At 47.0% G+C, this 129,301-nt stretch overlaps 11 protein-coding genes and 1 long non-coding RNA gene across 20 annotated transcripts in view; 5 read left to right on the forward strand and 7 right to left on the reverse strand.

The window, feature by feature from the left end:
• LOC147228174 (uncharacterized) overlaps positions 1–24,213 on the reverse strand; it is a 30,017-nt gene extending 5,804 nt beyond the window's left edge. Inside the window, exons 1-17 of the mRNA XM_086156116.1 lie at positions 24,089–24,213; positions 21,506–21,607; positions 18,336–18,558; positions 16,506–16,680; positions 15,932–16,392; positions 14,999–15,098; positions 14,867–14,919; positions 14,612–14,708; positions 14,449–14,541; positions 14,182–14,250; positions 14,002–14,097; positions 13,838–13,900; positions 13,481–13,723; positions 12,424–13,205; positions 4,198–4,330; positions 3,995–4,090; positions 560–748 (exon numbers count right to left, since the gene is read on the reverse strand). Coding sequence (XP_086012242.1) covers positions 560–748; positions 3,995–4,090; positions 4,198–4,330; positions 12,424–13,205; positions 13,481–13,723; positions 13,838–13,900; positions 14,002–14,097; positions 14,182–14,250; positions 14,449–14,541; positions 14,612–14,708; positions 14,867–14,919; positions 14,999–15,098; positions 15,932–16,392; positions 16,506–16,680; positions 18,336–18,344 — 2,659 coding nt within the window. The 5' untranslated portion in view covers positions 18,345–18,558; positions 21,506–21,607; positions 24,089–24,213. The remainder of the gene's footprint in view (positions 1–559; positions 749–3,994; positions 4,091–4,197; positions 4,331–12,423; positions 13,206–13,480; positions 13,724–13,837; positions 13,901–14,001; positions 14,098–14,181; positions 14,251–14,448; positions 14,542–14,611; positions 14,709–14,866; positions 14,920–14,998; positions 15,099–15,931; positions 16,393–16,505; positions 16,681–18,335; positions 18,559–21,505; positions 21,608–24,088) is intronic.
• Positions 5,927–10,580, reverse strand: LOC147228175 (uncharacterized). 2 transcript variants are annotated; one of them, XM_086156430.1, is made up of 6 exons: positions 10,160–10,580; positions 9,010–9,099; positions 8,857–8,928; positions 8,621–8,743; positions 6,827–7,098; positions 5,927–6,694 (listed from the first exon to the last, which is right to left on the reverse strand). In XM_086156430.1, the coding sequence occupies exons 1-6, from the start codon at positions 10,300–10,302 to the stop codon at positions 6,084–6,086; spliced, it is 1,311 nt and encodes a 436-aa protein (XP_086012556.1). In that variant the 5' UTR covers positions 10,303–10,580; the 3' UTR covers positions 5,927–6,083. The 2 variants fall into 2 exon arrangements, with proteins under 2 accessions (XP_086012556.1, XP_086012558.1); XM_086156432.1 differs by having other exon boundaries at positions 10,144–10,289.
• On the forward strand, positions 20,105–26,917 carry LOC147228176 (bifunctional apoptosis regulator-like). Of its 3 annotated transcripts, XM_086156427.1 has the most exons (10): positions 20,105–20,414; positions 20,869–20,911; positions 22,037–22,292; positions 22,710–22,808; positions 22,888–22,981; positions 24,132–24,304; positions 24,400–24,544; positions 24,644–24,817; positions 24,905–25,101; positions 25,614–26,917. In XM_086156427.1, exons 3-10 carry the CDS (start codon positions 22,045–22,047, stop codon positions 25,804–25,806), a joined length of 1,323 nt encoding a protein of 440 aa, XP_086012553.1. In that variant the 5' UTR covers positions 20,105–20,414; positions 20,869–20,911; positions 22,037–22,044; the 3' UTR covers positions 25,807–26,917. The 3 variants fall into 3 exon arrangements, with proteins under 3 accessions (XP_086012553.1, XP_086012555.1, XP_086012554.1); XM_086156429.1 differs by lacking the exon at positions 20,869–20,911; XM_086156428.1 differs by lacking the exon at positions 20,105–20,414 and having other exon boundaries at positions 20,503–20,911.
• Positions 26,918–27,661: 744 nt separating this feature from the next.
• Positions 27,662–36,088, forward strand: txndc11 (thioredoxin domain containing 11). 4 transcript variants are annotated; one of them, XM_086156424.1, is made up of 13 exons: positions 27,662–28,070; positions 28,760–28,856; positions 28,997–29,116; positions 29,222–29,319; positions 29,412–29,541; positions 29,629–29,722; positions 30,326–30,438; positions 30,540–30,743; positions 30,838–31,492; positions 31,601–31,788; positions 31,899–32,011; positions 33,522–33,602; positions 33,687–36,088. In XM_086156424.1, exons 1-13 carry the CDS (start codon positions 27,946–27,948, stop codon positions 34,225–34,227), a joined length of 2,559 nt encoding a protein of 852 aa, XP_086012550.1. In that variant the 5' UTR covers positions 27,662–27,945; the 3' UTR covers positions 34,228–36,088. The 4 variants fall into 4 exon arrangements, with proteins under 4 accessions (XP_086012550.1, XP_086012549.1, XP_086012552.1 ...); XM_086156426.1 differs by lacking the exon at positions 27,662–28,070 and adding an exon at positions 28,117–28,660; XM_086156423.1 differs by having other exon boundaries at positions 27,951–28,070; positions 29,412–29,722.
• Positions 28,794–29,640, reverse strand: LOC147228178 (uncharacterized). The gene is made up of 3 exons (XR_015106899.1): positions 29,497–29,640; positions 28,986–29,140; positions 28,794–28,905 (listed from the first exon to the last, which is right to left on the reverse strand). It is a non-coding gene; the product is annotated as an uncharacterized LOC147228178 (long non-coding RNA).
• Positions 36,089–37,799: 1,711 nt separating the features above from the next.
• On the forward strand, positions 37,800–40,772 carry LOC147228179 (lipopolysaccharide-induced tumor necrosis factor-alpha factor homolog). Its single transcript, XM_086156440.1, has 4 exons — positions 37,800–37,919; positions 38,820–38,849; positions 39,488–39,620; positions 40,536–40,772. The coding sequence occupies exons 2-4, from the start codon at positions 38,825–38,827 to the stop codon at positions 40,642–40,644; spliced, it is 267 nt and encodes an 88-aa protein (XP_086012566.1). The 5' UTR covers positions 37,800–37,919; positions 38,820–38,824; the 3' UTR covers positions 40,645–40,772.
• Positions 40,773–40,915: 143 nt separating this feature from the next.
• Positions 40,916–64,424, reverse strand: LOC147228180 (uncharacterized). Its single transcript, XM_086156437.1, has 63 exons — positions 64,287–64,424; positions 62,362–62,466; positions 62,251–62,269; positions 62,086–62,122; positions 59,714–59,836; positions 59,219–59,418; positions 59,028–59,131; positions 58,766–58,878; positions 58,434–58,670; positions 58,275–58,349; positions 57,957–58,195; positions 57,778–57,859; positions 57,547–57,690; positions 57,265–57,467; positions 56,128–56,237; positions 55,936–56,054; positions 55,676–55,852; positions 55,564–55,595; positions 54,659–54,756; positions 54,553–54,575; positions 54,437–54,458; positions 54,316–54,343; positions 54,131–54,209; positions 53,893–54,039; positions 53,609–53,820; positions 53,326–53,545; positions 53,036–53,244; positions 52,851–52,948; positions 52,758–52,780; positions 52,660–52,681; positions 52,551–52,578; positions 52,378–52,462; positions 52,149–52,295; positions 51,842–52,053; positions 51,644–51,747; positions 51,441–51,559; positions 51,209–51,364; positions 50,917–51,131; positions 50,752–50,837; positions 49,838–49,974; positions 49,611–49,736; positions 49,345–49,535; positions 49,186–49,274; positions 48,775–48,902; positions 47,916–48,043; positions 47,708–47,825; positions 47,422–47,640; positions 47,174–47,344; positions 46,954–47,103; positions 46,814–46,878; positions 46,592–46,721; positions 45,775–45,860; positions 45,574–45,703; positions 45,315–45,505; positions 45,143–45,233; positions 44,934–45,063; positions 44,651–44,841; positions 44,428–44,583; positions 44,212–44,348; positions 43,995–44,134; positions 43,395–43,489; positions 43,008–43,308; positions 40,916–41,635 (listed from the first exon to the last, which is right to left on the reverse strand). Exons 2-63 carry the CDS (start codon positions 62,411–62,413, stop codon positions 41,544–41,546), a joined length of 7,791 nt encoding a protein of 2,596 aa, XP_086012563.1. The 5' UTR covers positions 62,414–62,466; positions 64,287–64,424; the 3' UTR covers positions 40,916–41,543.
• A 1,277-nt stretch (positions 64,425–65,701) lies between these two features.
• On the forward strand, positions 65,702–87,454 carry ears2 (glutamyl-tRNA synthetase 2, mitochondrial). The gene is made up of 26 exons (XM_086156117.1): positions 65,702–66,107; positions 68,026–68,181; positions 68,401–68,590; positions 70,815–70,965; positions 71,043–71,364; positions 71,447–71,555; positions 72,473–72,626; positions 72,950–73,080; positions 73,154–73,289; positions 75,325–75,473; positions 76,424–76,556; positions 77,849–77,946; positions 78,582–78,657; positions 79,230–79,328; positions 80,170–80,293; positions 80,500–80,600; positions 80,691–80,771; positions 80,857–80,973; positions 81,323–81,527; positions 81,639–81,818; positions 81,893–81,963; positions 82,045–82,145; positions 83,145–83,299; positions 84,720–84,889; positions 85,805–85,915; positions 86,418–87,454. Exons 1-26 carry the CDS (start codon positions 65,972–65,974, stop codon positions 86,526–86,528), a joined length of 3,567 nt encoding a protein of 1,188 aa, XP_086012243.1. The 5' UTR covers positions 65,702–65,971; the 3' UTR covers positions 86,529–87,454.
• A 345-nt stretch (positions 87,455–87,799) lies between these two features.
• Positions 87,800–98,899, reverse strand: LOC147228182 (3',5'-cyclic-AMP phosphodiesterase 4C-like). The gene is made up of 17 exons (XM_086156439.1): positions 98,725–98,899; positions 97,161–97,849; positions 96,343–96,477; positions 95,489–95,616; positions 95,227–95,409; positions 94,262–94,301; positions 92,502–92,572; positions 92,009–92,171; positions 91,828–91,921; positions 91,603–91,760; positions 90,790–90,888; positions 90,509–90,673; positions 90,211–90,310; positions 89,964–90,118; positions 89,750–89,872; positions 89,484–89,666; positions 87,800–89,400 (listed from the first exon to the last, which is right to left on the reverse strand). The coding sequence occupies exons 2-17, from the start codon at positions 97,200–97,202 to the stop codon at positions 88,711–88,713; spliced, it is 2,529 nt and encodes an 842-aa protein (XP_086012565.1). The 5' UTR covers positions 97,203–97,849; positions 98,725–98,899; the 3' UTR covers positions 87,800–88,710.
• Positions 98,900–101,621: 2,722 nt separating this feature from the next.
• Positions 101,622–105,291, reverse strand: LOC147228183 (hsp90 co-chaperone Cdc37-like). The gene is made up of 8 exons (XM_086156954.1): positions 105,017–105,291; positions 104,234–104,512; positions 103,720–103,825; positions 103,277–103,392; positions 102,686–102,808; positions 102,392–102,595; positions 102,033–102,104; positions 101,622–101,948 (listed from the first exon to the last, which is right to left on the reverse strand). Exons 1-8 carry the CDS (start codon positions 105,131–105,133, stop codon positions 101,856–101,858), a joined length of 1,110 nt encoding a protein of 369 aa, XP_086013080.1. The 5' UTR covers positions 105,134–105,291; the 3' UTR covers positions 101,622–101,855.
• c1qtnf6b (C1q and TNF related 6b) lies at positions 102,771–120,868 on the forward strand. 3 transcript variants are annotated; one of them, XM_086156957.1, is made up of 4 exons: positions 104,907–104,933; positions 113,741–113,811; positions 117,659–117,839; positions 119,455–120,868. In XM_086156957.1, the coding sequence occupies exons 3-4, from the start codon at positions 117,662–117,664 to the stop codon at positions 120,000–120,002; spliced, it is 726 nt and encodes a 241-aa protein (XP_086013083.1). In that variant the 5' UTR covers positions 104,907–104,933; positions 113,741–113,811; positions 117,659–117,661; the 3' UTR covers positions 120,003–120,868. The 3 variants fall into 3 exon arrangements, with proteins under 3 accessions (XP_086013081.1, XP_086013083.1, XP_086013082.1); XM_086156955.1 differs by lacking the exons at positions 104,907–104,933; positions 113,741–113,811 and adding an exon at positions 102,771–102,830; XM_086156956.1 differs by lacking the exons at positions 104,907–104,933; positions 113,741–113,811 and adding an exon at positions 113,945–114,004.
• Positions 120,869–128,129: 7,261 nt separating this feature from the next.
• The window catches only part of mgat3b (beta-1,4-mannosyl-glycoprotein 4-beta-N-acetylglucosaminyltransferase b), a 29,989-nt gene continuing 28,817 nt past the window's right edge, over positions 128,130–129,301 (reverse strand). The window contains exon 5 of the mRNA XM_086156441.1: positions 128,130–129,301. This exon is cut by the window's right edge and continues 6,519 nt beyond it. The gene's annotated coding sequence lies outside the window, so the exon portion shown is untranslated.

Here is a 129,301-nt window from a genome sequence, read left to right on the forward strand (position 1 = left end):
AAAATGACGAAGTCTCCTGTTTGAGCTCCCGCATTCATTGATCCAATCATTCAATCATTTAAATCAAGTATGAATTCTGTACCAATCTTTGGCGGGCCAGATGAAAAAGACCAACGGGCCAGATGTGGCCCGCGGGCCGTAGTTTGCCCGCCCCTGTTTTAGACAGATGTCGGTTTACTCTGGTTTTATTTCCCCCCCAAATCATTCGCCACAAACAGAATTCTAATCAATCACCCTCTCGTTCACAGCGGACAGTTCTTCCACGGGCTGTTTTTGGACCGCAGGGGGGAACCGTGAGAACCCTGGGAGGAGATGGCGTATTTCCCTTGCAAACAGGGTTTACTTTTGTTTATAAAAGTGCAAGAAACATTTCTATGGATCTCAGAAGGGCTGCAGGTTTGAGGCGGCGTGATGGTTGCCGTGCCAACAGCGGGGGGGGGGGGGAGCTCCGCTGCTCTGGGGAACTTCAATTAATTGAAATCCAGGCCAAGATGAGACAAAACAACTGGTTTGACGGGACCGCCGGCTGAGATGGTGGGATTTTACGGTTTTTACTCACGGATGTCAGAGAAGTCCATCTCTTCCCCGTCCGAGTTGATCAGGCCTCCGATCTCCTGCTCCTCGTCCTCCGTCATCATCAGAGCGCCTCCGAAGTCCTCCGGGTTCTCGGCGCTCATCGCTCGGGTGACCTTAGGGGAGGTGAACGCAGACGTCAGGCGGAGAATATAGGCGGCGCGGAAGGGAAAAGCTAATGACAGCATCTCAATCAGTCACAGTCTGAAGTAGAAACCGGTTCGATTCCGACAAGGAGGCCTTTCTGTGTGGACTTTTTTTGCATGTTCGCCGCGTGTCTGCATGGGTTTCCTCCGGGTTCTCTGGTTTCCTCCCACAGTCCAAAAACACGCAGCGTGTTATTTGGACAAAATTGGGAAAATTGCCCCGGATGAGTGAGTGAATGGTTGTCTGTCTGTATATGTAGCCTTGCGATTCACCGGCGACCAGTCCAGGTTGTGCCCTGGCTAGCATCCGATGACAGCGCCCCTGAGAGCAGGATAAGCGGCAGATGATGGATAGAAATATCATCAATAACAGCATTATTGTTGTTTAAAAATTGCAAGCCTTCCATTAATACGCGGGTGCACTTCGTCTTTCACAGCCATTAAAATAACATCTGACACTCAGCCCCACATCTGACCCGTTAAATAATTTCAAATATTTCTTTCTTAAAGCGAGTCTGATTTCTTTGGAAGAGATACCGGCTGTTTCACAGCTTCTTTTGTTTTTCCCTTCGAGTCACTTTGTTGTAAATACTCACATCATATTCACACTTCTAGGTCAGGGGTGCTCACACTTTTTCAGCACGCAAGCTATGTCAAAATGATCTACCAACAACAAAAATGACACGGATTCTTTATATGTTGTATGTTGATGTACCTTGCATAACCGCATGAGCCAACATTGCACTACACAAAATAATTATGTACATTTTTTGTCATGACCCAAGTTCACTGATGACTTGCACTGATTTGAATCAGCCAGGGATGCATCATCCGGGCAGGAGCTGCTTCCAGACGGTTTTATTAACCTGAAACGATGCTTCGGTCGCGGCTTTCGCTTTTGAAGTATTTTAGTTCCTTCACCTTTCTCTTTCTCAGCTCGCTTTTCAGTGGGATGTCCGTCTCGTATTTTCCACGAATGGTGCGAAAATGCCGCTCAACATGACCCTTCTTTGGTATTGCGATGTTAGACTGGCAGATGAGGCGGACGCACTTAGAAAACGTCACCGTGAAAAAAAAAAAAAAAACATTCCCTATGAAAGTGATAAGTTTTTGTCTTCTTACTTGGTCCGGCTCCCCCACTCATTCTATACCCTTTCTTAAGTTTAAGAGAAACAACTGAGGACTAGCTTGTTAGTTTTGCTGCACTTCACGCCGTTACATTACATTACCTTACAATCATTTAGTAGACGCTTTTATCCAAAGGCGACTTCCAAAAATTGCAATTCAATAACCGAAGATCCAAAGTGCCAGCAATCGTTATTCAGAAGTCACCACTCTACCAAATAGCCATCTCAAAACCATATACATACATACATTCATTTCTTGTTTTTTGTTTTTTTATGGGGGTGGGTTGGCTAAGTGCTACTAGTGGGGTCGTGCTAATCCGTTGCTTGTGCATGAGCGGTGACCTCAGTGTCAGAAAAATCAGATGTCATCTGACTGGCTGCCATGTCTATCAATCAAGTGACGGGATGGATGATAGGCTGACGTCTATTTTTTTTTTTTAATGTCGTGCGACATTACCAGTGTTACCTTTGCGATCGTTTTGTAGATCGCGATGGACGTATTGAGCGCCCCTGTTCTAGGTACTGCCCTCCCCCCAATGTCATGTTACAAGACATTCGTAAGAACTGCCAGATATTGATTGTCATCTATCCTATCCCAGCTGCCAGTGGGGTTCACACTGGATCAATCACAGATCCACATATGGAGACAGCCAACATTCACCGTCTGACCCACCCGTCAGGGTTTCCAATGAACCCGCTGCATGTTTATGGACTGTGGGAGGAACTCGGAGGAAGCCTGTACAAACGCGGGGAACATGGAGGCTCCACACACAATGGTCCCCTGTCGAATTCCAACCAGGGACCTGCTTGCTGCCGTCCAACTCATGATAAATATGTTATGATTATATAATTATGATTGATGTGAATTACGGAGGGACACAGCCATTCATCCAACTGGACAATTTAGGGTGTCCAATGAGCCTCCTGCATGTTTTTGGAGTGAAGCAGGAAACCGGAGACCCCGGAGGAAACCCACGTAAACATGGGGAGAACATGGAGGCTCCACACAAAGGCCCCCTGTTGGAATCCAACCAGGGGACCTTCTTGCTGCGAGGCGGAAGCACTAACCGCGCTTATTAAAAGTCGATCACAAGGCCACATATAGAAACGTCTAGCCATTTACTCGTGCATACACACGTCTGGGCAATTTTGGGTCTCCGGTGAACCCCCTGCATATTTTTGGACTGTGGGAGGAAACCAGAGAACCCGGAGGAAATCCACGGGGGGAACATTTAAACTGTGAGTACAGGCATGACTGTTCCAAATTATTTTTTAATTACAAACTACAATTAAAAGAATAAGCACACACACACACACACACATGCTGGATAAGCCACGGATTTGTCATTTTAACGTACGTAAACACGCAGCGTACATTCATGTGCAACGAGGTGTTGTGTGTTCTGACGTGTTATAACCACACACCTAAGATTTTATACCCAACTCACTGTTCTTGATTTTCAGACGTACGTCAAGAAGAAAGAAAATAAAAAGTTTAAACTTTACAAATATTGCAATAATAATAAAAGCCTCCAGGTTATTGTTTGGAGCTGTGCTACAACGGCGTGGTCGCGTCCCCACCCTACAGCTCTCTGCTGCCGGGCTCAAGGACACTTCGACGGGGGCAGGATGCTAAGATGTGACGCCCCCTCCCCCCAGTCGAACCGGACGGACCGGGCCTCGGGAGCCGCAAACCGGGTCTCCCCCGGTGAAAACTCCGTTGTTTTTATTTCTCCAGCCACCCCCGCCTCCTCCTCCCGGTGCTCCGGGGGAACCAGTCGGGGAAAACCGGCTAGCCTGTTAGCATTAGCTCAGCGGCGGTGGAGATGATAATAAAAACATTTCCGGTCACGCGCGGCCGGGCGTCGTCGACCTGGCCGCCTACCGCAAATAAGGGGCGCCGTCGCGGTGGACGTACGTGGCGTCCGGAGTGGACGCCGCCGTTTGACCTCTGAACAGTGTGTGAGAGAGTGTGTGTCTGTATATAAATGTGTGCGTGTGTGCCGTGACGCGGCTGGCGACCGGCGCTCCGACCACCGACCCCCTCTCGGGGAGGGGAGCTGTTATTAGCCAGCTAGCCGCCGTGCGGCGCGAGCCCTGCGCTTCGATCCTAGCAATTAGCCCAAGATTAGCTTCGCCGGCTGTCACCTCGACACGGCGCCCGACTGAGAGCGCTCCCGGGCGGCTGCTGGAGTTCCGGCCGCCTGCGGGGGAGCCGGGGGACGCTAGCACCGGCGTGTATGGCTAGCAAAACATTTAGCAACAGACAATAGATATTTAGACCCACCTCAGCAAAGACCTCCAGGTGAAATAAGAAAAGGGAAAAGAACGGTCGCTGCGTGGAAGTTTACCGTAACGACCGGGGAATAATCCTACTTTTCTTCCATTTTTCGCCCGGCACGTTTCGCGACGGACGCCCGCGGCCGGTCGCCGAAAATGTGGCGAGTTCGATCCGGTCGCCGTTCGGGTCTCAAGACAGGCTCCCTAGCCGCAGCCTAGTGCTAGCCATGTTCACCAGAGTCGGCACTTCCGGTTGACTTCTGGAGTCACAATAAAAGCCCCGCTTTGACAATAACAAAAAATATATACGTATTTTTACAAGCACTACAAATGTCTTGCTCCCAAAACTTCGTAGAATGAGGAAAAAAAGTGCTGTTTTTGATGCAGTTAATGCACTTCTTGGTTTTGTGGAAACACTTCACCATAACAAAAAATAATAGATATACACTACCCTCTCATATTTGTATGTATGTACATCAATAGAAAATCAAAATATCTATTTTTATTCTTCATTTTTACACTTGTTATAAGCCGTTATAAAGCAAGAATAGTGTAACCCCAGCTCGCTACAGTAGTGTCTGCACAGGTTTTATTAAGGCTGCAGCCGTCGATCATTGACTGATAAACTAATCAGATGAAGCCCTATTATACATTTTATTAAAGAGTGATGATAAATGGACAACTCAGAACAAAAAGCCCGATCTAGTAAGGATTTTTTCCCCCAGTGTTTTCCAAGATGTTTAAAACATCTGTGGTTCAAATTAGGAGCAGGAAACATGGGAGGGACTGTCAATTTTTCAGGCCATCCACCAATGATATATTTCAATACATACATAGATATATTTATGTGTGTGTGTGTGCAGCATACGCAACTATAGCATACCTGTGACTCACCTGTCAGAGAAAGTCAGCGTTGCCTCCTCTTGACTTCACGGCCTGGGCGTCTCCTCCCCATTCCAGCAAAGCATGATTACATTTTTCCCGCTTTTTCGCTCTGAAGCGGCGGTAAAGCGTCAGTGTCAGATCCTCCTCTGGCTGATGGCTCTGTCTTTCGGACACCTGTTAGTCGTCACCCGTTGGCGGTGTGTTTTCACTGAAGCTTATTTGGCTGCCCTGGCATAAACATGCACCGAGTGATAAATCAGCTATCACACTGAATTCACTGAAAACAATAAACATTAGATTTCTTTCTATATTAAAAACCTTTGTTTGCAGCTTGGTAAGAAAGCTTGCAGCTTTGTCAGCTCTGGGATGCTTTACCACCACCCTGTGGACAAATGTTGCATAAATATATATTGTTTTCCACAGCAAACTGATGTTCAGATAATGCTGGACTAAACATTAAAAAAAAATTACTTTCCCGGCCTTTTCTCTCATCATCGTCGCGCTTGCAGGACAAAGAAGCCCGAATAAGACTGAAATTGATGAACTCAAGGTGATAAGCCCACAGAGACCTGAGCCATGGTGAATTATACTCAATACACGTTTATTTAATTAAAAAAACATAACAGATTATAGGAGTTCTTGGTCTGGTGTTGGAAGTGGTAGGAGGTCAGGGCTGACATGAACACCCTGTCCTCGACCCCCGCTGTGTTCAGGATGAAATGAGAAACAACAGTCCGTGACAGCAAAATATCACGCACTGTTGTTTGCTGCATTTGCACTCGAAATAACAAAACAAAAAACAAATGATAATTTGCGAAGGAGGAATTGCAAAATAGCCAAAACTGAAAAGAAGGCCTTGCAGGTTCTAGCCGTGACTCTGGACGCTGACCAATAACTCAATGTGTATTGATGTGATTTGGCCGATTGTTTCCAATAACACAGTTTTAGCAGTTTTCACATCGGTATCTTTGTGAACCTTCGCGCGCACACACTCTCACACACACACACACACACACACACACACAGCCAGTTGTTCCCGCTGCAGGTTCGGGTCACACTCACGGGACGCCGGTCACTCAGGGCTCTGCTGCTTCGGCCGGCCCAGAGGCTTTGCCGGCGGTTTCGGCTTCTTGTCGTGGATCATCAAATGAGCTCGGTAACCCTGGAAGTAGTAGAAGGACTTCCCGCACTTCCCACAGCTATAGGGCCTCTCCCCGGTGTGCACGCGCAGGTGGACTTTGAGCGTGCCCGACCTGGAGTAGCTCTTGCCGCAGATGGCGCAGAGGTGTGGCCGCTCGCCGCTGTGGGATTTAAGGTGCACGTTGAGATGGGAGGCCTGCAGGAAGGCCCTGCCGCATTGCTGGCAGTGGAAGTTCCGCTCGCCCGTGTGGGTCAGCTCGTGCTTCTTCAGCGTCAGTGCGGTGAGGAAGCGCTTCCCGCACTCGGCGCAGATGAAAGGCGAGTCCCCCGTGTGGCTGCGCCGGTGTATCTTTAAATAGTCCTTGATTTTGAACGTCTTGCCGCACTCGGGACACGCGTGGGGCTTCCGGTGCGTCTTCCGGTGCTCCTCCAGCTGCTCTTTCTGCGGGAAGTCCATCCCGCACTCGCCGCACACGTGGACGGTTACCGGGGACTCTTTGGGCGCCCTCTTCTCCTGGACCAACGCCCACTTCGCTGACTCTCCTGCCAAGAAGAGAAAAACAGCATCTCAGTGACACATTCACTGAGACCATACGGCGGTTGACAGCAAAGGAAGTACAGCGTTAGCCAATAAACCACAAAGCAATTAAGCTAACATCCAGTGTGACCTCTGACCTTTGTGGACCTTCATGTGTGTTTTCAGATTCCCGCTCTGCGTGAAGCCTCTCCCGCATATGAAGCACTTGAAGGGCCGCTTCCCCGAGTGGATCACCAGGTGTCGCTTCAGCGCGCAGTTCCGCGGCAGCACCCGTCCGCACACCGGACACTCGAACGTCTTCTTGGGTTTCCGCGTCCACTGCGGCTGTTTAGGCTCGGCGGCGAACTCGTCCCGAGTCTGCAGGCAAGGCGCAGCTTGCTGAGGCTTCTTGCTATTCACCTTCCCGCTCCTGAAGGGGGGGGGGAAATCCAAGACTGTACTCTTTCGCTACGGTCTATATTTTTCATTCACTGTAATTTCCAGACTATAAGCCGCTACATTTTTCACACCCTTTGAACACTGCGGCTTAAACAATAATATGGATTTTTCCGGGCTAACATGCTTTAGCCTCGTCACATCAGACTCATGAAATTACCGTGAAATTCTGAGGCGATTTCAATTCCGACACCAAATTAATATACTGCTCAAAAAAATAAAGGGAACACTTGAACAACACAATGTAACTCCAAGTCAATCACACTTGTGTGAAATCATAGTGTCCACTCAGGAAGCAACACAGATTCATTTTGACTTGTTTTAAGGACATTACATCAATGTTGGATCAGCCTGGAGTTTGTTTTTACACTTTAATTTAGAGTGTGATTCCTAATCCAGACCTCCATGGGTTGATACAATTGATTTCCATGGATCATTTTTGTGTGATTTTGTTGTCAGCACATTCAACTGTGTAAAGAGCAAAGTATTTCATAAGAATATTTCATTCATTTAGATCTAGGATGTGTTTTTTAAGTGTTCCCTTTATTTTTTGAGCAGTATATATATATATATTTTTTTTTTTTTTAATTTATATATATTTATTTATCTTTTTTTTTTTTAATTAATTGATTTATTTCATCAGCCGTGATACAACCACTGATCGGAAAAAAAGCATTTCCAGTATGTATTTGTGGATGTTACCGGTATTTCTTTAAAAGAAAAAAATGTTTCTGTGTAAATATCTCATGTTACAATGTGAATACCTGCAGCTTACGGACCAAGTGCGACCTGTATATGTAGAAATATATTTACTTGTTTATTTTTAACCTTGTGCGGCTTATATTCAGGTGCGCTCAATAGTCCAGAAATTATGGTACGCATGATTTAATGTCCATTTCAACAGTAAGGTATGTGTGTGCCATAACTTATGATCTGTACATGTTTGTGGAGGTTTTCGGTCATCCAGGTCATGGTGAATTCTTGTCAAAATCTTTTTGCCGTCGTGGCTACAGACAGCAAAAGGCCAGGCTCGTGTTAGAGCTGAGAGACTCAACTGACCCGTTTTAAAAAACGGTAGAAGCCTCTCGGATGAGGGTTGAAACGTCTTCAGGTGAAGAAATTCAAGTTCAGTTGCCACGAAAAGAAGATTTCGACAAGAATTTATCATCTGTACATTTCCTCTTGTCAATTATGTCCATTGTTTCTGCCGCATTTAACGCACACACCCGTCTGTAGGACATGTACATCCGATCCGTAAATCAATTGTGTGTTACTGACACAATTTATTCCAGCAGCACCTGCTGATTTTTTACACTTTGGTTAGACACTAAACTGCATTTCAATGCCCTGTACTTGTATATGTGTGATGACAATGAAGCTGAATCTAATCTAAAAAACATGCAAGAGGTTCTTTGGAGATGTGAATGGGTGACACTGCATGACACACACATTTAAAAATAAAACCCAACATTAATGCTGCCACTTCTCAAACAAACCTGTTTGGCATGTAGTCTGGATCGTCGCTCTCCGGGGTCTCGGTCACGTCCTCCTCTGTAGAAGACGGGGCCTCGATGCCGTCCTCCTCCTCCGTGAATGAAGCTCTGCCCTCCCAGTCGATGCTGCGCAGACAGGAAGCAGAGCTCCGTTGTTATTCGGGGGGAAATGTTTCACATTTTTCCAGTTAAACCTCATTACAGCGCGACAGCCAGTGGCTATTACTCATCTGCTGCACCTGACTTCCAGCTCCTCAGCGGTGGAGGGATTCTTCTCGGGTTCCTCCATGCCTTCTTTGGAAACGTCATCTCTGCCGAATGAACACAAACACATTTTTACACGGTGACGAACAACATTTGGCTTATTAACAAACACGTCAGTGCTTCCTGACCGTTCAGATGAAGGCTGTGGCGCCGCGCTCGCCGCGGGCCCGGGTGCCGATCCGCCGCAGGCTCCGTCCCCGGACGCCTCCTTCTCATAGCTGAGGTGAAACACACACACTTTAACCGTTGCGGAAACACACGGCTCATTCCACGAATTACGGGAGTGAGATTCCCTTCCTCGACTGGGAAAAAAACAATAATTTAAAATCAGACTAATGTGTAGCCAAACAGCAGCAGAGGGTCTGGCAGCAGGAAGATGACATCTGTTTGAAATCAAGGAAGAGAGGAAGGCCAGGGAGCAGAGTGGGGTGAAGGCCTAAAACACAGACTGATGAGTTCAAAAATCAATATTTTTAATTGTCATTGCGCGTACATGATATATGCAGACTCAGTGACGTCTCTGCTTCATATTTGAAGAGTAAATGTGATTTTTTTTTTTTAGCAATTTTGAAAAAAAATAACTACAAACGGGGAAGCTATGTGGAAAATAACTTTATAGTGCAAATCACTGAATAAATATAACCATTTAATTTATTTTTTCATTTTGCATTTTTTTCCTTCCGTGATGACAGGTGATGCCCGGCCTCCCCTGCCTCTACTGACTGCACGTCACTAATACAGAGTTTAAGAATAAGAACAACTTTATTTATCCCGAAGGAAATTGTTGTGCCAGAGTTTCAGGTTAATCATAAAAATAATAAATAATAGTAGGAAATTGTATAAAGAATAAAAAAAGGGGGTATATACAAGATAATAAATTGACAGACAAGTTATATATCGCGTGTTAACAGTGCAATAATGGATAAATAAAAGCAGGGTTTGATATTAAGAAAAGTACCAATTGAAGCGATATCACAATAGTCTTCCGTGCAAATGTGTGTTGTTTTTATTCGTGACGTGGCGAATGTTTGACATGTACGAGGTCTGGTTTAGTTGTGCATTAGTCTTGCATCAGATAGGAACTGGTTAAAAGGATGTGCGGTATCGCTCACACACACACACGCACACGCACACGCACATAGGACGGTTTCCCCGGTAGCCAGCGGAAGGATACACCTCCGGCTTGGGTGAAGGTGTCGGCGGAGGGATACACAGGTAACCTGGACGCTCAGCTGTAGCCATGGCGGTTCGGCGAACGGTACCTGCGCGTCAGCCCACCTGTCAAGCAGGACCTGGGCGACCTCCGCGTCCGTCCTCAAGCCCGCCTCCTCCCGGAGCTCCTTCCACCGGAGGAACGCCCGGCCGATGTCGACGCGGCTTCCCACCGCCACTCGCTCCCGTTCCCCCTGAGCCTCGGCCATTTCTCCCCCCCGGTTCTCCTCCGCCGGACGCGCCGACCCTCTCCCTCGCACTCCCCCCGGTCTGGGTTGCCAGATCCGGCCGGTGGTTACGGGGGGGCGACGGCCCTTCGGAAGAGCTCCGCTTCATCGGTTCTCGTTGCCGCCGTAGAGCTATGTCACGGTTGCGGGGTCAAATAAACGACGCCCGCCCGGGGGAGAAGAAGCGGGCGGGCGGAGGAACACAGAAGCATCTGGAGGTGACCTGGCAACCCGGGGATGTCATCTTCTTCTTCTTCTTCTGCTGCTGCTTCTTCTTCGCCGGCCGCTTCCGTGTGCTCTAGCGCCCCCCTGTGGTTCGGAGGAGTAAACACACCCTGACGTCAGTTTGAAACGTGTATCACAAGAGGAATACAGTTCTAATTTTATTATTCAATATTTCATATTGAAATATAAAATATTGAAAAGGGAAGCTGATTCCTATTTTTATTTGGACTTTTTCTGAAATATAACATATTCCAGATTTCTTACGTTCTATGCCACGTTCCCCATTGAATGCAGTGAATCCAATCACATTCCCCATGACGGCGTTTTTATTTAATTATGTTTGAGTGGACGTACAGATTTTCCCTATCGCCCTCTGGCACCACGTTTCAAACTCAGATCTATCTGGGATCCTGTTAAATCTTTTCATGCCGATGTACATGTACATAAGCCCGGGCAGGGGGTCTGGGAAGATCATTTTCAAAGAAATGCATCTTCTTTCCATCACATACCGTTTGTTTTTTGCGCATTGCACGACTTTAAAGCACTGTGGTGACAGAGAGACCTTCATTCATGTCCTCCTTTTGCTTCCAGCTCCACTTGGCCGCGTGTTTTCGTATCGGGAAACCAGGGACTTCATTAAACTCATCCCTTCACAGGCGGACGATCCTTTGCTCAGAAAACCCTCTGGAAAACAGCAACACACATTCGGTTATATCATAAATACGGTAAATATCCTGCATGTCAGTCCTTCTTATTCGCTGCAATTCAGCCAAATACAATTGAAAGCATGGCACAGAATCTCTTGAATAATAGATTATAGTAAAATAATTTATGAATAACTTCTCCTTTCTTGAGCCTTATTGTACATTTGACCACAAGAAAGTGTTGCAGAATTAGCACGAGCCGATCATCACTAGCCATTTGCCCAATATTTCGGGCATTAGTATGTGATGGTTAAAAAAAAAGCTCACCATTGTTTCCCTTTTTGAAAAAAAAGTCTGTATTCCATCGACATGGATATCAAAATAACAGATATTGTGCGTACGCTCTTTTCCTTTTAACATGAAGTACTAGTATTTGGCATGCATGATACAAAGGCACTCAAATTGAACAGAAGGGGTGAACATTTAAAAACAAACACCAGCGGTACAAAACACGAGCACCAGACAGTCGATGGCGGTGGAGCCCCCCGATGGACCTGCTCGGCGGTACGAATCGTATTTTTAGAGAGATACGGTCTCTGTTGTCCGAGCGGGGGTCAGGAAGTTAAGCGCAAATGACTGTAATTTCTTCATACACCATTCACAGCAAAGAGATGCATTGGTATTAGGGCTGGGTGATACATCAGTATATATATATATGTATATATATATATATATATATACTGATACATTTATATATCTAAATCTATATATCAGATATCTTATTGAGATATTGTTTTTTTTAAATCAAAAATTGTGATACACAATTTTAACTCTGCATCCAGACAAGGTTACTCATCCTCATTTTCTTCTGTAAATCCACTCGATTGTTTCTTCCCTTAACGTCACACGGCGCTCGGAGAGAAGTGGCGAGCAGCGGCCTTTTAAGTCAGGAAGAAACCGCCGAAAAGACAAAAAAAAAAAAAAAAAAGTGCAAACAACTGCTTGAGAATTAGCAACGAGATTTCAATGGGATCATCCAATCCTTAAAAAACAGGTTGAAATATGCAAGAAGGCAGCGACAGGAGACGGACTGGGACTAGATTGTGCAGCTGGATTGGATGACGGTTTGTTTGTATAAAACGCTTCAGAGAATTGAGCTACTGCTCCCGCTGGGGAAACACTGGCATGGATCCCGGCGCTCCCCTACGTCGATAAAGCCGTAACCCTCGGCCTAGATGTCGAGCCTGGCGTGTTGCTTGGGTCTGCCGAGCTGCCTGGTCGGGCCGATGCGCCTCCCGGCGTGCGTGCGCTGATGCTGCCGTAGCCCCTGGCGGTAGATGAAGCTCTTCCCGCACTCCCGGCACTCGTAGGGCCTCTCGCCGGTGTGCAGCCGGTGGTGTACCTTCAGCTCCTCGGCTCTGGAGTAGCCTTTCCCGCACACGCTGCAGATGAATGGCCTGTCCTTGATGTGCGTCTGGTAGTGCGCGGTTAGATACGAGTTAATCCGGAACTTCTTCCCGCAGATGGAGCAGGCGAACGGCTTCTCGCCCGAGTGCTGCATCTCGTGCAGCTTGAGCGAGGACGCGGTGTGGAAGCCGCGGCCGCACTGCGAGCACAGGAAGGGCTTCTCCCCGGTGTGCAGGCGCTGGTGGATCTGGATGTAGCTTTCGTTGATGAACCTCTTGCCGCAGTCGGGGCAGGAGTAGGGCTTCTCTTTCACGTGGGTCTTCATGTGCTCCTCCAGCTTGTCCTTCTCGGCGAACTGGACGCCGCAGCGCCGGCAGAAGAGCAGCTCCGATGCGGTGCGCTTCACCGTGTCCGGCGCGCCGACCTCCCGCGCGTGAGCGCTGACATGGTGCGCCTGCAGCGCCGACTGGCTCTCATAGTCACTCCCGCATTCCAGGCAGTGGAGGGACGATCTGATCCTGGACTCCCCCGGCAGCGACTTCAGGTACTCGGAGAGCTCGGAAGCTATGGGGTTCACCTCGTCGTCAAAATCCACTGCGCCCTTTCGACCTAAAAAGACAAATCAGGTTGGTGCACGTCCTTGTTTTTTCCCCCTTTGCTAAGTCAACTTGCTATCCGTGTCCTACAAAAATTATTAGAGGGGTCAAACATCTGGGACTCCTGTGGATTTAGCGGACACTAAGGGCACGAGCCTCTTGACGCCTGTCAAGACGCTCGCCTGGGTCACGTGATGCCCGACCCCGAACATTTAGCCACGAGCTATCTCAGCTAAAAGATCCAGTCAGGGCATTTTGTTTCAATGCAGTCTATATCCTTGTACTTACCAAAGTGGACCTTGTAGTGCGTTTTGAGGTTCCCCTTCTGGTTGAAGCCGCGACCGCAGAGGGAGCAGCTGTACGGTTTCTCCCCGGTGTGGATTAGCTGGTGGCGCTCCAGCTTGTAGGCGTGGGGGAACTCCTTGCCGCAGACGGAGCAGTGGTAGTCCACCTTCTCCTTGGGGGTCTTGAGGAGCTCCGGGGGGATCTCTATGGGTACCAGAACCCTCTTTCTGCCGGGACGTTTCTTCCCTGTGGGAAGGTCAGACAGGAAACTTAATAGTTTCCTCAAAACGCAGCAGGACATACTCATCCTCACCTCTATTATCGCTTATTACAGCACACTTAAGGGAGTGGAGTTTGTACCTTTACTCACTCCTTCTTCAGCCGGCGCCTTAGCATCTTTCCTTTTTCTGTTAGGCCTCTTACCTGATACAAAGACATATATATGTAAATATTTTTAACTTAAACTATACTGTGAACAACAACACGATCACAAAACCCGCCACTCCGTCCGAATCTGAGCTCACTTGTCTTTCCGGCGGCACGGCGGACGCTTTTGGAAACGACATCGTCTGTGTCCGGGGTGACGGGGAAAATTCTCTTCCCCCTGGTCCGCCTCGATACTTGAGAAAAGAAAAAAATAAAATTAAATTTTCCGAGCGGTGCAGAGCGTGTCCGAGCAGGCACAGGCCACGAAGCACTCTCACCTCCAGGTTCCGTCTCGGTCGTCGGCACGGGAAGGTCCGAGGCCGCCTTTCTGCTGCCCCGCCGCTTACCTTCAAGGAGAACCAGGCGGAGGTCGCTGTTATTACACAGGATTTCACGCGGACGCACTGCGGTCACTGGAAAATATTGGATTCCGGTGCACGTGGTCACACTATAGCTGGATATTTGTACTTCCACCAGTTGTGTGTTGGTGTTGGGGAAACACCGGGACGCTCCACCTTGAGTCAGCACGGAGTTGAGGTTCTCACCGGGTCTGCAGGCGCCGCCTCTCTCCGCCTCGGTGGCGTCCGCAGTCTGCACCGGGATTTCCGGGACCCTGTTCTTCCGTCGGAGTCTCTTCCCTGCAGACGCCAGGTGGAATCAGAAAACTGTTCTTCTCCGAATGACCGGCTCCATCTCAACGTTTCCTACCACAGTTCACGGGTTCACCAGCCACCACCTTCTCCTCTGTCACTTTATCCATCCGCTCCTCGTCGTCACCGACCGACACCACCGGCAGGACGGCGCCCTGCGATTGTGAGCGTTAAAAGACCCTCAGAGGCGCGGGTAAAATATCATCCGAAGCTCTTTGTTTATCTCAAACGTCTCACTTTTAGTTGGTGAAATAACTTTGGGCGTGAAAGTAAAACCGTCGCCTCTCAGCGACGTCAGATGTAAAGGAGTTACCTGGCTTGAGGAAGTGGCCTCGGTGTTTCCAGGACGCCGGTCAGGACTGGCACCTTGGAAAAGGACAGACAGACGGGTTTTGTCGGACAGCGAGAAACCACACGGCGACACAGGGATAGTCTGAGGACTTACCGCGGTCCCACTCCACCACCTCGCCGTCGGAGTTTATCAAACCGCTGATCTCTTCGTCCCGCGGCTTCTCCTCCTCCTCCTCCGGCGCCCTCCTGTGGCCCTGCAGATAACCCAGGCACAGGTGGACACATTGAAAGTGATCCCATTACTGCTTTTAACCGGTGTAACTCATGTTAGCTCTGATATTTTCAGGACTTTGGACTGCCCAGGTTGGTGACACTGTCACCTGTGTGACAGTTAAGGTTTATTGTGGTTATTCAACAGTGTGTGTGTTCACGTCGGCTGTGTTGGTGTTAATGTCATGAACATACTATCAATAATGCGGTACAGGGGAAATTTTGAGGGTGCTCATATTTTTGATCCTTAAACATTTTGTTTACGGTTCCTCTGTTCTTAATACGGCTACTTCTATTTGTCACAATTTATTGACTACCAAATATTAGCAGTGGCTCCACAAATTCGTTGTTCGGGTTCGATATGAAATAGGAATGTAATAACAAAAGGTAACCCGTGTTTACGACGTTTCCTTCCTACGGGCGCGACGTCACCCGATTTTCACCATATGACAGAAATGCCATTGAAGGAGGCTGGCTTATGCTTGAGAGCCATAATGGAGGAGAAAAAGCTTCCCCAAAAAGCAACACAAATGAAAACAAAAGTACAATCGATGAACGTAAACAAAGCCATCTTCTTCATATGGCGCCACGTGACGACATACTGTATTCATCTGCTCTGCTCGCCAACTAATTCATGTCTAAATATATATATATGGGAGATAGCGAGTTAATCAAAAAACCCCATTGGTTGTATTTACATTGTAAACCGAGGACTTTGTGTATTGTATTGATATGAACATTCATTCATTCATGATCTACACTGCTTGTCATGCACTCATTCATACGTCTCCAGTGCAGACCGAGTGTTTCCACGTACTGTGCTGTGAGATGCTGCACTTTTGGTCGGATCTTCTTCCTCTTCTGTCTGCACAGACGTCCGTTCTCCTCCATCGCAGTGCAGGTCAGGAGAGTATCCCTCCTCGGCCGTACGGATTCCCTCGGAGAGCATCCCATTCCCCCTGCAATCGGGGTCGGTCTCACGTCTGGCGCAGGAGAGCCGTTTCTCTCCGGCGTTATTGCACCGACGAGCCGGGGAGCTTCCCGGCTTCTTTCCACCGACACGGAAAAGCACGGGCTTGTCCTCAGAGTCCGTGAGCAGGTGATCGTGCTGCGCCCCGCTGGTAGAGCAACTCCGTTCCTCGGAGCGCGTCTCCGGGTGTCTTTGGTGAGTCTTTGCGCCAGAGGGGACGGAGCTATCATTCCCACATGGGTGGAGGTCAGGGTGGCAGACAAGTGTGGGATCGTCCTCTCTCTCTCCCTCCGAGCAGAAGTTCTCGTCTGGTCAAACAGAACACGGGAAATCAGAAATACGAAAACCCCAAAGTGGCCGTTTGTCTCATCTGGTGAGGCTGATGCAGATATTCGGAGTATGGACTGCATTTTCCACTCACGATTTTCACTCACAGTCCAGCCTTCTTCCTCCTCCTTGATGATGACTTGGATCTCAGGGGTCTCGCACGAGTAGTCCGGGCTTGCTGGGGATTTTTTGGACTCGTGACACGGTGAGTTTTGGTCATGGTAGTTTTCATTCAGAGTCAGTGAGAATGGATCGTGGAGTTCAGGATCCTGTGGAACCGATGGAGTTGCGTAAACACAAACACACACATGCACACTGATCAATACCCACACCTGATGAAATATCAACGATACATGTCGTCCATGAAACCTGGAGGTATTCCTTGTCACCCTGAACACAATGAATTCATTACTGTAGTAACCAGATAATAATGTAGAAAAAAAACACTTGTGAAATTAAAAAAACAGGATCAATTCAGGGTTCAGAAGTTTCATTACATTATAGGCCATTTATTAGATTATCAATTTTTATTGAATGATAACAGGAAACCGTTGGAAGTTATTAACAATTTTTACGGTGTCAGTAAATGTGAGTGCTTATTTCCAGGCATGTTTATGCAGCACTTTTTTATATTTAGAATACAAATATATATTTATTTTTTCAAATAATTGAAAAGGTAAGCAGTGTATCTTGAAACTACAGGAAATACTGGGATTCAGTTGGTTTAGCTCGATGAAGCTGATATTAATTTGTGAAAAAAAATCCCTAACTGGCTGCATTTTGATATTTTATGTCAACTGTCATTTTATGGTTGAACTGTGATTCGATTGGCAGCTGATTTGCGGTTTTAAGTTGTTTCTTCTCAGTGGTTGACCAAACAAATTCACTCGGAAATGTTTTATGAAACAGCGTCGGCCTCACTTTCAATCACAAAGGTGTTTGTCTTCATGAATATTCATCCGGGGAACCTCAACGCCTTCCGGGGCAAAGACCACAGAGCCCAGGGAGAGGGTTTACCTACGAAGTGGGCGACAATTTATTATCCAGCAGTTTAAATGTACTGGAAATTCAATGAGGGGAAACTATATTTAAAGCCTCCTTTCATCTGTGTGTTATGATAGATGTGTGTGTGTGTGCACGGTCAGTCACTGCGACCCTGTTTCGGAGTTTATTTTCTCAACATTGCATGTGTTTTGGCAGCGGGTCGGCCCCGGGGCCTCCAGATTTCAATGACCTCTCTGCAGCAGCAGGTCCGAAGCGGTCAGAGGAAAGTCATAGTGGAATTTTATCCAGGAGGGACTTGGGGCTGGTGGCATTTTATTCTCAAAAGAAAACAAAACAATAAACAATAAGAAAGAAAAATGATGACATTTATTAGGGTCACTGTGTTGGCAGGTACCAATATATGGAATGGGGGCAATCTATTAAAATACGGACTCTATTCAACAATATAGTTTGCAAAACATTGCTATATTTTAATATGTAATAACTAATACACACTTAGAAATATGTGTGTGTTCACCAAAGCTGTCATTATACGTGTGGATTTTTGTTTTGTTTTGTTGACAAGCAGTCCTGGGCGCTGAGGACGAAAACTTCATCATTTACCAATTAATCGCCAGTTACCGCTCACCAGACGAACTAGCTTAACCAGCAAGCAACTATGACACTGACATATATATATATATATATATATATATATATATTGGTCAAAGCAACTGTTTAGTTGAGAGAGAGAAAGGGGTGTTGACGGTTTACCGGAGGATACACATCCAAACACGTACTTTTGGTAGCGGCTTGAAGCTACACGGTTAACGGCTCGGCGCTTTGCTAGCTTATGAACAGTAACAATTATGCTATATCAAAATAGCCGCGACAAGCTAAACAGCCGCTCCGTGACTGCTAACCAGAGCGTCTAGTTTACCTCAAACATAGTGCGAGGTGGTCGCCGGGCTCGGAGGGTTTCATAAGAAAACCGGTCTGGACAGTGAGGTGAGCTACGACGCGGGGGGGGGAAGTGAGAAGATCCCAGCTGTCAACGCTAGCTTAGCACCGAGGCTAGGCTGCTCCACCACCTCTACTTCCGCGTCTTCTTCTTCTTCGTGGGTATTTGGGCGACGACGTCGTAGAGGCGATAGTGCTGCCACCTGCTGGACGGAGGTGGTATGACAACAACTCAGTGTGACTAGCTTGAGAAGCATTTATTATTACTATTATTAATATGATTATTAATTGCATTAAATGCACTTATTTTATCCATCCGTCGTGTTGCAAGGCTGAATCGCTTAACCTCTGCACCCCCTCGTACATATCTTATTGTTATTACTAATTATTGTTGGTAATAGGCTTCTTCTGTTCTGAACAGAACCCCTCGGATGAGGGGTGAAACATCTTCAAATGAAGAAATTCAAGTCCAGTTTCCAAGACTAGATGATTTCAACAAGAATTCACCATGACCTGGATGACTGAGAACCTCCACAGACATGTAATTATTAATATTACTTAGATGACTTAGCAGTCCAGGCAGGTTGGAATAGCTGGAGAAAAGTGTCACAGGTGATAAAAGAGTATCAGCCAGAATGAAAGAAAAGGTCTACAAGACAGCGGAGAGATGACTGATGCACAGTTTAGAGACAGTGACATTGAGGAAAAGCCAGGAAGCAGAGCAGGAGGTAGCAGAGATGAAAATGTTGAGGTTCTCTTTTAGAGTGACTAGGATAGATATGATCGGGATTAAGTCCGTCAAAAGGACATTAGATGTTTTGGAGAGAAATCAGAGAAGCCAGACTGAGATGGTTTGGACATGAAGAGGGACAGTGAATGCACGGGTAGAATGATGCTGAGGTTGAAACAGCAGGGGCAGGAGGCCTACAGAAAGACGGAGGAGAAGATTAATAATAGAGTGGGGTTAGATGAAGGGCATTGATTCGCTGAGGGGAGCAGCCGAAAGAAAGATCATTATTATTATTATTATTATTATTATTGTTATTAAGATAAGATTAACTTTATTGATCCCCATCGGGGAAATTCCTTTGTTGCAGCAGCATAACAGTAAAAAAAATATCAAAAAATAAACAAGTCAAATAAATATAAATAGAGAAACAGACGACAGAAGACAGCAAGACGTCCATGAATAAACAGACAGCAGCAAAAACAAAAACCTCAGGAATAATAATAGACAACATAAAGGAGCAGTAAGGGTGGAAAAAAAACTGCCGGCACTAAACGGCAATATAGGAGTGACAATTATCATTATTATTATTATCATTATTATTATTATTATTATTATTATTAAGATAAGATAAACTTTATTGATCCCCATAGGGGAAATTCTTTTGTTGCAGCAGCGCAACAGTAAAAAAACATGTCAAAAAATAAAAGAGTAAAATATATATAAATAGAGAGACAGAAGATAGCAAGACATCCACGAATAAACGGACATCAGCAACCACAACAACAACAACTTCAGGAATAATAATGGACAACATAAAGGAACAGTAAGAGTGAAAAACAAAGAACCGGAACTAAACGGCAATATAGGAGTGACAATCATCATCATTATAATTATTTATCGATCACGATAATCGACAAACGGCTAAGCACGTTGCCGCATAAACACGAGATACAGTATCCGAACTTTGCAGCGGGGTAAAGTTTTTTTCTTTTGAATCACGTGACCCGGCGGAAGCAGCAGAAGCCCCGCCCCCTCCCCTCAGGTGAACGACGTGCCGCGTGGGACGGGGCAGATGCGCACGTGGGCGTGTACGCGCGCGCGTGCGGCGGCGACGGCGACGACGATGCTCGAAGCAGAACTGTGGCTCCAGCTGCCCGAACTGGGACATCCACCGCTCCGGCTTCGCTTTGACTTGTCCGCCGACGGGAACGCACAAGTCGGTTGACCGGTTTAGGATGTCTTAGTTGTCCCCCTCGGCCACCCGTCACACGGTCGTTTCCGGAGAGAGCTGAGACCGAGACGTTGACGAGCGTCCGCTGCGTCGCAAAGGTTACTCGATTAGCTTTACTTTCTTAGCTAGCTAGCACACTTTCTTAGCTAGCTAGCTAGCTAGTTAGCTTACAACCAGATTTCTAGCAAACAGCGGAAGGGGAGGGGCAGTTCACGGCCGGTAACAACCGACAATAATAAGAATAATTATCTGCTTCGTTGGGGAGCAGCGAGTTGTTGCCAGTCGAGCTCGTCACCTGCTCGCAAGACAAACACCGCCGCTAGCCTTTTTTTTCCACTTAACCTTTAAAAAAATGCCACCGGTCAAGTTAGGCTGCCGAGCTCGACTTCCACCTCTGGTCCAATGTGTTGGTGTTAGTAGATCTCTAACCCTTGCGACCTAAAACTGCCTCATGACTTTGCTTGCATCAGCTTTGCGATGGGATATTGTTTTTATTTGAACTTGTGTTAAGTTATCTTTTCAATCCAATCTCCTGAACTACCCCTCTTTCAGCGATCCACTGCTGAAAAGAGCAGGTCGACATCATCCAGCACTGGTAAGAAATAAGAACTGAAAGACCCAGTGAAAGAACGTTGTGATCCCTTGGTTTGTGTCGTTGCATTCAGTACTTCACTCCCCTTTGGCTTGTCCCTTCAGGGGTTGCCATGACGAATCAACTGCTACCGTGCAACAATTTGTAATTGTATTACGTCTGTGTGTTAGGCTGACATCAACTTACGCCTTTGCTAATAATAATAATAGATTGTCAAAAGATGCTTTATTACACGTTAGGGCGATTGTAATCCTGTGCGTGTTCTTGGTGCTTTCCTGCCCCTCTTCTGCAGCTCCTGTTAACTCAAAACAGACTGTATCATAGCGCATTAATAACTGGTCTTTTCTAGTAACTCTTAAGTTGTAACTAATATGACTTATGCACCGTTAGAGTGTCGCTTGATAGCTTGATAACCTTTATCCCAGCTTCTTGAATTTTGAGATAGGGATGCTTTTCAAAATACTATTTACATGGGTTTTCTTCCAAGAGGAATGTCTGAAAGGCAACATATGCTCCGAAGATATACAGCAGCAGGATCACGTCATATAAATCAAAACAAAAATTAAACAACAAAAACAAAAAAAAAGGTTCTCTTGCCTGTCATGCTGTTTTATCTGCCAAAGCTGATTTTGACCGGGTTCGCTAGATGTTGGCGCATTCAGCTGTAGAGATGTCTGCCTTCCCTCAGATTTAGTGGACCTGAAAGGCAGTCGTATAGTTATAAAAACAGAAATGTAAAAAAGCCAAGATCTTTTTAGTCGGCAGTTTGCTTTTGCAAATCTATATAAATTCCATAAGATAAGACTTGTTTACAGCTGATTTGTCAAAACATTAGGAAGCATAGAGACAAACTCGTTCAATTTCCGCCACATTCAGTCAAATTTTGGTGAAGGGTTCAGGTAATAAGTGATGTACTGATTTTCAAAGGTGATTTCTGTTCATTGACTTGTGCCAAGTTTTATTTTCTTTGTGATACCATAGTTGATTGATAGCAGGTTATGATCCTGCCCTACTGCGATGTCTAAATGACAGTATTGCTTGAAAAGCTAATGAGGATTGTATTTGTAGTTTCTCGTGGTGTATTGTTTTAAACTGATCTGTTTGGTTCTCCCCTCCCCACCGCTGCAGACGTGGACATGCTGCACCAGATGGGAGAAACTGGGACGGACCTTTCTCAACCACTGCCGTCCACGGCCAAGATCTCTGAGAACGAATTCTCCTGCCATTGTTGCTACGATATCCTGGTGAACCCCACCACTTTGACCTGCGGCCATAACTTCTGTCGCCATTGTCTGGCTCTGTGGTGGGAGTCCTCGCATAAGAATGAATGTCCGGAGTGCCGGGAGAGGTGGGAAGGGTTCCCGAAAATCAACATTCTGCTGAGGTAGGCGTTCACAGCGTGTCCCCCATTAACATAGGCTGCATTGTTTTACCTTACTAGTAAAAAGTGGGATTTCTAAAAGGAACTGTGATTATGTAGTCTTGGTCCCACAATTAACTGTGACAGAATTGCAAACGATCCGTATCTGCGTTTCAAATTCAAGTTATCTCCCATACTGAGCTGCTGTGAAAGACTGCTTAGTGTGGCCATCAACCAAAGTTCCCGAGGAAAAATACGACTCTTTCAATCGTCGGCCACATCAGGAACACCTTCCGTCACTCGAGAGACACTCGGAGACACTCGGAACATCTAATTTAAGATTAAGATTCTGCACTAAATAACATTTGTGTGACTCGGTTCTCCGACAAAGACATTCGTTGTCCCTTTTTCCTTTTCATCCATTCACCCTTCAACTTCCAGAGAGACGACTGACAAGTTATTCAACGAGGTCGTGCAGCGGCGGCGAGCAGAGATCCAGGCAAACCCAGAGATCTCCAGGAGCTTGCTTGCATTCCAGAGGTAGTCAGCAGCGCAATGACACACACCATTCTGGCACAAAGCCGGACCCCAGGCTGTAATATCTCCTCTTTGTTGGTAGGTATGGTGACAATCTGGGCAGATCCAAGGCAAACCAGCACAGAGGAGCGGGCTTCTTCTTCTCTGGAGTCCTCACTGCACTCTCCTGTGTGGCGGTGAGTACTGTACGCGGGTTGCGGGCGGGGATGAAGGTGTCTGAGGTACTTAGCCGGATGCTCGTCCGTCATGTCCAGCCACCAAAACACTAGTGTTACCTTAGCAGCTGACAAATCACAAGATAACACTACAAATGGTTTGGATTATGGGATTGATTCACTGTCTGACACTGAACGTCAAGACTGACAGTAACCCAATCAGAGGTGTCCTGACTGTGGGACAAACAAACAGTTGTGCACAGAGTCTGACTCCGGATGCTGTCTGTTTGGATCAAAACAAAAAGCAGTGCCAGAAAAGACTTTTGTTTTTCAGCTGTGGCTTTTAAGCAGGAATGTTGTCACGCTGCCATTTCAGCCACTGCAAATTCAAAAGACATTCTCAGACAGAGCATGTTTTCATGAAGTGATCGGTATAATTCAATGTGCTCGCAATGTGCAGCGACTGCACATGGAAAACGTTATCGTCTCCGCCTCCCGGCCCATCTTATCGCCAGAGTCAGTCACGAGACCTTCATCTTCGTCGGAAGTGAGCTGGCTGCGACCCTGAGGTATGATCAGCGGCAAACAAAGGATCTGGTTGATCCAAAGGATTTTTTCCGCAGGGTGAAATCTGGTCAGGATGAAGTCTATCTCCAGCATCGCCCTCCGCTGTGTGCTGATAGTCTCAGCAACCCAGAAATTGTGCTTTTATTCATATCTTTGGTTATCAGTTATGCAACAATCAGCAACTTTAAAAGGGATTTTCTGCTCAAGACTTTACAGTCACATTAATGTCATATTTTATACCCGTCAGCCCTCCTCACGGCACCGAGCCAAAACGTGCTTAATTTAACCCAGGAGGCACGACGGCAACAATATCTCTGTGTTCACACTCTGCAGTATGTGTGTGAAGGAGGTCACCCGGGGGTCTTTTAGGTGGGCGGATTTGTCTGAAACAAGTCTGTGTGTGTGATGCCTCTGAGGTTTGGTTTTACTCAACGGGAAAGACCGTAATGTTATTTTCTTCCAAGCGATAATGACGGTTTTTGTTTGATTGTTCTGGTCTGCTTTTCCTGTGAATGATGAGGATATTTCTTTTTGTCTTTTGGGATGAATCAGTGTATTTACCGGAGTGTGTTGGAGGGGGTCTGACCCGACAGCCGTATTTCAGGTGGTGGTGCTGGTGTATCACTGGAGCGGCGGGGCGGCTGAGCAGGAGGACCTGTTGTACACGAAGCCCGTGTCCCGCTGGACACCGGAGGAGGTTGCGTCCTGGCTGGAGCACCTGGGGCCGTGGGCCGAGAACTACAGCGGGCCCTTCCTGCAGGAGAGCATCAATGGAAGGTCCGTGGATCACGAACACACACACGATACCGCCTTATGCTCATGGGAATGTTTTTGCATTTGAAATTTCAATTGTCACTTTGTCTTTGTCTCAGGCTGCTGTTGATGCTGGGGGAGGAGGAGCTGTTGAAGCCTCCCTACGGCATCGAAAACCCGGCCCACCGCCGCGCCGTTCTGGCCGAACTGGACCGAGTTCGAGCCCTTGGGATCAAACCTCCGCAGAACCTCTGGGAATACAAGGTGAGCGTTCAGGGGTTGAGACGCGCGGCCAGAAAAGCACGCCAAACTCCACCCCGGCCTCACCTGTGACCTCATCCGTGTTTCTTCACCCCCTGTCAGGCAGTGAATTCTGGGAAGGCTCTGTTCCTGCTGTACGCGCTGAAGCGCTCGCCGCGCCTCACGCTCTTCTATTTGTACCTGTTCGACTATTCCGAAACCTTCCTGCCCTTCCTGCATACCTGCTGTCCAACTCAAGTCAAGCGGCCGGAGCACAGCAGCTTCCTCAACGCCCAGGTGATCAGAGGCAAACATCCACGTTTCACTGTCACACGATGTCGTCACACTGAGGTGGAACTACAGGGGATTGTTATTATTTAACAGTTGGAACCTAGCTGGCGACAGTGGGGGGAGTTTCTGGTCAAGTACCTCCTGCTTCCCTACCAGCTGATCGCCGAGTTTGCCTGGGATTGGCTGTCCGTCCATTACTGGACGTCCCGCTTCATCATTGTCAACGCTATGCTCCTGTCCGTGCTGGAGGGCTGCGCCTTGTGGAGACTCTGGACCAGAGCCAGGATCAGGTAGACTGCCTTTCTTTTTTCTTTTCTTTGAGAATGGGTGGAGTTACAAAGTCACCGCAGCAACGCATGAGCAAATCTCCACTCTTTCCAGAGTGACAGACTGACAGACCCAAAGATCTGATCAGATAAACAAATCACATTCCTTTCATTCCCGGACAAGGTCAGCCCAAGTTCAGTTGTAAAAGTTCTATCGGGACGAAGTGTGTCACATGACCGAGACCACTCTTCCTCAGCCGGACAATTTGCTCAAACAGCAGGCGCTGCTCACGCAGCCAGTTCATCTGGCCGAGCAAAAGCGTCACATTTCATACCCGCGAACAATGGCAGAAAGACAAAGCGCCTAAGAGTTTGGGTGTCTGTTCCAGTTTTAGCCAACGTTTAGGTATGAACGGCCTCAGTGTCACGAGAGACCACATTTCTCAGCAACTCTCGAAATACAAAACTTGGCGGTGAACACTCGTTCGCTTCATGTAGCAGCAGGTGCACTAAGCTGCTTTCTCTCCCCTCTGCAGGACGCTGCCACGCAAGATGATGAACCACTTGTGGAAGATGTTGTCTCAGGGGTTTGCCTTCGCTCTCATGTGGCCTTTTGTGCCCCAGTTTGTGTGCAACTGCCTCTTCTACTGGGCCCTCTACTTCAGCCCCATCATCAACATAGACCTGGTGGTGCAGCAGCTCATGCACCCGGAGACGCAGGCGCTGTAGGACCTGCACCAGGTCAGCATCCACGCTGACGCAGTACAACTGTGAACAAATGAAGTGCAGCAGACGAGAAGAAGGGTACTCCACAGCGGTAACCTCACATGACTCTTCCGTGTCTGCTGCTGTACGTCGGGCTTCCCGGGCGCGCCCTCCTGCTGGTCGCTATTTGCGGAGCTCACAGAGATGTTGCGGAAGAACACAAATCAACCCGAGGGTTGGGGGGCGGACAGTGTCTTACAAGGCTGCGACAGCTGCAGCGGGCGTTGCTTTTTGCGATCACAGTGCATTCACAAGCCACATTGCCTATAACGGCCTGCGGGGCGGTTGAGCAAAGGAGACGCTACCTTGCTGACGCCGGCGGTCGTAAAGAACCACCCAGAGTTTCCCAGCCGCTAATGGGATGCAGCCCGGTGACGGCTGACATTTTATTTCTTATGCATCTGAACTCACCTTCCACCCGAAGATGGAGCAAAAAGGGTCTTTACGGCATGCCTTCCACAATCTGATCCACTGCTGCTTTAAAAGCATCAGATTTACCACTGTAACTGCATATAATAATATATTCTGCGCAAAAGACACTTCTGGTTGCCTGGTTAAGCTGTATGCAAGAGTTGTCATTTTACAGAGGTTTGGTAAGGGGGGGGGGGGGGGGGGTAAAATGTGTCAAATGTTGAAGTTTATGATTCTGCAGCCCAGCGGAGCCGTCAAGCATTTATTCTGATTTCAAAGGAAACAATCAGCCAGCGGACAAATGTTTGTTGCAGGGCTTTGAGTTCCTTTCAGAGAAACATGGCTTTTGACTGAAGTAACACAACTTTACCTTTTTTTAACATAACGTGTATAATTTTTAAAAAGGAACTATTTTTAACATGTTTGGTTTGCTTGTCCCACCAACAAATACCACACAGTACATTTTTTTATGATACTGAAATCGATGCAGTATTATTACGGTATACTATATCCATTTGTCGATACGGCTTATCAAAGAAATTTTATTTTTACATATTTCATTTGCACTTAAAGGTTCTACACTGTGATTTTTGTTCTGTGGCTCTACGACATTATAAGATGGCCAAGGAAAAAGTAAAAAAAGAATAAAGTTGTTTTTTTAAATGATCATTGTCTCTGCCATGATGTTCTCTCTGGACTCCCGCCCTGGTTTGTGTCATCCAGACTCAGTAACGGGAGTCATATCACCGTTTGCATCGGTTCAGGTGGTTGAACTCTACCTCTTGTGGCGGTAGCTGCAAAAGCACACTACTGCATTAAAAAAATCGACTAATAATGGTAGTCGTAATAGTATAACAGAAATAACAGATAAAGGCAGTCGATGAAGGCAAAAGTTAAAGGAAATACTTATTTCTTGAAATTGTCGTGACTTTTTTCTGTGCAAAAACGCCAATCCACCTGTTCTTGCTTTCTCTAAGAAATGCATGTAAGGATGTCTCTGTGGGAAATTGGGTGAAGTTGAAAGTGCATGAAAATCAGAGATAAAAATAACTGCGATAAATTAAATTCAAGGGGTGAGGCCATTCCCTTAGTACATTTAAAGAAAAAAAACATGTTTAACCTCTGCTATACTTTTCCCTTATTAAAACCGTTAATTGTGTAGAAAAAATATAACTATATTAAAACTGCGTGGAGATAAACCGTTTACTATCATGTGAATTACGAGGCGCCACCTAGTGGTTAACGGTAAAACTGTTCTAACTGCACGGTAGGAACCGTCTCAAAGTACAACGAAGTCCCAGAAACGTAAAGCCGACTTGCAATGTAAAAAGATTAAAGTTATTTTTTAATAGGACTCATTGAAATACATATTCTGAACCAAATAATCATTTTTTGTTTAATTCGATTTTGTATCTTTTTTTTTTTTTTTTTTTTTAAAACACGGACCGCCAACTTCCTTTTCGACACGCTCCCTGACGTCACTGTTGCGGAAGTGAAAAGTCTACGTGGGGAAGAAAGGTTGGTCTGACCGTGTTTGAACACCTTCCACAGCGCCGGAGCCGGCGTCCAATCCAGGCTGGCTCCGTCCGCCTTCGAAGCCGTGTGTGTGGGCCCACCAACCGGCGGCCGAATGGACGCGCCGAGCCGCATCCGGGGCGTATAAATGGGACGCGGGGCCGACGACGGGCTGTAATGCTGCCCCGGGCGCGGCGGTCTCTCCGGCAGGTGCTGTGTCTGATGGCCCGGAGACCGGATCTTCTCTGCGGGGCGATCGTGCTCGGGGTCCTGCTCGTCCTGGCCGTCAAGTTCACATGCAGGTACGACGACGACGGTTCTTCGGTAGCTTCCCCTCCCCCCGTTTTTTTTTTTTTTTTAATAATCTGCGGAGATCTGACAAGCGGATTAACGCACCGGAGACACACCGCGTACCTGTGCGTTGCTCCCCGGAGGTCCCCTTCACGGCCGCCCGGCCGCCGTTGGACAACCGGAGCATCACCGTGTCCGGGAAATACTCCTTCCACATCTGCGGGGAAAACCAAAGGATGGGAATTACTTTGACGATGAACTCCTTTAAATCTTGATCCTTGGGAGTTTTCTGGGCACTTTCTAACTCGTTAGTATTATCAATTTGTTAAACCAGCTTAGTGCCACTTAATTCCTCAGTGATTTCCTGAAGAAGAAGTGATAAGCTAGCAAAAATAAAGCAAAAAATACATAGAAAAGTTTTGTTGTCACTTGTTACATGGACCCAACTCCTACATGTTCACCTGTGGCACTGACTTTCCACACCTGAACACGTGCAAACACGTGTCCAGGTTCTGCTGGATGTTCTGATCCCGAATCCAACGCGAACAGGTTGATCTAACAAAGCGGATGTTGTCACAAAGCAGTCATTTGAGACTCCCAGGTAAACACGCAGCTTTGGAAGAGTCACCAGGAGGTGACTGCCTTCAAACAGCCGATGCCAGCGTCATTCGGACTTACAGTTCAATCTTTGTTTTTCCAGTCGTGCCAAAAATGTGGTGGCAGCCGCCCGGCCCCCCCTGCGCTTCTTCTCCGCCGAGGCGCCGGTAGTCGACCTCTACATGGGCCAGCTTGACCAGGTGAGAACCGAACAGACCCTCGAGGCGTTCGTCGGAGGATCCTTGTAGGCTTGGGGAGGAAAAAAAAAAAAAATCATCGAGATGCGCAATCTGTCGGCCGGAGAGTAACGAAGCGGCCGTGACACCGACCTCCTCCCCAGGTGGAGCGTCTCAGGAGCGTCGCCGAGGTGTCGCTCATCTTCTTCTACGCCCCCTGGTGCGCTCACTCCATGGCCGCCCGGCAGGAAGTGCAGCTGGTCGCTAAGAAGCTAGCCAAACAGGTACGGGGGGGGGGGGTCAGCGAACTGTCAAAACACAGCAGGCGTCTCGTTCTCAGATGCACGTGGGCTCAGATTTGTCTCTCACACACACACACACACACACAGGTGCAGTTTGTGGCGGTGAATTGCTGGTGGAGTCAGGGAAAATGCCGGCGGCAGAACCACTTCTACCAGTATCCCACGATACATCTGTTTTACCAAAGGTGAGGTATGGGGAGGTCTTTACCCTGTGGGAGATTCTTCATCGGCTGACGTGTGTGTGTGTGTGTGTGTGTGTGTGTGTTTGCGGCGGCAGGTTCGGGCCCATTGAGTACAAGGGTCCGTTTGTGGCTCCGTATGTGGAGAGCTTCATCCTGAGGGTCATCACCCCGCTGACGTACCTCCCGTCCAGGGCCACGCTGGAGGAGTTCCTCTCCTGCCACGAGGTGCGCCGTCGCCATGTTTGGTTCTCTCCGGCGGGTTGTGTGTTCGTACCTCAGATGAGGAATATCTTCCGTCTTCTGTTTTTCCAGCCGCGAGTGGTGGGCTTCTTCCAGTTCAACTCGTCTCCTCAGCCGCCAGGATACGTCACCTACCTGTTGTCGGCCCTGCAGGCCCTGAAGAGGGGTGAGAGGGCATTTCTGACATGATGTCGAGCCGCGGCTCCTTTTATTTATTCTTTTTATTTCAAACTGTGACACTTCTTTTTGCATGAAGTTAAAAACTCTATGGTTTCCTTTTTTTAAGAGAAGATAAGATAGACTTTCTTGATCCCACGACGGGGAAATTCAAATTGTCACAGCAGCATTACAGTAAAAAAGTGTGCAAATAGTAATAACAGAATATGCAGATAAAGGATATAGATACAAGACTATGCACAATATAAAACAAAATATGAAAAAACGCATAAAGAAATGTCTTGTGCAGAGAGAACAGCAGGAAATGTGGCTAGTAAAAGTGAAATAATAATGAGTAAGGTGTCCTGGAGAATGCATGAATATAATATAAATATAAATAATGCACCGATAAGAGTGGTAAGTAGGTTTTGAGGTAGTGAAAAAAAAAAACGGTGATGCTTGCAAGGAACGTCAACACTGTGCTATAATCAGAGAAATCTAGGTGAATTTGCAGTGTTTTGTTTTTTTGGTTTTTTTGCTAATTAGGGTCTTAATTTTCGGAAAAGTCACTTCAGTCTTTTATTTTTCTCCCCCTCCTCCTCACCTGCCATAGATTTCCGCGGGGTGGTTCGTTTCGGGGTGGTGACCAACAGACAGGTGGCCGAGGCCATCTCCTTGAAACAGGACGGGGCCGTTTACCTCCACAGGAGATTTAACGCCTCTTTGGTAAGCGGGAAGAAGAGGGAGCGGCCGCATTCTGTGTGTCTGCGGAAATTGCGAAACGTTACAAAGGGGAACGAATCGACACTTCACCCGCCGTCTTTTAGATTTTCCCCCGGGCCGAGCGCAACTTCACCTCGGACGCCATCTGCAGCTGGGTGTTCGAGCACCTGGAGACCGTCCTCCATTGGCTGCAGCCTCCGGGGACCAAGTCCCGGCTCCTGGAGCGCGAGCTGGCCAAGGGCCCGGCCCTGCTGCTCTTCCTGCCCCACAATCCTCTGGGCTCGGAGCCCAGTCCCCTCCTCCGGCAGGTGAGCGAACCCGGAGGACCGATCACACGATGCACGTCGGGAAAAAAAGAGGAGCGGGAAAAGAGCCGGTCGTCTGTTTTGCTGTGTTTTCCAGGTGGCGGACGTCGCCGTGCGCTATCACTCCTGCGACGCCGGCGCCCGGGACCCGAGCCTCAGCTCGCGCTCGCTGTGCTGCCAGTCGCTGCTCCTGCCGACGTCCGGCACGGCGGCGTGCGAGGTTTGCCTGAGCGCCGCCCGCCCGGCGTCCGCCACTTCCCCGGGCCGCTGCTCCTTCCACTCGCCGCTGGGAGGGGAAGCGGTCCGGTCTTATCTACCCGCGCCTGTTTCCGTGGAGACACCAGCCGTGGCGGGCTGTAGCAACTTCCTCATCAGCTACAGCCCGTTGAGTCAGTACAGCGCCTGCTGCGGGAGCGCGGGGGTGCCGCTCGGCGAGTCGGCGCCACAAACCAAAGAGGTGTCGGACGCGAGGGGGGCTCCGGGTCCCCCCGCGTCCTCGGGCCCTCGGCGGGGCGGGGACGGCCTGACGGGGCTGCGCTGTCAGACCAACAGGACGCTCAGGTTCTACGTGCTGGACGTGGCTCTGAACTGGCCCCTGGCGGTGAGGCTCGGGGCGGCGAACCACAACAACGGTTCCCGTCTCCGCGAGGCGTGGGGCGGCGGCGGCCCGTTTGCGGCCATCGTGAACCTGAGGGACGAAGTTCACTACGTCCTCCACCACGGCCACGCCGCCACCCTAACCGAGTCTTTAGGTGAGAGCCGCGCTGTGAAACCGCCGGATTAATCTTCTCCTTACTCTCGCCGCCGAGGCGCCGGACTTCCTCGCGGCGCTGAATGCCGGTGTGACTGTTTCCCGTCAGAGGCCTTCATCAGGAACTTCAGTGCTCCTCACAGCGTCCTGCCGAGACACCTGGTCGGGGAGCGGGAGGGGAGAGGAGGCCGAGGCGAAGCCCTCCCCCCCGACGATCCCCAGCCGCCGCCTCCTCGGCCCCTCGTGGCCGAGCTGACCACCTCGTCTTTCCTGCCTTTCGTCATGGACCTTCAGAGGGTGAGAAGAAAAGCCGCCTCCTACTGTCGGTTCTACCGTGCGCCCTGGAAAATGCGCGGCAAATCATCTCGTCAGTCAGCGACCTCACCTCCGCTCCCCCTTCTCTCCAGGACGTGCTGCTCTTCTACTACACCCAGTGGTGCGGATTCTGCTCCGTTCTCAACCACGTGGTCATCCAGCTGGCCCGCTTGCTGCAGAGGAACGGCTCCGTCACAGTGGCCAGGTGGGGTCGCCAAGTCTCGCCGTTTGCCCTCATTAGCTTTGGCGCGTCGGTTTCGTAACATCCTGCTTGAAGTTGTCAGAAACATGCAGTGATACCTTGGTATCAATGTGCTCGTGTTTCAAATTAAAGTCGAGATGAATTGAAACGCTATTAATCCATTCCGTGCGGGCTGAGTTTGAATAAGAAAAATGTACGATACAAAAGAGAACGTAAAGAAAACGGATTTTGTGAAGTGTACAGTATTTTCACGACTATAAGGCGCACGTAAAATTTTCTTCAAAATGTGCGACGCGCCCTATAGTGCAGTGCGCCCTGTGTGTGTTGTTGTTGTAAGACGGACATAGTAGACAACTCCATGAGAACATTAAAGGGGGAAAATGTGGGTGTTGATTGTATATAAAAGAACGGGTATGTGCGTTACGCAGAACATCATTGTTTTTACAACCCTGAAAATGGCAAAGAGACACGCTTATAAAGGAACATGGAAATCGAGCAGCCGCGAGAGAATTTAAGATTAAAAAAATCGATTAATGATCGCTGGACATCGGTGTGAACCGGAAGCGATACATGACCGATGGAGACCACGGTTTCACTAAGAGTGGAAGGCAGCGCCAGGCGAGTTAAGCCACAATTTGCGAACGGGTTGTAGATGCTCGGGCTAACGTGTCTGCTAGCGCTGTTGTTCGAGCTTTCGCAAAAGCCGGCATCGTTTCCGAGGAGCCGCGCGGCACGGAAAGTGACTCTGACGGTGAAGAAAGTGAACCTGGCATGTTTGATGGAGATTTAGCGCGGATGTTCAAATTAGAAACAGAGGATAAGGACTTCCATGGGTTCGATTGATGACGATTACCGGTAAAAAAATGTGAATACCAAACTCAGTTTCGCTCCCGCTCTATTTTTAAATAACACACTTGTATCCTTGTGTGTGTTGTTGTAACCTCGACGTGTGGAGGACACCATGAGAACGTTAAAGGGGGAAGTGTGGGCGTGGATTGTACATAAAACCTGCGCCCTATAATCAGATGTGCCTTATGTGTGTGTTAAATAGAGTAATGAAACACATAACTGAGACTGCGCCTTTTAGTACGGTGCGCCTTATGGTCGTGAAAATACGGTATTTACCATGAAGATCGGACGAGGAGGTTGGGGGAGTTTTTGTTCCTCAGTCGCGTAACTTACTGGCTACACACTTAATGCAACAAATGTGTTGCTAAATGCAACTTTTACACTTTATCCAGAAACTTGATTTAGCGATGGAGTGAATGCCAATCTTCTTTTTAAAATGATCAAACCGTCCCCGGCTGGCTTTGAATAATTTCCGATTACTCGTCCGTTGACGTTCCTGCCATACGCTGCACCGAATCCCAGCAAATGAGCCTCCTCACGATTGATGCTCTCAGTATCTCGGCAACAAAAAAATAATAAAAAAAATCAACGGCGCGACGGCTCGTATCTCGGAAAACTGAGTTGATACACTCGTGAGTCAAGTTTTTTTTCCCCTCCTCTGCAGGGTGAATGTTGCACGCAACGACCTTCCGTGGGAGTTCATGGTGGATCACGTCCCTGCCATCCTTTTCTTTCCCAGATATCGGTGAGAACAGTTGCCGAAATGATGATCATATCACCGATCGGTACGATGTTTGTGGTTTTTTTTTTTCCCTCCCCCCCCTTACAGAAAACATCTCAGCGTGAAGTTTCCGGACGACCTCCCCATCACGCTGCCCAACCTACTGCGCTTCATTCTAAAACACTCCGGCTCCCCTCATTACACGGACAAGCCGATGATGTCGCGCGGTGGCGGCGGCGGCGGCGACGCAGACGGGACGGGGGCCGGCATCGTCTTCCGAGCGGAGTTCGCGGCGCTCCAGCAGGAGGTGCAGGCGCTGCATCGCGCCCGCGAGCACCTCTCCCAGCAGCTGGCTCAGCTGTGGCGCGACAACCGGCAGCTGAAATTCAGCGCTCGCAGCCTGGAGGCCCAGAACGCCGAGCTGCAGCGCGAGCGGCGGAGCCTGGAGGAGCAGCACCGCGAGAAGAGCCGGCAGCTCGGGGAGGCGGTAAGAAGGCTGCAGGAACTGGCGGACGCCTCGGAGAACCTGCTGAACGAAAACGCGCTGCTCAAGATCGTGCTGAGGGCGCTGAAGGACAGAACGGAAGCCAAGGAGCAGGCAGAGGCGGAGAGGAAAGAGGCGGAACAAAGAAGCCACATGGCCTCCTGACCCGACGTCTTCTCGCGGAGGATCTCGAGAGGAGGAAGGAGCGACGGGGGGTCCGGGTGAGGAGGCGGCTGACCGAATGAAGCCGAGACGCGGTGAAACTGAAGGAGTCCTTGTGCTACGTGAAGAGCGAGGCGAGGCTGAAGGAGGAATCTATGATCTGTTTCCAGGGGAACAGACGGTCCCATGGCTCAAAGGAGCATCTCTCTGCCGCCTCGTTGCCAATACGGACTCAGTCCTCTAAGCAGACGGAGCAACTCAGGGCAGGAAGTCAGGCACCAAAACAACAGAGTAGCGAGTCCACTTTTGAAATAAAATGCTCGGCATTTTTTTCATCCATCTCAACCTTTGCACTGAGGGGGTCAAACAGGCTGGTGGCAGAAATCCTAATTTAGATCCGGTGAACCTGTCAAATGGTTTTATCGCGCCGTCTCCAGGACACCCGAGGGCACGGCTGTTTCTCAAAAAATTAAGATTTTTTTTTTTTTTTTTTATACTGAAAGGGAAAAACTTAAGAAAATGTAATTTTGTGCCGTTACACTGGAATTCAGTTCATGGGAGAACAAAAACCCATTAGAATCAATTAAATGGATCCAAACCAATTAATAAGAAATATAAGAATTTTCATGCAACAAGTTGCATCCGTTTAACCGCTACTCATATTTGAACTCCTGATTTCAATTTATTTGGCTTAGATTAGCTCTCAGCTAGACGGGCTTCCAGACGGGCGTCACTGAAACGACACCACACATGGAAAATCTAAACCTCTGCATCCTTGTATGTTACTTTGCATAATTTTTTCTCGCCGGCTAACGTGAATCTAGACGGGTTGTTGACATTAACTGAAGATAATTCAAGTGCTAAGATGTTTGTTGACGTGAGTTTTTTAGCATCGCCTATTTGGCTTCAAACGTTTTGGCCAAAATCTCTGCGGAGTCAAGATGCCCTTTTTTTTTGTTCCCTCTTGAAATAAAGAGGAGAAACATCTAAGTTTGATTTGACTTAATTCATTATTCATTCAATTAAAATGCTAAATGAAAAAAATTCTAAAAGTAGTGGGAGTAACTGTACCATGTCAGGATTTAAAATCACAAAAATGTGACAAAGTGAAAAGAAAAAACGACTTAGCGCAGATGGTTAGCGCGCTACACATTATTCATCCAAACGGTGTTTCCAGGGTCGCTGTGCCGGGTGAACTCAACACTTTGGCTTTTAATTGTCTTAAAGCGGGTTCTTTTTTTTTTCAAACGTGGCCACGTTTCAGTATTCCACACTCAAACAGGTCCAGCGTGCTGAGCCTGACAGCACCGTAGCTGTTTTTTGGAGCAGGCCCCGCGGTGGAGGGACGTTTCAGGGAGCCGAAAGGAGAGGGGATGATTATTTAACGCTCCCGGCAGGAACGAAGGCGCACACAGGTCAGAATCGAGAAAGACGAAACGAAAGGCCTCGGCAACGTGTGGCTGGCGCTACATCAGGGCGGCCGAGCGGGAAACCCGAGGAAAGGTTGGGTCTGACAGTCGGAAGACAGCGTGGGTGTCCTCATGTGAGCACGCAGAGGTCGATGTCCGATCCTGCGGCAAGAATCTGCTGGCCTTCCGGTGGAAGAGGCTACTCGGTTGGCTGCCGTGCCCACCCTGCTCTGCTCTCAGCACTTGAATCAAATAAGCAGGAATTCTCAGTTGTTTTTTTTTTTAATCCAGAGGGGACACAATTGTTTTTGTTTGACCGATTCTGTTTTTTTTTTACAGGACGCTAAGAATTATTATTTCAATGTAACTATTCAGGTATCAAGAATGAAATGCTGCAACTGTTTACATGTGAAATATTGCACCCGTTTTTACTGATTAAAAACCTCTCACCTTTGCGTACCGGTTTTTATTGTCACTGCTCACGTGTTCATGTTGCTCCGGTTTACGGTTTCTCCTAAAGATGGCAGTCTCCTCCTTTAATTTGACTCAGTCTATTAAATGTTTAAGAACAGACTTCGTCACCTTTAGTTAATTAGTCATTCAGTCGTTATCTACACAACTTCTGCACTTTTGGAGACATGCGAACATTCAAACATCTGGGCAATTTAAGGTCTCCAGTGAGCTTCCTGCATGCTTTTGGACTTCGGAAGGAAATGGCAGAACCTGGAGGAACTGAACCAGGGACCTTCTTGCTAACCACTGCACCAGCGTGTCGCCATTGGTTAATCAGCGAGGGGCATAACCTCCAAAAATATGTAACATGCATGATTTGTACTTTTTATCTTGCATGAAAAAGGGTCCACTTTGATGAGTACATCATATGATGATATATATATATATATATATATATATATATATATATACATGTAAAAAATTACAAACTTGCAGTGGTTGCTGATATCTCATAGAAGCAGCTCACAGCTCACTGTATGAGGAGAACAAAGACTAAATGTGTGTATTTGCGCACACTGGTCAGCTGTCAACCACATCTCACCTAAGGAAAGAAATAGTGAGGGTTTTCCTGGGGTTTAATCCTTTAAAACAAGCACAGTTCAAAATTGTTCACATCTGCCAGAATCCCCAGTGCCACCCATTTAAAAATGTGTGTATCTTCTACCAGAAAAATAACCATTGTAGCATCTCTGTTTCACTGCAGACCATTAAACATCCATGAGACAAAAAAAAAAAAAATCACAAACGTGAATAAAGCATAAGAAAAGCAATGACAGTTAGCAGGAAAAATGTCCTGGAAACTTGGCAAAAACAACAAAAAAAGCGTTTTCTAAGAATGAACAGGGAATCGATGGATATGTGTGTCATAAGTTTGACCCGAAAACTATCTGAATGCCCCTTTAAACTTGGGAGAAGGGTAAATGCTGACTGATAACGGCCGGGGGCTCGGCTGAATCCCCCCTCTGTCCAGGAAAGAGTTAACAGCCGGCCGTAATTGGCCGCAGTGTGAACATGTGCTGCTCATTTCTGGCTGAAGGGATGATTGTTGTCCTCCCATGCTTCTCTGCAAGTCAGCAGTTTTCCGTTTCTTCCTTTTCATTTTGCGTTCTTATTTTTTTCGTCTGTCTGTCTTTTAACACCAGTGTGATGGGTTTTTGTCGTTAAAGTATAAATCGGGATTCATCTGCCTGTCCGTGGAAATTCTTTTAAATAAAAAACTGCTTATTAAGGCATTTTGCATTGGTTCGGGAGCCTCAGCGCTGCCGCTGGAGGCCAGATGTAAAAATGCACACAAACAAAACTATTTGAAAACCTAAAAATGGAATTGATTTTTTTGACAGAAGGATTTTTCTAAAATTTGAGAGAAATCGGTCTGAGTATTAGTAAAATAACATAAGATAAACTTTATCGATCCCCAGAAGGGCAATTCCTTTGTCACAGCAGTGTAAAATGTAGTGAAACACTACATGAAAAAATACAGATTAAATAAGGGATGTTTTTGGAATACTCTGATAACCTTGCGATGAGGAACGCACCACCTGAGGGAGGGTAAATGTTAAACCCCAGCTGGATTCAGCAGCTGAGAGACGCTCTGTACGCGCTCACGTGCACAGAAAGAGATAGGGGGTTGTTCTTGCCTGCGTCGTCTCAATCAGTGGGTCGGCGAGGTCAGCTAGGTGCGCGCACACAACAGCCAAACCATCTTATGACCGCCGGGAGCAGACCAGGCTGGCCAGGAAGGATCAGGGAGCTGTAAGAAAACAAGCAATAACGGTCCGTGAGTAGATTAATTAGACTGTTTGTTTACAACCGACTGGCGAGGCGGAGGTTTGACCAGATCAACTACAAATATTTGATTTCTAGAGACTTGAGGCGGTTCTGGTCAGACCTACGGAAGTTGCCCGAGAATTCGGGCAAAGGTGCCGAGTTCTCCTTATATTATTTATGGGACTTTTGAAGTCAGGTGTGTTAAAATGCAAAATTTGATTGTAATATCAATGGTTATTTAATATTCAAGTGGTTTGGGGACAATTTGTGATCAAAGCCCTCTATGGTTAAATTATTTTGTGTATTTCCTTTTTGAATTGCTAAAGTCTGACAACAAAATACAGCGATATGTTATGACTATAATGATAATGACATAACATTACAGGTGTTTTTACAAATGAAAAATCTGAAACATATTGTCAGGTGAAAATAGTGACGTCTTTTATCCAGACTGCCTTTTCCTATTAGCAAAAATTTTTGCTGATTTCAATAAAACCATGCTTAACTTTGCATTTGGTTATGGCTCAAAACATATAGAAATAGGATCAAATTTACTATAAAAACCCTAAACCTGTCCAAAAATCGGGACAAAATTAAAGAAAAGTCAGGAATCTATCCCCTGAAATTGAGCCAATTTTTGTTTTGCCGCTTTAACGCCGGTTAGACACCTTCTGAGTGCAGCCTTGAGCCTGGAATTAAACCTCCTCACCAACCGGAGGCAAACTCAATTAATTGTGCAGAGTATCGGACACGGGATCCTTCGCACAGAGCAAACGCAGCGGAATACATTCCCATCGAGTGCTGCTTTTTCTTTGTTTTGTTTTTCCCCGTCAGCGTGTCATAGACTATTTCTTACTGTGTGGATTGACCTGCATCTTTAATATGGACTTCTTTTTCTGTTTTCAGAAGTCATGGAAAACGCACAAGCGCCTGCTGGTGAGTGCGTACTTTCGACATTCCAGTCTGTTTCCATTTGCAGCCATTGGGATGGAATAGAAATAGCAGAGAGAAGCCTTGCATTCATTGTAAAGTGCAATACAATCACATTAAGAAAATTGGTCTGGGAGCCGCAGATTGATCTTTATAGGGGTATAAAGGCCTCTACAAACTCCGTGAGGATTTGTTCTCACTCCCATTGAGCATTTTGAGAATCTTCGAGCTGCTCCATAAGAGGTGGGATGGATCTCCTCCCGCCGCTCTCCTTCATCTGAACATGCCGTTTGGCCTTTGCAAAATTGTCACGAAGGTATTGCATCGCTTGCCACAGACTTGCCACTCTCCTCTGGGGACAACATCTGGGCATCTGTTTCCTAGAGTTACCAGCCATTTGCATGTCTTTCTAAGTCCTTGGTGATGTGCTCCACAGATTTTCAGACTTCCTCAACAGAGCTTAAAAACTGGAAAACATCATTGACAACACTTCTGCTTTTGCACACTAACTCACGCGATTGTTCCTATGCTCCAATGATATTTGGAGAACAAGAACTCCAGAACACAGCTTGAAGAAAATTCCAGCTGCGTATGCGGAGGCCTTCAGTCTCATTCCGTGTGATGGACATCTTTTGTTTCCGTAGCAACAGCACTACCGTTAGGAGATGGACCAGTCCAGGTCCCTTGTCCGACCTGCCGTCAGACCGTCCTCTCTAAGGTGGACTACTCCGCTGGCTTGCTCACCTACCTGTTCTGCGGAGGCCTCTTCCTCTGCGGGTACAACGTAAACTCTCACTGAACACTATAAATCTGCTCAAATCGAAGCTCAACGTGACAAAATGTTGTTAAAAGTTGCCAGATATGAGCATTTTATATAAAATAATTATAATTTTTCACGTATCAAACTTGTTAAACTAGTTTCAAACTACTTTCTCCTTTTCCACATACTATTGTTGGGAGTTGTAGTTAATTATTATATGATGCCTGTGCTCATTTAAATGGCATTTGGCAATGAAGAAGTTTTAATTCTTTATGGAATACAGCAAAATGCATACATATATTTTACTTAATCTAAATTAAAATGAAATTATACACACATTGGGGCAACACTCATGTGCTACATCCATTATCCTGGTCATAGATATCCCACTCCTGAGTGGGTGTTTAGCGAAATTAGCAAGAGCCACTTAGCGGCTGACAGTTAGCTTGGCTTTCAGCAACAATAAGACCATTGAGAAAGAGGACAGGGTGAAATATTTATTAATAACACACTCTCCCCGCTTGTGGCGTTTAATAGTCTGTCGATTTTTTTCTTCAATTATTAAACATTCAAGTGTTCTCATGAAACAACCCAGGTTATGGTTAGACTGTTATCGTTGGTAATGGGCGTGCTAGCGGGCTAATTAGCGAGCTAGCGAAACACAAACAAACCAGGTTATAGTCGGTTCCCTAAATATCCTAAATGTCTGCGGAGCTACTAAAACTTATTTGGGGTCACAATGCGAATAATTAATTAAGAATACTTTCATAACCAGACGCTTACCTAAAAATTCAAGCAAAAATAATCAAGGAATTACCTAGGACATCAGCCTTGGGCCGCAGGGGAAAAAACGACTTCACCGTGGCGCGCTACACGAATTTTCACGCCATTTCGAGCGGTCAGTATCGTAATGCGAACCTGTTTCTGTTCAGCTTCGTCCTGGGCTGTTGCCTCATCCCGTTCTGCGTGGACCGGCTGAAGGACGCCCGGCACATCTGCCCCACCTGCAAGACCGTCCTCGGCGTCTACAAACGCCTTTAGCTCTCAGCCCTGGCCGGGGGAGATGGTTGCTAACGCAGCCCCGATGGAGCTCCGCAGTGCGCTAGCTAGCTTGCACAAGTCTAAGACTTGGGAAGCACGGCTAGCAAACGTCAGCTAAGTGTAGTGGTTTTGTTTGTTTGTTTTAAAAACATTTAACTCGACTCCCTTTTTTGAAATCTCATTGCTTTCTTATATCTTCTTTCTTGATTGTTACTGTTCAGAAACCTTGCCGTAAAGCCAGGGGAAATAAGCAGATTGGCAATAAAATGTCCAAAGATCAACACCAAAACATTTATTAAACACTACAAAAGAAGTGACTGAGGAAAGTGCAGCGCTATTAAACGCTTAATCATTTTTAAATAAAATATAGTCAAATCTAGTACAGAATGACAGAAATAAATCCATTAACAGGTTTTATTCAGTATTGTGACATGTATATTATGTATGTCTTGGTGTATTTGACATGTTTCAGTATCCAGCTGAATAACGTGATGTGATTGTTCCGCTCTGTCATTTGAAATTATTTTTCCCTCCTGATAAAGTGATTAAAAAACCCTCTCTTCTGCTCTAATAAACTTTGATCAAGCGACGAACAATCTTTCTGCATTGTTACGATTGATTTATTGATCTTGCGGCAACAGCCCTTTTTTTTTAAGGAAGTACTTTGGATTACAAAACAGATTTACTAACATGTTTATCATTTGCAGAACAAAGGGTTATAAAAGTAGGGTAACGTTGGTAAATGTCCTCTGAGAACATCAGCCTTAATCATCAAGAAAAGATTATTTACACATTTTATTATAATTGCACATTAAATATCTGAAGCGTTACTAGGTAGCAAGTGTAATTTAAGGCTAAAAGGTGACTTTCAGTTTAAGCGCTTTTGCTGTTTGGAGGCCTCACACCAGAACCACATGCTGGGGGAGGACAAGGACGGCGAGGAGGAAAATGAAGGATAACGGGATGTCTGCTCTGACATGGGAACCATTGCCTGGAACGAAAAAGTCAACGTTAGACGTGAGGAGGATGATGAAGAAGACTTAACCAGTCCATCCCGGAGCCGTGCAGCGTACAGTAACTTGGCTCCACGCGCCCTCTTGTGGCTATAGCATGCAAAATCGAATAATTCAAAATGACTAATATTTTTAGAAAAAGCCTATGACAGGGTGCCAAGAGAGGAGCTCTGGTATTGTATGAGGAAGTCTGGAGTGGCAGAGAAGTATGTTAGACTGGTGCAGGACATGTATGCTAGCTGTGAGACACTGGTATGGTGTGCTGTAGGGGTAACAGAGAAGTTCAAGGTGGAGGTAGGACTCCATCAGGGATCAGCTCTGAGCCCCTTCTTGATCACAATGGTGATGGACAGGCTAACAGATGAGGTTAGACAGGAATCCCCATGGACCATGATGTTTGCGGATGACATTGTGATCTGTAGTGAGAGCAGGGAACAGGTAGAGGAAAATCTCGAGAGGTGGAGTGGAGAGGAATGAAAGTTAGTCGCAGCAAGACAGAATATATGTGTGTGAATGAGAGGTGGAACGGTGAGGCTACAGGGAGTGGAGATCAAGAAGCTGGAGGATTTCAGGTACTTAGGGTCAACAGTCCAGAGCAACGGAGAGTGCGGAAAAGAGGTGAAGAGACGGGTCCAAGCAGGTTGGAATGGCTGGAGAAAAGTGTCAGGGGTTCTATGTGATAGAAGACTTTCAGCCAGAATAAAAGGAAAGGTGTACAAGACAGTGGTGAGAGAGCGATGCTGTACGGCCTAGAAACTGTTCCAATGACCAAAAGACAGCAGGCAGAACTAGAGGTTGCAGAGATGAAGATGTTGAGGTTCTCTTTGGGAGTGACTCGGATGGTTAGGATCAGGAATGAGTCTATCAGAGGGACGGCACATGTTAGATGTTTTGGAGAGAAGGTCAGAGAAGCCAGACTGAGATGGTTCGGTCATGTACAGAGGAGGGATAGTGAATATATTGGTAGACGGATGCTGGAATTGGAGCTGCCAGGCAAGAGGTCTGGAGGAAGACCAAAGAGAAGATTTCTGGACGTAGTGAGAGAAGATATGAAGGTAGTTGGTGTGAGAGAGGAAGATACAGAGAACAGGGTTAGATGGAGAAAGTTGACTCGCTGTGAAGGGAAAAGCCAAAAGAAGAAGAAGATATCACAATGATGATTCCATCTTTTATCTTTTGCATGCATGTATTATAATAATTTGTCTACAATGGACAATCATATTCCCGTTTAACTGCTCTAATACTTTTTTGTTTTGTCAAAGAGGATCTGCTGCGCACAGAACCCCGAAATGCCAACGTCAATAACTATTATTTTGGAAGAACGGATGGAGAAGGATTTGGCCCACTCACTAGACATGGTGGTGGCCGGCTTGTCGGTGGCCGGCTTGTCGGTGGCCGGCTTGTCGGTGGCCGGCTTGTCGGTGGCCGGCTTGTCGGTGGCCGGCTTGTCGGTGGCGGCGGGGGTAGGAGGGTTGGCCGGGGCCGGCGTGGAGGGGTCGGCTCTGCCCCCGATGAGTCCCAGGTCCAGCTTGTCGAGGTCCGACTGGAGCTGGCTCCTGATCCAGCTCTGGACCAGCGTTTGGTTCTCGTAGGACTTCAGCTCTGCCAGCTGGGTGCCCAGGAGGTTTTTCACCTCGTCCACGCTCAGGGCCTGGAGGTGGAGATATAACACAAAACTCATCAAACGCCCACACACACACACACACACCAACACACACGTAGGCAGAAAACACCAACCATAACGACGTCCTCATCCAGGCTGGTGAAGGTCTCCAGGTCCATGTTGACATCCGAGGCTGACAAAGTTTTCACGTAATCCAGCGTAGCGCCCCCTGGAGGCACGGGGAAACTTGTCGGGGTTAAGGGATAATGATGACGGCCCGAGATTATTGATCAGGAATTGGAGGATCACTTCCTGCTTGCGGCACTCCAAAATATACCGCTCAAAAAAATAAAGGGAACACTTGAACAACACAATGTAACTCCAAGTCAATCACACTTGTGTGAAATCATAGTGTCCACTCAGGAAGCAACACAGATTCATTTTGACTTGTTTTAAGGACATTACATCAAAGTTGGATCCCCCTGGAGTTTGTTTTTACACTTTAATTTGGAGTGTGATTTCTAATCCAGACCTCCATGGGTTGATACAATTGATTTCCATGGATCATTTTTGTGTGATTTTGTTGTCAGCACATTCAACTGTGTAAAGAGCAAAGTATTTCATAAGAATATTTCATTCATTTAGATCTAGGATGTGTTTTTTTAAGTGTTCCCTTTATTTTTTTGAGCAGTGTATTATATTCATGGGGTGTGTGTGTGTGTGTGTGTGTGTACCGAGGTACGATCGAGACATCTGGTAGGTGTTGCTAGAGATGGTGGAGCGAGTATTTTCACGGAAGGCCTGCACGGCGATGTCGAAGAGCGCTCGCTTCTTCTCCAGGGTGCAGCTGGACACAGTCAAGGCGTTGGCGTCTCTGTGACACACACACACACACACACAGTTTGAACTCTCTGAACAGTAGTGAAACACACCCGCGCGCACACTCCTCACTTGAGGCTCTGCGGGGATATGCTCCTCAGCACGTCCACGTCCAGGGCGCACAGGTTGGGTCCTCCGACGGCGTTGAGCTCCAGGGTGCCCAGCGAGTTCTCGTCTGCGCTCAGATACTTGGAGATGACGGTCTCAGCCTGGGCGAGGACGAGCATGCATCAGCGAGGATACACACACACACACACACACACACACACACACACACACTCTGCCTACCAGGTTTGGGTCCCACTGGCCGCCGGATGTGTCCATCAGAGCGGCGAGCGTGTCGATCTTGGTGATGTTCCACGTGTTGATGTTCTCCACGGTGGCCACGCGGGACGCTGGACCCAAAAGCACCACCTGCTCCTCCGGGATGCCGGTCGCGTAGGCCTGGAGGACGACGCTGGCTTTCAAACCCACCGACACACACACACTTAAACACACGCCATGTGTTTACCTCCTGCAGCTTGGTGAGAACCACCCGGAGGTACTCGTCCTCCGCCACCTTCTCGGTGATGGGGTACAAGTTGTCCTTGACGACGGCGGCACTCAGGCAGTGTTCGAACTGGGCCACGTCGTCGTAGTCGAAGGGAAAAGTGTCGGCGCTGATGGTCACCTGGGTGATCTCTCCCACCGTGCACTCCTCATCTGACGGCGAGGGGGAGGGAGGTTGACACGGGGCTGAGCCGCCGCCGCCGCCACCGCCGCCGCCTTTTCGCACGAGAAGAAGAGAAACTCACCGACGGATCGCTTCAGCTTCTTCTTGAGGGACTCCCTGATTGCGGCTTGCAGCCTCTTTATCCTTTCCTGGTCCACGCCGTCGTCCCTCAGCACCTTAAGGAAGCCCTTCAAGAACTGCTTCTTCGTTTCCTTCCCGCCAAAATAAAACGCACGTGTGAGAGCTCGGATCCAATCGCGGCGGCAGAAAAGAAGGTGATTTGTCACGCACCCTGTCAAAGTGTTCGTAGAAGGTGGAGGTCATGTAGAGCGGCAGCATCCCGAGCGCCTCCAGGGTCATCTCGTTCCACGTCGACGGAACACTGGACGCCAACAACATATTGAATTAATCGCCGGGGGGGCAAAAAATGTGGAGCGAGGGCTTCGTTTCTCCCGCGTTTTACCCGTATTGCGTGTTCCCGGTCAGCAGCAGGGCCTCGGCGGCGGCAGCCTGGGCGGCGTTGAGGTCCGGGCAGCTCTCCAGCTTCTCCAGGATGGCGGGATCGGAGTCCCGGATGTAGGAGGCGTCCAGGGTGCAGCACATGTTCCCCAGCACCGACACGTCGTCCTCGGTCAGGCTCGTGCCGGTGATTCCCTGGGATGGATGGGGAACATCAGCGCGGGAAGCGGTTTGAGGCGACGCGCGCTGCGGCCGGAACCCACCAAGCAGCTCCTGGCGTTGGCGAACAGCTCGGTCAGCTTGTAGCTGAGCGCCGCCGAGAAGACGGAGAAGTCTGCATCCGCCAGCTGCTGGAAATAGGATCTGCAGCTGGCCTCCGGCACTAGGCTGTAGCTGCGGGGAGAGAGTCAGGGGTCAGGGGTCAGAGGTCAGGGGTGAGGGAGTGTCGCCGGTGCTGAACTCACTCGTAGTACAGCAGCACGTCGGGAGGGTAGAGGTCAAAGCTGGTGGCGTCCGACTCCCCCTTTATGTAGTTGTACATGCAGGTTAACTGGCAACGGAGGCCAAAAATAAAGGAAAAAAAATTATTTCGGGTGAAAGCTGCTGTCAGCAGCGGAACAACATCGCGGATCCCGCCACTGACATGCACGCCAGCGCTGGATGACAAAAAAAAGTACAGAAATTACATGATATTTGACAAAGTGACATGCTCTTAATTTAACAATTTAGTAAATGATATAATTTTAAATATATGTATGCATATATATATATATATATGCACACACAAACATATATAAAAAAAAAGTTATATGTGTGATATATATATACATATATTATATATGCAGCTACTCTATATAATGCATAATGCAATATATAATATATAATGCAACTACTATTTTTGTTTTTTACATTTTTGTCATTTTCTATTTCAGCCATTCGCTATTTAGTATGTATTTATTTTAAACCACTCTGTCACCGTTTTATATTTTCTTTTCAATCTGTATTTTCTATATGATTATATGAAAGATGTGAAAGATGTTCCTGAATTTTGAAAAAGGTAAACAAAATGTATTATGTTTATTATTATTATTAAGGTGTAACTGTTAACAGGAGCTTTAATTGTATCTGCGATCAAACCTGGTCAATAAAGCTAATCTCACAGATGATCTCACATTCCATCCTCAAGTACTTTTTTTGTTATAAATACATTAAAGTTGCTTTCTTGCACATTTGATATCCCACAAGTCACACACACACACACACACACACTCCTTCTCTCACCTGGGTCTCCACCAGATTCACCCTCCTCTCGCCTGTCCTCCGACAGGCTTTGATTAGCTTCTTGATCTGCACCATCTTCAGTGTCCTCACGGACGTGCACGTGAACCCTTGCAGCACGGAGGAAGACAGACTGCACACACACACACACACACGGTATAGACTCTGCACATGTTAAAAGTCATAAGAATGCGTGTGTTGTGTTTATCCCTTCGTAAAACTGACTTGTCCGCGCCTCCTAGCGTCGCGGTTGCGGTTTCCAAGGCGATCACATTGAAGAACAGCTCAACCTACAGGACACACACACTTAGTGAGACACCGTTAACACACACACATGCACACACAGGTAGACTCCCGCCGCCCACCTGCTGCTGCTTCCACTTTTTCCGGTTCAGCGTCTCCAGGACGTCGGCGCTGTCCGAGAGCTCCAGCAGCAGCGCCCGCGGGATCTCCGCGGCAACGCCGTCCGGAACGTTCTTTACGATCATATCGCTGCCGTCGCTCACCGATACGATCTGAAAGGGAAGGGAGGAGGCGTGAGAACGTCACCGGAGAAGCCGAACCACGACAACGTCCTCCACTTACCTGGGTGACGAAGACCTGATGGATGACGGCGGGCGCGCCTAACAGATTATCCATGAAGGAGGAATCGGCGGCGGCGATGAGCAGCTGGGAGCCACTGATGCCGCCGAAAGTGGCGGCCGGGACGCCGCCGAGCAGAGTGCCCAGCATCGTGAGCGACGAGGCGCTGTTGATCTGCAGAAGGGACAGGAGGGAGCGGCGATGAGGAACATCGGGGGAACGCTTCGGTTTCGTCCCGACGCGCGACGCACCTCCATCATCCCCGCCGACATGAGCGCCAGGACGATGGCTCTGGCCTGGCCTTCGTTCCAGCCCTCCACGCCGCTCAGGACGCCCAGCGCCTTCATCAGGTCCTCCGGCGCCATCATCATGATTTGCCCGGTGGAAATCCCGACGCTTTCGTTGCCGAGGGCGGCGATGGCCGTGGCGTCGATGTTGTCGCCGAGGTTGCCCGCCAAAGCGGCGGCGACCTGCGGGAGGAAGGACGGACGATGGATCCGGAAGTCACGGATCCGACCGCGGAGTGTGTGCGCTCACCTGCGGGTCCAAGTCCGGACACATGGAGGTCAAATTATGCAGGATGACCACGCTTTCGCTCTCGGAGAGCTGGCTGAAGGCCGGGCCGGGAGCGGTGCAGCGGTACAGCAGAGGGAGGCTACGAGGGACGGACCGCAACGCGGACAGAGCAGACGGTCAAACGCCGTTTGCGCCGAGATCACATGACCCGCGGTGACACGCGACTCACTGTAAGGGGTTGAAGTTGCCGTCCTGCAGGTACACCAGCTGAGTGTAGAAGTGGACGAAGTCCAACGGGAGGTCGGTGTGGTTGAGGAGCTGGATGTTGAGGAGGTTCACCGTGAACACCTGGATGTCCTGCAGCGACGGACGGCAACGAATATGTCGTGAATTCATCTCCGTGCTTCTAAAATACGTGTCAAACTCAAGGCCCGCGAGCCAAATGTGGCCCGACATTATTCTATATGGCCTGTAAGAACGTCTTAAAAGGTCTGAATGTCTTAAGATGAATAAGTCAAACGTGCGCGTTGACCATCAACCGCATTTCCCACTATTAATGCAGATCATGTTGCAAAAGCCGCATCCAAAAACACTGCAGCAATGAAAGCTAGCTTTGTAACGGGGCAACTAGTAGACATAATTTTAGGCAAAGTATGCCAAAGTTAGCCTTCCAGAAACTGACGGATTTGAACGAGTGATAAATTCAGAGTTATTTAACATTAATGAGTAGTTAAATTCATTTGACATTACATTTAGTTACATTTATATACCGCTTGTGTTGTCTTGCGGGTCAAAAGTGACCCACTACCATGTTTAGCTGTAGAGAAGCTTGAAATTTTATGACTTTTCCTAAAGAGACCCCATAATTAGAAAAAGTGATAGTTCTTTTTTGTTTATGTTTCCATGTGGGCTGTACACCTCTCGGGTACAAAGATTGTCTTACGGGTCATTTTTGACCCGTAAGACAAGGGGAGTAAACACAATGTTGAGATCGCACGAGGGATACTGTTATACTGCAACCATTACGCTGATGTGGCCCTCGGTGAAAATGAGTTTGACACCCCTGGTTTAAAACATTTTTGAAGTACCTTCGTGGATCCGAACATCTGTAGGTCCTTCAGGGTGAGGAACTGCAGGAAAGGCCCGATGTACAAGGCGAACCACGCGGTGGAGTTGAGTTCCGGGTCGTCCGGACGGTAGCACCTGGGCTCACTCTCTACGGCGGCAAACCACAACAAATCCTCACTCCAGGCACTCACCTCGACGGTATTTCGGTATAAACAAACTACCGCGACCCAATAGTACCCCAAGTACTTTGATACTTCTCTTGGTTAAAGTGCTGCTACAACCCACTGCAGCTGCAAGTACCCATTTAACTCTCCAGCAGTGTAGTACCGCTATACTTTATGGTTCTACAACTCTCAATACAGCTGCTTAGATAAGCTGTTCCAACAGCGAGGCGTTCGAGTGCACCGCAAAACATCCAGCCTGCCTCCTACCTGTGGTCAGATAAGCTCTGATGGTGTCGTACATGTCCGACCTGTTGAAGTCCGCCGCGGCGAAATTGTACTCGCCCAGAACAGAGACACTGCGAAGGAGACGGCGGGAGTCAGGAAGCTTTGCGGTAAAAGGACCTTTACAACGATGATAAAACGTACAGCCGCTGGAAGGCGAGGCAGGTGGCGTTGTGCACGGCGTCGGGGCTCAGCAGCCGTTCGGTGAGGAACGGCAGGTAGTCCTGGAGGCGCCGGTCGAACCAAGCGTCGGCCTCTGACCTGCTGGGGCTGGCCAGCGCCATGGGCCAGACGCAAGGCAGCGTGGGGCGGCGCACCGCCTCCGGGAGATGCTCCTGCCATTTTCAATCACGAGGGTGTTACCGTGGCGATAGTGTCACCTGTGTGTGTGTGTGTGGGGGGGGGCGCACCTCCTCTAGGAACATGGGTGTCTGGATGTAGTTGGTGAAGATTTCACAGAGCGCCGCGTCGCTGTCCACCACACTGGGTTGACGGAGGTACTCCCCGAGGTCCGACGGCGGCATGGAGTTCACCAGCTGTATCCATGGCAACCAATTGGATATTTTTACCGAATATCTCTTGGAAATTATACCCGCATACCGTAATTATAAAAAAAAAAAAAAATTGTGACACCCACCTGGTGCATCTTGTTTTTAGGCATGAGCGACAGAAAAGAGGCTAACCGCGGCACCCGGAAACTCAGGAACCGGCGCTCCACAAAACGGTAGAAGCTGTGGTCGAAGTTGTCGCCGTAGCAACGGAGGGGCGTCGGCTCTGGGAGCGGCAAAGGGAGAATGAGCTCTGGCGTCTGTTTCTATGGATTCTATCAAAAACAATTTGAAAAAAGGCTCCCCTAGAACAGGGGTCAGGAACCTATGGCTCTTCTGGTGATGCCGTATGGATCCCAGACAATTTTGAGTTAAAAAAGAAAAAATCAGTTTGGAACTGATTTTAAAATACTTGTGATATTTCTTCATTATAATTTTAGGGTTAGATGGAGAAAGTTGATTCGCTGTGGCGACCCCTGATGGGAAAGATTTCTTCATAATACTGTGTCATTTTAACCCTCATATTACGTTAAGGGTCAATTTCACCCAATGGGTGAAATGGGTCAAATTGACCCTTAACGTAATATGAGGGTTAAAGTAAACAGAAATTAGTTTTGAAGATAAATTTCACGTGTCACCCGTCGGTCGGGGTCGGGAACCATTGGCTTCCGAGCGCGTCCGGGTCATTGTAAAGGCGAAGAAATTAATTTGATCAAATAGCCAACTGCTTTATCCGCATCAATCCCGGTAACGGAAAAGATGGCGACAATTTGCATTTGGATCTGCGGTATGTCTAATATGCTATGATAAAATTGCATAGATGAAAGGGTCAAATATAAAGCGGTAAGACGTATTTCATTTTTTGTGCCTTAAAAATATCACTATATGGCTCTCGATGAAATATGTCAAGAAATATTTGGCTTTTGCGGTTCCCGACCCCTGCCCTAGCATTTCTCATTTAGCCGCTAACTTGTTAGCATCATTTTAAGAACTCATGATTCACCCCTGAGCGCCTGCAGGATGTGGTCGTGGATTTCTTCCTGCGTTTCTTCGCCGAGTGTCGAGATCGTCCGATTCAGGTCATCGATTCTGTAACAAAGTGTCACAATGCGTGAGAAAACGCACGCGGCCGGATGAACGTCTGAGGGTTCCGAAGCCTTGCGCGTACCCCTGCTGCTCGATGCTGCAGTTTCTCCCGGCCAGGATTCGGAAGAACGGGGCGACGTGCCGCGGGGAAAGGCCGAACAGCAGGGGGCCCAGACGGTCCCGGAGCCACTCCAGCACCACTTCGTCACCCGCCGAGGGATCGGACAGGTTCGCCCGCTCGAACACGACTTCCAACATGGCCGACCTCACGTCGGCGGGGAAGGCGCTCTCGTGACCCTTAAAAAAAACACGTCGACTTTTAAATTAAAGTTGTTTCCCCCCCGCCGATCGCGGTCGGGGAAGGCGTGACCCACCGCGATGGCGGGAGAGAAGTCGTCGTAGAAGGCCACGAGCAGCGGGTCCGGGACGTGCCGCATCACCATGGCGACCTGGGCCGGCGAGCTGAGCTGGCCTGGCGTGGCGGACACTTCGGCGAGCTGCCGCACCGTCAGCGCCGGCAAGGCCTCCATCTACACACACACACACACACATGCGGTTGGAGGCTGGAAACACTTGCAGACTCGGCATGGCGGACCGTTAGCTCACCACTGAGAAGTTGGAGTAAAGCGCCTGCAGGTCGCGGACGGAGACCAGCGCGGCGAAAGCGCCCACGTTCTTGCGTAGCCATGTAGCGCTGTCGTTAGTGTGCGAGCTGCAGGTGGGATCTAACTCACACAGACACGTGTTCCAGTAAGCTAACATTTCTTTTTTTTTTTTACCGTGATAGTATTTCTCGTGGCGTCACACACCGGCGCTGTCGTTCCTGCTCAAGTACACCTGGATGAAGCGGGTGTAGACGGAAAGCATGGTCGGGGGCGTCATGTCGCGTCGGATTGAGCTCAAGATGCTAAGGCTGCGGACGGAAGCAAAGCAAAGCGGGCGCTAATGCGCTAATGTGCTAATGCGCTAATTGCTGTGGATTGGAGGTTCGAGAGAGCGCGGCATACATGTGTTGGTAGGCGGCGCAGGTCAGACCCCTGGCGGTGAGGCAAGACAGGAACGCCGGGGAGACGGCGGGCAGGAAAGGGCGGAGGCGGCGCCCGAACCACAGCTGGATGAAGGCGGGGTCGTTGAAGGAGGCTTCGGGGACGACGTCCAGACGGATTTCGTTGATGGCGTCCAGGATTATCGGCGCCGCCGGGTCACCGAGATCCAGAGTCTGGAGAAACGAGCGTTGTGAGCGCTTCTCGGCCCAAGAGGGCAGCTCGGAGGAATGGCGGCGGCGGCGGTGGTGGTGGTGGTGGGGGGGGATACCGTGTCGCTCAGGAGATCCAGAGCTTCGTCCAGCAGGTGGGAGGCTTTGGAGAGGAGCAGCATCCAGTCGGGCCTGGAGCCGGCGGAGGCCGGGGAGCGCTCGCACCTGAACAACCTCTCCAGGTCCTCCGCCGTCAGATTCGCCAGCTGCGAAGGAGGAGAGGAGCGGTCGGAAAACGGGCGCGGAAGCGTTTTTTTTTTTTTTTTTTCTTTCTTTCGTTTTTCTTACGGATGCGCAGGCGAACTCCTCCACGCCGAAGTCGCAGAGGCGACTTCCCGCCTCGCCGGTGTCCAGCAGGAGCTGCACCACGGAGCTGCGGCGCAAAGACACCCGAACCGGTGATGCGGTTCACCGTCTTGACGAAACACTATGTTTTACATCCCGGCCCGGCGGAGTCTCACCTGTTCACGCCGACACACGCCGCCGTCTCTGCGGGGAAAACGGGAAAATACAGCCGTTAGCTGGGGGATGGCAAAGCGGCGGGAGGGGGGAGAACCAAAAAAGACTTACGGTTTAGAGGAGTGATGGCGCACTGGAGGAGGAGACGGACGGGGTTAAAGACGAACGGGTGAGGTTTGGGGAATATAAGATTAGAAATTGGACCTTACCTTTCCTCTGTACACCGAGCAGCCTGGAGGGGACGCACAGAAAGACGCGGGTCAGTGAACGCCACGCGGCAGGAAGGTTTTATTTGGTCTCACCTGGCGGGAGGTGCTGGGAAAGCGCCTCCCTGCCGCTGCTGATGTTGGAAGCCACATCCAGGGAGACGACGGTGGCGGCCAGGTCCAGCCTGTCGAACCTGGGAGGCGGGAGACATCCGGGGGGGGGGGGGGGTTAACGCCGCGAGGCGATCCGCCGAGGAGACCCGCGGAGGACGTGAACTCACAGGGTTCTGAAGGAGGCGCAGGAGAGGCTTCCTGGATGGAGGAACGCGACCAGGTAAGACAGGAAGTCGGTGAGTTCGCCCTCCCGGTCCGGCTGGGTCAGATGGTTGAACACCGCGTGGATGACGTCGTCTTTTGACGGCGGGCCGGCGTGAGGGAGCGCCACCAGCTCGGCGCTCTGCCTCGCCGTCAGGAGGTCCACCGCCTCCAGCTGGAGAGGGAGAAGAGACAGAAGCGTCACCCGGGGAATGGAGTGGTGACCGGCGGCGAGACGGGGAGGAGAAAATCTCACGGGTCGGAACTCCGGGTTGAGGCGGAGGATTTCCCGGAGGGGCAGGGAAGCGGAAAACGGGCCCAGGTTGGCCTGCAGCCAGTCGGCGCTGTTGTTAAAACCGGACGTGCAGCCCGGACCCGAGTGCGGCGCGGAGAGAAAACGGAGGACGAAGTCCTTCAGGACCAGGTGTCGCTGACTCGGGGTCATGTGGTCCCACTGCTGGACGAACACCTGCAGACTGAAAAGGAGTTTAGGGTTGTATCCTGAACATTTGGTGTCTTTACATTCCCGGATTGCTTACATCTGCCGGTACGCGTGGCAGCTGAGGTTCCTGCTGCTCAGGCAGCGCAGGAACGTCACCGAGGCGAAGGGGAGGAACCGCCTCAGCCGCCAGGAGAACCAGAGTTCCGCCGCGCTGCCGTTCCTCAGCTGCTCGTCGGTCAGGAGCGGCAGCCGCAGCTCGCCGATCGCATCCAGCGCCGGCGCCGCCCAGACGCCCAGAGGCGCCGCGGCCTGCGGGGCGTCATCACATTATTACTTTACATCGTATTTGTCAAGCCTCCTCGACGGAGCTACAAGTCCAACCTCGACGGCCAGGACGTCCAGCGCCGGGTTCAGGATGTTGGACAGCCTCGTCAGCAGCATCTTCCACGCGGCGGCGGAGAGATTCCCGTTCCCCGGCAGGTCGCAGGTCAGCAGGGACGCCAGTTGCTGGGCGGTGAAGTTCCCCAACTGGAGGAAAGAGAGGGGATACAAACAACATCAAAAAAAATGTACACGTTACACGAAATACCCTATTTAAGAACTTGAGTTTTGCCATCACCTGCGCACAAGCGTATTGCTCCAGGCTGTAGTTGCAGGGGACGTCCATCGACGCCGCAAGGTGGGCCTGGAGGTCGGAGCTGTGTGTGTGTGTGTGTGTGTGTGTGTGTGTGTGTGAGAGGGGAAACGGGCGTTCAAACCGGCAACCTCGCGCGGGAAAGTCTGCGAATAGAACAAACGCTCTACCTGTCCACTCCTCTGCACACGTGAGTGACTGCGAAATGGCACATCGACAGAAAAAGATCAAGTTAGCTTTTCCCGAGGGGGTTTCGGCGTGAAGGTGTGTGTGTGTGTGAGGAGGCCTCACCGTTGACGTGGGTCGCCGGACACTGAGGAGACGCCGGAGGGAGAAAACACAAGAGAGAAGTTTATCACACGGAGAGCCGGGCGACGGAAAGCAGACGCGTAGAAGAAGGCTCTCACCAGGATGTTTTGCGGGATGCACTCTGAAAACACACACACACACACACACACACATACTCAGACACGTTCGTTCACAGAGTAATGCACCGACGGCGTCGAGACTGACCGGACGGCGCCGTTTCCACCAGCTGCTGGATGTGGGCCCGGGTGTACGGCTCCATGTCCGGGGGCAAGGACGCCAAGGCCTGGTGCAGGCGTGCAAAACTGGCGAGACATTTAAAGAGCATTGTAATGCTAACGGTATAACATATAACCAAATGCAATGTAAACGCACATGTGAATCGACATAGATGTAAAATAAAATGTTTACCAGTTGCTCTGCTACAAAGCTTTCACTGCCGCGGTGTTTTTGGATGTGGCTTTCGCGAACACATTCTGCCGCCGTCATAGTTTGACTTTTAATTCTCGGACAATTTGTCGTTTTTCTGGAAGGCTAACTTTAGCGTACTTAGCTCAGTGTTTGGTGTCAAAGTGCTGACGTAGGTTGTGCTCATACCACAAAAAAAACACACCGCTTTTGTATCCGCCTTTCCATCTTTCTTGAAGCAGCTTTCCTTATGCATCAACTTTTCTTTTCCTGGACATTTAGGGAACATTTGTATTTCTCAGTTCCACATGTTGAAAATCTCATTGATGCGGATACACTGCAATCTAATGGCAGGAGGCCGTCACTTTGCGGGCATGAATATGTGGGAAAATGTCATTTATGGTCAATGCACATATTTGACTTATTTATCTTAAGACAATCAGACCTTTTAAGATATTTCCGCGGGCCACATTAAATGATGTGGCAGGCCACATTTGGCCAGTGGGCCTTGAGTTTGACACTTGTGATCATAGAGAACCAGAAGAAATGGCATATTTTCTTCTCTGTGGACCAAAACAATGCTAAGATAATATAAGATAAGATGCGCTAATGTCCACTTGAACCGAGCTAACGGGTCAATTTTTCCTCCTCGTATAGTTGCCGCGTTGCAGGATGCGGTGACGTATATATTTAGAAGTACTCACATTTGCCGGTAGATGCCGCAGGAAACGTTGACCTGAGGAAATTGATAAGAAAAGGTCGCCATCAAGGTCGCGCAAAGGTCGGTGACTGACTTGTAAAGGTGAGAGCGGCGACCTCTCTGGCGAGCTGGACGACGGCGTGCAGGAAGGGCTCGAAGCCCCTGCTCTCGGGGAACTCCAGCAGGAAGTCGAAGACTCCGTCGATGACGAGGGGCTTCTCGGGCGGCGTCGGGAGGGGAAGTAGTAGCAGCTGCGCCGTCTGCGGCGGCGAGAGGAGGTGGAGAACCTCCAGCTGTTCGGGGGACGACAAGGGGAGTCAAAGCGGAGCGGGACTCGGGTGACCCCGGGTGGCCTCGGTGCGACCTTGTGACCTACCCCTGAGAAGGTCGGGTTGAAGTCATACAAGTCAACGACAGAGGCGAACATGGTGAAGGGTCCAAAGTTCTTCTCCAGCCACTCCGCGCTGTGATTGGCCGAGGACACGCAATGGGGGTCTGGAGAAACACATGATGGGTTATCGCTACGTTGCGTCACAGCCGACTCGGGGTTCTTGCGCCGCCTACGTACCCGACGTGTTGTGATGCAGGAGGAAGGCGTGGATGAAGTGCGTGTAGATGTTGTGGCCGTGGGCGTGATCTACAGCCGCGAAGCTCATGTGTTGGCCAAGATCGTGCACGCTGAGGGACAGGAGACAAATTAAGGACGATGCTAGCCAGGTACCGCCATTACAGTTCTCATTAGTCATGATTAAAAGAAGTGTACGGCTCAAATTTGATTCCAGGAAGTAGTTTCAACTTTTAGTTTCGCATTGAGGGATCACGGTAGGGACCGCTGCGACGTGCACCTTTAGCGCCAAACTCCAAACCAACGAAAAAAAGAACATGAAGCATACATGTCCTGCATGGTGGATATACAACAGATCCTCAGTTTACTATCACGTTACGTGGTTATGCTGTCATCTCCAAACGTTAAAACAAATTTTTACGCGGGAACTTGTCGGCAAGTGGATTGGACTAACGCGACATCGTCGCCGGTTGTGAGCCAGATTGGATTGTACTCCTTCATCACGGCTCCCAGGTGTAAGTCGGACTCACCTGAAGAAGAAAAGGTAAGCCGTCTCCGCGGAGGGTAAAATAAAATGCTCGGAAAATGCCAAAACACCGACAAACATTGGCCGGTTGATGGTCCTAATGTTAGCCACTGTGTAAGTGTAGGTGAGCGACATTGGTACTTAAGCGCCAGTCCCGACCTGTGGCGAAAATCGTGTTACATCACGCCGTCGGATTCCAGAGTAAGTCGAGGACACCCTAGATAAGCATGGACTATCAGATGGGTTAAAGTGTTTTTACCTTCTCCCTGCACTGCTTCTCCATGTGAAGACCCTATTAGCCGTTAGCGACCTCTATACTGAGCTTGAACCTCTTCTTTGCTCCATTTCCCCGCTGGTCTATTTTGTCGCAAGTAAACACCAGACCAGTAATAGTTTTAAAAATGGTGCTCCGCAGTCGGCGAGAAGTATCAGCTAACGGCTTATGAGTTCTAGCAATCGTCAAGCACCAATGTGCCCTTCCTCCATGCTCCCTCAGGGAGAAACAGTCTAGTACCTGGAAAGCTTCTAGGAACTGCAAAAAAGTTCCCAAAGAGCAAAAGGGGGCAATGAGGACTCGACTTCCCCTGGAAACCCAAATGTTGTGGCGATCTCACATGGTTTGGTAGACGGGACAGGAGAAGTTCTTGGTGCTGAGGCAGGAGAGGATGCTGGGGGGGACGGCAGGCAGGAGCGGCAGCAGCTTGATCTGGAACCAAAGCTGGATGAAGTCCGTGTCCTCCAGGTGCTCCGGGGCAAGAGCCGGGGGGTCCGTCTCGCTGAAGATCTGCTGGAAGTCGGCCGCCAGCTGGCTGAAGTTCTGCAAGAAGACGGCCCCGTTTCAAAATTCTCGATTTTTATCCCGACCACATGGGACGACGGGGCCGATGTGTACTCGCCTGTCCGGACAGCTCCTGGATCAGCGAGTTCAGGCGCCCCGTCAGGCTGACGATCAGCGACATTACTGTTGTTTCCGTCATGGTCAGGTTGGTCTGGGCGGCGCAGTGCAAGATATGGGCCACGTTAGCCACTGCGTCGGTCAGCTGGCGGCGGAGGGGAAGTAGTTGTGAACAGAGCGGGGAAACATCGTAGCCTTGACTTCGACCGTCCAAATAAAAAATGGTATTTACCCCGCAGGGTCTCTGGTCCAAACTGATGCTGCAGACGTCCAGGACCTCAGAGGTGTCGTTGTCCACTGTGTGGTCCAGATAGCTGCGTACGCAATCGACAACGTCCACTCAGATGAACCGACGGCTAATGACGGGATCAGAAAACCAAAACATTCGTCCAAGATGAGCTCTAGACATACAACACTTGGTGGAAGGCGAGCATGATCTTCTCGTCCATCAGCGCCTCCTCGGGCAGGAACCTCCGCAGCAGCGGCACGACGACCCGCCGGTACCAGTCGGCCACGTTTCCCGCGTCGAACCGGGGCATCTCCGTGGTGACGGGCGTGTCCGGCGGGCGGTACATGTCAGCCAGCTCGGCCAGAGTCCAGTTGAGCACGAACTGGGCCAGAGTAGTACTCCGCATCTCCGATACGTCCGTCTGGGGGAAGAGGAAGGAAACCTCGGGTGACTCCGTGGTGACGGTTAACGGCGTTTCCCGGCTCTGCTGGCATTCGTACCTCTTGCGTCAAGGAGACGAAGCCGTGGACGAAGCTCCCGAGCGGCTTGAACGCCGTGGACAAACCGTTCAACACCTGTGGGGACAAGATGGACACATGAGTGCTTCTCTTTCAGAACTCCAATAGCCCAATAGCCCTCTTGTCCTACAGCATAGGTACCTCTCTGACGCTGTTGTGCGAGGACGCCGGCAGGTAGGGGTCGTGGTCAGATCCGTATTCATGGTCCCCTGTCCAGTTGCGACCCGACCCCGGGACCGTGACAGGGTGAGGGCCCGGCTCCCCCATCAGCAGACTTTGGAGGACCAGGGTTAGCGTGCCGTTCTCCAAGCCGGCGACCTCAGGCCTCAGCAGCAGCTCGGCCTTCTGTGCCGGGGACAGCAGGTGGAGCACCTCCAGCTGTGTCCACGACAAAAACGAAGAGGTGGCGGAGGACTTAGGACGATGGGGGGAAGGGACGTGTCGGCTACACCGTCGGGCAAAGTCCACCTCACCCCGCTGAAGACCATGTTGATGGCCGAGAAATCCTCCATCCGGGCCATTGCTCTGAAGCTACCGAAGTTCTTCATCAGCCACTCCTCGCTGTTCTCGTCCGGCTCCACGCAGCCTGCAAGGGAAAAGGAAACTCGACGCTAACACCTAGCATCAACTGCTTTCTGAGTTGTAGGGGTTCTCTGTCAACCACGTCACGGGGAATTCTTGTCGAAATCTTCTTGTCACGGCGACTGGACTTGAATTACAACACGACCGCGTTACCTTGGACCGATTCTCCCGACAGGAACGGATACATGAAGAAGGTGTAGATCCACTGCTGCCTGACGGGATCCATCTCAGAGAAGTGATGGCTGAGCTCCCGCACTCTGCCGAGGGAAAGGGGAGGTCCGGTTAGCTCGTCGGCACGTGGCGAAGGCTAACATGTGAGGTGTAGTGAGGGGAGGGGGGGCTACATTATCTGGTAGGTGGAGCAGCTGAAGGTCCTGGTGCTGAGGCAGGCCAGAAAGTGCCTGGTGATGGAGCTCAGCAGGGGTTTAATCTTGACGTCCAGCCACATCTGGACGAGGAACTCGTTCTGCAGGGGGTCCGCCTCGGGGTGCATCTCCAGCGCCCCCTGCAGGCTGAGAAACGGCACTCCCGTCATGCTGGACCTCTGCCGGGGGTGGGGGGGGGGAAGGCCAGAGAGGAGATGTTCGGTTAGCAGGAAAGCAGATGACAAATAAGCCAGTTTGGCGTGAAGCTATTAGCTTAGCATAGTCCGCGCATGGCTAAATTCACACTGTGAAAAAGTAGCAGCTTCCACGGGACTCGGAGTAATTACGCAACCGGTACGTTTGAATCCGGAAAATATGAACGCTTGTCGTCGAACGACCGGTCGGGGCGGAAAACAGGGTCACATTCCTGTCGTCGCACGTCGGCCGTCACATAACGTCAGCTTCCGCCCGCACCATGAAGGTGTAGATGTCCATCGCTGCCTCCATCAGCCCGCGCAGGTTCCTCATGTGATCCTTGCCGGTGTCCGCCGGGTGGAGCCCCACGCACTGGAGGAAGGGCGCCGTCGGATCACTGACCTGGGGAGAGGAATCGCCGTTTGGACGTGAACTAGCGCACAAATGCCATCAGAAGGCTTTGAAAAGATTTAGAAAAATACTCGTGAGTTTTTGGTCGCAGCCTAGTCTCAGAATTTTCCGTCAACCTTACAGGGTCACTATTTCCAAGACTGCAACTACAGCGATCCCTCGCTATAACGCGGTTTGCTTTTCACGGTTTCGCTACTTCACGGATTTGCATCGTGCATTGTGTTCTGCATTCCGATTGGCTAAAAAGTCACTTCGCTTCTTCTCCACCTGCGCGTCAACAACGTTGCAGTTTATTATGTACACGTACGTAAAACAGCTTGCCAAATTTACATTACGTACGTGCAAATTCTCTTGCAATTTCGAGTTTCTCTAAAACCCATAATGTTGACAAAACGCTCTGGACCGACAAAAGCCCCAAAAGGTAGCGGAAGATGCTATCTATCGCAGATAAAGTTAAACTTCTGGACATGCTAAGGGAAGGTAAAAGCTATGCGGCTGTAGGTCGGCATGACGGAATTAATGAATCTTCCGTTCGTTCCATAAAGAAGGAAGAAAAAAACATGAGGACGACAGCAGCAATGTATAATAGAGTATTTAATTGTATAATAATTGTAAAAAAAATAAAGGTTTCTACTTCACGGAATTTGCCTATCACGGGTTCTTTTTGGAACGTAACCCCCGCGAAAAACAAGGGTTTACTATAGATCTTTTCAGCAACTTCTCCCCACCATACAATGTTTTCAGCAGGCATCTGCAGAGCCTGAGCTATTTAATAACAATTTATACTTTATTAATACCTCGTGGGGAATTGGTTCTCCGCATTTAACCCATCATGGCTGAACCATGAGCAGTTGCTGCCTTCCGACAACGCTAGCGGAGCAGTTTTCAGCGTGACAGGCTGAGATACTGTCCGATATTCTGTCCGCTATACCGCTATTTCAGTCCATTTGTTTTCCGTCGCTGCTCGGTCAAGAAACGTTTGAGAGTTGACATGATCCAAGCCCACAGCTCCATCATCCACTCCTTCGTCCACCTATACCGCCAAAAAATATCGTCTCTGCCGCCAATACCGCTCTGGTGATATTTGTCTACCAGGTTTTTTCCGGTTGTGCTTCTGCTTCATCACCGGAAAGACTTGCGATAACATCAAACATGTCTAATATGGTCGATATCTAACACATTTGATATTGTTCAACACCCAAGACCAGGAAAAGACTGCTTTAAAGCAGCTCAGATTACCATCTTGTACTAAGCGACCAGATGTTAGGAGTGTAACGTGACTCTGGGCAAACTCCTAAAATCTCTTCCGACTTCCAGATTTTATTTTATTCAGCGACAGTAAATTCCTCTCCATTCAGCCGCCGGCAACCATAAAAACCTATCTTTAAGCTAAAAAAAAACAAAAAAACTGTGCAATATTTCATTTCACTGTGCAATATTCAGAAACTGTGCAATATTTCATCTCATCTCATAAGAGCTACACTACAATTTTCACTACAATTTTCCCTTCTATCATACTATTGTGCACTCCTTACCTCACTTGTTACTAAGACACTTTATAGTTTTATCACTGTTTACTAAGACACTTTATAGTTTCACTGAGACACTTTGTAGTTTATAGTTTATTTTTATTTCTAATTCTGCCTTTTTCTTTTATTATTTATTACTGCTATATTTTCTGTAACTCTGGCACAGCAATTTCCTTCGGGATTAATAAAGTTGTTCTTATTCTTATTCTTATTCTTAAAAATCTTCAGGTGTAAGCCCAGCATTTGGCAGCTGTCACCAGATCGGAAAATCGGCGTTAGCCGAGTCGGAGTTTAGCCACATGTCAGAGGAGAGAGAACATTCTGGACCGGTGATAAAAATCACACCGGTTGAGTCGAAGAATCACCCTTTCGTGAAAACAGGATCCTAATCAAAGGACACCGGGTGAGATTTACTTTTGGAAAAACACTGCACACACACACACACACACACACTTGATTTCTCAATGGCCCAATGTGGTGACTCATCGGTTTCAAATCCGCCTGAGAGGGAAGGAATATCTGAAAATCAGCGACGGGTCAAACTGGTTTGGTCTTTTCATGAATCTTGGGCGAAGGCGGCGGCATGTGAGATGCTAATCGGGGCCACGGCAGGAGCGTATCGATATAACGCCCGCGGTGAACCCCATCTTTCAGCCAATTACAGCTGGTTTCACCGCTATGATAGCAGAGCATTGTGGCGGCCGTACTCACCGGGACGCACGCCTCCCCGGCAGCGCATGTCGCATTTCTGTAGGTTTCCATCCACCGGCGAGGCGTTAAAAAAAAAAAATAGCAACAGAGGAAGAGGACGTGTAAGGTTCAACTCGGGGAGACAGAGAGGCGGGTTAACTAGTCACCTAGATATCCTCGGCTTACCCCGTTTGCGCCGACCACCCTGCAGAGAGAACCGGAGGGATGACATTTCTAACATGATTTTACAATTATTATACGACAGCCGGGGTCGATATCCCGTAATAACCCGCTCACCGTGGCAGCATCCCAGCAGGTACACCAGCAAGAAGAGGCAGCGTGACTTCATGATGCGCCCGTTCCCGCGGGGCGGGGAAGGGTTCGTCTGCGAGGAGGGGGTCTCTGGGGATCATAGAGAACATGTGAGATGTTCACCACGCCCAGCGGGAGTGTGTTTAACACACCATCCTGGTGAGCAAGATAGAGACGAAGGGTAGGGAGCGATTCCTATTCGTTACTTGTAAAAGGTGTAAAGGTCAAAGGTCACTGATTTAAAAAGGAAGCACTTATTACTTGTTTCCAGGTGAAACTAAAAAGCGAGTGTCCGCCATGTTGCTATGACTTTATTTTGCGAACCGTAAGGCACACCGCATGATAAAACATATATAAAACGAAATAAAAATTCAACTCATTCATCTTGCTTTATTCCCTCGGAAACTCTGTTTGGTCTTCTTTGTAGTTCACCTTTTTGCTTCCTCCATTTCCGTACCATTGATTCATTAATGTTGAATTATTTCTCAGCTGCTCTATTCCCATCATCTACTGCGTAACTGATCACCTTGAATTTGAATTTCGCTTTGAAAGCTCTTAACAGGTGCCATTTTTGGGGATCCTCATAAACAAATGTGCATTAATATTCTGTTGAAGGACAGTATAAACCGCTATTACAAAACGTGGTGAAGGTAAGCGTCTTACGTACAGTTCTCTGATTGGTTTATTCTCGCCAGAGATAGCAGACACCTGAAGTTAGTGTGAAGTTGGAGCAAAGTTAGTCGTCTAACATTGTCTGGCGTTGCAACCCGTATTCAACCAAGTAACGACTTCAATACAACATCCCTGTGTCAGGTGCGGAACAGTCCGACAATCGATCAAGCTCCGACGAAGCCATTTTGACAGATGTTCAGTAAGCACGACAAGAATTCATATATAAGGCGCACCTGATTATAAGGCACACGGATGATTTTTGAGAAAACGTAAGGGTTTTAAGTGCATCTTATAGCGGGGGAAAAAAAATACAGTACACAGTTATCTCGTGAAACCGCAACCCGTCTCGGTTTAGCGACGCCGCCGAGGCATAATCGCCCAATCCCATACCAGCCCCCCCCCCCCCGGCGGATCGCAATCAGGGAGTGGTGCGCAGATATTTTACAGCGACCTTTAACTTACACACAAAGGCGACGAGACAATGGTGGCATCGGTGGGAAGAATGCGGACACTCTAAACCGAGGAGACAAAAGTGGCGAGCGCACCGGGCGGATGGATGCTTCTCGCCGCCGCTCTGAGCGTGAGGCCTTTTCCACTCATTTCCCACTGGTGTCAGATTGAATATATGTGATACATATGTTATACATATATACATGTGGCCGACATGTTCTCGAAATGTGGAAATTCCCTTTGGGTGATGGGAGGCAAAAAGTTTCCATCGGTTGCATTGCACGCCGCTGAATAAACAGGCATCCATCCTGATGGCGTGCCGCTCCACCTTTGCCCTCATTTCTCTCCCGTGTTGCAACATCCAGCTGAAGTGTTTGCTGGCAAGGCTTCGGAGTGTGGAGGAAGGGGGTTTTAAAACTATTTCCTTGCAAAAAAAAAACAAAAAACGCTGGATGTCATATCATCGACGTGAAGGAATGGTGACTCAGAGTTATAGGAACTCAAAACTGTCTCTGAGTTTGAATGAAATTGGAGCAAAAAGAATGATAACGTGACACCGTGAATCACCCTATGCTAAGGTCATGATCTGATGGATGAATTTACTATTAAATCCTGAAAATGATGATCATTCCTGAATATTTTTAAAATAAATGATGGTGCCGGTCGCTGCCCCCGGAGGAGGAACCCCAACTCTTCGGAGAAAACGCTCTAATGAAGCGGAGATTATTGTTCCCAGCGCTGACGTCATCGCCAACACACTTGTACGACAAACAGAAAACAGCTCTTACCTCAGGCGACGACCCCAGGCGTTGGTTCTTTGAGCGTAGACCGGCGGAGGAGGCGTCAATCGGTGGCGTCGGTCACAGAGAGAAAACAAGACCGGGACGGCGGCTTTCCCGCGCCGAGGCCTGGATGATCACCTCGGGAAGAAATCAGAGCGGAATCACTGAACTGACGGTTGACAGTCGCTCTTCTCCTGAGTCCCGACACCTGAGATGCAGGTGCAGCGCGAGCAGCCCTTGGGGTTGGTGGGCGTGTCAAGCCATGCCTTATTAGTGCACGGCGGGGAGGGACGGGGCGTGGCCTTGCAATTGGAGTCCACTGACAGCAGTTATTCCTGTTGTGCGCGAGTGTGTGCACACAACAAACTGTGTGTTTGCGCTTGGCCATCTGTGTGAAAGGGGGAAAACAGGTGTGAGATTACTGTCTGACTTTATCATCTACTAGGGTTGTCTTGTTTTGTTTCAAGCCTCTAGCAAATATTATACTATACAATCATTACATTACATTACATTACATTGCATTTGGCAGACGCTTTTATCCAAAGCGACTTACAATAGAAGCAACAACAATCAAAATAAACCTGATATTCTCATATTAGCTAACCTGCTAATTCTCTTTAATTCCTTTTTATTCAATAAATACAAGGATATTATTCATCCCCCTGTTCTGTGAAGGTTCTGGGTGAGACAGTGTGCGCGGCAGACCTGAAAGATAGTGTTTTGAAATAAATACAGTCTCCATATCAAGATATCAAGATATCATTACACACCAACAATGAGACAATAATTGTTTGTCCTGTGTGCATAGTGCACATTGTTGTCAGTGATTCAAAACAGATGACCTGAGAGCTATTCATGTGTGTGCGTGTGTGTGTGTGTGTGTGTGTGTGTGTGTTTGTGTGTGTGGGGGTGAATGCACAAATGAATGCCGAAGAAGCTCAACTGGTTTGTTGAAATTCTCATGCATCTTCCCCGGTGGGAAATTGAATGCAGAGGTGCGGCAAAAAAGGAAAAAGTAATAAGATAACAATAAAAATAAAGCTTTAATGGATTCTTTTTTAATCAAAAGTGGTTACAAATGTCAATGCAAATAAATCTTACAATGTTATTGCAAGTGTGTCATTTTTGTTTAAACATGTATTCAGTGTTATTCTGACTGAAAGTGTATTGACTAAATAGCAAAACTGTCTGATACTTTAAACATGTTATTTCCAAATCACAACTCTCCTCATGATGACCTTCCAGTGAACCCGGTAGGTGTGGTTTTTCTTTTAGACTTTTTAAACTGAATGTAATGTTTGTTTTTAATGATTAACTGACAAACTAGGAGGCATTTAATTGGGTTCCCACATTGAATAAGTAAAGAATAATCGGTTTGTCCGCTAGGTAGCAGTGTTTCTACAACCTCGGTCTCTATTCCATTTTTTTGTGCCCGTGAAGAAGATCTCCCCCTTGAGGACGCTGGATGTTTAACCTGAATATTTTGCTGTCAAAAAATTAGAAATACGTGAGAAAAATAAGGGAGATATATTTCATGTATCAACATTTGAGTTTTATCATGAGATTCAGTGAAAAATCGCGGGCGCTCGACTAGCTTTTAAGCTAGTTTTTAAGCTAGCTAGGTGACAGAGCTACAAATGTTGCGACAAGCTTCGCCGGTGTGACAGACGAAGCGCACAAGGCGCATTGCCATGCCGGGATTCAGACGCTGTTTTAGCGGCGCGGTGGGCCTCGTTGGGCCGGCCGTGGTCCGCAGCCTGGCCGGGGGGAGGTGCTGCTCCACGGTGCCGGGAGAGGTGAGGGTCCGGTTCGCCCCCAGTCCCACCGGTAAGACATGCGCCGCTCCGGAACCCGGAAGTGCGGGTAAACAAACCATGCATGTAAGCCAGTCCTGCAAACATATATATTCATATATAACTCAATATATAACTCAAAAATGGGTGAAAGATAAATTTCCATCGTCACCAGTTTCCTTTATCAAGAGATGATATAACATTTAGTTTTACTTTTAAGCATCAAAAGAGAGGAACTCTGTGTCAATGTTATTTTCGGCCTGGTCAAGTTCTTCATTCACAAAAACAGAATGCAAAAGTATTCTCCCAATTATACGTTCTCTATAAACGATTTTGAATTATACAAAATATCCTTAAAACTCATGGAAAGATCCTAAAAATATACAGTTTGATGTCTGAGATTCCTTGTGATTCCTAGTTAAATACATATCCTATTCCCCTTGCATTTTTTTTAATTTATTTACCTACCTACCTACCTACCTACCTACTTACTTACTTACTTACTTACTTACTTACTTACCTATCTATCTATCTATCTATCTATCTATCTATCTATCTATCTATCTATCTATCTATCTATCTATCTATCTGTTTTCCTTTATTTTTTCTTCTTAGAGCATTAAACATTTCTCACAAACCTTTAATACTGTTAACTTGTACAGTCAAGTGATTATATACAGAACGAATGTCCTCATGTCCTCTGCTTCCTCATCCCCGGTTGATTCATTGACATTCGATTCTACCTCGCCATGTTTGTTTGTCCATATGTATATCTATTCATACTATTTATGTTCAATAAAAAAATAAAATGAAAAAAAAAAAAAAGTAAGTCAGTCCTCCAGTCTGACTGCATTTCCTCTGTCTCTGCTGGAGAACCCCGACAGGTCCCTCTATTCTGCACACACTTGCCACTTGTAAACTATATTTTGAGTAATTATAATTGTGTTTGTCTGTATATTTTAATGCAGACAGACCCTTGCGTCTGATGTTCATGGAGTGGTGGTTGAAGTAAAGTATACAGGACTGTCTCAGATAATTAGAATATTGTGATAAAGTTCTTTATCTTCTGTAATGCAAAAAAAAAAACAAAAATTACTTTTAATGATATTCTAATAGTTTGGGATAGGATTTTTGAGTTTTCTTAAGATGTAAGCCATAACCAGCAATATTAAAATAATACAAGACTTGCAATATTTCATTTGATTTGTAATGAATCCAGAATGTATGACATTTTTGTTTTTGTAATTGCATTACAGAAGATAAAGGACTTTATCACAATATTCTAATTTTCTGAGACAGTCCTGTATATGTCCGGGGAAAAAATTAGCTCTGCAATTAAAGTAAAAGTGTAGAGGTTTTAGCCGACACGCTTAAATGTATCATGAGGCAAACGGTCTCTGTGTTTTCAATACAGAGCAACTGTTGTGTTAAGAAATAAATGTGTTGAATTTTGCCTTCTGCGCATCCTTAAATGTACTTTATATTCTGGTAGTTTAGTTCCTCATTTCGCAGCATGCGGTTCCGGTGTTTGACTACTCTAAAGTTAGAGAGACATCACTTTAATATTTACGCGTTCACAGCTTCACAATGATCACCCTACTTCCTGGTTACAAACCACATGTCCATGAACTGACCAATGAGCAGAAGCAGAACTCAGATTTAGGGAACCAAGTGAAAATCACAAGGCAAATTCACTAAACTATGTAAAGCGCTTTCTAACCCTGCTGGAAATATTCTAACATGCAAATACATACTAATGATAGCAACATGAATGTGCAGAACAGTTCACCAAAATACTGGAAGTAACTTTACTTGTAAATCTCACTATTGCCCCTTTGCATTGGTGAGCTTTAGAGAAACATCTCAATTTCGGATTTGTGCCGATGCATTTTATTCACTTATCTCAAAGAGTTATTCCATAAATATTTATCACATCTCCCCCCTTACGATAGGGTTCTTACACCTTGGCGGTCTCCGCACTGCCCTCTACAACTACATCTTCGCCAAGAAGTATGGCGGCTCCTTCATCCTCCGGATGGAGGACACTGACCAGAGCCGGCTGGTCCCGGGAGCGGCAGAGTCCATAGAAGAGATGCTGGAGTGGGCTGGTAGGAGCTTGGATTTATTATAAAGAAAAATCCAGAAGATTAAAATATAACGCACCGGTCTAAATAAGGCAAAAATGTAAGAAGGTTCATTTGCTGCCGCTCCACTAAAATAGATTGAATGCAATGTAAAGGATTCCTTAAGGTTGATTTCATGATTTATTAGCCGTATACTGAAATGACCCGGATGCAGAACCTGGTCTGTCTTTTGGAATACCGCAGGTATACCTCCGGATGAGAGCCCTGGCCGGGGTGGGCCGGCGGGCCCATACCTGCAGTCGCAGCGGCTGGAGCTCTACAGTCGGACGGCTTCGCAGCTGGTGGAGAGCGGACACGCCTACCGCTGCTTCTGCAGCCCGCAGAGACTGGAGCTGCTCAAGAAGGAGGCGCTGCGAAGCGGACAGACACCGAGGTAACAGTACTTTTGCAAAATAACTGAATACATTGATTTTTGACCATTGAGCTGTTTCTAAAAAACATAAGAATCTATATAATTGAAAAAAAGATCTGATCAAATAAATTCAAATTGGATTTTTCTAACACATTTCTAAGTACCGTATTTTTTGGTTTACCGTATTTTCCGGACTATAAGTCGCGTTTTTTTTCATAGTTTGGCGGGTGGTGCGACTTATGTGTGAAATAATTGAGCTCACTTGCTCTGATGTGTGTGTGTCTGTGTCTGCGTGTGTGTCTTTAATATAACAGCGATCGTCACACACACATGCCAACCAATCAAAATTCAGCGGGGGCGGGTCATGGCAGAAGTGCGTTGTGAAAAAAGATGCTACCAGCGACTTCTGTTCCTATGAAAATTGATCATTTCAACATTCGCGCTAACTTATAAAAACAAAAACAAAAATGGCACCGAAAAGAAAATCATATTCTGCAGGTTACAAGCTGGAAGTAGTGAAATATTGCAGCCGAAAATGGTGATCGAGCAGCAGAAAGAAAGTTTGAAGTTAGTGAGAAACTTGTAAGGGACTGGCGAAAAGCGGAGGTTACTCTTACTGAAATGAAGAAAACTAAAAAAGCTAATCGCGAGCTAAAAGCTAGCTCGGCTAGAGGAACGAGTTCACACTTGGGTGCTTGAACAACGTGTTGCCGGGTGAGGCTTGTCAACAGGACAGTTGCGTCCTCACACCCAGATAGTTGCCAAGGAGATGAATAGAAATGACTGCGGGAGGACCTTCCTGGTGTTACCGCTTCATGCAACGCAATCGCCGAAATATACGGTAATTGAAAAAAGATCTGATCAAATAAATCCAAATTGGATTTTTCTAACACATTTCTAAGTACCGTATTTTTCGGACTATACTTCGCTCCGGATTATAAGTCGCACCAGCCAAAAATGCATAACAAAGAACGAAAAAAACATATATAAGTTGCACTGGAGTATAAGTCGCATGTTTGGGGGGAAATTTATTCGAGAAAATCCAACACCAAGAATAGACATTTTATCTTGAAAGGCAATTTAAAATGAAAATAGAATAGAGAACAACAGGCTGAACAAGTATAGCCTATATGACGAACTGAGAACGTGCCTGATAGGCTATGTTACACTAACATATTACGGAAACAGTCATTCAAACAACTATAGCATATAGCACATGCTACAACCAAACAATCGATGTCACTCTTCATCCCTAAATCCAACGAAATCTTCTTCTCCGTTGTCACTTCTGAACAACTTTGCCAACTCCGAAGGTAGACAACGCATCGCCTCCGCTTCTACAGGTACGTCGCTTACGTCAGAGTCATCGTCACTGATAGAGAGGCGATTGCGTTGCATGAAGCGGTAACACCAGGAAGGTCCTCCCGCAAACTCATTCATATTCATCTCCTTGGCAACTACCTGGGTGTGAGGACGCAACTGTACTGTTGACAAGCCTCACCCGGCAACACGTTGTTCAAACACCCAAGTGTGAACTCGTTCCTCTAGCCTTGGCCAGCTAGCTTTTAGCCCGCGGTTAGCTTTTGTAGTTTTCTTTATTTCAGTAATCTTAAACTCCGCTTTTCGCCAGTCCCTTACAAGTTTCTCACTAACTTCAAACTTTCTTTCTGCTGCTCGATCGCCGTTCTCGGCTGCATATTTCACGACTTCCGGCTTGTAACCTGCAGAATATGATTTTCTTTTCGGTGCCATTTTTGTTCAGCTCTTCCCAGTTGTTTTTATAAGTTAGCGCGAATGTTGAAATGATCAATTTTCATTGGTACAGAAGTGGCTGGTAGCATCTTTTTTCACCACGCACTTATGCCATGTCCCGCCCCCGCTGAATTTTGATTGGTTGGCGTGTGTGTGTGACGATCGCTGATATATTAAAGACACAGACACAGACACACACACACACATCAGAGCAAGAGAGCTCAATAATTTCACACATAAGTCGCACCCCCGGCCAAACTATGAAAAAAACTGCAACTTATATTCCGAAAAATACGGTAAAATGTGTATGTTCTATGTTTTCTGTCGTCAACTTGTAAAGCATCTTTGTGTACCTTGAAAAGCGCTATACAAATCGTGTGTATTATTATTATTAAAAGGGGTTCCTTATTTCTTCAGTTGAATTTTAGAGCATTAGAGACAATTTATTTTTTAATTTTAATGCTTTAAAGCAGAAGCCCCCTTCTCTTTCCAGGTATGACAACAGGTGTCGCCACCTCCGGGCGGAGCAGGTCCAGGAGAAGTTGGCTCAGGAGGCCCCGCACGTGATCCGCTTCCGTCTGGAGGAAGGAGTGGAGCCTTTCCAGGATCTGGTGTTTGGATGGAACCGTCACGACGTGGCGCAGGTGGAGCTGGATCCCCTCACCCTCACCGTCTCACCCGAATCCCACCCATCCGAACGTGCGTCCTGTCCCCTCCCCAGGTGGAGGGGGACCCCGTGGTGATAAAAGCCGACGGCTTCCCCACCTACCACCTCGCCAACGTGGTGGACGACCACCACATGCGGATCAGCCACGTGCTGCGCGGCTCCGAGTGGCTCATCTCCACCTCCAAGCACCTCCTCATGTACCGCGCCCTCGGCTGGCGGCCGCCCGCATTCGGACACCTGCCGCTTCTCACCAACAAAGACGGCAGCAAGCTGTCCAAGAGGCAGGGGGACATTTTCATCCAGAGCTTCCAGAGGGCCGGCGTCCTTCCCGAGGCGCTGCTGGACGTCACCACCCACTGTGGCTCCGGATTCGACGGTGAGTGTCAGGCGAGGAGGAGATGTTTTTTTTTTTAATCGTCGGGGGAATCAATCGTCTCCCCGCCTCCGTCGGCACGCAGCCAACCGGACGGGTCGCACGCTGGAGGAGCTGATCTCCGAGTTCAGCCCCTCGAAGATCACCACGCACTCGGCCCTGCTGGACCTGGACAAACTGCCCGAGTTCAACAGGTGAGAAGCGGCGTTTTCGTGCACGCGCTGAACGTGGTACCGCCACCCGATGACAGACATCATTACATTACCTTACATTACATTTGGCAGATGCTTTTATCCAAAGCGACTTACAATAGAGGACATAAGCACTGCAAATAACACTTGCAAATACAAGATGCACAGGAAATATACAGAACAGTAAGCTGGGGTTTTGTTTTTTTTTTTTTCCCAAGACAAAGACGTACACATACATACACACACACACACTGCATAGCCTAACTTGGTGCCTAACCTGATCTGGGGCATCAGCGCAGTAAAAAGTCCTGAAAGAGAAAAGTTTTTACCTGTTTCTTGAAGGTTGAGAGAGATGATGCTAGTCTTATTGCTTCCGGAAGTTTGTTCCACCACTGAGGTAGTAGAACTGAGAACAGTTTTGCCTGAGATCGCTAAGAGCGAGAAAAAGGTACTGCTAGTAGGTTTGTATTAGAAACGATTCGACGATTCGTGAGCCACATTTCATTCACCAATAAATGTCGGATATCAGTATGCAACATTTAAATGCTAAATTCATTTTTAAGCAACGCATTTATAACAGTCTGATCATTTCCTGAGTCATCTTATGGAATTTTTGGGCCTGTTTGTGGCTAGATATTCGCCAATTACATTGATCAATTCAAGGTCATCTTAATTTTATTGTGTTTTTTTTGTAAGGAATTCATTAATATTTGCATATATGCAGGTAATTGCCATCTTACTTGTGGCTTAAAATGAACTGATTTTAAGTGAGGAATGTAGACAGAAGGGCTGTATACCATAATCAAATGATCATTGATTATCAGACATATTGATGGATCAACCTCCTTTAATGATTGGAAGAATTTGACTGTTTTTTTTTTAGTCCGGTTTGTTCCACATTTTTTTCTCTGTGATGACAGAATCCACCTGCAGCGGCGCATTGAGGATGAGGAGCAGTGCGGTCTGCTGATAAAGGAGCTCCAGGGTCAATTCCCGCAGGCCTGCACGCCCGAGACGCAAGACCTGGAAGTCGTGCGCGAAGATTACATCAGGCGCATCCTGCACCTCCGTAAGGTAAACAGGACGCTTTGCATCATCCGTTGTCTGCGACGCGCCGGGATGCGGTGTACGCGCAGGCGAAGGACACCTGGATTCTGCTGTCACCTCGCATTCGCGGCAACAGGAAAGGTGTCTCTGACAAAGCGGCGGCTCTCCCGGGCCCGGTCGGCGGAGAAGCCACTGTCGAGATCATCTTCATTTGCACGTCTGCACATGCGAAACGTTCCTGGCGCCGAACTCCAGAAATGTGCTAACAGACGCTAACATCGCAGATGTTAAGATAACGTTCTTTCTCTCACTTTTGTTTTATTTAGATTGTGATCTCTCCCCCTCCTCAGGGTCACATATCCTCCCTGAGGGAGCTGCTCAGCCCGGCGTACTCGTACCTGTGGGTGCGTCCTTCCTTCTCCGCCAAGCAGGTGGCGGCGCTCACCGCCGAACCCCGCCACATCGCCTCCTTAGTGCTGAGGTAGGTAGCGCCTTCAGAGCTCCACCTGGACGCCTCCCTCCGGTGGTGAAACGCATTCCCGCCCGCGTCGCAGGCTGATCGAGGAGCGCGGCGAGGAGCTGGCGGTGGATCGGATCGCCGGAGACCTGAAAGCGCTGGCCAAGCAAACCAGAGCCACCAAGTACAGGGAGGTGATGAAGCTGCTGCGCCTGGTTCTCAGCGGCCTGCAGGTAAGCGGGCTTCTTGAATGTCCGATGATTCTGTATTCCCGCTGCGAAGCCGCCTCGTGACTGAAAAGCTCCAGGAGCTGTCCAGATCAAATTCCATTCCAGGAAGTAGCCTCCTCCAGGGGAAGTTTTTAGCTTCGCAAGCGGTAAGGGACCTCTGCAGGGAGGGAGAGGAAGACGACACGGACGACATGAAGACCAAAGTTCATCCATAGGTCAGGGGTCGGCAACCCGCGGCAGTATTTACACTGCGGCTCCGAGTAGCTTGGGAAAATAAATTATAAATATTTCATTGAGGTGTATTACATTTGTTCAAATTCCTTTTTTGAACTTTTAGTTCTAAGTTGGAAGATTTTTGTGATCTTGAAATATTAAATAAAATTATATTTATTATTTTTCGCCGCTCAAAATAACGTCACACTCGCGGAAGCTGATATACCCGCCAGCCGGAAAAGTCCCGATTTGCAGAAGCTCAGGAGCAGAAGTCCCATAAACCAGGTAAAATAAATATTTATGAAGATATTTTGCAAATATTTATTTTTTATTGTTTACTGACACAGTGATTTTTTTTCCCGATTTATTTTTAAAAATCAGGTCAAGGCTCCGCTACACGCTCTGAAAGCCCAAACCTCAAAATGAGTTCATTACATAAATAAAATTTAATTTTCTATGTAATACTTTGTGAATTTCAGAAGCAACACACTACACACTTGTTTATACAGAGTGTAAAGGTAATTAAAAGCAATCTATACAGTGGTACCTTTATTTTAGACGTCAAAAAGTAATTGCGGCTACCAGTATTTTCTTTTCCGAGGAAACCGGGTCCAAATGGCTCTTTGGGTGTTACGGGTTTCCGACCCCTGTCTCAGGCAATAACCATAAACTGTCAGATGAGTTCAACTGTTTTCATCTTGTCCCCCCCGGAAGCCCTGGAAGCCGCTCTGTTGCGTCGCAAGCCAGAAGAGCTTCGTCGCCCCATTTTCCTCGCTCCTTCTTTCCACTTTGTCACAAGAAAACATCTGACCCGCGACCACGGCAGTTGAAAAATTGGTGCACCGCAGTCTGCGAGAAGCATCCGTTAACGGGTGCGGCTCATGAGCTCCACCGAGCATCGTGGAGTTCCTACGGAAACATAAAAAGCTCCTGCGTCCGAGCAGGAGTTTGCACAAAGAAGAGGTCTAGTTCCCTAAAAGAATCAAGGAGCTGCAAAAAGTGGCGCCGCACAGTCACACACCAACACTGCAGTCGCATTTCACCTGCATGGGGGCTCTAATTATTTTTTATTTTTACATAATAACAGATGATGGGCTTACAGTTTTCTTTTTGCACCCCAAGCGGGTGAGGGTGTCAACTGCTCCGCTCTGGGTGATAGCAGAAAACCTGACTCATCTCGTTCACGTAGTCTAGAGCTGAGTGCGAGGAGACCTTTCACGAAGAAGCGCGATCTCTCTTTCCGCGGCCCCAAACCGTCACACCCCGCCAGAGGAAGTTGAGTCTTCCTTCTGAAGCTTTTCATAAGGGTCTCAAGGCCCCCGGATCAGGAACTAGTAGAAAGTGCAAATGTTTTTCTGGGTAAACGCTGCGCCAGACCGCGCGTCTAATCCTGCATTTTTTGCTCGTGATCAGCCGGAGGGAGAACTAGAAAGAGCAAACCGTCTTCACACAATCCCAGCTATAGCCGGGCATTAAAAAACGCAGCAAATCTATCAAAGCCCACTGTTTAGTATGTGTCAGTGGATTCATTTTCTGGGCCGAAACCCAAGGCGGTGGCTTTCAAACCTCCTAGTCTGACTTAGATAAGGCCGGAGGCCTGAGATTATTTAAAAAAAAAAAAAAAAGTTCATTTTCTGCAATGTCAAAATGCATCATTATTATGTCTGCACGTGTCATTGAATAAGCATCTCCTAAAATAGCTGGATTTTAAAAAAAATAGCTAGAAATCCCGCGTTGACTCAGCCTCCTTGAGAATGAAGGGAGGAAGTGATTTGTGACACGGTTCGAGGTCATCGCTTTGACCGATCCCTCTGTGAACCCGCAGCAAGGGCCCAGCGTCGCCGAGATGATGGTGTCCCTGGGGCCGGCAGAGATCAGCCACCGCTTCCAGAAACTTCTACTGGTTCCTGACGCCGCTGACCCCCACAGCCCGGAGCCGGGGGAAAGAGGACTGAAGCCTGTGCAGGAATCCGCGCAATAAGTTAAATAAAAATGACTGTAAATATGGAAGCTCGGGTGTCGTGTGGTGTATTCTCCACCTTCGGGAAGTACCCCGGGTGTTTTCTGCACACAGATGTTCTTGTGCTCCCATCCAGAAATTTAACTGATGAAGTGAAACGGGTTTTATTTATCACAGCAGAAGGTGGCGGTGGTGGGGGAACAAAAAAACTTTCCACCGAGGCCCCTTTGAGTGATTGTGAGAAAACACCAAACAAATTACTGCCGTTGGAAGTACTTTCAGGTGCTTTCTGAGGAAAAGTATTTCACAATGGAATATACTGTTTCAATCATGTTTAAATCAGATTTAAATGAAGGAAACCCATTCATTAATTGTACAATCACTATATATAATAGTGTGTGCACTTATAAACAAGTTGTAATAGAAGACTATCAGCCAGAAAAAAAGCTGTATGATGCTGTATGGACTGGAAAACTGTGACGAAGACGAAAAGACGAGGTAGTTTGGTCGCAGAGATGAAGATGCTGAGGTTCACTTTGGGAGTGACGCGGCTAGGATCAGGAAACGAGCCCATCATAGGGACAGCACAAGTTTAATGTTTTGAAGAAAAGGTTTTAGATGGTTGGGTCATGTACTGAGGAGGGAGAATGAATATATTGGTAGACATGCAGGAGTTGGAGGTCCAGAGGAAGACCAAAGAGAAGCTTTACGGACATAGTGAGAGAGGATACAGAGAATAGATTTGAAAATAAAAGGCTGATTCGCTGAGGCGACCCCTGAAGGGAAAAGCCGAGGGGAAAAAAAAGAAGATATGCAGGTTTTCCCTGCAATCATGATTTGTCCGGTCACCCCGCTGCAGGAGTTCTGCAGATAAAAACAAATGTGACGAGAACGCGCATGCGCACAACGAACTTACTGTTGAGGGGGGGGTGTGAGTGTCACATGGTGTCCCGCGAGCGCTCAGACTTTGTGACAGCTCCGCTGCCAGCGGCGGAGGGACACAGCGGGCTACCGGCAAACAAGCGAACCGGCCGGGGGGGCGGCAGCAGCGACAATGGCGACCGGAGGCAGCGGGGAAACTTTGGAGTCGCAGCTCAGTGAGTTGGCAGCGTAGAGATGTTTTTTTTTTTTTTTTTAAATGTCATTATTTGTATTTATTTGTTTGTGTCTCGCGCTGACTCGGCTCGTCAATCAGCGCTAGCTAACTTCTCGTTAACGGTAGGCACGTAAAGGCACCTCTTTAAATCCTTGTCACCGGACAAGCTCCTCTTTTAAACGATATTTTTTTTATTTCGTTTTTATTAAATTCTTGTGTTTGTTTCTTTTATTAACTTTGGCTGTTTTGTTGTGCTGCAAAAAAAGTTGAGAAACGCTAGTCTCCGAACAGGAAGTTGGTCAGCTCGTGCGCGTGACTCGGCGCAGGCACGTGCACGAGCTGACGATAAGTTTCTAGAATACATGAAAATAAAAACACGAAAAAATATATTTACGAAATATCATGAAACTGCACTTTTATCAGGGAAGATTTAAACATCTAGGATCGAAACCAATCAAGACCACGACACAACAGACCTCCCGCGGAAATTCACCTTTTCACATTTCTTTTCATGTCTTTTATTTCTGCATTAGCATTAAACAAATGTCACCATTCATGTATATGTTCCACGCTAATATAGTTTTTGCTTCTTTTTCCAGTATTTTCTATCTACAATTCGTCAAAGAGTTGTTTAATTTATCAACTGATGTCTTACCTTGGATTTTTCTTAGTTACTTTCCAAAAGCAATGCAATAAAATGCACTTTTTTGCATTGAAAGTGCTGAAAACCCAATAAGTTTATTGTAATGTCACCCTCGCCAATGCCTCAACTACTATTAGATAAGTGGCGTTTTTATGTGAGATCACTTTGTTTCATAATTTCATGACTCCATACAAGCGGCATTTGAAGACATTGTATGTAGGACAAATGCTGTAATCAGACACTATCTTAAGTATCTTACAGTGTATAAAAGCAAACTTGGAACAAATCACAAGTGTCAAACATGTTTACTTATTGTTATTATGACATAATGATGATTACCCTGGAATTAAAAGTTCTCCTAAAATACGTTGACATTTAGAGAATTGAGTAGTTAATTCTATTAAAAGCACAAGCAGATTAGTTCATAGAGGCTTCTTAAAAGACTCAAACCTCTAAAATAAATGGATGCCAAGCTGTAGCTTTGAGGCCTTTTGTTTATAAATGTGGCAACACAGGTTTAGTCCTTTTTGCGCATGGTTTATTTTCAGTTCTTCATTAAAATTTGATTATTGTGCAGGTAATGTATGCAAATTTTTATCCCGGGTCCATCTGGTTCAGTGTCAGCGTTATCTTCTTTATGATTACCTTAGTTCTGTGCTTCAGACCAGGTCACTGACCCGAGCAACCAGGAAGACAGATGGGACTGTATCCAGGGCTTCTACCAGCTGGTCAATCAGGAGAGTGATGGGTGAGCTGAGCATTCCTATTTAATTCACGATGATCATCAGGTGCTGAGAATGAAGTAAAGTTTTCATGGAGACTAGCTTCTCCTAGATGTGACTGAAACACACTGGTGGTGATTCAGAAAGCGTTGCTTCACATCCATGTTGTGATATTTTTAGTTACTTCACATGTCACAGACATGTGGACCAACTTGTGTAGCATCCTTTTACCTATTTCACATTTCCTTTTACCAAGATATTGATAAAAACTCATGTTTTTATTATTGTCTACTAGGTGCCACAGTGACATTTTAAGTACCACAGATTATTGTAATGTGTTATTTCTGAGGAAAGTCATCTGTCGTGCACTGTCTGTCTTTATTGGTTGAGTTCCTGTTCAACACGTTCAGAAAACAAATTCCTGTTTTTCTGTCGTTTCATTGGAATGTAGGTAAATTGGCCTTTGGTCAAAAAGTCCAACTTTGTCAAATTCACACAAAATTCTTGAAATAAAAATAAAAAAAATAACAATTTGGCTGTTTTAAAATGGTAAAAAAAATGTAAATAGAAAAATACCTGCCCATATTCTTGTCCTGCCTCAGCAAAGCTGGATTCATACCAGGTTTCCTCCTATCCGTCTGAACCGTCCCTTCTGCCGTAGCCCACAGGTAGCCATCCGTCTTCTTGCTCATAAAATCCAGTCCCCCCAGGAAAAAGAGGCTCTGCAAGCTCTGACTGTAAGTAACATGACTAGTCATCTTCATGCGTATTTGACAGATGTGACAGCTGTGTTTAGATCTCAGTATTCACAACACCAAACACACAAGAACAGAAGAATTTGCTCTTTTTCAAAATAAAACAAATATCTCTTCTTGTCAGGCAGGAGGTGAATATTCCCCATGGTTTGGAGACTGATGTTATAGATCTGTGTTTATTTATTGCAACCTCTCATACCAACATTGTTCAAGCTTTATTAAAAAGGTACAAGCCTTCCTTTTAAAGACAACTGGCTTTTGTCCTTTCTGAACCAGGAAGATGGTTCTGTTGCTAACATTTATCACATGCTTATAGAGAAACTATGTGGGATTTAATCATCATCTGAACCAGAAACGACAGCACACACTGTGTTGTATTTACCGCATTGTCTCATTCAAAGCATCACGTGTTTTAGATTATGAGACATTTCGGTGTCGGTTAACCGACAACAGGCAGAAACCAATCAATTTTTCATCCTTGGTTTTGCAAATAAGTGTAGTATGATATTTTCACGTGAAGACTCGTCTGCTGATGTGTGCTCTGTTCCTCGCAGCTTCTGGAGGCGTGTATGAACAATTGTGGCAAGAGATTCCACAGCGAGGTGGCAAAATTTCGATTCCTCAACGAGCTCATCAAAATCTTATCACCAAAGGTATGGATTAGTGCTGCTCGTCAGGAGACATGGGTGTCTGGAAGCCAGAGGCAAAGCTTTAAACAATATTGTCCGCAAATGTATCAAGCCAAGATGTTGAAAGCTAGTGAATAATATTTGGGCCACACATATGATTAGTCATTGTGAGCATGTGATGCTGACATTAGCTCATAGCTGCCGAGCTCCGTCTGAGGTCAACCACAGAGCGGAAGAACTGAGAAGTAAACCTGCCTACACTTAATGAGAAGTTGTTAAGTACGTGTGCTCCAGAAACATTTCATTGAGGTCAGCAGTTTAGATTTAAAACAAAAAACTGTCCAGTCCTCAAAACATAAACCCATGTCTGGAAAATAGAAAGATCCCATGCATTTAATGCCCGCACTGAATATTAATACTGTTTTGAAGTGGCTGTCATTGGGCTCCATGACAGCAATGCTATTCAGAAATCTACATTTGAATGTGGTTAATCGTTTTATTTTTTGATATTATGATCTTTTCAACTTCTTCTATGCATTGACTAACTCGCTAGTCCTGTTCTTGCTCATATTGTCTGCTACAAAGTGAAATTCCTAGCCAATGTATGTCATCCAGCTGCGCTTATGAACTAGACTCCAACTGAAAATATTGAATTAATATTGTAACAGATAGTATTGACTTTTTAATGATAGGGGAACAGAAAAAAACAAAACAAAAAACAAAACCTTGCCCAGCTCACAGTCTGACATAAACATTGTTGAGGCCGTTAATGTAATACTATCATAATGGCGGCTCAAAGATACAACATTGGCTGTTCATACAAAACCCCTCTTCCTGCCTTACTTTGTCTTGCTTCTGCGAGCAGTACTTTGGCACATGGACTCCCCAGGCGGTTAAAGACAGACTGACAGAGGTTCTGTACGGCTGGACGTTGTGGCTCAAAGAGGAGCCCAAGATTCTGGAGGCCTACAACATGCTCAAGAAACAAGGTCTGGCAAACAGCATGACGAAAATCAGCTCCAACTTTCTGCTAAATAAGACTTCTTCGAGGCATCGCTCTCTGAATTGTGATTATCGGTTGACTTAAAACACGCGCTCTGTATTTATCCCTCAAACATCTAAGGGTGTAACATGAAATCACTCCACTCTGTATGTCCATGTGGAGACCTCAGTGTTCCTGTTCTTGTCATTTTAGGCCTCATAAAGAAAGATCCTAAACTGCCAAGCACGGTCATAATGGCTCCTCCACCTGATAGATCCATAGGCTCAGTGTTTGACCATGAAGACAAGGCTGAGGTGAGTGTTTGTGTGTGTGTGCGTAAGTGTGTAATGCACATATGCCGAGCTTAAAAATCACCCTGCTCATATTGATGTCTCTCTCATCAGCTCTTGGCCCGGCTCTTGAAAAGCGGACGTCCAGAAGACTTGGAAACGGCCAACAGACTCATTAAAAACACAGTCAAAGAGGTGGGGGTGCTGAGCCACCGTGCCCGCCAGCGTCCCTGCCTCTGCTGCGGTATGAACTGTGTGTACGTTTGTCAACGTGTTTTAGGAGCAGGAGAAGGCAGAGAAAGCATCAAAACGTGAATGTACTCTGAAGGAGGTGGAGAGAAGCGCCAAGCAGCTCAGAGACATGCTGGAGCAGCACGATGACAGCAACGATATCAAGGTAAAAAGACTGATTGACACATTATGTCGCCACAGTTTCCACAGAACTGTACAGGACCTTTCTATAGTCATGGAGCTAAAATTTGAGTCAAAATTATCTCAGACATCAGCCAGCAGCTCCCAAAGTATGTCTGAGGAAATCTTCGAACAATTCAAGTAAAACGCAGAATTATTCTATCTAGGAAAAACACATTTCTGTTGATTTTCACAAAAGTTAATTGAGCTGATTAACAGAAGAGGATCTCTTGTGTTTTTCACCCGAAACCAAACTGATGAATCCAGAAAGTGACATTGGAGAGACTCTCTCTGTGGAAGCAGACGGACAGTATTTGTTTCTCGTCCCGCCGCAGGCCGTGTACGAGAGCTGCGACCGGCTGAGGCCAAGTCTTTTCCGCCTGGCGAGTGACACAATGGATGACGACGCAGCGCTCGCTCAGATCCTGGCCGCCAATGATGAGCTCACTCTGGTGGTCAATGCCTACAAGGAGAGAGTTGGACGAGGCGAGTGCAACGGGAGGAGGAACGCAGAAGAAATAACCGCTGACAAGAATAAGAGTACGGCAACCCAGCAAAGTGCCCGATGATTTTCTCTTAGCTCATGAAAACCTCTCCAGCTCGTGTTTTCTGTGTTTTAGCCTGTTTGTTCCTGTTCTTCTCCCTGAGCAGCTCCCACGTGTCCCAGAGAGATTAAGAGCTACCATCTCATCGACCTGTCTGCGTTGGACGCGCCGCAGAGCCACAGCACGGCTGATTCACCACTTGCCTTCGAGCCCTCGTCTCCCCCCGCGCCCTCTCGGCTGGACAGCGCCTTCCAATCAGTCGCTGGCCAGGATTTCACGCAGTCCGGTACGCCCACGCCACTTTGGAGACTCTAACAACTGAATTTAATTTTGTGGTGTTAAGTTGCATTGCACTTCCAGATTTATATCAGGGATCAAAAGCCAGCCATAATCGTGAGACTCCAATGTCCTATTACGATGAACTAATGCAGGTGAGACTACAGTGAAGCAGAAAGGTTCACACATGATTTTATCATCAAATCTGTTTTAACACCGTTTATCCTTTCTGCCAGCTAAACGGAGATTTTCACATAAGGAGTTCTGAGCAGTGCAATGGGCGTGGGCCCGCACTGACCGCCCGAGGATTTGGAGCCTCAGACACGAACAACTTGTGGTAGGTTGATGGGAAAATCAATGCAGGTTATGAAGTGTGCTTTGGAACCCTCTGGAATATATTGGAGTGACTTTGAGGGAGAAAACAGGGGGGGGCATTAAAAGAAATCTGGTTTACAACAGCTTGAAACATTTCTAATTATTAAACTGCTAATTTGCACTTTTTCAAAGGATGTTGTAGTTTTCCTTTGAATAAGGAATGATGATTTCTTCCCAATAACATGCTATAATCCAGGTAAATCTAAAAAATCTTGTGACTTTCAGATTGTGTACCCAAAGAATTACTTATATAAAGAAATATTGTAAAAAAAAAAAAAAGGCTTATAGGCTTATAGGTGGTCCTCACTTAACAATGGGTTACGTTCCAAGGGGTCTGTCATGAAGCGAAATACTACCGTACAATATTTGCATATATATATATATATATATATATATATATATATATATATATATATATATATAAAATATCGGCCATTTGTACTGTACTATTTTACCTCTTGTTCCTTGAAAGTTTATATTTGCATGAATATAGGCCAATTATAGGTGCAGGTAAGTGCGTACAATCCGCTGCCAGTGCATGCCGCGCATATTTTAATATTGCACGTATTTTAATATTATCGCAAAGCTCGTCATAACTCTCGAGTTGTCGTTTAACAGAGTACGTTAAGTGAGGACCACCTGCAGATTGTAACGATGACATCTAAAATAGGCCATTTATAATCATAAAAAATTGTGATTGGTTTTCTGCAGACCATCCTATTTACAATCGGAATGATTGATGTTAAGGCTTTTCTTAATATGCTGCATTTTACTTCCTTTATTCGACAAGTATTTGATCAGCATGAAGTCATGTGAATATATCTATTATTTAAGTAGACTTGTGTATCAGTTAATTTTGGTTGATAAGATCATCACCGCTGCAATGATGAGACTGGAAGAAAACAAATAAACAAAGACCAAGTCCTTGTTTCTAAACTGACTGTTGCTTTTCTTCCACCAGCTCAGAGAATCAACACTTTACAAGTTCCAAATCCCCGTCCAAGACACAGAAATCCCCAAACGACCGATCTGGTGCGGAACTCATACCAGAGGACGGCCCTAGTGTGCCTCATTCTCTGAAGAACATCTTCGTTCCCATGGAAACCGTCAGACCGAGTATGTTAATACCAAGTGAAATATCTGTGAATGAGGGCCCTTGACCACGAAGCACTGATTTCTGAGCATCAGAGTTGTGGTTTCTAACACTCACTCACTCTCTCTCTCTCTCTCTCTCATACACACACACACACACACACACACACACACACACACTCAGCTGCTACCAGTGTTTGTAGTCAGTCACAGATGTCTGTTGGTCTCAGGAAAATGCTTTCCAGCTGTCAGACACACATCATAAAAACAGGATTTGGCTGAGACAGGTTCTACACTGGTCCTGACAAAGTACAGATTTTTATAATTAAAGACCGCTTCTTATTTTTATTTCATTTTTTTAACCTTGGAAGTGTCCACAGTAAGAAACATAACCATGCATAACACTCAGGGAAGGCTCTAATGCAGGGGTGGGCAAACTTTTGACACTTTATTGACACATTATATTTTATTGACACTTTATATTTTATTGTATTTCTTATTCTCCCTCCTTCCTACTATTATCTATTATTGTTATGTTTCGCTTGAAACTCTGGCACAACAATTTTCTTAGGGATAAATAAAGTTGTTCTTATCTTATCTTATCTTTTTAGCTTAGGGGCTGCATTGACTTAAAATTTGACAGACGTGCCGAGTCACCACAAGATACGATACATATAAAACAAAAACGCATTTGTTAACAGTACATATCAAACTTGAAAATAAAACCAGCTTGGTTTTGAAGGTTCTGACATTATCTTGCATTTCATGCACAAACCAGTTTTTCCCTTGTAGCTTCACGTCCAGCTCAGTCATGTGTGTCAGTATGTCCACAGTAAAGGGTATATCCAAAAAACAATCCGTGTCATTCAGCTAAGGAAAATTCTCAAATAGCTCTAAAGATGAAATAATCTCTTGTTTGAGCTCCTACATTCATTGATCCAATCATTCAATCATTCACATCAATAATAAGAATAAGAATAAGAACAACTTTATTAATCCCGAAAGAAATTGCTGTGCCAGAGTTACAGAAAATATAACAGTAATAAATAATAAAGAAAAGGCAGAATTAGAAATAAAAATAAACTATAAACTATAAAGTGTCTCAGTGAAACTATAAAGTGTCTTGGTAAACAGTGATAAAACTATAAGTGTCTTAGTAACAAGTGAGGTAAGGAGTGCACAATAGTATGATAGAAGGGAAAATTTTAGTGTAGCTGTTATGAGATGAAATATTGCACAGTGAAATGAAATATTGCACAGTTTTTGTTTTTTTTAGGTTAAAGATAGGTTTTTATGGTTGCCGGCGGCTGAATGGAGAGTGCCAATCAAGTGCCAATCTTTGGCGGGCCGGTTTAAGACAAACCTTCTTCTGCCATTTGACTTCAGAGCTGACCTGCGTACCTCTGTTTTTGCCCACTTCATGGAACGGCGCTTTGTGTTGTAGGTCAGCTGGAGCCCATCACTCTGTTCGACCGGGGAGGCGTCCACGTCTCGTTGCATTTCACCAGAGACCCCCCACCTGGTCACCCCGCTGTGGCTGTGGTGGTCATCTCCACCGTCAACACCTCCGCTCTGGATGTCCGAGAGCTCCTCTTTCAGGTTTCTGTTCCAAAGGTATTGAGACATTTGTGGCATTTTCTCTACCAGGCCGTCTAGACATTTTAAATGTATGTTTGAACTTGTCATTGGGCCAAAGTGGACCGTATTACACCTTCAAGAAACAGGTAAAAACTGTTCTCTTTCAGGACTTTTTACTGTGCTGATGCCCCAGATCAGGTTAGGCAGCAAGTTAGGCTATGCAGTGTGTGTGTATGTGTACGTTTGTGTATGTCTTTGTCAAAACAAAAAAAAAAAAGAAAAAAATCACTAACCCAAGCTTACTGTTCTGTATATATTTCCTGTGCATCGTGTATTTGCAAGTGTATTTGCAGTCTCTATGTCCTCTATTGTAAGTCGCTTTGGATAAAAGCGTCTGCCAAATGCAATGTAATGTAATGTAATGTATTCCATCCTGCACTGTATATTTTCACTCTACTTTCTTTAAAGGGCCCGATACGGGCTTTTGTGGCATGTCAGAGAACACATTTAAATTAAGTTTGTTGTCATTTCCACATCAATTTCCTCTTGTCTTTTGGCACATCGTCATGTGATTTTTTTTTTTTTCTTTTTATTTATCTTTTGCTCAAGCTTGTTTAGATTTCTGGGGGAGAATGACTCAGCTTCTGAGTTCAGGTCTGAGTTCAGCCTCCCGAGGGATCGAGTGAACGAGTGCAATCTGTATGTTCTATTACAAATGCAGGATTTAAGCGTAAACTGCCCCTGCTGAAACGTCCACGCTGATTATTCTTGTATTATCCGGTTAGAGCTTGTTAATTAAAGGTATGACTTGAAGAAATTGAGGTGACAAAAAAAAAAACATGCAAAACATGAAACAAATCATGCCTTATATTTAATTTACGCTCAAAATCTGCGCTCAAAACCCAAAGCGGTGGTCGTCTGGTTGAACCTGATTGTCCCTCTGTCACACAGACCGTCTTGGTGAAACTCCAGCCGGCATCCATGACCCACCTCCCCCCTTACAACCCTCTACTGCCTCCACCTGCCATCTCCCAGGTGCTGCTCCTGGCCAACCCGCAGGCGGTGAGTTTGGACCGGATTTTCCAGGCAGAAAAAAGACCGATTTTTTTTTTTTTTATCCCGACATTTTCATCGGATTCTCGGGGGTTGACATTTTCGTGTTTGGGAGAAATACAGTCGTAGTTGCAGTGAAACCAGTTGCTTCCCTGTCGTCAAAAGGACTGACCTTCAACCCGTAGTGATGGGAAGGGTGGCGAACTTCCTCTTAAATGTGGAACATTCCACCTGTGGTGTGTTTTTTTTGTACCAGAAAAAGTTAGCATCTAACATCTCACCTCACCGCCGGAAGCCTTCATCCAGCCGCACTCTAGTTCTGAAGCTCCGGTTGCAAGAGAAACACAAAGTTATAATCCCGAGTTTAGACGTCTCAGACGCTTTCCTCCACACGTCAGACCTGAACAAAAGGATTTGTTTCTTTGATGATCTTTTACTGAAAAGACAGTTAATATGGATGTCACCCACAAATGTTATTTTCCCCGCTTGTTTCCTGTCCTCTGTCCCGCAGCGCAAAGTGCGTCTACGCTACAAGCTGACACTGACGCACGGAGAGCAGCATGTGAGCGAGACCAGCGAGATCCACGACTTCCCAGAATGGGGCTCTCTGATTGGCCGCTGAATCGCTCCGCTTCACACACACACACACACAAACACACTCCGAACACAGAAAAGAGGCGGCAGCATTCGCGGCGGATCCTCATGAGGTGAAAAGCTACCGGAAAAACATTCTGCCTTATTTTCAGACAAACATTTGATATTTTCACTTCAAATATTTGTCCGTCTGTCTCCGGCTGGATGTTGTGAAAATGTCTGGTTACTGTGCGGTACATGTTTGCTACGGCAGAGACTCAACCTAATGAAATACGCCCTGAACGCATGCTAAAGTATAATCTCCCCGCAAAAATGACACCAATTTATGAACCGCCTATTTGAATCTTTCTGAAATCAAGAGACAATCGATGTCCCAAAGGTCTCTTTATAACATGTCCCATTTTTCCAGGTGAATAAAAGTCACGTTGACCTGGAACTGATAAAATGCTGGCTGCTGGCAGGTTAGGAGCTGCTTGGAGCTTTTGCTTTTTTGCTGAGTATATTTGTTGTTTTTTATGTTTTTTTTTCTTTTTCACATCCCTCAATTTATGGTCAACTGTTTATATTTTTAACATGAAGCTTTAAGGACCTTATATCAGGAAGTGCAGTTGCGTAACAGTCGAGACGGGCTCCCTCGGCCCATTCAGGTTTAGAAAATTCTGCCGACTATACGGTTGCTGTTACCGTGGCGACGGCTTTTTCCTTATCAGCCTTTAAAAAAATATGTGTATTTGTTGTTTTGCCTGTGTAACATCCCAGGTTCTCAAAGTGCCTTTTGCTGGAAAATGAGTTTTAATATGTATTTATTCTGAGAGTATGGTTGTTTCTGGAGAGAGAGAGAAAAAAAACTCAGCATCCCGTGTTTGTTGGCGATTCCTGCCTCTTTTTTTGATACTGAAGTGTTTTTTTTTTTTTTCTGGAGTATAAAGTGACCAAATAAAGAGGTCTTGTCTGAAACACCTTCTTCTAGAAAAGACTGAAATCAGTGTTTCCTCACTTGGTTTTGACCTCGGAGCAAGAAAACTCCTTCATCGCCCACGACTCTCAGACAGACGTTGCGCAAGGTGAAAGGAATCTCTGGTTAATTTAACAAAAAGAAGTTTCAAAACTCTGTTTACATGCCTCTGAAAGCTTTCGGAAGTAAAACAAGGCCACGGGAATTTTTATTGAACAAACAGCTGTATTTATAGGGTACACTGATTTCATTTAAATATATATATATAGAGAGAGAGAGAATTATTTTGGCCTCTGTAAAACACAGACTTTTGAAGGACAGAGTCCTGGAAGAATTTGAACCCGTGAACCTCCTCGATCATATTTATTATGACATCAGCAGATTAAAATACATGTTTATTACATGTTTATTATGTACATATATGTAACAGGGTGATAAAGTGACATTTTTCCCTTTTTTTTTTTTTAAATCTGATTTTATTTATTTTATAGAAAAACAAACAAAACAAGTAAAAGTGACTTGTGGAAGACCTTGGTGCCCTCAGTCCCGGTCCCACAATTCATTGCTTCAGGACAGGAGGCCGAGTCGCTCCACGCTGCTGGTTAAGCGGGACGTTTTGGCACGAGTCCGCCGGCCGTCACCGTCTGGGATCTGCCAGACCGCGGCGAGGGACGGCAATACTGTCTGTTTCGATGTGTGAGTCAGTGAGTTAAAAAAAAACAACTAAAAAAGTGATTATTTTAAAATCGTTGAGCCACCGATAAGAACAGCGTCGGGGTTCGTAGGTGAGGATCCCACTCCCGTTTACACACGGAAGGTGTTCGTAGTGAATATAAGACTATAAGACTACAATTCCCAGACTTTTTTTTTTTTTTCCATTTTTTTGCTTTTTATTCTGACAAAAGTCGACATTCCGTTGGATGCTCTTCCTCGTGGAGACGCGGACGACGGGTCGGGGGGGGGAGAACAGGCACCAACTTATTTGCGCGTTTCGGTCATTTGTCCGTTTTTGTTTTGTTTTTTTTTCGGAAAGACTGGAAGGAGCTACAAAAAAAAAGAGGGTTGTGACGGGTGGAGCGCCCCCTGCTGACCCCCTGCGGCAGTGATGCGTGTACGGATACCACGGGATGGAGATGCCTCCCTCCTGGAGAACCAGGGGCGAGGAAGAAGGCGTGTCTTAGGTCTCTCCTTCCCTCCCCCAGCCGTGACCTCATTAACATTTCACCCTTTAACCGTTTTTGTTTTTTACAGCGGACTAACTTTCCTCCTCTTCTTCATCGTGCACCTCCTCCGCCTCCTCCACCACCTCCTCCTCCTCTTCCTCCAACTGTTTTTCCTCATCCTCTATGTGTTCATCCATGTCCTCTGTCTCTCCATCTCCCTCGTCTTTTCCTTCCGCCTCTTCCTCTCCTCCCTCTTGGTTCTCCTCCGTCTCTCCTCCCTCCTCGTCCTCGTTTTCCTCTTGTTCACCCTCCTCTTCCTTTTCTTCCTCCCCGTTTACCACCTCCTCCTCCAGTTCTTCCTCTCCGTTCTCCTCCTCCGCCTCCTCTTCGTCGTGACTGACGCCGTTCTGTTCGCTGTTGTGGTTCTCCTCGTCCTCCTGCTCGGCCTCCAGGTGGTTGCGTCCCTCGCCGTCGCCTCCCGGCGTTCCGTCGTCCTCGCCGTCCTCCTCGCCGTCGTCCTCGCCGGCCCCGCGACTCCTCCCGCCGCTCCTCTGGTGCACGTGGTTGTGGTTGTTGTGCTCCAGGTCCTCCAGCGTCAGCTCGAACTGGAAGCGGTCGTGCTGGAGGTGGCGGTCCGGCGGCGGCGATGGAGATTGTGGCATGGTGTTCAGATACCACTCCCGGTTCTCCTCCAGCGTATCCAGCAGCTCCTGGGCGTCCGGGTGGACCAGGTCGGCCCACGTCTCCCACAGCGGGTGGACGATGTAGTCGATGAAGCCCACCTGGAGAAGGAACGAAGAAGTGTGAGCGCTTTCTCTAAAAAAAAAAAAAAAAAAACTACAAACATGATAGATAGCGTCCCCACCTGGCTCTTTTCCACAGAGGCGGTGTGTTTGTCACACATGGCGCTGATCTCCATGCCTCGCTCGCGCTCTTTGTCTCCCTGCCGAAAGAACTCCTCCATGATCCTCTCCGTCCACTGCCGGTACAGCGGCAGCGTCTTGGTGGGATTGCTCAGGTCGGCGCAGTGCACCATGTTCCTCAGAACCTGCGCAGGGGGTCAAAGTTCAGGTCGAGTCGAGAGAGGGTCGCTAAGATACGAATGCTAAAGGTAGCATTCAGCGCGTTTACCTGTATCCGCTCGGTGTAGTGGTCCAGGAGCAGCACACCGGAGCTGGTCACCTTTTTGGTCTCCACCATGGTCTTCAGGTCGGCCAGCAGGGTCATGTGTTTGGACATGTCCGTGGCTAAGACCTGGGTCGAGACACGAAGACGGGTCTTTAAAGGATCTGCTAGCTTAAATGTGGCAACAACTGCGGCGGGCCGCGGGGGTTCTGCTGCCCACCATATCGATGACCAGCTTTCGGAGGCTCTGGCGCTGCCTCTTGGTGAGGTTCTGGAAGATGTCGCAGTTCTCCTGGTGCAGGAGCTTGAAGCCCACGGCCAGATGGTGGTTCTCCAGCACCGATTCGTCATTGTACATCAGGGCCAGCTCCGAGTCTGAGGAGAGCCGCGCCTTAACAGAGCTGCCTTTTCTACCCCCCACCTCCCCCCACACACTGCTTGTGCGTGTGTGTGTGTGCGGCGCTCACTGGTGTTGATGAGGAACTGGTTGGAGACCCCGGGGTGGTCCACGTCGTGGATGGCCGCGGCGAACAGGGCTGCCAGGATCTCCAGGTCGGTGAAGACGGCCTGAGAGGAAACGGAGAAGGTGATCTTCAAACCCGATCGGGCGTTTCCAGGAGCGCCAAGCTAACGTGAGGTTAGCAAGGGAAGCTAATCTAAAATCTGGCCAGAAATGTTTGGTATATTTATCATCTTATTAACATTGAAATTCACATAGTTTCCAAAGTAATCAATTTCAGTAGGTGTGTGTGTGTGTATACGCACATCGAGGGCAGGCGTGGAGAGGAGAACGTGCGTTGACTGGGTGACGTCTGCGGCGTGCAGGCTGTTGTGGTACGCCACGTTACCGTGGTAATGGTCCTCCAGGGTCATCACGTAAGTCACGAAGGTGTCAACTGGGATGCGAAACGTCTTCAGCAGCTCGCGCTCCTGCAGGGACGGGGGAGACGGCGTCTCTCGACACACACTTTGGCGGGATGTTGCATGACAAACACACACATACACACACACACGCACACACACACACACACACGCGCTCTGTGTACCTGGAAGATGGCGTACATGATGCAGCTGAGAGGCCTGTTGTTGGAGTAATCTGCTACTCTGAATATGTTAAAACTCCACTTGTCCAGATCCTCCAGCTCCTGGTTCATGACACACACACACACACACACACACACACACACACACACACACACACACACACACACACACACAGGCAAGTGAATGGCTAAGACATTTAAAAGGCCCGAGAACACATCGGATAGAAAATAAATAAGATGCTAAACAATGAAAAAGGACTGGATAACATTTTTGGATCAAATTAACAAAAAGCGCTTGATGAATCAGTTTGATTGTATTTATTTAGATATATTTGCATAATTAATAATATCTTCAATTAGGATTTTTAATTTGTCCCGTGACTGAGCTCGTAACTCACTGTGCTTGTATATCAATTAAATTTCCCCATTAAAATGAATTTAAATGCTATTAATCCCTTCTAGCCCCGCCCCCCCCAAAAAACACATCTATAGCTTAACTTACATGTTTAACGCTTAACTCTACAATTATTGCTAAATTTAACTTGCACACTATCTACAGTTTATCGCTAAACGGTCGACAGCATGCACACCTTTATATCCAAGGACATAATTCTTTTCTTCTTCCTATCACTGCCTTTGGCGCTCACTTTCATACTTAAAAAATGTGGCAAAACCACGATACGACTGGGATCTGGGCTGGGTTTTGTAAAGCGACAAAAAAAAAAATTGAAAAGCAGAAAATTCGTAATTCCATGCACTCGTAAGTCAAGGTTCCATCGTTCGTCTATCTTATCCTGGACACGTCCGGGAGCTGACCTTGGCGAGCTCCTCCTCGTGGTCGGTGTTGACCCCGAATCTGGGCATGGAGGCGCTGGAGAGGCTGGAGCTGTGGGAGAGCTTCCTCACGCCACTGATGTGACTCATGGGCTTGTCCTTCAGGGTCGGGGACGGGATCTCCACCTCGTTCTGCTTGTCTGCAAACAAACCTGCATCTTAACATCTCACGAGGGGCGGAGGCCGGAACGGCGGAGCGGCGCTCACCCAGGAAGGTGCTGGAGATGTACTCCGACACTTGGTTGCCGGAGCGACTCATCTCGGACAGGTGGGAGAGCTCCCGGTTCAGCATCCGCTTAAACTGCGGCACAAAGGGGAACGTCGCGCTTGTGTTTCAGAAAACACTGATTCTTAGCATGTGTGTGTGTGTGTGTGTGTGTGTGCGAACCTTGTTGGAGGCCATCTCGCTGACGGAGCGGTGCGTCTGGATGGTTTCCAGCTGGTCCAGACACCAGTCCAGCTCCTCCAGCGTGTCCAGGGCCAGCTGCTGGTACTGCTGGTCGGACAGCGTGGCCCGCGGACTGACGCACACCCCCCCCAGAGGGGACCTCCTGAAGGCCGGACACATCAAAAAACAGACAGCTGGTAACCTTTTTTTCCCGTATCGCCCCAAAAATGAAGAAATGCCAGGAAAATGTGTCAAATAAATGACCTGAAAATGTGCAAAAAAAAAAAAAAAAAAAAATTCAATGAATACATTGAAATCAATTAAAAATAACGTCTTTTTTTTTCTTAAAAGATATCTGAAAAAATGAAATGAAAATAAAAAAAATTAGAAAAAAAAATGATTTGAAAAAATCAATAATAACATCGATGTACAATCGATTGCTATAATAATGATAATAACATTAATAACTCTGAAACAGTGAAGAAATACTGACTTGACCATGGGCGTGGAGACATTCGCCAGGATGGTGAAGTTGCTCCGTACTGATCGCAGGCTGGCCAGAACCTGCACCGTCACACAGCATCACAGGTTACACACTGGGCCACCGCAGGTGTGGGAAGATGTGCATGCGTGTGTGTGTGTGTATAGCAGCTTCTCTGTGTTTAATTATTCAACTTGTTAACAGAACAAAATGAGGCCAAACACTCCGGGGAGTTTTGGGTCAAACTGAGGCTTTCAAACGTTTAGAACCCCCTCCACCTCGCGACGCTGGAATTAAACAGCCTTTTTTCACATGTAGAGACGAGAAGATAGATGGGAGCCGGCAAGCCACCCCCTTGCTAATTAGCTTAGCATGCTGAACGCTAGCCAGTGGTATTGGTTGGCTTGGAGTACACCGCAAAGCAATGATATAGCAGATAAAAATGTGTGTGTTTTTGCTGGCAACACTCTCAAACAGCGCCCCCCTCTGGAGGGAGATTGTATTTGCTAAAAAATACCGGCAAACTGACAAAAAGAGGATGGACAACGTTACAACTCTGGTTACAACTCCAATCAGGACCGCGTTAGCATTTATGGCTCCCTTGTGTTCGGGAAGAAATGAGTTTTAGCCCGAACTTTCTTTCGAAAGATCTTTTATCCAACTGGCCAAATCGCATTAAAAACAAACAAACCAGCCCACTAAAAGTTGTAAGCTTGCAAAGAAGCGGGCATTTGTGTTTTGTGGAAGATTGTCGCCGTGGCGGCGCCATGCGAGTCCATTTCTTGTGAAACTTCCGGAACGTAGTGTATCAGAAAACAAACTATCTGAGGATTTCACGTCACTTAACCAGTCGCACACCAGACACGGGTGTGTTTGCATCACTAGAATTGGGTATCTAACAACAGCTGAGGGATGAAAGCCCTTGTTATGCTAAGCTAATTAGCATGAGGGGCATGTCAAACTCCCCGTAGCACCTACAGCGAAAAGAAGGGCGTCTACCTTCTCGTCTCGTCGCAGGGAGATCGAACAAGTTGTTACCCCGTGTGCAAACCATTTAACCCTCATATTATGTTAAGGGTCAATTTGACCCATTGGGTCAATGGGTGAAATGGGTCAAATTGACCCTTAACATAATATGAGGGTTAACTAGACCAGGGGTCGGAAACCCGCGCCTCTTTCATCTTTACACTGCGGCTACAAGCGGCTAGGGAAAATAAATGATAAATATTTGATTGAAGTATATTCCATTTGTGTTAATTCCTTTTTTTAACTTTTAGTTCTAAGTTGGAAGACTATTGTGATCTTGAAATATTAAATAAAATTATTTTTATTATTTTTCGCCGCTCAAAATAACATCACACTCGCGGAAGCCGGTTTACCCGCCAGCCGGTAAATTTGCAGATGCTGTGCGCAGAAGTTCAGGAGCAGAAGTCCCATAAACCAGGTAAAATAGATATTCATGAAAATATTTTGCAAATATTTATTTTTTCTTGTTTATTGTTTATTTTTTCCTGATTTATTTTTAAAATTCAGCTCAAGGCTCCGCTACACGCTCTGAAAAGCCCAAAGCTCAAAATGAGTTCATTCATTCTCTGTAATACTTTGTGAATTTCAGAAGCAACACACTACACACTTATTTATACAAAGTGTAAAGGTAATAAAAAGCAACATATACATATTTTAGATATCAAAAAGTAATTGCGGCTCCCAAGTGTTTTCTTTTCCGAGGAAACCGGGTCCAAATGGACTCGACACTACAAAAGGAGACTCACCTGGGCGAAAGGAGTGACGATGAAGTCCTCGGCCGTGTGCCTGAAAGAAGAGGGGACAAGGAGGACGGGTGAGTTCGCGTCGCGGAAACGACGCGCCAGCGAGCCTCTGTTAGAATATTCCGTTATAATACATTGTGTTTACATACATTCATTGTATTTACTTATTTTGATTGTAGTCCTTGTGTGACGTGAGGACGCTCACGTCAAGAGAGGGACTTGTCGAATTATAGAGTCTCCAACCTCACACCATTATTCCACTATCAATTGCAAAGACTGTTAAAATGTAACTGCGAGACCCCATCATGTAAGGTGAAGGAATGCGCTACCCTGCTGTTCCAATGACACCCCCCGGGGATAATCGACTAGAGCCAGGGGGTCGGAGGGAGTTATCAGGACTTCTTCCGAACCGCGACTTCGATCAAAGCACGGTTTTACACAACCCAGGTGCTCACAGTCCAAGAGAGTGTAAACCAGGGGTCGGAGGAAGTTTTGATAAACTTTCTCCGGGACAACAAAGTCCTGTCCGTGGAAGTTTTGATAAACTTCCTCCGACCAACAGCTTTGATCGAAGCGCAGTTTACGAGGCCCCGCACCCCAGATGGCCGCACTCCTAGAGAGCGTAAAACCGGGGTGGTCGGGGAAGTCATCATCAGGACTCCCTCCGACCCTTTTGGCCAAAAGGTATAAAATGAGCCTGATCCTTTGGATCGGGGCCAGAACTTCTTCATCTACACATTCGACTGGACGCGTCTCAGCGGGTGTCTAGAGGAGCCCAACGATCCTCGCGGGGTGACATTCATTCTGGCCCGGGATATCTCGTAAATGCATTTTCCTGACTTTGAATAAACCATTCTTGCTTGATTAGTTCCTGGCCGTTGTGACGCTTTTCCCTGAATGATAATCTGAACACACCGGGACAACAAAGTCCGGTCCCGTGGCAGGAGCCACAAAAACGGACACCTCACCCTTCGCTTGCGAGGGAGGAGTTCCGCGAAACCGTCTTGGGCGACATGTCGTAGTCCGAGTCGGATCGGTAGAGGAAGGATTCCCTCCTCTGGCTCTGGGGGAAGGAGGTGTGCAGGGTGAGGCCCGGGCTTTGGGAGCCCAGTGGCGTGTGGCTCGGGGAGACGCCATTTTCCGCCTCGTAGCTGCAAACAGGAAGCGGGTGGGGAGATGACGCGGAGATGGGTTTTTTTTCTCGGGGGGGACGATTTTGGCGGCGCGTACCTGTCGGCGTCCGCTTGCGTGATGGAGATGCGCGGCGGGATGCGGAGGGGGAGGGTCGTCGGGCGCGACACGTTGCTCAGGACCTCCGGCGAGCGGGTGCGGTCTCGGGGGCGCAGCCAGCAGGGCACCTGCGGGGGCAGAACCCGCATTTTGACCTCCGGAGGTCCAACACCGTATCGTCTTCCTCAAGCTGTTTGCTTGTTTATTTTATTTCCTGAGTTAGCAACTTGCTCCTTTCCTCTCACTCACTGTTCGTAAGTATGTAGTACCGCATTCCACCACAGGATGGCGTGAAACCAACTGTGATTAGCCTAGCGGTCACAGCGTTAGCTCAGTGCTGTGTCGGCGGCAAAAAGGTTGGACGCCAGTAATGTGGCTAATGTCTGTGTTACAGGTCATTTATAACGACACGTAAATAGGTAGAAACGAGCGAAAGAGTCCCGGTGAAGTGAGTGAATGGCCGTTTAACTTGTATGGTTGAGGTCGACAGTAGCTTGGGTAGTGCTAATAGCATGCGATCGCTAGCCGCTAGCTAACTGTAGCCTCGTGGCGGGACTACTGTGTGTTGGAGCCGAATGTCGGTTTGGATTGTGTGTAAATGTACGTGTACAGAGGGGAAATGGGAGCAATTGCTATACTGGTTTTGTAAATAAGGAAAACTGTGACTAGTTTGCCTAGACGCGGTCACAACATTAGCTCAGTGCTGTGTCTGCGGCAAAGAGGTTGGACGCCAGTAATGTGGCTAATGTCTGTGTTACAGCCGACAATAAAACCCGCAAAACCTACACACTGAATCATCATCATTCACGTGTGCAACAATTAGACGTCTATATTTTCCCGCCGGGCTCCGGTACCTGCAGGCTGGATGAGAGCCTCCGACTCCTCCCTCGCCGCAGCTCTGCCCCCAGCGTGGCGCCGGACGTGTACGAGCGGCTGTACCGCGACGACTCGGCCTTCTCCCCGGCACCTGTTATGTCTGCGTTGTCGCCCTGCGAGGCAGAAACGAGGGCATGTCTATCCTTCTGCTATCGGCGTCGCGTAAACACCGCCGGTCAAAGAACGCGGTCCTCACGTTTGCCGTTTCTATTTTTTTTTTAACCCGCGTGTGTGATCGGCGAATAAATAAAACATAAACACACCACGAAACGTGGTGTGTTTGTGCACGCGTGTGTGTGTGTCTGCTAAAATGTGTGTGTGTGTGTGTGTGTCTGGGATGAGGCCTCTACAGACTGAGCTCTTGGAGGCTGATCTGCACTGCAGTACCGTAGCAACAAAACACTGGGGGAATGGTACCAGTTGCTAGGCAACAGTACCGTGTTGCTTCCATGCTGCGTTTGATGTCGTCCAGACTCAGATGTAGAGGGAGGGGGGCTCGCGTCGCCACACACACACACACACACACACACACAAACACACAGACGGGGGATCAGCACAATCAATAAAAGGAGCGTTTGATGAACTTGTATTGTCGCAATAAGCGGATTGGTTTGGGAGAACGGAGGAAGAGGAATGAGAAGAGCGGAGGCTACGGACCGTCCACTCAGACGTCCGGCTGCCTCAGAAGACCTTGACGACAAGAGCAAATGAGGCTGTGTGAGAGTTACACACACACACACGCACATTCACGCTCGGTGTGTTTTAGCGTGTCGCTAATCCGCGTGTGTCGCCTCACCTCTTCTCCAGTCACCGACAGCACGCTGCGGCTCTTCTTCATCCTGATTGGCTCGTTCTGGGCCCCAGGGCGGAGCGTTCCGGAACCCAGGCAGCAGAGCAGGTGGAGAGCCAGGACCGGAGAGGGTCAAAGGTCACTGCAAGGTCAAACCGGGGGTCAGACCGGGCCACTGCCGGCGCCCATCGGGGCTGACTCAGCCAGCCGAACGCCGCCGCCCCCCCCCCCCACGTCCTCCTGCGCCTCGGTATTCAGGCGGTCGAAACGGGGCGTCCCGACGTCGGGGACGTTGCGTTCACGCGCCCCGCGGATTTCTGAGCTGCGGTTTCTTCTCCTGGACCGAAACAAACAGGAAACTTCTCACTCCATCTCAGCGGCCGCTCACAGTCTCAGGGCGAGGAGCTTCGCCGGCACCTGGCGTCACACGGCGGCACATCGCCGTCCGAGTCGGTGGTGCGACCGCCGTCAAACTCCAGGAGAACGCGCTTTGCCAAGTTTCCCGATCCAGCGGCGGATATCGTTCGCATGTTTTCCAACTTGCAGACGCCTTCCGGTGAGAAACCTGACCCCGGAAAATCCGACGGGGTTCCGGACGAGATCCGACCAGATCCTCGGCTCTCCGATCCGCTCGGCTCAGGAGTCGCTCCCGCCGAGGTCCGCAACCCGAGCCGTCCTCCTCGGCTCGAGGTTCCCTGTCGAACGGCAGAGACGGAGGAGTTACTTCCAGAAGACTTTCACGGCTAATTCTGTCTTTGAGTCACACACACACACACACACACACACACACCCCTCCACGGATCCGACGCATCGTCAATCGTGAGAATGTGCTCCCACTACATCCCAGAACCTTGTGAATGGAGAACACATCCAAAGTCATGAAGCGCTGAAAGACGTCCGCGATTTCCAGACTGCAATCTGGTACCTTCGCCAGGGAGCAGGACCCCCTCCCTCCCACACACACACACACACACACACACACACATACACAACACAAACTGTGACTGCAGGAGGCCCCCCTCGCCAATATTTGGCTAATTCTGAGTTCTGAGGAGACGCAGCCACGGAAGAAAGCCGCCTGTCGTTATATAATTACTCAAGCGATGTGACCTAATTCCATCGGACGGGACGGATCGGGCACGTCGGAGGGTTTCCGATCAGGGTGACTTTTCCCAGGGTCACCAGGAACACACCCACCCGGCGGAGGGAGGAGGACAGGGTCCGTATGGAGAAATCAACAAATGCACGGTGACACAGTGACATATATATGGATACGAGCATGTTGATATGTGTAAGCACAATGAGGGATTTGAGCACACACACACACACACATGCACGGAAGAAGCAGCATCAATATGCATCTCCAACCAGCAGCCTCGTCTTCTGCAACCAAACCTTCCGGTACGTGAAAAAACACGCACCGAGACACGAGCACATGAAGACTGGCTCGTCAGTGTGTGTGTGTGTGTGTGTTTGACGCACACACACACACACACACACACGTTGACAGTCAGGCTGCAGCATGTAAAAATAAAGATGATAATAATAATAAAAAAAAAAAATCAATCACCTCGATCAGTCGGGATCAATGCAAAGGCCTCCGCTCTCCGCTTCCTCCTCGCTCCCCGCAGACCGGCGGTGCGTGCGTGTGCGTTCGTGCGCGTGTGTGTGTGTGTGTGTGTGAGAGACAAAAACACTCGGCGTCTTCGTGCAACATCCGCGGCTTCGCCAGCATCCCCTCCTCCACCTCCTCCTCCTCCTTCCCTCTCGCCCGGTCTCCCCCCAGCCACTCCCCATCACCACCACATCCTCCACGGAGAAGCCCCCCCCCCCTCCCTCCCACCTCCTGCACACTGTGTCCATTAATCTCGTGCGACTGCCTCTCTCCTCCTCTTCCTCCTCATCTCTCCATCCTCCCCCGCCCCCCGAAACCCACCATGCCTGTTCTCCTCTTATTAGCAAACATCACTGCCTCATGTCTCTCCTGGATTCAGCTTCATGTTCCAAACGACCACAATTCCCCTCATCATCTCCTCCTCCTCCTCTACCTCCCGCCGACTGTCCTCTAGAGGTCATTCAAGGACATGAGGTTCAGTCGAGTCCGCAATCGGTCCTTTTTTTTTTTTTTTTTCTCCTGTATTGATCATTGATATCGGGTTGAATCTACTGGGGAAAAATAAACAGGAGGATGTGATCGATCACCGCTGAAAAATCTCCCAGAAGCAAATCTCTAATCGAATGTCAGCACAGGGATTCGTATCGGGGCTACTATATGAAATACATTTAACAAAAGACTATCTTCCTTCTATACTGTAAGTTTCAAGCAAACACCGATGCATGAGAAATAGGAAAATCAAACAGTTGTTATGAAATTGGAGATTTGCACTTACAGATATGACCACTAGAGGGCAGTGTCAGCTGGTAATTAACAAAAGATACATTAATGAGCACATTAGCAGTAAATTAATGTGTCCACATATAAAACCAGCTCAATATTAGCGTTTAACGCCATCAGCTTGAATGTGTTGATGCAATATTTCAATTTTTTTCATCACATTTTTATTTATTTTATTTTATTTTACCATAGTTATAACCGGATGATGGAAACATAATCATAGGAACTTTGAATTAGTTTGAGAAAAATGTTTAATTTGATTGGAAAAGTTGAATACAATGCTTTGATTTGTCATGACTGCAAATGTTGATTATTTTTCTTTGTTTATTCTGAAATTCAGAGTCAATGTATTTTAAGTTATATGATATCGCTGTGTATTAAAAGTAAAGGAAAGTTCACAAAAAATTCACAGAAAATTTAATATTCTAAATAAGGAAAAAATAAGGAATAAGGAAAAAATTTAAAATATATTTTATATCATCTGGGACACCGGGGTGAGTCATGTGACCCGACTGGGCGGGTCACGCCCTTAAACAGCGCTCCCATCTGGCAATAAGTCGCAGCTACATCCTCCTTCGTCATTGGCCATAGGTGTAAAAACACCTGCCCTGATTGGTCCGTTATTAAGTCAATCAGTGTTGTTGTCAACAAAGGCCTCCGCTGCCGCTAGCTTCTACAGCTATCGCGCACCTGTTGCCACGCTGTGTCAGGCTAAGCTAAGCTAAGCTAAGCTAAGCTAAGCTAGGCTAAGCTAGCCGTCCGTCAGGCCTCGTACAGGTACCCTTTTTTGTTCTTTTCTAATTCAAAAAAGTACTCTTCCATGTTTGTTTCTTAATATTGGATTGAATGAGCAAAATGCTATTTTTTTAAAACGTCTTTTCTTTTGGACTCTTCAGTTGCACATGAGTCTTCCTTGTATCCTTTTTTTTCCTAACAGCACTTTGTCGTGTGTTTTTATTTTTTATTTTAGTTTTTATTGAACACAAATAGCATAAACAAATATACATATTTACAAATAGACATGGTAAGGTAGAATCGAATGTCAATGAAACAATTTGGGATGAGGAAGCAAAGGACATAAGGACATTTGGTCTGTATGTAATCAGAAGTTAACAAAATTTTAAAGGTTGTGAGAAATTTTAATTGTAGACGAAAAAGAAATTAAAAGCAAATAGTTAAATAAGTGGATAGATAAATCAAAATAAAAAACCTGCAAGGGGAATATGTATTTAACTTGATGGTTCACAAGGAATCTCAGACATCAAACTGTATATTTTTTGCTTTTTGGACGTTTCCATAAGATTTAAGGATTTTTTTATATAATTAAAATATAAACGTTTATAAAGAACGTAAAATTGGGGGAACACTATTGCATTCCAAAAACAAAAAAATATACAGTTTGATGTCTGAGATTACTTGTGAAGCACCAAGTACAAATCATATTCCCCTTGGAATTTATTTATTCATTAATTTATTTATTTTTCTTTTAATTTATTTTTCTTCTTGCATTAAACATTTCTCACAAACCTGTACTACTGTTAACTTATACAGTTAATTCATTACATACAGAAAAAATGTCCTTTGCTTCCTCATCCCCGGTTGATTAATTGACATTCGATTCTACCTTGCCATGTTTGTTTGTACATATGTATATCTGTTTATACTATTTATCTTCAATAAAAAAAACAATTAAAAAGCGTTATCTGTGATGTCACACTGCGCTTCCCGTCTCCTGCCACGCGTTGATGTTGGTAAATTTAGTCACTGAACATCACTGACACCCTTTTGTAGTTTTTTTTGCAGTTTTACTGACGTCGCTGTGCGTTTGAATGTGTTTGAATAATCAATATTCAGATCCGGCCTTGCAATGCTCCCCAGTGGTACTTTGGATGAACTGCATCGATATTTAGTGTTTTAAGACAGCTGCAATTTTAATTGAATATAGTCAGCAAATACAAATATAGTTGTTTAAATGAGATCGATCTTAACAGTAAATGCAAAATGAGAACGTCTGCACAGCGTATTAAGGACCTCCCAGTTGTGAGGTCCTCACTACGGTTTAATTAAGAAGTTATCAGTCGTCATTGTTGTGGGAAAAAATGGAAGCATAGAAATTCTCTTGCAAAAGGTTTATTGTTTAAGACCATTCTAAATTGAAACTCTTCAATCTGGACCTGCTCAGTGGAGACCAGTCAGTTGAGTGTGAAAACTAGACAAAATGCATGATCTGCCAAGTGGTTCTGCAGGAAGTCACTGAAAACCAAAAAGTCTACAATCAACACAGTCAGAAATTCTTTATCGTCTTGCTAATCCTCTTCCTCGTCTTCATCGTGGTCCTCCCCTGAGTCGGGAACCCACAGACCAGAATCGATGCATCTCCTCATGTGGTACTTTCCTTCCTGCGGTGGAAGGAGGTTGGGAGGTTATTCAGGGAGGGGTCGTTTGCGTCGGGAGAGAGACGGGCGTCGGGTTGGAGGGCTCACCTCAGGGTCCAGCTGGCGAAGAACGTCGTGCAGCATCTGGACGTTTTTCTCGTCGAAGCTCCTCTGCATTTCCTGTCAAAAAAAAACAAACGAATATTCAGTTCCCGATCCAGGCATTGCCCGTTATCCTTTCCTTCCTTTTTTCAGGAATTTAAAAGCTGAATTTGGCAATTTAGGGCAATGAATCCCTATTTTCTGAGTATTTGTCCCTGCATTTCTGAAATCACGTGTTTACAAAAAAAAAAAAAAAACTCTCATCCAAACTGTGTAACTCCACAGATTTCACTGACAGATATAATTGAATATAGAATAAAAGGAATTAGGGAGTCTGGTTTGCTGATGGGAGGATAACCTTTTACCTTCGGCAGAGAGCTGTAAACCTCCGAGGGGTCGAGCCCTCCAGGACCAAGTCTTCCCTGCCTGTCCTCCTCCTCGTCCTCCTCCTCCTCTTCCTCTTCTTCTTCTTCTTCTTCCTTCAGACGTTCCCGTGCACAGCTGCGGACACGCTCCTTCAGCAGCTCCAGCTCTTGTTGGAAAGCGTCCAGGTACGGCTTGTCGGCGGTCTGACGCACGAAGACACGGGGGGTTCACGCGGATGCCCCCGGACCCTCGTGCACGGGACGCGGGCGTGAAACGGGGGCTCGACCACCCACCTTCATCTTGGAGAAGAACTGGCGGAAGCAGCCGCGCGGGTCGATGTCCAGCGTGCGAGACAGATCCAGGATGAACTGCATGACGATGGCCTGGTGGGCCACCTGCTGCATCAGGGCGTGTTTCTGCAGCGTGGAGCGTCAGCAGGTCACACACACACACACAAACACACACACACACACACACGGATCAGACGTCCAGCCCAGACATTCTGAATGGCACACACGGCGCCGTCCTCAGATCTGTACTTGTCTTTGTCTAATTTCTGAGCGTCCACAATGGGAGGGAAAGGGGTCGCAATCAATCATTGATCAATAACCAATATTTGGATGATGGCAGCGGTTTCCATGTCACCAGAGGTCTCCAAGATTCTCTTCTGACACGAGAAACATCTCGTGACAGTATGAAGCCAACTGTTCCTTCCATGACAACGAAGTGGTTGACATCGCCGTGGCAACCTGTTCATTTTAGCTCATTACTCCTAATATTTCTGTAAATCTTTTCATGTGTCGCCGCTGCAGTGTCCTCACTTTGCCATCCGCACGCGCTCATTTACAAAATTAGCTTTTCAAACACACACACACACAGCTCACCTCCTCTATTTCAAAGTCAATGCAGAGGACAATCAGGGAATTCGCCGTCTCCTCACACACCAGATGTGTGTTTTCTGAGAGATATTTCTGGCTGTCATCCCAACGGTGCATCATACCTGACAGACACACACACACACAGAACCAGACACCCGCACGCCAGTGACAGAGTTTAAGTATAATCATTGACTGGTGAGCCTGTTGATCTTAAGGTTTATCTCCAGGTGGTTCCTCTATATCTTGTTAATTATTGAATGATTATTAGCTGTTTTATCCGGTACTGATTATCTTATTGATTCTTCTTGTAATGTTTTAGTTGATGTTTTACATTAAACAGGGGCTCGGCGCTCGCCCCGCTTCACATGTTGAACTTGGACAGATTCCGAGAGATTCGGCTTCGGGAAGTAAAATTGCTCTTTCACATGTTTCAAATTGAGCAGACGCACCGAAGTGCTTGATTTCCTTCATGTGCTTCTCTGCAAAGTTCTTGTGCTTCTCCACCTTCTCCTCCTCCGTGTCCTCCTTCGACGGCGGCTTGACGTTGAGCACGCTCTGGAACAATCAAAGATGGAAAGCGCTCAGGACACAGGTAATGGAGATATTAGCATTAATAGCATTAGCATTTTTCAAAATATATATGATAGCATTTTTAGTCAGGGTGACAGTAAAACATCAGTTTAATGAGAGATAGTTGATGTTGGCCACGACCACAACACGAGCCTGCAATACAACCAATTGTTCCCACTCAATTCCAGGTAAAAACCTCCAGAATTCATTTCCCCCCCAAACCACACCCATATTATTCCCAGCATCCCATAAAGTCACACAGAAAACAAACATCAACATAAACACTTACATTCCTGACTCACTACAACAGACAAATGTGGAGAAAGAAAACTCCCTAAAAACAATTCGGCATCAAATCTGAATTCTTGTGATCTTTCTCACACACACACTCACCCTGCTGAAACCCTCTTTGCTGATGGTGTCCACGTTCCAGGGGAGCTTCTTTTCTTCTCGTCGCTGTTCTTCTTGCATTTTTTCCAAGGACTTCTTATCCTTTCTCAGTTTGCTTACCTCCGCCTGGACCCTCCTCAGTTCAGCCTCTCCCGCTCTCCCGTCTTCTTCCAGCTGCCGAAGCCGGCCCTGGGCTTCCTCCAGTAGTCTGCCGCATTCAGACAGGCTGCTCTCCAGATCGTCCCGTCTCTGCTGGAACTCAGCCGTTCTCGCCAGTCGGGTCTGTTCAGGCCGGATCAGGTTGGTAGGAAGATGCAGGTTGAAATTGACATGAAACTGAGTGGCTGGAAAGCAGTTTGATTACAGTCTACGATTTGTAATCTGAGGTTACGCATTGGGTGAAAAGAGTGAAAACTATGAATTTAATGGCAATACCTGGGTACCACATGAGTGTGGTATAAAACCAACACTGTGTAGTGCATTGCACAATGTGTACACATAACTTCCCATGATGCATTGTAGGATGGAAATTGAATTTATGGGATGATAAACTTCCCACTAAAGCTACAATAATCAATAACCCCCTCCAACCCACGACAGCCACGACCGAGGGTCGCCGGATGTGTTAAAAACTACAAATATGGCGCCTTTGACTCCAACTAATATGGCGCCTTTGGACCTAACTTTGACAGACTTGCTTCAGGTAAGGCTAACTAGGTAACATGTCTATGAAGTTAGCTTGGTAACTAGGTAAGCTGAAGGACTTGTAAAAGTTAACAGGCTAACCCGGTGCCTCATCCGGTAAAGGCTGGGCGTGTCGACGAACGGGGAGGTGACGTCCTCGTCGTCGGACACGTAGATGTGGTCCCAGGCGCTGTAGTCGACGCCCGCCGCGGCGCTCATCCTCCGGCTCCTGCCCGGGACTCCTCGCGGCCGCTCCGGTTCGAAAATAATACGCCAACATGGAGCCTCCGAGCGGGTTTATGGCCCACAGATCCACTTAACGGCTCTGTAAGTCGGGCGAATTAGCGGAAATCCCCCCGCGGCTCCGTTAACCGATTAGCGTCTTGTCAGTCGAGGGTAATTGACGGTCCTCTTTTACAGCGCCTGATTGGACTTCAACGACCAATCAAGTGCCTGTTTAGTGGCGCCTGATTGCACTTCAACGGCCAATCAGATGAAAGCGCGCATTTTTAAGCCTGCCTGAAGTGACCAATCAGCATTTAGGATGCTGCGGCTTTCCGACACGTTCCTCCCTGACGTCATACTTAACCTAATCTCACGCAGACTCCGGTTTGTTTACCAGTCGTCTGCCTCTAAAAGGCCTTCACATATTTGTAAAAATAATTTAATTTAAATGGTAATTTCTAGATTATAGTCGAGGATTTACAGACGGAGGCAGCAGTAAATGCAGTAATCGAAGATATCCATCACATTCATAAACATCCATCAATAAATCATTAATATATGTTGTCGCTAGTGAATGCGCAACTTAATATACAATTTAGTTGTGATGCAGTTTTATAAAAGTTGAATTGAGTAATTTAATTTAGAATAATCTAATTTATAAGAGATCAGTAAAACCGCTGAAAAACTGTTAATAGAATACCGACCCACTTCTCAAACGATTCCTACTTGAAATCCTCATCAGTTTCGGAGCCACTGCATTGAGTGGAATTTTTGTGATGTTTCCACTAAAATAACAATTGTAATTCAGAATGCATCGTTCTTAAATGACTCCTCTTGTGGCAATCTTTTCGTGACAACATTGAATTAAATTCAATGTGATTATAATATTAATTTATGTGTGTGTGTGTGTGTATATATATATATATATGAAATGACTTGATTATATATAACATTAATTAGATTATTCATTCATTACAATATTGTCGCCATTTTACTGGGATAGTAGTGAGGATGACGTAATTCTCACCGCGTGGTTAGCGTTACCTGTGTTGAGCCTCATTAGCTAACTTGCCGCTACACTGCCCTTTTTATCTGACTTGGTAAAAATACACATTCCTTAACTCATCAATGACCGGTGATTGTTTTTATTATCAGTTGCTGCCCAGAAGGGTCTCCTGGATTTTTTTTCTACCCTCAGTGTGAGCGTCCAACTTCCTATAATATGCAAACGGTTAGCAAAGGGGGAAGCTGCCGGCTCGGGGCGGAGCGAAGAGGCAGGAAACCAGAATGACCGCCGACGCCTTTTTTTATTTGGCTTATGACCCCTGACATCAGCCCGGTCATATCCTGACCACCTTCACTTCTTCCTGGAACCACACGTGCTTCTTCTGCCTGAGCATGTGTTTCTTCTCCGCCACCTGGGCAAAGTGTTTAAAGAGGTCCTCGTCCACCAGCGGCAAATCTCGCTGCACCTCCGCCGTGTCTCTCTTCAGGATGCTGTGCTGCCGGATCGCCGACTCCACCTTGGCGGCGGCGTTGCAGTTGAGCTGGTGGCTGAGGCGTCGTATTCGCTCCAGGAGAGACTTGAGGTGCCAGTTCTCTTTCTTCAGCGTCTCCCTGGTGGCGTTGTGCCCTTTGACCTCGGACTCCAGCTTCTTCTTCAGCTCGGCGACGTCGCAGCCGAGCTGCTCGCTCAGGCGTCGCTCCTTCCCGAGGAGGGACTTGAGGTGGAGGTTCTCTTTCTTCACGGCGTCGTCCGTGGCGCCGTGACCCCTGACGCCGCCCTCTAGCTTCCCCTTCAGCTCGGTGACTTTGCAGGAGAGCGGGTCGCCGTGGTACCTGTCCGGAACCAGGCAGGACTGCAGGTGGAGGATGACCTTCGTCAAAGCCTCCTCCAAGTCTCTCTGCAGATGCGAGGACTTCTCCGCCTTGGACGTTTGAATCTTCTTCAGTTTGTCCACCTCGCCCCGCTCCGTCACCCGCCAGCTCTCGGCATCCCGAGCCGCCCTCTCCTTCATCAGCTCTTCCTTCAAAAGCCAAGCGCTCTCCCTCTTGCAGTCCGTCTTCTCCGCCAGCTTCCTCTCGCCGTGCTTCAACCCCGCGTGGTGACCCCAGAAGTACTCCTGCTCCTGGTCCACCTTCACGTCACCTTCCATGCGCGGCGGGTTCTGTTGCCGTAGCGCCTGGTTCTCCTCCCTGAGCGCGGCTATGGTGTCGTTGCTCTCGTTGAGCAGCTTGAGCAGCTTCTTCCGGTCCTCCTCCACCATGCGTAGATCCCTCTGCATTTCCGACGCCTCCCTCTTCAGGGCGCCGCTGCCTTTGACCTCCAACCTCAGCTTCTTCTTCAGGTCGGCGTTGTCGCAGCTCAGCTGCTCCCTCAGACGCCGCTCGTGCTCCAGGAGGGATTTGAGGTGGAGGTTTTCCTTCTTCAGAGCCTCCTCCAAGTCGCGCCCGAGCTGCGGGGGTTTCTTCCCCCTGTCGGGCGGCGTCTGCTGCCCGCCCGCCGCGTACATCCCCGTCGCCCTGACGTCGTACGACATGAAGATCTTGCCGGATTTCTCCAGCTCCTTGCAGCGCTGCTTCCTCCGCTCGGCGGCCCGCAGGCCCTCCGCGCCGCGGGACGCCCGCTCCTTCGGAAGCGGGTCGTTCTCCCTCTTCAACTCCATCCTGGGCGTTCGGGTCGGGGGGCGGGGAGGGAAAGCGAGGCCGCGGAGGTGACGGACGACGGGGAATAGAAAACCAAACGCCGACCCCCTTAATACAGATTCGTCCCGATGGTATCACAGCCTCTGTGATCGCCGTTGATCACTGATCCGCCCGTCGCGTCTGTGGACAACCGTGATCACAGCTCACGTGAACGGGCGAACGCGCGAAAACTCTCGCGTTGACGTCCGCCGGCCTCACCAGCCGGGATCGAGAAACGACGCCTGGCGTCGCAACTCCGCGCGATAGAAAGGAAATCGACGGCGGGGCGGGTCAGAGGTGATTCAAATAACCATCTGTTTAGGTGGTGAAAATAGTTTGAAATGGTTCGACGGCCAACGTCGATCGGGGTGTTTAGATTTATAGATTTATTTGTATAGACGGGCGTGCAAAACTTCTTTAATTGCGAAATGCTCACTATTTTATTTAGATATCCGTGGGTCTTGTGTTCCCGGCGGCTGTGATCGAACACAGGAACTGTGATGTCACAGCGGGACGCGCCACGTCTGTGACGTCGTCGCGCGCTACCTGCTCTAGATACCCCACCGGAGACGGGGGCTCGACTATCAGGTCATTTCTGTTGCATCGCTTTCTAATATTTTCCTCAAAATGTCGCTTTTTAATTTTTTTTTTTTTTTTTTTTTTTACATCGGGGAAGGGCCCGACTTCTCCCTCACCTCTCTGAGAACAGCCGCGACCTCTGTCTGGAGTTTGTTTTTCTTTTTAAGAATAACTTTATTTATGCCGAAGGAAATTGTTGTGCCAGAAGTAAAACATAACAATGATAAACAATAGTGGGAAATTATATAAACAGTATAAAAAAAAAAGGGGGGGGAGAATAAGAAATACAAATAAAACCTCACATTTGTTATTTTTTTGTATTTGGGAGAAAAAAAAAAAATCACATCGACTCCGGATCGGCGTGCCAGTTTTTCTAAAATGCAACAGTCCTGCATTTTTTCCCCCAAATAATTCTTGGAATATTTAGAAATTATATATCTGCTTCCATTTCATTCACAAGATGATCTTTTATAAATCAGAAACTCTAACATAACAACATAACAGAACAACAAACATGGAGATTCAATACATGCAGTTACAAACTCTCGCCACTAAGCGTCAGCATTGTGGAGTTACGATTGTATAATAATTTTCACATTAATACAATTTATAATAATAACAATCATTTTAAAATAATGTGCCTTGTTTTGTATGAAAAAAAAAATTCTCTTTTTTTACTGCCCCGTGTGGCGGCTTATATTTAACATCAATACAGTGGATATTCATTTTTGCATTCATTTTCTTTTTTTTTTTTTTTTTTGCTTATTCTCATCATAAAGAGATCTTATCGTTTCACAACATTGATTTTAAATTTCTTGTAAACACTAGGGGGCAGCAGAGAATCACACCAATTCTGCACTGCAGGAAATGAGTCAATGACGGTAAACTTGCTGCACACTTGCATTTTGCACAATTTTTCCAAATCCGAGCTTTTCATTCAGAACTAGAATCCACATCAGTGCCCGGAAGGGTTTATTTTACAACTTAACATTTATATATTGATAAACCCACTGATGGTGAATGTAGTTAAATGGTTCACGACTGTTTGTGAAATTGTAACGAAGCAGTTGTGAGTAGGAAACTGTTTTTTTTTTTTTTTTTTTTTTTTTGTAGGTGGCGGGTTTGAAATCTGAAACCCAATTTTTTTATACTTTTTTAAGGAAAAAAAATAAAGACGGGGCTGCGGCGGCGATTCATCGTCTTAGCAACTGGATGCCAAGTCAAGGGTGGAACAGGGAGGAAGGTCATTTCCTCCTAGTAATAACCACAATAATATCTAAAAGTTATTTCAAAGGTTTCCTAAGTGCAACCTCTCTTTCACCCGTGGCTGTAATAGTTTGAATCTGTTGCGGCGCCACGCGGCATCCAGCCACCTTTAAATAAACTACCAGCTTTTTTTTTCTTTTCTTTTTTTTTTTTTGTTTTTTATTACTGTGGAAGGCTTTTTAAGGCCGACTTCATTTGGCGCCGTGACATTCAGGACGGAATTCTTAAAACAAGCTTGAAGGCACGGCCCTGTTTTATTTTTATATCACTTTATTTTTTTCTTAAGAGCTGGATAATGAGCATTCAACTTTACACACACACACACACACATATACACACACACACACATTGGTTATGCAACGTTTTCTGCAGGAAGCGGGTTTTCGTTGTGAGCCCGGGCCGTTTTCCTGAAGGGGCCGTTTAAGAAATTATATTAAAAAAGCAAATAAAAATGTGCTTCAGTGATAAAAAGAAAGGGGCCTTTAAATGAAAGTGAAACCCTTTAAATTTAGGAGTTTTCTTAGAAACTGCGGGTCAAACACGAGGCGGATAAGAAAATAAATACATAAAATGCCCGCCATGAGTTACGCTTTTTATTGCTACCCTTTTCTGCCACGTAATCTGTTCAATCAGGGATTAAACCTCACATTTGACCTTTGCCCTTTGTCCACACTCTCAACTTTTATCGACACGTAAGATAACAAACAAGTATGACCCTTTTTTTTCCCGACAGCGGCATGAGATTTGGGACAGTCGATTTCGGAAATGTCCTAATTTTTGCTCATTTCGCCCTGACGCTGCCCCTAGTGGACACATGTGGAATTGCATGTATGTGTTCTCTCCAGTGTGAAAGATTGAGAAACACACACACACACACACACACCACCACTGAATCCACTGTGTGCTTGCATGCAACTTTATTAGCAGCTTCCTCCAAACATTGCGGCAAAAACATAACATGAGTAGAATGAAGGCTTCATTATGCAGAGCGGCTTAGTCTGTGGGAATCACCTGTTACAATAAATCCATATTTCAGGTAGAAATCCTGGTATTTCGTGTTAAAATCTTTCTTTTTCTTGGAAGTCGTAAGCTCTTCCTCTGTCTCTTCACTATATCTTTTCCCATTCGAAGAGAAACTCTCCATCCGACGTCTGTTTTTTACTCATTTTGCTAGCTCGTGGACGCTCAAGATGCAACCAAGAGATTCCGGTCATTTTTCAAAATAAACATTGTTCAGACTCAGATAGTAAATCCAATGCAAATAACGGATTATTTCTCGTGCAGCCCGCTACCAAATCGATCCGCGGGCCGGGGGTTTGGGGAACCACTGCTCTAGCGGAACCCCCGAAAATAGACTTGTACCGTCTACGTGTGTGTGTGTGTGTGTGTGTGTGTGTGCATGTACGCTTTGTTTGTTTCTGCGGTGGACGTGCATCTCTGGGGTTAGCGGTTGAGCTGGGAAGGAAGGAGGATGTCGGCGGGGGAGGAGGGAGGAGGGAGGAGGCCTCTGGGAGCTTGCAGAGGTCCAGCAGGAAATGAGAGGGGGAGAGTGAAAAGAATGTGAAAAGGCAGACAGAGGGATGGAGGGATGCAGTGAACTCCCTTTTTCATTTTCTGAAGAAAGTTGCCAGCTTTTTTTTAGCCACAGTAGCAATGGAAATGTCTGAAAATGGAGTGTGTGTGTGTGTCTAACAGCTGGGCTTCACCTTACCTGAACTGAAAGCGGCTCAACCAATCAGGATGCGAGGAGGGGGAAGGAGGGAGTCGCTGTTTTTTTGTGGTCGGCCGTTCTAAAGATGGCTGCCTGTTAGCTTAGCCGCCGCCGCCGCCGTCTCCTCCAATCAGCTTCGCTCATTAGCCTCGAAATTCCTCTGCGATTAGCCCCGCCCCCTCCAGGCCCCCCCCTCAGGTGACCCGAGGAGTCACCTGGACTTCCTCCGGCGTCAACGTCTGGAAAAAACAAGCTTTATCAGATTTGAATTCTCTGTTAGCAACTCCGCTAACTCTCCGCGTCCAAGCCAGGATTTACCGACGGAGTTAAAGTCGGTTCACGGGACGGCACTTCCTGTCAGCTTGAAGATCCAAACTAGAGGTTCAACAGGCGCCCGACAGGATGCTCTCGATGAAAACGTCATCTCTCAAGCGTAAATATAGCCAGGAACCGTGGAAACGTTTGATCAGGGTGCAGTGCCAAACTGCCCAGGTTACATTTAGGTCCGATACCATGGGCTGGTAATGTCCTCACATCTCTTTGGGAATGGATCCTCTTGACCACTGTCCAATGGCAAGTCCTCAGATCTGTCCCAATGCCATGTAATCCCACTTTGAGGTGCAGATTAATAAAACTGTGCCATAATAATCTAGATTGGAATTATGTTTGACTCCCCTCTGTTGGGATTGGTTTCTCCCGGAAACACGTGGAAGGATCTTACCCAAAAATCTGGGGGCGGCAAGAAGGTTCCTGGTTTGATTCCAACATAGGGCCTCCTTGTGTGGAGCCTCCATGTTCTCCCTGTGTCTGCAAGGGGTCCAGAGTCCAAAAACATGCAGGACGTTCACTGGCGACCCCGAATTGTCCGGCTTTGAATGAATGAATGAAGGGTCAATACTTGTATGTCTGGTCCAGGGGGGACCCCGCCTCTCCGGTACCCTTGCGACCCCGAGGATAAGTGATATAAAGAATGAATGAATGAATTATAAATCTGCATCCGTTTTCATGTGACCACTGGGGGGTGTGTTTTGGCTCAGATGAGATGATGTTTTGAATCCCTGGATTCGTCTTCGGGACTCTTAAGGTCAGGGAGCGGCTCCTTGACGAGTGGCTGCTTCACGGATGAATTTCCAATCGCAAACTGGAGAAGAGTTCATGGAACTCACCCCACTTGAACCCGCTGGAGACCCCTAACCCTGCCAGGAGGAGGACCCCATCAATCTCAATTCAGAGGAAGTGGCGGAGGTCTGACAAATGGCATCTGGATCCGAGGTCTGAATATTGACTTTGGAGTTCTGTGACCATTTATGGTAATGGGAAGCCTTCTGATGCAATGTTTTATAGATGGAGGGGTGAAGTGGCTCAGTGCTGTGTCATGATTCTTCTCCTGCGAGGGATTGGACTTCAAGCATACAAGTAAGGATCACGTAAGATGTTCCTCCTGCGATCCGTGACAGGGAACTTTAGCGGGGACACATGACAGGAAGTGAGTTAGAACACAGCTGATCCCCCCTAATCTGACATGAACCCACCAGAACCTGCTGTAAATACTCAATGTCTAAATACAGGGACTCCATCTTTGGTACCGTGTCACTTGTCCGCCTCCTTGATTCCATTTTCCGCTTGTAAAATCCAATTTTCTCCCAATCCCCTCACCGCTCGACGGCATCTTTGAGAAGAACTTGCTGCTCCTCTTGGCGCTTCCACTTGCGAGTGTCCAGCTATGATTGCTGTCTGATTAGTAGTGGCGCTTCCCAGGGCTCTGTAGTGGATCCCCTGGCCAGTCCCAACATCCTGCACCTTCTTGGACCGTTTTCCTCCGGGTTCTTTAAATCCTCCCGCTGACGAAAAACAGGAGCTTCATTGGAAAGCTGTGTGAATGAGAGGGTGAGTAGTTTGTTTTTATATGACACGTGAATAAAAGGGTGAACGGTCATAAGCCTGTATGTCTGGAGGTTCTTAGTCATACAAGTCATGGGTCACTCTTGTCAAGTTTGGCGGCAACTTGATGTCTACATATGATATGCAAACAAATGGGTGAATAATCGTACGTCTACATGATGTGTGAATGAGTGAATGGTCGTTTCTACATGTGGGCCTGTGATTGGCCCAGGGGGAACCCACCTCTCGTCCAATGACAGCTATGATAGGCTGCAGCCACCCAGGGACCCAAAGTGCAGAACGAGCGATCTAGAAATAAGAACAAAAGAACAACTTTATTTATCCCAAAGGAAATTGTTGTGCCAGAGTTACAAGAAAAATATAATAATTAAAAAAAAAAAAAAAAAAATGTATGAATTATAAAACAACCGATCAGAAACACCTAAAAGCTTTTCGATGTCAACCTTCTGTCCCATCAGGTTCTCCTGAAAACTTCTCCAGATGTCTTGTTCTCTCCTGGTGGACTGAAAAAGGGCACCTGGACATCCGGGTACTTCCTCCTTTTTTTTTCCTTTTTCTTTCCTCTTTTTTTTTTTTTCCTTTTTTTTAACTTCGAACCGCAAGAGAGGGAGGGAAGGAGGGAGAGAGTGAGAGGGAAGGAGGGATTCCTTCCAGTGTTTCCTCCTCCCTTCCTCACCGGCGGACGGCTTTACGGCGTTGCGTTGCGGTGAAACTTCCGTCAGGTAAGCAAAAACGCGCGCATCGCCGCGCACGTGCGGTTTTGCGGGACTACCGGTCCCGCACTTTTCTTTTTTTATTTCCTTTCTTTTTAATATTTCAGGCCAAACAAACAGTTCGGACCTGAAAAAAAAAGGGAGAGAAGAAGTAGAAACAGCCGGCGGCGTGTTTTTGCGTGCAGAGGCGTGCAGGGGTTACTATCTAGTCGCCAACTCAGCAGGAGTGTGTGCGCGTGTGCACGTGTGTGTGTGTGTGTGTGCGTGTGCGTGAACCGGATCGCTGCGGCGTGCGGCGCTGATGCTCCGCGTTGTAGACGTGGCTTGATAGATGAACTCATTGTGATTGTTGCCTGCGTGCGTGCGTGTGTGCGTGTGTGTGTGTGCGTGTGCGTGTGTGTGTGTGTGATGGTCGGAGTGTGTGCCAGTCGCTGTGTGTTCTCTTCCAGCATTGATGTGTGTCTTCACTTATAGCATGCGTGTGTTCTCTTGCAGAAGCAGTGTGTGTGTGTGTGTGTGTGTGTGTGTGTGTGTGTGTGTTGCAGCACTGATGTGCATGTGTGTGTTTATTTGTAGCATTTATGTTTCTTTGTGTTCTCTTGCAGCATCGACGTGTGTATATGTGTGTGTGCGTGTCTGTGTGCGTGCATGTGTGTGTTCACACGCAGCAGCAATGTGCATGTGTGTGTGTATGTCTGTATTAAGCATTGTTGTGTGTGTGTGTGTGTGTGTGTGTGTGTGTGTGTGTGTGTGTGTGTCTCCAATTGTTCCATGTATGTGTGTGTGTGTGCAAGTGTGTTCACTCCCAGCAGCAGTGTATCCACCCAGTGATCATGGACAAAACAGCTGCTTACAGGGTAATTTTGTGTGTGTGTGTGTGTGTGTGTGTGTGTGTGTGTGTGTGTGTGTGTGTGTGTGTGTGTGTGCTCACTTGTAGCAGCAGTGTGTTGTGTCCTTGTGATCATGGAGACAAAGCTCTGCTGGTCCAGCTGGTTAAAGGGTTGCGTGTGTGTGTGTGTGTGTGTGTGTGTGTGTGTGTGTGTGTGTGTTGTGTGTGTTGTGTGTGTGGCACCACTTCCTCTTCAAACCAAACTTCTTTTATTTCTGTCTTTCTGCAGAAAATTTCAGAGGGTCAGTATTCCGGATATTACAGACCTCTGAACACACACACACACACACACACACACGCACACACACACACACACACACACACACACACACACACACACACAACTCAAGATGCATTATTTCAAGTCCATGTCTATTAGCGTCAAGTCTGGACATCCTCCTGCCGTCAATCATGGAATGTTTGCTGCAGTTTTTCAGGCTGTGAAGTGTGTGTGTGTGTGTGTGTGTGTGTGCGTGTGTGTGCGTGTGTGTGCGTGTGTGTGCGTGTGTGTGTGTATGTGTGTGTTTATATGTGAATGCAAAACATTTGAAACACACAAATAATAGCCATGTGTTATTGATGAACTGAATTGAACTCCTGCATCTGCAGGAGGGTGTAGGCGGTGTGTGTATATGTGTGTGTGTGTGTGTGTGTGTGTGTCCACACACAACGGAGCAGAGCGTCCGAGACAGCAGGTGTGTGTGCGGATTCAGAACCTGGAGGATAAACTACCACCTTTTGCGTGTCGGCGGGGGCGACGCTGCTGCACCAGGGAGGTCAATTTAGACATTTAAAGTAATGACTGCAGGTTAAACATGGCCCCCGGGGAGAGTGTGTGTGTGAGTGTGTGTGTGTGTGTGTGTGTGTGTGTGTGTGTGTGTGTGTGTGTGTGGCGTCTTGTTCCTACTTGACAGGGCGTAGGACTCCGTCAGGCACCGACAGGCTGCTTCGGAGAAGAAGCGCCATGAAAAATTATTATTGAATTATTTAGGCGGTGCTTGTTAGCTGGTTAGCGCTCCGATAATGAGAAGGGGAATGGTTGCACGTTTCAGTATGTGGCCCTGTGATTGGTCCAGAGTGCTGCCTCTCGTCCAATGACGGCCGGGCTTAACCCTGGCTGTCTGTTGACCCTTAGTGCAGGATCAGTGGTAAAGATGATGAATTATTGGAGTTATTATATGTATGAGGAGCCAAATTTTGTGTTTTTTCTTACATCCAAACATCGGCGAATCAGAATTCGACCTCGAGAACGATATCTTAGTCCATGCCGTTTGATTGGTCCGGAGCAGCGGGCGTTGCGCTGACATTTGGATCCTCCTGCGGTAATAACAAAGTCACTAACTACACTGCAAATCTGTATTTAAATAACAAAAAAATGAAATAGGCTGTTATTTATGTATTCTATTGTTATGCTCCATCTCGTGAGAATCCTGCAAGCTTGTCTTCCTTCTCACTCCATTTGTCATCCTGAAGGAGTGGATCCTCGCAGAAAAAAAAGAAATCCAGGAATTTCTTTCATGTCTTTTTTTTTTTATCTCCTTCTCAGAGTTACTGCTCCGACAGAGCCAGTTTGAACTGGCCGTCCAAAAAGTACTTTTCAATGGAAAAGACAATTAAACTGTTAGCGACTTCAAGCTGCATTAGCCAGCCTGTGCACCTGTCAGGGCTGCGCTGCCCCTAGTGGTCAAAACCGGTACTGCGGGAGCAACATGTGTCATTTATTATAGTTTTTGACCATAAAACTCTTGTAGAATACTTTCACAATGTCAGTTTTTGGGATCTGTGGGGGGAATCGGGGAAATGTGCGTTCAGTCAGCCTCCCAACCCCCCGAACGTCCTGCGGGAGCCGTATGTTCTGAGTTATGTAATGTGACATAATGCGGCGGTGAGTTTCCCCCCTCTTGTGGAAAACAAGGTGTGTGTGTATGTGTGTGTGCGTGTGTCCAGACAAAAAAATCCGGAGCTGTCACGGCGCACGTGTTTCCAATCAGCCGCCCCCTTTTTATTATTTTCCCATAAATGTCACGTAGGGGATGCAGAGACATTAATCGCTACATGAGTACTTCCTGGTTATGTTGTTCGTCCAATCAGAGGCTGCTCTCGGTCGCTTCTATCTGTCTGTCCAGTCTTTTCTACAACTGGATGATGAATAAAAGAAACACAAGTGAATCCTCTGATTAGTCATTTCTTACTGTGCAAACTTTTTGCAGGTCCTAGAGCCTTTACAGGAAATAGACCGTTTCTCTGTGCATCTCAGCTCCCGATCCGAAGCAGGGTGTTTTTACGTCGTCATGGGAACTCATAGGCGATCGTTGGAAGCCTCGAGCCACGCACATTACCAGATTCTTGGCGCAAACCATGGAGCGCCAATTTTAAAAGCTAGCTTGGTCACTGGTCGGCTGCGGCGATGGAGAGAAGACGGGAGTTAGCTAACAGCTAACGGCGTGTCCTCTTCTTCTTCATTTCATCTTGAGCGTAGAGCTTAAGGTGCACGTCGCAGCAGTGCACGGTGGTGCCGTTTTGCAAAAGTTGAAAAAAAAAAAGTTCTCCCTGGAGGAGGCTACTTCCTGGAACGTCGCTATAGCTCTCATGGCTAACAAGAAGCGACGCTCATGGGGTTTTTGTTGTTCCGCCGTCGGGAAAAACAAGAAGAAGAATTCCTGTTCTTCAAGACGAGTGCGCGGAAAGATTCTGTCAAGAACGTTCTCCCTCTGGAATGTACACACACACACACACATTCTCAGTAACCCTATCTTTCCATCGTTGGTGGTCAGGTTATGGCGGCGTGCTTGAGGCTGCTCCTCCTGGTGCCCCTGGTCCTCTGCGTCCCGTCCCCCTCCAGACCCCAATCCAGGCTCTGCAGGCGCTGCTGCGATTTCCAGGAGCCGTCGGCGCCGTCCGGCCAGTACCAGCTGCCCGAGGTCCGCACCGTCATCAACATGACCATCCTCAAAGGTACCGACCGCCGAGATCGCTCCGAGGAGGAGGTTCGGGGGCAGATTCGGAAGACGGTGGCGGGATGAGACAGCTTTTTCTGGACATTTGCGGTGAATTACGGTCCAGGTCGTGCCATTTTTACTGTCAGAACACCTGAAGGGCCACTAGTGTCATTAATATGGAACAGAACACACACACACACACACACACAGATGGGGAAGAAGAAGAAGAAGGGTTGTGATGACGTCCCGGGTATCATTCTGTATAAACACACCCGTGGAAAGTTCCTTGGAATCCAGGAAGTGGAGGAGGATCTCCACGCCCCCTTCCCCTCCCGCGCTCAACCTGACCATTCATCCGGCCTGTTGCTAGGTAACAAGAAGGAGTTCGACCCCCAGCGACCACGTCAGGGATTTCTGCGACGTCCAGGAGACGCGGTTGGGGTCGCTGCACGCCGCCGGTCGGCCTCGGAGAGAGCAGCGTAACCGGAGCTACGCTAGCGCTGTTCTGTTGCTAACAAATGTTAGCATGTTTACTTTTGGTGAAACTGACCGACGTTTAACTGAAGATGAAGACCACAATCCGGCAGATCTTCATCTTCTGGAGGAGGAGAGCCGCTCTAGGTCCTGACAGGCGACTGCTTTCTGGAACTAGACCTGCCAATGTGGCAGAAAATTGCCTACACACACACACACACACACACATGCACACACACACACACGCACAACAGCAGCATGGAAACCTTTGTGCTCTTTACAGTAACAACACTTAAAGAAACCAAGCCCCTTTTTCCCCGCTGCGCTGCAGTCATTCCCTTCACAGTGGAAAATGATAATCCCTGCAGTGTGTGTGTGTGTGTGTGTGTGTGTGGTCGATGTTGTGTTGCCGTGCAGTGAGAAGCCGGTCAGAAATGGATCAGGTGTAATCCTGTGTTTTGACTGCCAATGTAGACTGCTGACCCAGGTGTGTGTGTGTGTGTGTGTGTGTGTGTGTGTGTGTGTGTGTGTGTGAGAAAAGCCTTTCAGCCTCCTACAACCAGCCTCAAGGGAATTGAGAGATGGTTTTGAGGTGTGAGATAAAACAGAAACCTGCCATCTTTATTGTGGTTCTGGCGCCGTGGTAACGGCGACCGCGTCCCAAATTAACCTTGGGGGAATTTTAAATTTACAACCAAAGCCAATGTGGCGTCGCTTTACTGTTTACATCAGTGCCGTGACAGCCGCCATGTTGGCGCTAGCTTTTAATTTATATATATATAAGTAATTTTAGTGTCCTTTTGCCCAGTTTGCAACGACAGCGGGGAAGTTGTCATCTTGCACCCCCTTTCAGCAGCCATTTTGGACTCTTCCACTAAAACCAAACTGCAGATGGTTCTTCCCGGGGGGGGGGGGGGACTAGCGCAGTCGTGGTGGTAACCATGGAAACAAGCCTTTCATTTGCCTGTAAAAAAATCGATGATACCTGTTTGTTAGCACGCTAACCGCTACGGCTAACTCCGGTCTCGCGGCTAAAGCAGGTGCTCGTCCCCGAGGTCAAAGGTCGCCTCTATTTCTCGGATGTCGCGCAGCTCCCGCTGGAGGCGGAAGAGTGTGGCGTTTGTTGAGAGCTTGTGTTTTTTCCTCCGTCCCTCCAGGTGACAAAGGGGATAAAGGGGATAAAGGGACGCCTGGGAAGCCGGGTCTGGAGGGGCCCCCGGGCACCAGAGGGCCCGCCGGCTCCAAAGGCGGGAAGGGCCAAGCCGGCGCCCCGGGGGACCCCTGCAAGATCCCCCAGTCCTCCTTCTCGGTGGGGCGTCGCAAGGCCCTGCACAGCGTGGACTACTACCAGGCGCTGGTGTTCGACACGGTGTTCGTCAACCTCCACGAGCACTTCAACATGTTCAAGGGGAAGTTCTACTGCTACGTGCCGGGGATCTACTTCTTCAACATCAACATCCACACCTGGAACTTCAAGGAGACCTACCTCCACCTGATGCACAACGACAAGGAGCAGGTGATCCTGTACGCCCAGCCCAGCGAGCGCTCCATCATGCAGAGCCAAAGCGTCATGTTCGACCTGGCGCTCAACGACGAGGTCTGGGTGCGTCTCTACAAGCGGGAGCGGGAGAACGCCATCTACAGCGACGACGTGGACGTTTACATCACCTTCAACGGCTACCTGGTGGCCCCGAGCATCCTGTGAACACCAGCGGACCTTTGGTTTCCTTTGAAACGGCTCGACGGATTGGTGACATTTGCCGAATTGGTGTTTTTTTTTTATTTTTTATTTTTTTTAAACGCGTCAAGGTGAAACTTAGCACAGCACATAACCAGGAAACCCATAATATGCCTTTGCACTAGCAATAAACCCTTGGTCAAAGTAAGTCTTTCTCCTGTTTGTGTGCTGTGCCAGGCTTTCCTCTCACTCCCCTCAGGGACCACGTCCACACCCACACACACACACACACACACACACACAGATGAGCTGATTGAGGAACAGAAGCAGCCGCGTGGTTAGCAAGGTGGCTAACGGAATGAGCAATGCAAGGGGTTACCGCTCAAGCGTGGCGAGAATCCCCAGGTCAAGACGTACTTCCTGCTTAACAATCGGACAGGTTCCTTATCGGCCAATGACGTCGACCGATGCTCAGCGAGACGGCATAGAAACCTGGGATAGCAAATACCCGGTGACGGCACCGTCAGGACCGGAATGTTGTTTTTTTTTTAAAAATCAGTCATCCAGACCACTAGGTGGCGCTGTTCTGGAAGTAGATAATGGCGAATTCTTCTGTTAGCATTAGCACGCAGGGTCAACAGAACCCCGCAGAGCTCCGGGTCTGCATGACAAAACACTTTATGGTGTTTGCACAAAAATATATAACATGTTTTTTTTTATTTTGTTTTGTTTTAGGCCTGTACCACTTTCGGCGGAGGGGTGAGACTGTTTTATTTCACTCGGTGCTAACGCTAAGGAACAAAACATGAAGCTGTTTACAGGTTACTGTAAAATGTTTATGTAATATTTTTACAGCCTAGCCTACAGCACTGGAATGTGTATGAGCGTTGTTTTTTATAAATATATATATATATATATATATATATATATATATATAAATATAAACATTATCCCCCTTAAAAAAACGGCTACATAGAAGTGTTTCTTTTGTGTCGGCTGAATGCGTTTCCTGTTTTTTTTTTTCGTTTTTTTTTTTTTTTTTTTTTTTGTGAATTTACCACCAGAGGCAATCGGATGAGTCTGCGGCGCCACCGACTCCCGTCTGTTAGCCCCTCGTTCCCCCGCCCGAGAAGAAAAGCAGACCGCTTCTTAACGTAAACACTTGTAAATTCCAGAGACAGGATGGGGTTCTCTTAAAGTTGGTCGCCGGGTTAAAATAAAAGAGGAAAGATTAGTTTCATTTTGAATAAAAAAAAATATATATATACAGGAGCTCCTCTTCCTAAAGCACGAATTGCACAAATTTACAAATTAAAACTGTTTCCTGACTCGCTGTAAATGGCAACAAGCGCGAATACGTACTCACGTGTGTTTACTGCACCCGTTAAGTTGTAATTAAAAAAGACAGAATTAGTCTAAGCATCTTTTCCTCAGCTGTGTGAGTGTGTGTGTGAATGTGCAAAACACAAGCTGTCATATGGTTAGGAGTTATCGGTCATTTCCCAGAGGCTAGGTCGCTAGCTAGCGCTGCACAGGAGACGGACAGGGCGCCGAAAATCCGCAAAACACCCGAATCCTCATAATACGGTCACGGTGCTGCTTTACTATTCTTGTGAGGTCGCGCAGCCTGCAGGGTCATGTGACTCCAAATGGGGGGGGGCTTCAACATGCCCGGTTGTCCAGCAGTCATCCCTGATGGTCTGGTTAGCTCTTTGCATTGCATTTATGTGTGTATGTGTGTGTGTGTGTGTGTGTGTGTGTCAAAGGGGTCACTCCAGGATCCCAATCGGGATTTCTCAAACGGAGCCGGAGAGGAAAACAGGAAGTGGGGCCCGCTGCCGAGGCGGCGTTCGGCTAATTGCAACCGCGCGACCCCCTGACTGCACGCAGCTGTCGGGAGGAGACAGGATGGAGGCGGGGGGGGGGGGGGCTTGAAGATCTACAGAAAAGACGAAAGTAGAAAATGAGGAGGAATGATGAAAAACAGAGATCAAAACGGCCCCCTGGCCGCTTCGCGAACACGAGGAAATTACAACCCGGGCCAGGATGTGTCGGCTGGAGGCCGCCGGCGTGGAGCTGGAGGGGGGGGGGGGCCTTCATACCCCTTCATCTGCAGTTCAAAGTACAGCGGGGCCCCCCGCACGGAGAAAACAAAACACAGAAAAAGACAAATGTGCCGACAAGAGAGAAAATATCAAGAAAAGACGAGGGAACTTCCCTGGTTTGTTTTTGGGGGTCGGACAGTAACTCCCTGCTGCCCTGGGATGCAAAATGTTAACTTATATATAAGTTAACACTTTGCATAAGTATGCAACAAACATACAGGTATGAACAAAAAAATTTTTTTTTTACTTTTATAGTTTATATATAGTTTTATATTATATATGTATTTATAAAATCACAAATATCCAGCATATGATGGATGGTTTTCAGCCTCTTTTCCTCTTGAGACGGCGATGCAGGCATCTGGTTGCCACGGTGACGGGATGCTGCCCATCCTTGAGCAGCAAGAAGCGCAATGAAGAATGCGCTGAAACCTGAGGTACTGCAACCCACACACACACACACACACACACACAGGTTGCGGCTAGCTGGACTTAGCTTAGCCGTTCCGAATGTATTCAAAAACAATCCGAGGGGCAACAGATTCTTGGTTATTTGCCCGTTTGATCGCTTCTCAACATCGTATCTTCGAAGCGGCGGCCGTGTTTATGCAGCGGAGACTGTTTACATCTCCTGCAGCGGAAATACATACACAAGAAACTCCCCTGACGTGACCCCAGAGGCAACGTGGGGTCGCTTCCCTTGTCAAACGTCTTGCCTCCTCAGTGTTTTTGCGTTTTTCGTTGCGACATTTTTGGGGATTCGGTGCAGCAGACGACGGGAACGTCAACGGAAGAAGCATCGGAAGTTTGAATAAAGGAGCGGCTTCGCTACGTTGCTAAATCAAGATTAGCCGCAAAGTGTGCAAGTTATATTTAGCGACATATTGTAGCATTGAGTGTGTAGCCGGTAAGTGAAGCTCCCCACGGCGATGCACTGTTTGTTATTTATAAACATGTTTTTTTAATTTCAAAACACATAAAATCTGGGGGGAGTCTGGAGTCAAGTAATGGCGTTTCAAATCATTTCAACGGGGAAAATTTAATTTGATTTACAAGCATATTGAGTTCGGAACCGGCTCAACTACTAGTACTTTTATTTTGGATGCTCATCTCTACTTTCAGCTTCCAAAGTGGCACTCATGATTGCAAGTTTTAACTCTCCGTTGGATTGTTTATTTCTGCAGGCACAGCCACGTGCGTGCACACACACACACACACACACACACCACACACACAGGATGTCAGGCTGTGGCTTCTGTATGCCGTGGCTAATTACAGAGGAGCTCAGCACGTTTAGACAAACCCACTCGCCGCTTTTCTGAGAAGATGATTTGCTCGCCTCCGCCTACACACACACACACACACACACACACACACACATGCAACACAGGAGCAATATCCATCCACAAACCCAGCCCAAGGCCGGCGCTGCAGCAGCTCCTTCCTCGCGTCTGCGGTGGGTTTTTTATGAGTTATTGCCGCCGGCGCTGCTCGCCATCGGAAAAAATAAGAGAGAGAAATGAATTGTTTGGAGGCGGATGATTGACAGCTCGCTTCAAGGAGACTGTCGGGACGGTCAGGAGGGCCCGTTGCCGACGGCGACGGTGATGGACATGGAGATGGATGTGGGTGTGATGGAAAGTCTGGAAAGGGTTAAAGGACGCGACTGCTAGCGTAGCATCGTGTGCTAATGGGAGGGGTGACACACACACGCACACACACACACACACACACGCGCACACACACATCCTCAGACCTGCAGCAGATCCCTGTCATGGTTTCCCAGGCAACCTGACAGCCAGTCTTATTGATTTATTAATAAGCGACTGAGCGATCGATAGCACATTTAACTGACTGGTTGTTGAATTGATTGATTAACTGACTGATTGATTGACAGATTTTTTCCTGTCTGTCTGCTGGTCGATGAGTTGATCGATTGACAAACTGCCTGACTAACAAATTGATTGATTGCTCGATTGACCGACTACCTGAATGATCGACAAACAGACTGAACAACAGATCGACTGTCTGATGACTGACAGATTGATTTATTGATCGGACCGAATGAACTGTCAGATTTATCAATCGATCAAGTCCATCAAACAGCTGTACTTATGCGTCATCTCGGGGCCTCGGCCCGAAAACGGCGCCACCGAACATCTGAAATCCCGTCCACCTCCAGGAGACGGTTCCCACGGCGACCGTAAATCCAGTGAAGTGTTCCCAGACCCTTATTTGCTCTTCAAGATTTCTGAGGATTAAACCCAGGAAGTCGCTGACTGCTTCTGTAATTCATTTATTGATTATCGATTTATGCCCCGACGGATTACGAGTCATCGTAAACATAAATTACAGGCTGATTATTTTTTTCTCTCAATTGGCTCCCTTTTTTTTTTATCATTCTGAAGGACTCGGACGCGGCATCCATTCTGAAAACGAGGTTTGCAGGCGGGCGTCATTTATTTTAATGCTGGGTTTTATCTCCATTTTCTCCTTTTATTGATTTTCACTCCTTTACTTTCACTCACTGATTCTGTTTCAGGCCTCATTAAATTTGCCCCTGTTTGTCTCTGTTTATAAATAGAAAGATAAATCAATAGATAGATAGATAGATAGATAGATAGATAGATAGATAGATAGATAGATAGATAGATAGATAGATTTCACAGTTCAAAAACATGCAGGAGGCTCTAGTGATGTGGGTCAGGGAGCATCAACTATCATCATTAAAAATATAAAAAACTAATTATAATAGTAGTAATAAGTATTATTATTCATATCCGTCAATTGATCTGTGTTGACAATGTATTTCTGCATTATTCCAATAATTTCTTACATTTTCTTAAGTGAAATTTCTGGACAGAAACCCGAGGTGAGGCAGCCGCAAGCTGAGCCTCACCTCTGCACATGCAGTCCCTTCCAAACAAGGCTGCGTTGGAACAAGCTAGTTTCTCTTGTTTTATAAAAATGTTTGTAAAATGTTTTATAACATATTTAAATACACCTTGACCTTCTGTATCCTGGGAATATTTTTAATGTTCGAATGATTCTTGCTGATTGGACAATAAACTGCAGGAAAAAGTCAGGAGGTGAGGCGGGCAGTACTCTGCTGCACCTGAAGAGGACGCACATAAATAATCATGTTAAATAAGATAAAATAAGGACATTTTCTACAAAATGTCAAGTTTTTGTTGGAGAAGGATGTGCGCATGGATTTTGTATAGAGATAAAAGTAAGATCACAAGTGGGTTTCAATTTTATGAAAAAAAGGAGATGAAACTTAATTAAAAATGGGAATAATTGTATTTGAAAAAAAATATCGAAAACAAATGTCGTTGAGTGACTTTTCATCTTCTTTTTTGTGCTTTTCTCCCAATGAGCAAAGTGTATTAAAACTGTCATTAAAACTGGTGTCATTCACCACTCCATGTGCTGTAAGTATGAACATATATATGTGTGTGTGTGTGAATATATGTATGTCTTTAAAAATATTTTTTTTACATTCATATATATACATACAAGTACATATACATGTATATATATACATACATACACATACACAGACACACACACATATATATATATATATATGCGCGTGTGTGTAAAAATATATATATTTATATTAATATTTATTATTTATTAATATATAAGTAAATATTTTTATATAAAAAAAAAAAAAATTATAATAATATTTTTTACACACACACACACACACACACACATATATATATATATATATATATATGTAAAAAATATTAAGAAAATATTTTTTAAAAGTCAAGTATTTTTTTAAAAAAATGAGCTCCAGAGAATTTATCTCTCCTTTTTCTTTTTCTACATGTATTAAAACTGACATTTCTGTTGTTCACCACTCTACGCTTATTAAAGTATAAGTATGAATTAATATATATATATGTATGTATCTATGTTTGTGTGTGTGTGCATGTATATGCATGTGTGTATATATATATATATATATATATATGTAAAAAAAAAAATTAAAGTCAAGTGGTTGTAAAAAATGTCCTTGAGAGAATTTTTCTTTTTCTCCAGCTGAGCAACATGTATAAAATTGAGTAAAGCGTCAGAATTTAAAATAATAAATAATTAAAATAAATACACAAATAATAGCTCTGCCTCAGATCTATAAGCTCCTGGTTCTCTCCATGTTCTCCTCTTTCCTACCTGAGGTCTTTGGGTTCTCAAACTCCAACAGTCCAAAAAGTTAACAGGTTCATCAAGGGTGCTAAAGTTCGGTGTGAATGAGAGGGTGCATGTGTGTGTGTGTATGTGTGTGTGTGTGTGTGTGTGTGTGTGTGTGTGTGTGTGTCCCGGTGCTCCTCTGATTCTGGGAAACAGCTGTTTTTATAACGCAGCCCTTGAAACTGATCATTCAAACCCCGATAAAAGAACACCCGAAAAATCCCCACCTCAATACTTTGCATGTAAAATGTCTCTTCATTACACACACACACACACACACACACACACACACACACACACACACACACACACGGCTCTGCAGCCGGGTTAAAAGTACACACTGTCTGTGTTATGTATGTTTGTTATTAGAAGCATCTATTTGCATCATCTCCTCAGAACTCTGGAAAAATAACATTGGGGTTTTCCCAGATCTGTGTGTGTGTGTGTGTGTGTGTGTGTGTGTGTGTGTGTGTGTGTGTGTGTGTGTGTGTGTGTGAGAGAGAGAGAGAGAGAGAGAGAGAGAGACTCTGCCCACAACCATTTCTGGTAAGAAAAACTTGTGGGTCTCTTGGTAATATATATTAAGAAATGTACTGCGCGCATCATTTTATCATTTTATTTATATCAGTTTGGTTGTATAACTATTTTTTTTTCCAATGTGCTCCATTATGATTTATTGATTTTGGTTTCTATGTTTTTTTAAATAATTTTAACTTTATCCTTATTGTTATACTGTGTTGATTTATTTATAGTTTTTTTATTTAATTTCATTATATTTTATTTATTAGTTTTTATTTTATTTTCTCAATTTCAGTTTTATACAAATTTTCATTTAATTCATTTTTATGCATTGAGATTATATATCTATTGTTTTTATACAGCTGTAGTGTTATATCTATTGATTTATGACTGTAATTCATCGCGGCTAAATTATTGTAATAATCTATTATTTACATATGTACAAAAAAATCTATTGATTGATTTTTTTTGTCTTTTTACCGTCATTTTATGTATTCATTTATTTCTATTCCATAGCCATGACATTTGTTCATTGACAGTTTGTAGTTTTAGTTTTATTATTTTTATATTTATTTGGCTGGATTCACTGTAGACAACAAAAAATGTATTCAATTGTACAGAAAAACACGTTTCCAGACTGTAAGTGTGACGATAAACACTTTGAATCTTTCACCTTAATATGTATACATTTATCTTTTTATTTATTTTTTAGTGTAACATTTCTTTCTGGACCTGGTTCCTGTTACAAATTATAAATGTCTTGAGCTCTTATTTTGAAGCCGTAACAGAGAGCGGAAGTGTGGTACGTGTGATATCTGAGAATTGACAGTTTGAAAAAAATAAAGAAAAAGAGGAGACGAGAACGTTATCCGAGAGAGTCTGCAGTCTCTGTGTTATTATTTAGAAATTGTTCGCAATATAGGCAACTTTCGTAACCCTCGGTTACATTGGTTTTGTTGTCATTTTGTTTTGTTTTTTTGTCTTTTCTTTATTTAGGATACTACGAATTCATTCATTCATTTATTCATAAATTACTTTATATGTGTTACTTTATCTACATAATTATTTCAGTTTTTTTTAAAATTGTATTTACATGTATTACGAAAATTATAAAGACTACAACAAACATCCGGGACATTTGACCACGGCGATGACCAAACTTCCGGTTTGGATCCCTCTCGGTCATGCGCAGCAGTGCTGCCCTCTAGCGGCGAGCAGGGGAGGAAGACGCTGGACGCACACACACACACACACACACACACACACACACACACACACACACACACACGCGCGCAAAGACTTACCAAGGTCAGCTAGAGAGAGCGAATTAAATTTTAAAATTAATTTATTATACGCCTTTTGTCATAGAAGTCATTACTTTGTGTGGATGGTTAACATACAGCCGTTCATATAGAGGACACACTTTACTCTTCATCGTCACTTAACTTAAGAAATGTACACTCTTCTTCACGGGGAGACGGAAAAAGGTCCTTTTTTTGTTCAAAAGCATCTCTCTCCCCCCGAGAGTCCGCCTTTCCCCCCCAACAGATCTCTCCTCTTCCCCTCCGATGAGCGGAAGTGAGGGGGACGCGCCTGCGCAGACCGTTCCGCAGCCATCTACGATTTACACACAAAAAAAATAAAAAATAACAAGGGGGGCAAAAAAAACAAAAAACACTTCCTGAATCTCGGATACGGGAAACACACACAAACAAAAAGTGGTAAACACTCCCAGAAAAACAAAATAAAGTGAAGTTCCAACAATGATATAAAAATAAAAAATCAACTATGCGACCATTTACAATCAATATCAGTGCGTGGGAATAGGCGTGTAAGTGTGTGTGTGTGTGTGTTTGTGTTGGCAGTTTTCTCCCCTCCGCATTCATTTAGGCCAAATAAAACACACCGATTGTGGAAAAAGTGCTGCAGCGGGAATTCCAGCCAGTAAACAAACAAACAAACAAAAAACAAAACAAACCCAACATGGTAAACTAACCCACTTTTCACCCTGTAAAGCTTGTTTATCATAATCATCTTTAACCCGGCTAAGTGTGTTTGTTTGTATGTATGTGTGTGTGTGTGTGTTAGACGGGTCTGGATGGGGGCCCGGTGCTTAATTGGCCGCAGACGTGTCCAGGCCCTGGGGGACGTGAGAGCCAGTCATCTGCCAGAGCTTTGCTGTCGATGGCTGTCAGTGTGTGTGTGTGTGTGTGTGTGTGTGCGTGTGTGTGCATATGTTTGTTCATATGTGTGTGTGTGTTTATGCAGCCAATGCAACATCTTTCCTCAGTTAATGGCTTGCCCTCTTTTAAGGACAAAGTGGACGGAGGAGGGCGGAGTGTGTGTGTGTGTGTGTGTGTGTGTGTGCATGTGTGTGTGTGCAGACGAGGCTTCACTAAGCAGCAGCAATTCATTTTACTCCACGCTGCACATCCGATTTAAAGTAGTCAATTTACCGATTGAAAGGCCACACTAAAGGGAAGTACAAAAACCTTTCAA

Source organism: Fistularia commersonii, chromosome 12 (assembly GCF_037954325.1).
Source record: "Fistularia commersonii isolate RoL2024-O1a breed Wild chromosome 12, RoL_Fcom_v1.0, whole genome shotgun sequence".
NCBI lineage: Eukaryota > Metazoa > Chordata > Actinopteri > Syngnathiformes > Fistulariidae > Fistularia > Fistularia commersonii.

What these genes read in the sequence shown, in the direction of transcription:
- txndc11 (XM_086156423.1), top strand. Translation starts at nt 27,991, where the DNA reads ATGGCCCGGAGACCGGATCTTCTCTGCGGGGCGATCGTGCTCGGGGTC. An exon ending in CACCCTAACCGAGTCTTTAG is followed by an intron (nt 31,493 to 31,600) that starts GTGAGAGCCGCG and finishes GTTTCCCGTCAG; the next exon opens with AGGCCTTCATCAGGAACTTC. An exon ending in CTTTTCTTTCCCAGATATCG is followed by an intron (nt 33,603 to 33,686) that starts GTGAGAACAGTT and finishes CCCCCCTTACAG; the next exon opens with AAAACATCTCAGCGTGAAGT.
- LOC147228183 (XM_086156954.1), bottom strand. Translation starts at nt 105,133, where the DNA reads ATGAGCGCCGCGGCGGGCGTCGACTACAGCGCCTGGGACCACATCTAC. An exon ending in GCAAAGAGGGTTTCAGCAGG is followed by an intron (nt 103,826 to 104,233) that starts GTGAGTGTGTGT and finishes TGATTGTTCCAG; the next exon opens with AGCGTGCTCAACGTCAAGCC. An exon ending in AGTTCTTCTCCAAGATGAAG is followed by an intron (nt 102,596 to 102,685) that starts GTGGGTGGTCGA and finishes TTCGTGCGTCAG; the next exon opens with ACCGCCGACAAGCCGTACCT.
- LOC147228180 (XM_086156437.1), bottom strand. Translation starts at nt 62,413, where the DNA reads ATGAAGTCACGCTGCCTCTTCTTGCTGGTGTACCTGCTGGGATGCTGC. An exon ending in TGGATCTCCTGAGCGACACG is followed by an intron (nt 52,054 to 52,148) that starts GTATCCCCCCCC and finishes TCGTTTCTCCAG; the next exon opens with ACTCTGGATCTCGGTGACCC. An exon ending in TGCGCCGCCTACCAACACAT is followed by an intron (nt 51,748 to 51,841) that starts GTATGCCGCGCT and finishes TTCCGTCCGCAG; the next exon opens with CCTTAGCATCTTGAGCTCAA.
- ears2 (XM_086156117.1), top strand. Translation starts at nt 65,972, where the DNA reads ATGCCGGGATTCAGACGCTGTTTTAGCGGCGCGGTGGGCCTCGTTGGG. An exon ending in ACCGTCACGACGTGGCGCAG is followed by an intron (nt 70,966 to 71,042) that starts GTGGAGCTGGAT and finishes TCCCCTCCCCAG; the next exon opens with GTGGAGGGGGACCCCGTGGT. An exon ending in GTCAATCAGGAGAGTGATGG is followed by an intron (nt 77,947 to 78,581) that starts GTGAGCTGAGCA and finishes CTTCTGCCGTAG; the next exon opens with CCCACAGGTAGCCATCCGTC.
- c1qtnf6b (XM_086156955.1), top strand. Translation starts at nt 102,771, where the DNA reads ATGGCCTGGTGGGCCACCTGCTGCATCAGGGCGTGTTTCTGCAGCGTG. An exon ending in GCAGCGTGGAGCGTCAGCAG is followed by an intron (nt 102,831 to 117,658) that starts GTCACACACACA and finishes GTTGGTGGTCAG; the next exon opens with GTTATGGCGGCGTGCTTGAG. An exon ending in CAACATGACCATCCTCAAAG is followed by an intron (nt 117,840 to 119,454) that starts GTACCGACCGCC and finishes CCGTCCCTCCAG; the next exon opens with GTGACAAAGGGGATAAAGGG.
- LOC147228182 (XM_086156439.1), bottom strand. Translation starts at nt 97,202, where the DNA reads ATGAAGAAGAGCCGCAGCGTGCTGTCGGTGACTGGAGAAGAG. An exon ending in GAAAGCTGGTCATCGATATG is followed by an intron (nt 89,873 to 89,963) that starts GTGGGCAGCAGA and finishes GTCTCGACCCAG; the next exon opens with GTCTTAGCCACGGACATGTC. An exon ending in ACTACACCGAGCGGATACAG is followed by an intron (nt 89,667 to 89,749) that starts GTAAACGCGCTG and finishes CCCCCTGCGCAG; the next exon opens with GTTCTGAGGAACATGGTGCA.
- LOC147228176 (XM_086156427.1), top strand. Translation starts at nt 22,045, where the DNA reads ATGCTGCACCAGATGGGAGAAACTGGGACGGACCTTTCTCAACCACTG. An exon ending in CTGCACTCTCCTGTGTGGCG is followed by an intron (nt 22,982 to 24,131) that starts GTGAGTACTGTA and finishes GCCGTATTTCAG; the next exon opens with GTGGTGGTGCTGGTGTATCA. An exon ending in CAGGAGAGCATCAATGGAAG is followed by an intron (nt 24,305 to 24,399) that starts GTCCGTGGATCA and finishes TCTTTGTCTCAG; the next exon opens with GCTGCTGTTGATGCTGGGGG.
- LOC147228175 (XM_086156430.1), bottom strand. Translation starts at nt 10,302, where the DNA reads ATGGCCGAGGCTCAGGGGGAACGGGAGCGAGTGGCGGTGGGAAGCCGC. An exon ending in GCCCAGGTCCTGCTTGACAG is followed by an intron (nt 9,100 to 10,159) that starts GTGGGCTGACGC and finishes GTTTCACCTCAG; the next exon opens with CTATGAGAAGGAGGCGTCCG. An exon ending in CCAGACTACATGCCAAACAG is followed by an intron (nt 7,099 to 8,620) that starts GTTTGTTTGAGA and finishes CCCCCCCTTCAG; the next exon opens with GAGCGGGAAGGTGAATAGCA.
- LOC147228179 (XM_086156440.1), top strand. Translation starts at nt 38,825, where the DNA reads ATGGAAAACGCACAAGCGCCTGCTG. An exon ending in AAACGCACAAGCGCCTGCTG is followed by an intron (nt 38,850 to 39,487) that starts GTGAGTGCGTAC and finishes TTGTTTCCGTAG; the next exon opens with CAACAGCACTACCGTTAGGA. An exon ending in GGAGGCCTCTTCCTCTGCGG is followed by an intron (nt 39,621 to 40,535) that starts GTACAACGTAAA and finishes GTTTCTGTTCAG; the next exon opens with CTTCGTCCTGGGCTGTTGCC.